Below are 144179 nucleotides of genomic sequence, written 5' to 3'. Positions count from 1 at the left end.
GGTAACGTCTCGGTTCGTACTCGTTGATCTGCGCAACAGTCAAAGTCGCCATATTTGTTTATATGAGACCCATATATCTTGCGCACGCGTGGCGCTACGATTACCGCTCTTAAAAAAACACTTTCATGTTATCTTGCACGACCCGAGTAGCTGTTAGTCTTGTAAAAAGTAACTCCTTCTGTTGTTTCCGTGAATCTAAACTTCGAAAAGTAAACGCCCGTCTCTGCAAAATTCAGAACGCACATGCGTATAACCCGACCAGCCAAGTGCCTTCCGGGATACGTTTCGGAAAGTTTATCTGCCATGATCAAAAACAAATAATAGGCAGTATTTTAATTAAAATGTGTGCTAGCTCTATCAGCGGTCTTTACGCATGATAACATGACATTATTTGCATATAGCGAAAATATTCAGATTGGCCATATTTCAAACAGTTATCACAACATTTTGACTAGTCGGGAGCTATGTTTTGATTTCATATTTACCCGACCTGATACGCATGCGCATCACACAAAATCACACACGACTACCCGTATGAATCAGTTTATCTCAAAAATGGCTTTTCGCAGCAGAATATTGGTTTCTTCGCGATTTACTGAGTAGAGGAGTATAATGGTTAATATAAATTGACAATTGCTTTGCGAAGCTGAACCCAAATTATAAGTAACGGTCTTTACAAACTTTCGTAAACCTAAGCTTCGTGCGGCTTTGACCCAATTTAACTGAACACATTATATTTCCGTATACACATTTTTATGAAATGTTCCGTAAAATGCCGTCGCAAAACACGTGCAGTGGCTTAGCGGATAATACTAAGAAGTTCACTGACCGTGATCGGACCACTCTCTGGATTCTCACAACGCTAAGATGATGTATCACCAATAAGATCATGTCTGCATTAATGTTCCAAATAGAGCGTTGGTTTTACAGCTCAGAGAGTCGGTGATACCATGTACAAATACATTGATCGATTCCAGTTGACGTATCATGCGCCATGTGTAAATAATGTGAAATGGAGAATTGTACAAACGAAATAGATCTAAGAAGTAATTTGCATATCATTCACTTGATATCTTAGTGTTGACATTTGAACTTCCGTACACGCTAGATACACCCCAGGTGTAGAAAGAATCGCCGACATGAGTATATTTTGTTATCTGTGCTAAACGTGTTTATTCTTTTGATTGAATTCTTTGCTAGCGTACTTCCACGGAACACGCGCACGCAAGCATTGTGAGGTATGTGGATTAGTATGTGGATTATACGGTGTACGGAGTATCGATTGCTCTCATTTCATGGTTGAAAGAAGCCGATGATATCATTTTTGGTATAACAACCACGTGTGAAATTGAGTTGCCGTTTTGGACCCTGGTTTTTAGTTAGCGCAATCGACAATCTACTCGCACCTAATCAAGCCTGTTCCCTAGAAACGACCAGGGTCAGTGTTTAATTAGCATAAAGTTCGTTATAATTTATGCTAATCTAAACGAATTTATCCAACTTATATACTCTCGATTGGGAGAGGACGGGTTGCTCCATTCCTTTTTCATTGTGCAGGTTATTAAATTGATTGAGGAATCATCTGTATATTTTGTCCTTATATCTGTGCCGACAAGAGTGTTACTAAGTCGCCGACTTGTTCCCATGTGCTAGTAAATCAGGATAAAACTAGCATAATTCCACTTTTATTATCATCCAGGAGCAAACATTCATAAAGTGTGACAGCTGTACTAACACCAGTGAAGTTGATTTGTTAAACTGATGTGAAGCGTGGGCTATTCAACCATCTGACGCTAGAAGACTGTCTCATTAGGAATTCTATATATCAGCCTCGCTTTCGGAAATCCAGTTTTATCAATCGGGGCGCGCTGCTTCTCAGTTTCACATTTTTTTGTTGTAGGCAACTTGGACTATCGCCTTCTACGTGTACGATTTTTGTTCTCTGCTGACTCTACGACATGCGCTGTTTTAAGAAATATAAAGCTGCTCGTAGTACAGTGACATGCTCCGAAATGGAAACGACATCATCTTAGCTTGTATGTAGAACTCGGTTATCCAGTGCTGTGTTTTGTGACACGCCGTTAGCAGCAATGGTAAATCCCCCATTGGGAGGAGGTTTATTTACGTAGTGTATATCGTTGTGTGACTTTAAAGACACAATCATCACTACATCGTTATATACGTATATAAATATATTACTATATTACATTCTGTTAGGGTTGCCAAATAGAAGAGCCACGACATCATCCAGTATTTTTTTTACATTAGTACTATGTGAGCCGTTTGTAATTGCCGCAATTGGTAGTGCGGTCAAATGTACATTCGAGCGATGCGATGTTACAATTACATTTTGAGATATAACACACCAACAGTGTCATACTGGTGATCGCTTGGGATATGTTGTTTTCGCAGTGAGTTAATGGTGAGAATTCGTAAAGTGGATATATATCTAAATATATATCTTTGACCGCACCATGTTATTCTCTATCGGCGACGTGCGCACGTATATACACGACCCAACCGAGAAGTAACTGGTAACGGCGATGTTCTTGTGTATCGCTTGGAGTAAGTGTGTCTGCAGCAGTGCTTTTGATTACATTGTCAATAAGAATCGTGTCGCTGTTGCTGTGGCATTTGCTACAACGCTTAAATAACTAACGGGATCGCTGTATCTTTAATATTGTGCGTGGTATCAACGACATGAAAGGTGTGGGGATATCATATTTTCTGACTCTTGTGATTTTCCTCCAGGCGACTGTAGGTGAGTGAGTTACTGTTTATTTTTTTCCTTTCCAATACAATATAGCACAATAATTCAAACTATTTCTACTATTCGAGGTACATATGAGAACCTTACGCAATACATAGCGTATTAGTGGTGTCTAGAATAGTACGTGTGGCGAATACAAATCATTCTACTAACTAATAAAATACTACATTTTACCGACACAGTCAATCGGTTTTGAAACCGCAGATTCAATTCATTCCAAGTGTTCTGGCCACGTATGTCGTGTATCTGCAATACTCATCAATATTCTACTCAATACATGTCTTATAAACGCCCTGACCCTCGTTATTTACACTGTATGATCCGGTTCATCACGATGGGGGTAACCTAATCTTTTTTGTGAACATACACGTATATATTGAAATGTGTTGTTATATGACAGGGTCACAATTGAACAGCGTGTATCTATGTACCTTTGTGTCGAACTGTTACGTCGGCAGCTGTTTCCAATCCCCTCCGCCTAGTACCAGCATAAAATGCCATCCAAAGAAACTGATGATGTATACCTTAAAATCAATCACCACCAACCGTCGCGGTATGATAGAATTTATATATTAGCGATTCTAGCGGTAAAACAGCATCTACCCGCTGTTACTAAGCGTGTTGTCATGACAACAATCCTAGTTAACAATCCTACTGTTGAAGTTACGAACATGACCTTACGTAATCCTGTATGATGTTTGCTGCAGAGGTATAATTTTGTAATTCTACAAGCGTTAATTTAATGGATCGATTTGATTTTTTTATAAACGATAAACTCTCTACTGACTATTTTGACTGAACACCAAATTAAAGGCTTATCTTTGTTAAAATCGTTACGCATATTACTACTTCAAGGTGCATTCCACGTAAACTCGTAACGCAAGGTATCAAATGAAAGACATAAAATAGTTAAAATTGTAATGAAAGTTTCCCAATGGTAAAAGGCATACCCTATGTAAACTCGTAACGCAAGTTTCCCAATTGAAAGCATATTCTAGGTACACACGTGACGCAAGTTGCCCAATTAAAAAAACTGTACTCGTTAAACTCATAACACTTGGCGTAGAACAGAATAATCTTTTGAGTAACGTGGAGACAGCTCTCAATTTCACCCTGTCAAACCGCAATTTAGCTGTCTACTCGGCAAATTAGACGCACCAATTGACATCCTCTACTTTGCATTCATTGTCGATATTGATGGCCCTTTACCGACAATTCAACACACAAGAAGGTCGCCAAACTCAAAGATATAATGCTTCAGAAAACAGTAGGAGAGAAGTCAAACAGGGACAGTTGGCAGACATACATGGATAGTTGATACTCTCAATAAGTGTAATACTGTTACCATGTGTACGTAAGTCACGTTACTGTCTTTAATCTTAGTGGAGGTCACCCACAAACGTTATCTGTATCCGGTAAGTATCTTATTCCATTAGTATTGATTGGAGATATCGATAATAATTTTTAACACATGCCATCTTTATGACACGTTTTGACTGACTCCTTTTAAAGTGACAAACATATAGTGGCGAATTGAATGTAACACGCAGGTTAATACATGTTTTGTTAATACACAAACGGACCGCTGTTGGCGTATTGACTGCTTCTTCTGACTAATCATCGGAATTTCGCGAGTTCAAATTCTACATTGGGTTGAAAACTAAAGTAGGGCTCCCCACGCACTTGTTTTTCCACATGCTTTGATAAGGGAAAGACATTACTGATTTTAATGGTGGACTCTTTGACAACAAGTGTCACCATACGTATAATGGTCATTATCAAGCATTGACGTTCTGATTAAAAATGTCGTCTTACGGTTGATGGCGCAGGTCATAAAATGCAAATAAATGCGATTATTTAAGTTTAGTTTGCGGTTTCTTTCTACCGATATCTGTTTCAAGGTGACTCATAGAATACACGAAATATCTCACAGTCGGTCTAAATTGACAATGCACGGAAACACTTAACAATCGATATCGTGTCGCAAATTATTCTGCATCGATCTGCGTTGGTTGGTTTCAATATAACACCTCTCAATTTGAAAAAAAGAATTGCATAGTACTGAGATAATTGATTACAGTACGAGCAATCTGCCATTACCAGGGTAACTTTAATTACACACGCAAATCAGTTTTTCCGGAAGAGTTTATTTAAAAAAAAAATTACTTAGAATCATTGCGACCTTTCACAGTTACTTAGCTAAATCATTAAAGCGGGTTCGCCCATAGTAGATCTTATCCAACAGTGATGTTTGTCAATTTCATGTTGCGAAACTGTTATGTATTTATTATATGCATACATAAAATTGTTTCTAACAATTTGTAAGTTTAATTTGCCGTCATGCCACAATTGAACTATTTCAATAATTCACACGAATATAGTCTATAATTTGATTCATATATGTAGGTACTGACATCTATAATAGAATTATTAAATGAGACTCAAAATACATTCGTAATTCCCTTGAGTAGCTTGCAATGTAAGTATGGTCGCTGCTATCGCTACAAAATAGTATTAATATATTCTTGGTGAAAACTTTTATTTTGAACACACTTTCAATCCAACCGTCTCTATAAAGAACCATTAACTGAATGGTTTATGTAGATACCTCCCTGAATATGACATTTATTCAACTCGGCTGCGACTCGGTGAATATTAAATAAAAAAAAACACTCCATAATCATTGACAAACTTTTTAATGTCCAGTTTATTGAGTACGTGTGTTCACGTAAATGTTTTAAAGTGTGGGATAGCAATTACAATTAGTTTCGATACAACTAGGGAATAATCAAATACTAACGCACTGGCGGCACACATACATACGTATAATTGTTATTCCAGGGTTTCACACCGGTATATGTAACAGTTAATATAGTCTATGAATGCTTGCCTGGGTCACAGTGGACCGCAGGTTCAAATGGCCACCGAGATTTCGTTGAAGGCGAGAGAAGCGAGACTGTTGCTGCCTCTCAGTGTTCATTCTCCCTCGTTATCGTGTCTACTGTTTTTATTATCATGGCTACACATCATTTGGACAGTGGACGCAACGGCGGGAAAGGATGGAACACTATTTGCGGGATAAATACAAATCTCGTGGTTATCCCGCTCGCAACGAGATCTTGGCGGCCATTTGACTCTAGGGTCTATTGATTTAGCGCCGAGTTGAATGCACGAATATATAGTTGATGTCACCACACACGTTACATGGGTATCGGAATAAAAGATTACCTACGGGGACATAGTGAATATAGTCACTTAGTTGAGTTTAAAAAAGCGTTTCAAGGCGCGATTGGAATCAGTAATTTTACAGCGTATTCAGTTTAAAGCATTTCTTCAATGAAACCGCGACGGGAGTTCATCGTTCATAAATCATAGCGGAATGTCAAATTCGGGATAACATATCAAAGCGAAAGAAATCACATTATTGTCATTATACGCTCTATTGCAGTACTTGTATTTTGCAAAGAATTCACTAATTATACAGTGATTAAACTTGATCTGTCAGACGGTGATGTACAGAATAACTATAATTATACATTGACCTATCTAACCTTCATGGTTTGTTAGAACCAACTGTCTTTCTTATCACACATTCATATGACGATACATGGATGGCGGTATGCAGCGGATAAATGCCGTTTTTTCATTGTCTTACTTTTGTTTAGATAATTATGCAAGACTGCTTAATTACAATCTGAGAATATTGTTCGTCTGATGTGTTCATGCGTTTAACTTGCTCAAATGTTTATGTTGTGATGTGAATTAGATGAAAGCCATGAGCATATTCAGTTTGAAATGTGTTGTGAAATCTAGCTTCTGCAAATTTCGCCATACGCCTTATATAGCACACATTTCCATAGGACAAGCGCAACGCGTAGATAAAAGATCGTCGAAGGTGACATCATCACGAGAATATCTGTTTTTATTATACACAATAGTCACAGAATTGACTTTTTGATAATCAGGATAGACGAGGTTTACATAGAACTTCGCTTCTCAATTTTACTTTTTATATTGTAACAATTACCATAAGTAACCGCAAACGTAACATAGTTGTTTTCCCCAACAATATGGAAGGCCTACTCAAAACAAAGTAATCCATACTAGAACAAAACACGAAGGCAAATTGACTATATGAACGGATCCTTGCTTATACTATACTAGACGTTTTACATGCGCATAGTGTTCATACATCGAATATAGTAACTGCATTCCCCTCAATATCTTTATACTCTCTGTAAATATGTCGACTACATCTAGGGCGACGACCACAGTCCACGGCATTTGTATTATACAGTCCGGGATAAACCAGTATGTAATTGACAATTCAACGTATTATGTATTGAACATAGTTAACGTCCACAGTATTTATTAATCATTCCTATGGGTATTCACATGTCATCGTGTATTACGCGCGTGTTTGTCATACTATTATATTAATTGGGCAAAAGTAGGGATTGCGCACAGCTGTTGCGTATGTGTAACATATTGATCACGACAAATAGAGAGTGTATATGTCTGTTTGGATTCCAAATTACGACATTTTCTTTCCGTCTGTCAAATAAATTCAATCATTTCCCATGGTAACCATCATCCCATATGTTCTCGAAATGTACAACATTTATAGAAATCTTCATATATCTCACCACGAATATATTTAGCACTCATCATAAAATATGCCGACCTTTCAATAGAATGTATAAAATTACATGTATCGTGCGTGATATATATTATATTGGATTATGAGGTCAAGCTGAACACATCATTAATTATTATGTTAGACAATGCATAAGTGTAATGGCTTCGAGTGTCAAATTTGAAACGATACTTTTTATTTTATGGATGCGACTACGTAATAGATGTACACTTGATTATCGTAGTTCAATTGCCGCAGGCCAGTTTTAGCTCATACATTTGTGATTTTGTATCATTTATTTTGCTTGATTTGACGACCAATCACATTCCAACTTTGGCAGTGTTGTCCCTACATACATACATGCACATGACCTCTTCATCCCCCACCCACCCCCATTTTCCTTCTTTCATCTTCCTCCTTTCACCCTCTTTTTCCTATTCTTCCGTCTATAATCATAATAAAATATCTGTTTTTAGAGAACTTTAATACACTAGTATAAAAATAGTGCCTATTTATATATCTCCTGCCTTTCGTTTATTACAAACACAATAGGGCCAACAGATGACCTCATTATACGTCCGATTGGTAGGCCAAAGAGTACGTCCAATCTGACCTCAACCAAGCTAGATTAAGTGATAGATTAAGTAATACGTCTAATCCTAACCACTCAGGCATGGTCAGCTTACAGTAGATCCATTGACCCTGTAATGCGTCATATATTATCTCATTCAAGTCAGATCAAGTGATGATAGGTCATGATCATGTCATGAGTCCAATCATATCCGAGCCAGGTCATTCGACAGTAGATCCACTGACCCTGTAATACGTTCAATCCTAACATATATTCAAGCTAGGTCAAGTTATGGTAGATTCACTGACCCTGTCATACGTCTAAACATACCACATTCAAGCTATAGGTCAATGTATCGTGGAGATCTGACCCACTCATATTCAGCATTCCAATGTGGATCAACATTCAATCCAATCTAACACCATCATCTGTGATTTCTAAATTTACATTGATAGTTGTTACAATTTTGCAAACATACAAATTTACAAGAAGCAATTTAGTGCTCTTTCTGTATTTGCATTTCTATTGCTTTTCCAATTTCACAATTTTTTTTCGACGAAAGAATACAAAACTAATATTAAGGCCTGCCCTATAAATATAGGAAAGGTCGTTTTGAATGTTGCAATCATCTCAATTAACATCGAAGTGTTCACACATCACCAAGGCATTTGATCTTTTGGGAAAAAAATCTGCAGTCATCTTCTAGGCTGATTACTCACATACATGAGCAGTATTGTAACACTTTCAATTATTAATTCACAATGCATTTATTTTGAAGTGATTTTTTCTCTCCTGCTGCTCGTTCTCATCAATCAGTTCAATTGAGTTTGTATGCAGTATTTATCATGCGATTTATAATAAGGAATGTTCTGAGTACTTATCGTGACTGTCTGTCTCACGGATGTTGCTTTAAATAAAATATACTCCAGTTCAGAGGAAACCGAACATTGTCACGAAGAATATCTATATTACTTTCTATACTCGATTTGCGCTAAATTGATTAATTAATGAGAAAACTTGACGACTGTATTTTACGAGCCAGACATTGGGCAAGTACTGGAAAATATTTATGATAAATATTTCAACGTGACACCGACACATAAAAGTAATCACAAATTTGCCTATATTAACCATGAACGAGAACTAATAAATTTTATTTACCACTACCAAATCTTACAGATTGGTGAATATAACGATATATTATATATATATATGTAATGTTCAAACACATAATGAGATTATTTGCGTATGCATGACAGGTTCCTATTTTATTTGAAACTACTATTATTGATGATTATTGGCGACGTAATTTGTCATTCATACCCATTAGCTTTATAATTACACCATACATACATATTATAGTGACAATGCATGTCACAGAAGATTATGAGTACCATAGTTGTAATACAACGAGAAATATCATTTTCTCCGACGCCTCTACTCTTCGCTTAGCACGTCAAAATACCTGAATGTATCGCACATTCCGAGTAATAACCGTACATATGATCAAGCTGAATGTGTTCTCGTTCATTTGCATATTTTGTTCGTATACCCGTTCGCATAGTATTGTTAACGTGCTTTCGGTATTTTCTTTTCATGTATGACTTTTAATTGACTTTGTCAGGCTGGCGTTAATCAAAATGTCACGCATACAACAACAGTAAAATCTTCTAAACAATAATTATGTAGTTAAGAACGACGATCATCTCCCATGATCGATCACAAGTAATGTCAATATATTGTCCATGACTAATGAATGCTTCTGCAGTAAAATATCGACAGTTTTCTATTATATATAGAATTTATTATTTTCCAGTGCATGTTCATGTTTTGCTAGTGCTAATAGCACAGTGTTTTTGTGATTTGTGTTGATAAACAAAGCTGTACCACTCTAAATTAAAAAATACCGTCTTACATAAAGCAACACATCCTTGTAATGATTAGCATAAACATGTGTGTCCTTGTACCATTAGCGGCTGTATCACATTGCTCACATTGTATTATAGTCCACTGTATAAGGTACGTTATGGACGTTAGCTGTGGTCCATATGCAATTGCATACTGGTTCAACTCGGACTGTATAATACGACCCCATGTGTTTAACAAATCTGGTAGTTGACGAGTACACAATACACGCTATTCCGATCAACATACTTCCAAGGCATTATAATATTACTATATTAGTTCTAACATTCGGACTTCACTATCTTTGGGTCACCAGTCGTTAAAAATGACGTTTTAAATTGTAATTGATATGTAACGGACAACTATTTTAATAGAAATTGTTTGTTCTATATTTGCATGCCACATATTATAGACATGTAGTAATAGTTGATAAACAAAGTATGGGAAAATGTCCATGTGTATACACCAAATAAGCTCGACGACTAAAAAATATGCGGCGGTCGGAATAAAAATAACAGTACCACTACTATACTGTGCTCATCTCAACGCGTACGTCTATAAAAGACTGTAACTTTGCATGTTACAAATATTTCCCAAACTCAAAATGATACATTTAATGATCATACACAATACACAATCAGCCACATTCGTGGAATCCTGGTCACAAATAACGATTCATTTTGAAGTTGAAAGGTTATAATTGGAGGTCATAATTTAGTACCACGTAAGTTCACGATCGCCCGTAGAGGTAGTGTACAGTGGAGGGGGGGGGGGGCTATATGCTATTTTAAATTGAACGTGTTGCCAAAATACAGGGAAGTACAGAACACTAGTACCACACATTTCTACATCAATTGACAATATTATACATTGTTAACAGTATTGTAAGTGGATACTGATCGTTTTGCTGACAGACACAGGTCACAGCACGCAGTCCGTCATCATAATGCAGATCTCTGGCGGCGACTTTCAAGTACATAATGGTAATATGATATATGGCTGACTTCATATAAGTACCATATTACAGACTTAAATTTAAAAATAAAAATGGCCCGCACGATAACCAGTTATACATGACTTTATTTTGCCGGTCCATTTCGAGATATTGTTATCATACATGTTTTAAAATACATAATATATATTTTTTATATTTGCATTTAATCGAAAACATCAACAGACGTCTATATTCAATTGAAATGTTTTCAACTATCGCCATTAAATTATTATCCGTCACCACACTGGCGTCAGAACCACAAACGGGCGTTGTGGCTTTTGTTACACTTGCATTCAAGCGCGTCGTCTGTAACACGTTTATGATGACGACGAGTCTGGGGCGGAAAATGCCAGTCTCCAAACTACAACAATTATGATATACATTCATTGAAGAGAACCTTGATGTATATTTCTATGTTGGTTCTATAAATGTGTACATACCATTGTGTAACGATTGACCACCGAGAATGTCGTAATAAAGCACGTACTACGCGACGTCACGCCACTGGTATTATAACGTAATCACACGGGTTATCAACTATCACCGGTACTAAGCAGTATTTATATTCTGACAGGATATTGATGCAATGTAAATGTATCGGATTAAATTGGGTTGTAAATTAGTAATGTTGAAACTGACAACCCGGTGATCAATGTATAAATCGTACTGTAGCCCAGGCAAGACAAAACACTAATAATTGATAGCAATTATATTATAGAGCTACATTCTTAATATAGTTATATTATTACCATGTCAGTAATGCACATATCCGTACATTCGAAATGACTTTTCAATTAGGATGAAAACTGCTTAATGGGACGTAGATACAAATTACTATCATCGTTAGTGAGTTTGTGTCGTTAGCATTTTATTACAACTAAAGCATAGCAGTTATATATATTATAAGTATAGCAGTTAAAGTGAAGATACATGACTGTACATTCAAATATGAGTCACGTTCCGAACAATGACTGCATTTAATGATTCATACTGCATGTTACGTGTGGACACACTGACCTGTGTTTGTCTACTTTGTTTATTTGCTTCGTATCTAGGTGCATAACCAGTGCATATCGTTGATTTACGCGAGCAGTCTGAAATTAACCGGTAATTGATATGTCCAATTCGCCGCTTTCAAGTGTAGATTTAATATGAAGCTATAATTCAGATTCCTTGTTCATGATACAACTCATTGAAATTGAAATGGCGGCAAAGTATGATGATTTGATATCAGATACAACATTTTAATATATACACGGAGTGACGGATTCATTAAGCGAGTGATTATTTCAATAAACCTGATATCATAGAGATCATTTTAAAAATACACTGTACTCCTATATATATTCTATTCATTTTCACACTGACATTATCGTCAATGCACACGCCGATGTCAGCGTTATGATTATTTCATTCGCACATATACTTTTTAGCAGATTGTGTTTATTCATTTTCCGACTAACCTTAAAAAATGCAATTGTAATTGTAAAGCGTGGACGTATACATTGTAAAGCAGTTATAACTTATAATATTTTCAGAGTTATAGTTCCAAGAATAATCCGCAAACAATACAGAAACAGAAAGAATACGCAGATTGTGATTTTTAAATTATCATTATCACAAGACCTCAAGTGACTTCCGGTTTAACCAAATAATCAATACATTTAGGCAAGCTTTTGTCTGCATGTCTTAATATTTATTTTGTGCCAGAAACCATTATTTTTTAAGATATTTTTGACAGCAAAATGTCAAACGGTTTTATTGTCTTCTGATCTGACAGGCAATGATTATTTCAGCTAATTTAGTAGGTTGGATTAGTTTGTAATAGTGAATACAAGTGTGTCATTTTGGCTTACGTTAAAGCAATCATAGGTGACATGTGCTGAATAAAACATGCAAACTATAAATGTAAAAATGTCTAAACCTATAACATAGTGGTGTCTGATAATAGTTTGTATAAATTATATTGAAACTGTAGACTGTAAACATGAAAAAATGTACATCTACACTTGTTAGCCAAAAGTAAACTTGGTGAATTGGAACATTTTCATGCAAGCTCAGAAGGAAATATTTCTTAAGCTTGGCACCACAGTAAAATTTATTTTTGATTATATTGGCATGGACGTGACAGATACATATCTACCACGACATTTCTAGAAAGCAACTAACCATCATGTCGTTTGTTTGTTGTATATTTATTTCTATTTTGTCATGACGTTGTTTCTATTTTGTACTTCAGATTTTTATATCAATACGAGTACGTACGAGTACGACTATTTCATTCCATCCTTTGTATCTCGTCCAAATATATTCACTAAGTTATTATTAAGCATCATTAGCATACCAATGCAAATGTTTTGCATTTCAGGAACTGACTTGGATGTGTGTGCAGCGGTATAATATACTAGTGCACTGCAAAACATTGCTGTCCAACCAAGCAGAACATGAGTAATATAGGATTTGTACAAAACCCCATTTATAAAGCATATTTTCCCCAGTAGTTTATTAAACCCAGTTTAATTACATTAAGTAGATCCATCGCACCATTGTACATATCACGTAGGCGATTATTAATTGCAATTGCGTATATAACGCCAGAATAAGCAATTCATAACAGATTGAACTAATTTATCAGTGCCGGAACTTCTGTCAGACATAGGCTATAACGATATGTCACGACATTATAAGATTTAGATTTCTGAACAAAATAAATGCTTATAGAAAACAACCGTGAATTGTAACTTGTAACTATCACTTGTAAAACTAATCTGTCTTTGTGCATCTCTTCTGCAAATAGCATAACTGATCTAGCTGTAAGCAAAACGGATATCCAATTCTAACAGCAGAGGCAGCTAATCGCTCGTATCGTATGTCTGCATACTCGCTGGTGCCAGTATTGTGAATTTATATCGCTGTGTGTCACGCCATGCATATTGTATGACAAGCTAAATATTGTCTTACACTCAGTTATTTTAATAATGTAAGTATAAATATGCACTGGTTCCGATAGCTGAGTAACAGACATATTAAATGTGTGAAGCATGGGTATTTTGATATGTACATCATTATATTGCACGACAAAGTAGACACGCACTTTCACTCGACCAAACACACTATTCATACATTTAATAAAACGTGCGGATGATGAGTAGGGTGACCTGCCAGGAGATGCTATGTTGACCTGTTCAGCCGTTATTGAGAAAACACCTGAAGGGAATGGTGTTAATTAGTGTTATTGTACCGAGGTAAATAAACCTCAATTGTCTACATAGCATTTATAACTGAGAAACTACGGCTAGTCTTGTTATGTTAAGTATCAACACAAATCGTCAGCTGAAATAACCATCTGTACGATGCACATTCGTCGACAATCCAGAAACAATTGAGAAATTACAGTCAAACGGCACGCACGATTACCCCTTATTTATTGATTGAATAAGTGTCTGTCTGTGTTTCCATTTCGTCATCCTGTGTAGTTTGCAGCGGACTCTCACCTTCTATCACTTCATGAACGACCGAGACTGTGTCCTGTGTCAACACGTCTTGATTTAAAAAATGTATATTTAAATGATCATCGATATTTGGAGCTTCACATTTGCCCGGCAATATTCATAAATATTTGCCATTATCTAACAGTATCATATATGCAATGCTACACTGGCATAACAACTTTCAAGTTAACGCTACACTGGCATAGCAACTTTCAAGTTAACGCTACACTGGCATAACAACTTTCAAGTTAACGCTACACTGGCATGACAATTTTCAAGTTATTCTGGTCATGCTTCTCATATATAACCACATTTAATCATCGTCTTCAATTCATATGTATTAGTTTGTCCACTGGGAGAAACCTTATTTGATCAAGGGTAGAATACACGTAACAACTCTTAAACTATCATTGGTAGATATCAAGATTAAATGTTGCATTAACTGTTATTGGGTATACTTTATCGATGCCATTCGGTCGACTTTAATTAGGTTAGAGATGTTAATCACATTAGCATGCGCTTGATTGTTTGAACACATAAAGCGTGGTATAGTTCATGATGTCACGATCCGCTAAATTATTCAGACAATTGTATAAATTGTGATGCCTTCTATACTAATTTTAACGCATTGAATAATAATGATTTATTTTCAGTTCAGGGCCTTAGTCCATCATACTTCATACAGAATATATTGGATGAAAATGATATGCGTTCTTTAACATGGATAAATGATCACACCGTTATTAGCATAGTATATATATTCATCATTACGATCGCCTTTGAATCTACCATTGAGAATATGAATGTTTGGTTTACAACACAGATCCACCAGAACCCTGTCAAACTTATTTATATGGATGTTTTTCTAGTCAGATCAAAATTATCGTAATTTACAAGATTATTGTCATAATTGCGGCTGCAAAAGTCGACTTCCAAATCCAGCTATTATCAAATCGAAACTACACAGTTCGCAAAATTTCGTTTGATTCACCTGTATTATACATTGTGGAATCTTATATATGTGTGAATGCGAAAATCATATTTTTATCTACGGCAAGAGCAGCTTTGTTGAATTATATGAATATAATATCTACTAGTTCACTATGAAATAATTCTAACCTGTTTTACAGTAGTTTTTTCAAAGATCACAAATATACTTCCTGAATTCCGCTCAGCTTCAACTAATCTTGGGAAACCCCTGTTACCGGTCAAAAAACAATCTATTCTGGTTAAATTATTTGCAATAGTTTCACACATACGGATAATTAAAAATTGTGATAGATATCATATTAATTCAGTATTAAATAGCTCTTAGATTTAGATAATTTAAGATACAAAATCAAATCGTTTCATAAAAAATAGAAATTCGAATTAACATTAAATTTTCAATTTATACGTTAAAGGGCGACGGACGTCGCTCCGCGTTCTGTTAGATGTGGAACTCATAATTACGTATACAACGCTTGTATGTTACATTGTTTGTTTACTTGTAATTAGAACACGTGCTGAGCAACAACCATCGCCCTTTAATAGATTGCGTTTAATACATGTTATCAACTTGACCATAGTAGGGAAAACAACATCTAGACAATATGAATATGTATCTTTAATATAACTATTGATTGAAAGGTTGCTAATAATGTGCCTTGACAACAGTTGATTTCTAACGTGTCTAACATTATCGATCTGTGATCCTATTCGCCTCTAGCTTAAAAATAATGGGTAAAGTTTCTGAATAGTAATTCAATGCAACTGATGCGCACGGGTGAGATAATTGGGTCGGAAGCTGTGACAGCAGGGGTCAATGTCATTTAGGATTATGTAGCAACTATATTGGTCAACTGAACAGGTATGTTAAATTATGTATATTTCAGTAAGGTCCCCGATTAACAGTCCTATTGTAAGACTGGTAGAATTTGGTAAAAAAAGTGTGTGCATGAATTTATCAATGTAGGAAGTAGCTCCTCATCTCTGAGTGTGTTGTGTACGTCCTTATATAATAGCACGCTTCACGCGTCCTTATCTAACAGCGCGCTGTACGCGTCTTTAACTAATAGCGCACTGTGCACGTTCTTATCAATGAATGTGCCATGTATACATGCTTCTAGTATGACTTGTTCGTTTTCATCAATGAAATCACAGGATTCCCAATTTATATTCCCTGTAAGATTTCTATGAACTAGGTAATCATAAATAACAAGGGGGCCGCAGTATGATGAATTACAACATCGTAATTGTATATGTCTGTACATATAGTAATCGTGTACATTGTATGAATAAGATACGCCTAACAATACCTAATATCGCAGATTATCAGCTACAAGGCCACACTTTGTTAGTCATTCAAAACTCCTCCGCCATCTTAAAACATAAGAATGTAATATGTACATTGAATGCAATTGAATGTGTAAAGAGTCTTGCTACAATTGTAAAGTTCGGACTAATAAAATATTCATGGGTCATTAAAATAACTACGTTTTTTTTCTTTTCAACTACGGTTTACCTTTTCATTCATTCATTTTTTCCAGGTTGAAATTTTCGTTTTAAAGTCACGTATGCGCAGGGGATTGATACCCCGGGTAACATATCATAACGTGCTTCAATCAATCAATAATGAACAATACTTCTCGCAGTTTAGACGCTGAGAGGGGTCAAAAGGTCACATTGTGAATTCAATCACATATGTAATCACATTATATATATATATATATATATATATATATATATATATATATATATATATATATATATATATATATATATATATATATATGTTATATGCACTGAGATGCAGAGATAACGAATATCATTCATTGTGATAAGTAACTACTATATAATATGGAACTGGATGTATGTCGTTGTTGTATTTTGATGTTCTTTGCTGTCTTGTAAGTGTTTTGCAGTCGTGTTACAGAATTTAGTAACGGCGAGGAGAGAATTGATATTTAGTAATCAATAAATATCGATCATGTACGCTTAAGATGAAACGTTGGTTCCGCTCAGACAAATTCCGATTCCAATTTACGTTATATGGAAACTGTCAAACAGATAATTCGATAATTGGAGGGCCGTATAACATTATATATATATATTTGTAAGAATAAATCTCTCTATAGTTGAAGTTACTAGCCCAAACATATGAATTACGGGGTATGGTTATTTATAAACGTGTTAGCATTGTAAATAATTTGATATAAATGTGAAAATAAAAGACTAGTGTAAATGATATAGTTAATGTTATTATATGGAGTCACTGAATACATTTGATGCGAATAATGTGCTGAACGTGACATCGAGACATAAACAGAGAATGTCGTGGTACTTGAATTAAAACTTGTACGTATTCACATTTGTTATTCATTATTTGAGCTCAATGTCATCTACACTCAGATTGTATTTGTGCTATATCAGCAGTGTGTAACGTTCCGTTGATGCTTTGTGTAGTCGTGGTCTTATTAATTCACCACGGGATCTCACCGTGACGGTGGTAACTATCGCTCTCGTACCTATTGATATCGATGTGTAGGTTGTATGTAATTGTACTTTAGCTACGGTGCCCCACCTGATATGGATATTATTTGCTGATACAGCTTTACAAATTAACGAAATGATGAATGTTAACCCAATCAGCAAAACCCTATTAAATTTTATCCTATTGTGTTCATCCATGAATTTAAAAAAAACAGCACGACAAAACACATACTTGCATTCTGGACGCAGAATTATTATATTACTGCGGATTCTAATGGTCATACTGGTGATGTTGTTGCGTGTTCTCGTATTACTACGGACAACATAAATACTGATTTATTCTGGTTGTGCTGTGTGTCGCGATGGCGGCATAGACCATTAATGGGGAAATGTAATGGGAGAAGATGAACGAGTATTAAACCTTGGAAATTAACAAGATTAAATCGTGTTTGCAAAGAGGTATTTGTGATATGCATTAATCATGATTTGAACTACAACAATGTAGTTCAAGTAGGCCCCGCCGCAATGTCGACAGTTTTCGCACGAATGAACCAAATAAATAACACTTATAAGCTACCGTATATTGCCATTGTGAATTCTTTTCATTGGAATCACGAATGTAATGGTCGAATAGTGTACTAAAACTGTGAACACACATACTGCAACAAATATTTTACAGAAAATTGATATATTTTTTTCATTGCACCGTGTTCAATGAAATGCTTTAATAAACAAACTGCAGTGAATAAACCAACTTTACAACTGATATTTATTTCAAAACATAAAACCACCACTATTAACAAGAATTCGTCATTTCTATTATTGTAAACAACCACACTTGTTTTCATATGGAAATTGTAAACATCTACACTTGTATTCATATGGAAATTGTAAACATCTACACTTGTATTCATATGGAAATTGTAAACATCTACACTTGTATTCATATGGGAATTGTAAACAAAAACACTTGTATTTATACACATATTGTGTACATCCACACTTTATATAGAGTTTGTAAATGTGTATACTTGAATTCATATGGAGATTATAATCATCCATACGTGTATTCATATTGAGATTCTAAAGATGAGATTGCGACCATATGCATTTTTATTTATATGAAGATTGAAGACATCTACACTTGTATTATGAAGATTGTAAATACCCACACTTGTGTTATAAATATTGTAAATATCCACGCTTGTATTCATATGGAGATTGTAAAAATATACTCTTGCATTCATATGGAGACTGTAAATACCTACTCTTGTATTCATATGGAGAATGTAAATACCTACTATGGTATTCATATGGATATTGTAAACATCTACTCTTGTTATGGAGATTGTAAACATCTACTCATGCATTCATATGAGGAGTGTAAAAATATACTTTCATAATTATATGGAGATTGTAAACATCTACTTTTATGCTTATTTGGAGATTGTAAATACCTACTCTTGTATTCATATGGAGAATGTAAATACCTCATCCGGTATTCATATGGAGATTGTAAACATCTACTCTTGTGTTCATATGGAAATTGTAAACATCTACTCTTGTATTCATATGAAGATTGTAAAATATACTTTTGTAATTATATGGAGATTGTAAACACCTACTCTTGTATTCATATGAAGATTGTAAAATATACTTTTGTAATTATATGGAGATTGTAAACACCTACTCTTGTATTCATCTGGAGATTGTAAACACCTACTCTTGTATTCATATAGAGATTGTAAACACCTACTCTTGTATTCATAAGAAGATTGTAAAAATATATTTTTGTAATTATATGGAGATTATAAACATCTACTCTTGTATTCATATGAAGATTGTAAAATATACTTTTGTAATTATATGGAGATTGTAAACACCTACTCTTGTATTCATCTGGAGATTGTAAACACCTACTCTTGTATTCATATAGAGATTGTAAACACCTACTCTTGTATTCATATGAAGATTGTAAAATATACTTTTGTAATTAAATGGAGATTGTAAACACCTACTCTTGTATTCATATGGAGATTGTAAACACCTACTCTTGTATTCATATGAAGATTGTAAAATATACTTTTGTAATTATATGGAGATTGTAAACACTTACTCTTGTATTCATATGGAGATTGTATACATCTACTCTTGTTATGGAGATAGTAAACACCTACTCTTGTATTCTTATGAAGATTGTAAAAATATACTTTTATAACTATATGGAGATTGTAAACATCTACTCTTGTATTCATATGGAGATTGTATACATCTACTCTTGTTATGGAGATAGTAAACACCTACTCTTGTATTCATATGAAGATTGTAAAAATATACTCTTGTATTCATATGGAGATTGTAAACATCTACTTTTATACTTATATGGAGATTGTAAATACATACTCTTGTATTCATATGGAGAATATAAATACCTCATCCGGTATTCATATGGCGATTGTAAACATCTACTCTTGTGTTCATATGGAAATTGTAAACATCTACTCTTGTATTCATATGGAGATTGTAAATATCTACTCTTGTATTCATATGGAGATTGTAAACATCTACTCTTGTATTCATATGAAGATTGTAAAAATATACTCTTGTATTCATATGGAGATTGTAAAATCTACTTTTATACTTATTTGGAGATTGTAAATACATACTCTTGTATTCATATGAAGAATGTAAATACCTATTCCGGTATTCATATGGAGATTGTAAACATCTACTCTTGTGTTCATATGGAAATTGTAAACATCTACTCTTGTATTCATATGGAGATTGCAAATATCTACTCTTGTATTCATATGGAAATTGTAAACATCTACTCTATATTCATATGGAGATTGTAAATATCTACTCTTGTATTCATATGGAGATTGTAAATATCTACTCTTGTATTCATATGGAAATTGTAAACATCTACTCTTATATTCAAATGGAGATTGTAAACATCTACTCTTATATTCAAATGGAGATTGTAAACAACTACTATTGTATTCATATGGAAATTGTAAACATCTACTCTTATATTCATATGGAGATTGTAAACAACTAATTTTGTATTCATATGGAAATTGTAAACAGTTACACAAGTATTCATGCGTTGGTGCCTTGTGTTTTCATGTAGTCATGAATAATTCATACTACCAAGTCAACAATTCGAAATAAAATTCGAAACTCCATATGATTGATGGTCTAATATATATATATATATATATATATATATATATATATATATATATATATATATATATATATATATATATATATATATATATATATATATATATATATATATATATATATATCAAATACAAATTAATTATATATATTTATTAGAATGTCGTGTTAATCAAACATATTGTAACGTGACCTTTGTGAAGTCTTAGAATAATTCATTAATCAATGGCTGCTCTCTCTTATTTTTGCTACTTTCATTTGCATAATTTATACTGCTGTACAGCCTGTCTTTGAAAGTACGACAGCGTAACGTCGCTCAAAAATATCAATCGAAACAAGTAAAATTTCTTTTCAAGCATGTGAAACAACCAAAGATACATGTCATTAAAAAAAAATTACACACAGGTGCTATCAGTGACAGGTGAATTTGCTTTCAAACCTTTTGATTTAATGGTGGATATTTTTATCTGTTTAACCTATCCAACTGTTCATATGCTATTTTATTAAATTAAATTGACGGCTGAGATATTTAAAATCACTAGCCATACTTACCTATATTTATGTTGTTAATTTATCTATTACTTTAAAAGAATGTATGAGAATGAAACAAAAGTCACTTACCTAATGAATAGATGACAATGACCTCATCACCATGGTAACTAGGATAACAACCCAGAACACAAATCTATCTTGTTGAGTTACGTTTCTTAGTTGCATAGAAAATAAATTTGGCAAGGTTTCTTACAACAGTCACATTAGTGGTGTTCATTAAATAAATAAATTTGTCTATTGTTATGAAAAACAAAAAATCTTTGGAATATATTGTATGCAAAATGCAAATATTACATTATGCAAATGAGTGATGCAATGCTGAGACTGCCTTTTATGTTGCATGGAGTCTTCGATATCTAGCCATTTGATGGCGACAGTAAATTCATCGTAATACCCAACGAAGCGTGGAGCTCTGCAATCAATGCATCGATGTAAACGGTGTCATTGTTTTAATTAAACTTTATAACGTCTTTTAGTGGCGCTGCTAAATGAGATCACTAAAAAGGTCACGATGACGTCATTATGCCAGATATATACATTTGTATTTCACGACAACTATAACCTAACCTGTACCGCAATTAATCGCATATCTAACCTGAGTTTGACAGATGGATTTACGCTGACAAGTGCATCTTTAGGTATATAATTTAATCACGTAACAAAATGGATTAAATGCATAAGCATTTTGAGTTCGCTAATGTCTTTGTTTTGTTACTTTCTTCAAAGACGTATTTTTAATCTCGTTGTATCATGAAGGGGTTATATGTCACTTATTTCCGACAGGCAATTAAGTGAAAACAATCTCTTGTAAAGCTCCAATAAATTAGGTACGGCTACTGCGGGATCAACAATATACTTTCCAAAATTCGCTCGATTAATTTTTTTTTGTAATATGGAAATTCAACTAGGGCGACCTTTTCAATTTCTCATTGACTTATGTTTACTTAAACTATTGACTTTCCAAAATTGACTGCGGCACTTTACCCCTCTGCAATTGAAACATCCTGTTGTTAGGCATCACCGGGGGAGTCATTATCTTGAATTTCCTAATGGACTGAACAAATTTATAACGTCATTTGTTAAATTACATAATTCTTATCGTTCCACGGGTCTTTTTTATTTCCGCTGAAAATTGATAATATCTTAGAACAGAGTTGACCATAAAATGGGAATAACGTGATTACACCATTTCCAACATTGGCATAATGAAGGCAATACCTGAACGAATCTATTTTAAATAATCATACTACTGGCATTTTTCATAATAGTATCACAACTGTCACTCAATTTTGTATTGTCTTGAGCTCTGCAGTTAAAGTATGGATTCACACGTGGCCCGCAATTTGTCCATGTACAATTGTAAATCACCCCTAGGGCTTGCCGAGTGACAACTACTCAGAGTAACGGCTAAACCAGTGTCAATGGGAGTAATAAGACATAGCATCACGCTGGCAAATGGTAAACACGAGTTGCATTAGAACTATTTATAAATTCTATTTATTTCACTGTGACACGGTGTACATCGTCACATGTTAAAAAGAAACATTTCTGTTCTAGTCGCTCAGCAATTGATTTACTCTTACTTGAGTGTACATATTTCCGTTATACATCGACGCTTCAGTGAGTGGTACAAGTGGCACCTCAGTGCCCAGCATTTAATATACATTCCATGGGTTCAACCATTTCATAACAAGGGGTGTGACTGGAGCATTGTCTTTGGGGTGTCTTATCTGTACAGTTTTCCATTTCTTGAATGTGCCAACATTTATTGCTTGCAACACCTTGAATGCTTTTTTTTTCACGAAATATTTTATATTTTCCGATCACCTCCATGATTTCAAATGGTCTGCCCGTAATCAATCAACGGAGTTGAATTTTTGCAGCACATTTCCAGTCACACATGTTATTCGATGTAGCAACGAACTGCTCAGAATGAGCAAATAGGTTAATTTTTCATTCCATATACGTGATATTTCTGAAACGCTTCATTAAGTAGCTTGTTCCATTTTATTATAAAATAGATGACATTGCGGGTACCTCTATAAGTCATGATAAGAATGACAGCATCAGCCAGGTCTTCGATTTTTTTTCACAATGATATGTTTGAAAATAAGCGAAAGATTTCAAAAGGTATATTAGAATGGTGAGATGCGCCAATTGTATACATTGTGGATTTCACATTCCAATTAAAGAGTGTATTCACGTGTGTGTATTTCATGCTGCTTTGCCAATAACAAGAAATTGATAAACGTGACACCAGAATATTTTACATTTAAAAAAAAAAAAAAAAAAAAAAACAATCGATGGAATCAATATTCCAATGTGTGAAATATATCAATATTCCAATGTGTAGAAATGCGATGATGTGTATGCACATCTCATTACTTGTACGAGTCACACGCTTAATTAGTCTTTAAGTCAAATATATTTTTGGTGTTGAACTTTGTATTTATTGACACGCAGTTTAATGCACAACGAACCCCGGCTTGGGGAAGAGTAATTGCTTAATTGTGTAACGTATTTATTTATAATTAGTAAAATTGGGGCTATGCTTGAGTCAAATTCTTCTCCTATCACATGAGGGCATATTTTTCACATGCGGCCTTGTACTTTCAGCACTCTATATATCAATTCAAAAAGGAACGCCATTGAGAAAGCCACTTGGTTGTCATGGAAACCACATGTACTTTTTTCGTTCATGAATGAGTTATTGATTGTGTAGATTTGTTAAAATAAACAAACAATTACACTTGGCGACTAAATGGGTGTATGACGTGTGCTCAGAAACTAATAAAGTCAATTAAATGAACATTTACAATGACGAATAATAAAATACACTAATATATAGTTTTTTAATGGTATAATGGGATTTCTGACTTCCTGGTGAATAGCTTGATTTGTGTTCAATCTACGGAGGACACCAGTTTAGTAGTGGTTGGGCCAGATACATCGAGGAAAAAGGTGGCTCAAAGCACTGCCATGTCCTTAGTCCCCTACAAATGAAATATGGTTACTGTAGCAACAAGAACTACTTGTGAAATTACAAATTGCACATAAAATAATCATGAAAGACAACTTAAATACCGCCTGACACTGAAAATATATAAAATCACATGGATGTTTATTTGTAAATTGTAATACCCACATTGCTATAGACTAACTGAATATCTAAAGAACCAAAACGGAGGTAATCTGAAACTTAAGATAATCAGTACTCTTGTGTATTTTATTCTTTTATTTAATATGCCAAGAAGTTGTTTTCAAAAGTGGCATTGAACCCGCACTTTATGACAGAGCCGGCGTTAGGTGAAATTAAAAACTACAATCTAGGCCTATAAGAGTGAATAATTATAGGAGTAATAGAATGTAAATGATCAGAAAATTAGCCAGCTGTTTTCGAAAGTTATTTGTGTTATGTTTTGGTTTTGTGTATTACATTTTGTGGGTGGAAATATTTTGAACAGACGACATACGCACCATTTACATTGTTATATTTTTTTTATATTTAGTATTCATTATATACGCGAACAGTCCATGTCATCCAGAAAAAAACACCACAATGACACTTAACAATATTTTATTTCATTGAAATAACAAACATTTTCATTATTTCTTGTCGCCAGCCTATATCTTTGAATATGTGAACACAATAACATTTACACAATGCTCGCCTTTTTTTTTGCAGGCCTATGTCAAATTGCAATACACAACAAAGACATTTTTTCTAAGGTATTCACACAGTACTATAGCAGCGCATTTAAGGTAGCGAGACTATTATTTGTGTTGCAAATTACAATTTTCACATTTATTTATTAATTGATGAAATGCACCATAAACTTTCATATGATAAAGTCAATATAACATAGAATGTCACATATAAGTTGGTTAAAATATAGATTTTCTGAAGGGAAGCAAGGCAGCCTCAGTAGTGTTTTCCAAAATCAACAACACAGGTTTAATCTGTGTGCCTATAAGTTTCAAAGATAAACTCAAGACAAAGCAATGTTAGGATGTGTTATCAGTAGCTATCTGACACACAATGAGTGTTTCCAAACATTTGAGTGGTTTGTCTCCGCCCCTGTTTGTTTCACAGATTAGTCATTTGCATATGAATGTGTCAGACACAAGGCCACACAGCCACTGAAAAAAAATCATTGATTTTGGTGTTTTCATATGCCGAATTTATCCAATTATAGCTATCCCATTCCTTTATTTTTTTGGTTTTCAATAGCCTTACACATTTGGATGTCCCTACACATGGTAAAACAGACCTTGATGGGAAAACAAATTGATTGTGCCGATAAACAAGCTTGGAAATCTTTGCTGTTACTTCAAGGACGTTTTCTAGGAGTTTATGTTTTTCAAAATACAAGGCCTTTAAAAAAAATAACGTATACTTATTGTCGTCGGATTAACACCAAATTTTCACAGTTTTAAGGTGACAATGAGAGGAACTTGAATGTGTCCAGACAAACTATTAACTATCGATTATTTACCAACGAGTTGTGGTTTGAGTTGGGGGCAATGCGACTAAAACAGTAATTGAAATTCAGGACACTATTTTTTAAAACGCGTTGCTTGAATAAAACTAACCAGACACATTCAATTTACCAGACTATTGAACAACTAGGAAAAGTGAAAAAAATACTTCTTATCGCCAGCATAAATGCGTAATTATTTTTTACAGAAAAGGTAATTTTTCACCTTTGATTGAGTAACGCGTCGTAGATTGCAGATACGGGCATGCAAAATACACTTGTGAAAAGCTTGAAGTCTGGCGATTCTAAAAATATATACTTTCCCGGGTCTATTTGTAGTCATTTAGTCACAATTAGAAGATGAAAACAAGTATGCAAATAATAGTCCCGCTACCTTAAAGCCATTTTGTAGCAGTATATATTTCGATTTTGACTACAACACTTCTATAAACAAACTGATGTAATCTGTCTTGATTTCACAATGTATTCTCCCTAACGGCTAAACGTGCACCTAAATAGTCTACAACATGAAAAAAGCCCAGTTCTAAAACATAAATGGCAATATTTATAAACTACCAACAACAAACAGAGACTTAGTTGAAAATGGCGTCTGAAATCTCGTTGACAGCAGGAGATAGCGAGAGTCACACCCCTGATGTTTGCTCGTCTTTCTTGTCATCTCGTCAATGGTTTCACATACCATGGTTACAAATACCTGCGAAACAGTTACAGCAATAAATGGAGAGAGTGTCACACTGTTTGAGGAGCAAAGAGGGAATAATATTCCCCAACGTAGATTTGTAAACAAAAGTTGTATATGGAAAGGTACAAGTCTATGAACAATTAACAAAACAAACGCTACACTGCATGGACAAATCAGTAAGGGGAAGATATATAGACTCCATGGTATACAAGAATTGATGTCGTGTTCCGAAAAGATTGAGCATATTCTGCTCCACATGTGGGGATACAAGGTATTTGCAGCTGATGCATACTCGCCCACTACCATCCTGACATATCCTAATCATGAATCCTTCACATCGAGCAGAGCTTACAAGACAATATATCGCTTATACATGTACGTTGTGCTAGGGCCGCATACTGTATATGAACTGGACATTTTTATTTCAGTTTTTCTCCCAATTAATATCGTAGTTTTAATACTCATTTTTCAGAAATAATAAACATGTCTGTTCACAACCGATTTACACTCTGCTGTCTAGTATTGAGGAGTCTTATTCATAAAAGACCATAGCCACATATAATACTGGTGTCGTAAAACGCCTTTCATATGCCTCGACCTGTTTTCGATTGAAACATATTAGACTTTCTCAAATCTACTCTTAGTTTCTCATATATTCACACCCATGCAAATTGCCAACATCTGTATTGCGCCTATGAATATGAATATAACAGTACTTCCATCAGTCCATCGTAGTTGTGATAAAGCGTCACGCGTCGAACACGTGTACTGACGCCAAGCGAAATCGTTTCATTTCATCAAATATTGGAAAATTGCTGAACAAGAGACAATCAGAATGCGGGTGTGACGGGTTTAGTACAAAAAGTAGACAATCGATATATGATAATTAGCTATTGTAAACCTCTCATTAGTTTAAACAAATATCGGACAAAAAACAAACACATAACTAATTTTTATTCAAATATTTCATGTATGTAGGGTACGATACTCTCGTTTGATCTCCGCAAAGCCTTTTTCTTGTTTCTTTACATCCGTCCTCAGAAGATTGAGTCAGAAATGTAATCCGATTTTTCGTTTTTACATGACTTTTCTATTAGTCTATCTTTAATTATCAGTCTTCAACACGGGTGTGCTACTTTTATTCCCCGTATGTTGTGTTTAGTTTCCAGATTGTCTACCGCGATTGATTGAACAAAAACCAGTCTGAAGGGAAGAAAAAACACGTTCTTTGTGTATATATGGTGCGCATATTTGTTTAGAGCATCAATGTTCTATTTATACCACATGTTGTTACTTATACTTATACAACATTTGGTAATTCAATTTATACCACACTTTGGTAATTCTATTTATACCACACTTTAGTAATTCTATTTATACCACACTTTAGTAATTCTATTTATACCACACTTTGGTAATTCTATTTATACCACACTATAGTAATTATATTTATACCACACTTTAGTATTTATGTGTATACCACACTTTAGTAATTCTATTTATACCACACTTTAGTAATTCTATTTATACCACACTTTAGTAATTCTATTTATACCACACTTTAGTATTTATGTGTATACCACACTTTAGTAATTCTATTTATACCACACTTTAGTAATTATATTTATACCGCACTTTGGTAATTCTATTTATACCACACTTTAGTAATTCTATTTATACCACACTTTAGTAATTCTATTTATACCACACTTTAGTAATTCTATTTATACCACACTTTAGTATTTATGTTTATACCACACTTTGGTAATTATATTTATACCATACTTTAGTAATTCTATTTATACCACACTTTAGTAATTCTATTTATACCACACTTTAGTATTTATGTTTATACCACACTTTAGTATTTATGTTTATACCACACTTTAGTAATTCTATTTATACCACACTTTAGTAATTCTATTTATACCACACTTTAGTAATTATATTTATACCACACTTTAGTAATTATATTTATACCACACTTTGGTAATTATATTTATACCACACTTTAGTATTTATGTTTATACAACACTTTAGTAATTCTATTTATACCACACTTTAGTAATTCTATTTATACCACACTTTAGTAATTCTTTTTATACCACACTTTGGTAATTCTATTTATACCACACTTTAGTAATTCTATTTATACCACACTTTAGTAATTCTATTTATGCCACACTTTAGTAATTCTATTTATACCACACTTTAGTATTTATGTTTATACCACACTTTAGTATTTATGTTTATACCACACTTTAGTAATTCTATTTATACCACACTTTAGTAATTCTATTTATACCACACTTTAGTAATTCTATTTATGCCACACTTTAGTAATTCTATTTATACCACACTTTAGTATTTATGTTTATACCACACTTTAGTATTTATGTTTATACCACACTTTAGTAATTCTATTTATACCACACTTTAGTAATTCTACTTATACCACACTTTAGTATTTATGTTTATACCACACTTTGATAATTCTATTTATCCCATATATCATGGCAGTTTATGTAATTTTCTACATCTCTATACTATGCAATATAAATCCCGGCAATCTGATTGGTTTTTGCAAGTAGAATGACCATTTAACATCATGGCTGACTATGGCAAAATAAGCCAATATGACAAGATATTGATGGTTGAATTATTATTAAGAATTATATTAATTCAAATATTTCTTGTAGTTTCTGGTGTCGTGCTAAAATACATGTGTGATATAAAACCGCCTATATGTGAGACGTGGTTTCAAATTCTCCCAACCTCAACCACTCACATAAATTTGTTCTACTATCATCTAAGGGCGATTTGTCACGGATCGTGAAATTGCCACGGTTTGAATTGACTTCAAAATTAGTACAAAACACCCAAAAATCTTTTCAGCAAAAATTAATTCCAGCTAAGTTAAAGTATTTCACAGTATTCTGGTACAGAACAGTTATGGATTTTGGTTTATGTTACCTTTTATTAGTGAGCAAACGCGTATTACGGGAATATGAAAAATGGTTTATCATATATGTTGATTTCAACCGATTGAGAGACTTGTAAAATAACATTGATTTGTGATTGGTAGTTCCGAAATGAATCAGGGTGTCGTCCCACCTTTCCGCATTAAAGGTCATTCAGCCCTCCCTTCTCTAAAGCTTTGATATTGTTTCTATGAACACAGTTTAGTATGCGTCTACTGAAGGCAAGGTGACGAAACATAGCAGTCACATTCTACGTGTTCAGTAAACAGCCTTTTCAATACATAATGTACGAAGGGTATTCTTGCTCACCCATAACATACACAAACAGGTTAGCCCGAGCTGTAGATGGCTGTAACGCACAAACAAGATATAGTTTGATTACACTTCTACAGTTGGCGATACACTCAATCAACATAATGGAAAGGCAATAACATTGGGGAATAAAGTGTGTTGTCGTGTATCATCATTTACGTCAGTGTCTCCAGCTTCCTTAATGCTCACGTTTTCATCGGCTGTGCCTATATTTGAATACGCGAGTAACCATGGTTACATTGGCTATTTCTTTTACTTCTTCGCCTATGTTAAGTGATATATTGACTTTCCTATTGTGCCTTTAGAAATGTACATGTTCTGTTAATGTATTCGGTGATATCCATGTGTAAGCCATGTCTCTATCAGTAATGGTTATTGTTGTGCGAATGTTGTCTTGAGTAGAGTACGTTTATTGTGAGAAGGCGCAATGCATTTACACGATGATCTACTTGTTTTGCAGTGTGATCATCTAATCCATTCCAGTCAAAAGCAAACATTATACCGTAAACAATGAAACACCCAGTAATAATTAAATCTCCACTTCTCCATGGTAATCTAGGTTGAAATGTGGTACTCTTACAATGCTTCAATAAACAGACAATTTTCATGTCTGCACTATCCCCACCCGCCTGGCCATATAAACAAATGACCATTCCATTAGGTTCATCGACGCCAGTATCACGACAGGCGTAGTTATATTTGAACAAAATTATAAAAGGCAACGCCGAGTGCGCCAACCTACGGCACAGCCGCAAATTGCCTATTGCCATGGCAACTTGATCCAAATCTGTCCCAAATGATTACATATTGGTATTTGTCTAAAGGACAGAAACTTCTAAAACGCATGGCAGTCTGTCTACAATTTTGTGATTAATGGTGTGTGTAAACAATCAAATCAATTCTGTCTCTGTTTCGACCAGTTCAAAAATTTAAACCGATTCTAAATCCAAAATTTGATGAATTTACTATTCTCTCAAAAAAACAAAAAGTCCAAAAATGTTATGATTTGTTGAGTTCCCTGATAGACAGATGGACAGTCAGACAAACCAACGTCGTCGACAAAACTATGGCGGAGGTAACAATCTAGCAAACCAGCGGCCACATGGTGCCACAAAACACTTATTAATCAATTATTTCAAATTGGTAAGTGCATTGAGAAATGCTATTATGTGGACACTGAGAGTGAGCGATTTATTCAATCAAGTCAATGTCAACAATATGGTATGAGAATGTCATGGATACATGCATTATCGTTACGAATCTGTGAGACAACGTAGCAAAACTAAATAAAAAAAAAATTCAGTGCATTCGTAGCTTTCAAAATTGTGTTTTTCGAAAGGGAGAGGTCGTAGAATGACAAAATCTGCTGAAATCGACCATTGTGGCGCTCTTGTGACACTCACTGAGTTATCAGAGAACTGTGTTGTGATTCTATTCTTGTTTCTGAAAGCATTTTTTACTTTACAACACTATCTATTATAGCTTTCCAGACAGAAACATTTGTGTCTACATAGTTCTGCAATTCCTGGCTACGAAAACCCATTTTCCCCTCATTCCATATACAATCCATCAGCATTACGAGAAGTACTGCTACTTAATATTACCATTCCCACATTTAATAATTAAAACTCAATATGTATATGACCCTTTATCGTCTGGTGTTAATTATTAGTCATGACGTCATTCCAGTCACGTTACAGTAATTTACACGGTTTACATGGTAAGCTGTAATTTGTGTGAATCTGGGAATTTTTTTATATTGTGTGATATATACGGCATAATCATATTGTGTTACATTTTTAATTCTCCAGAATCCGGACTTATATCTGACACGTCAATTCAAATTGTGTGGTCTAATAACGTCGAGTCATCAATGCAAACTCCGCATAGTTTAAACTAGACATTGAGAAAAAGCAACCATTCAGAATGGAACGCTCTATCTATCTAAATATTTATAATGAAGGCAAATTCCACTGCCATTACCGCTCTCCCGCATGTATGAAATATGGTCTTATGCACTGATATAAGAAAAGCAAACACTGTTGCTTGTTTTCTCACGAGATTTGGGTATGTGCTGTTGGTATGTGTTATATAGTTACTTTGTTGTTTCTGTGAGATCACAGAGTACGCGTTCACATGTCCAAGTTGAAGCAACACACTGATGTGAAAAGTTCACCGGCAGTTGATGAATTAATAGTTTGATGTACAGATAAAAATATAGACCCTGGTCACCTATATATTCATCGCCACAATAATTGGTTACAACACTTATATTCTCATTAAAGTTTCATCTCGTGTAAAACTGGTGACCCGTATTCCATTTTGTTGTTACCGTAACTTGTATCGTATTGGACGTATTCCGACTCTTCCACTAAGTATGCACTAGTTCTAAATAAAGAAAGTTAAAAGTCAACGAGTATAATTCCGATTGCCAGTTTTAGCACTAATTGTGGTTGTCCGTCACTTTAAACTATGTTAATCACAAAGTAATTCACCAAATGTTTGTCTAGTCATAATCGTTGAATTTTCGAACTTCAGCTCAAACAATGAACTGTTATCGTCAAAATAAAGAACAGCTACCGTCAGATTACAAGACTGATTGCATGTATATCTTGTAACAAACACCAGCGACTTTCAGCCACGGTTCGATAAAAAAGTACAAACAATGCCGCAATGAGACGAACAAATCCTTTAAACACCGTGCTCTTCAGCATAGATTATGAGTCAGACACAAAGTGTAAATTTACGTACGTCGATTGTACTTCGATGTTAAATTAGTTTGACACCCTAAAAACCTGTCACGCGAAAGCTATGGTTTCATTGAATGTCACGCAATCGTATCCACTTTCACAAAACGAGACACACACCGGGTTATATACATTCAATACCACTTTATAAATCATATTATAACATTTCCATGAACATATGTCGAACTAGTATACCAGGTTACATGTGCGTGTTCTACACCAAGCTGTATTTATATTAGTGTATTGTTGCGTTTTTCGAGTTAACCTTTTAGTTAGTAACGGCACGTGTTAGGATAATCAAAAACTCACATATCGGGAAAGAATGCAGTGTTCATTGTTTAATGCTTCGCTGTTAATTAAATATAAACACCAGAGTTTTGAGAACAAGATGTCTGCATGACAAAAATGCAGTACATTTGTAATGACAAAAAGACTCTTGTCTGCATAAAGCGTTCATGTGTCGTATGTCACTTCACTTTCAATCGATTACCTTTCAATAATGGCCACTGCTCCAATTTATCATGGAACTTGCCATGCTATAATTATTACTGTGCTCCTTGAAATGTTTCTATACACATACTATATTCCTAGTTTAAAAATCAGGAAACTTTTGTCATTACTGTAACATATATCGTTAAGGTATACGGTAGTAACATTTATTTCACTCTTTGTTTGCTAGGTATACTTGGGGGATACCATCATCACCGTCTTCGTGAATATCTTTTCTTTAATCAAACGTACGACACCACAGTCAGACCAGTTTCTAATTGGAGCACAACAACGTATCTTGAATTACAGTTCTTTCTCTCCCAGGTATTGGATGTGGTGAGTTATTGCGTTCATTATGTTAAATTAAATCATATAATATAATTTCTAAGTAGTGTATTATTAACCAGAATGCAATCCTCGTTATGTTACAACATTCATGGAACTATGTAAATGTATTTAACAAGTGTCATCGTTTGAATACAAGTATATACATATACATTATATCAGTGTGTATTACGTATTTCTAACGAGAAAACTGTCATCGAACTATACCGTAGCATATATTGATTGCCTCAAGTTAATCCGAGTGATTTGATAATTAAAACAATTAACATACCCACTTACTAGCACTGGTCGTCCAGGTTATCTGTAGTCCCGCATAGGTGAACTCATGTACCTTTCAATGAGTGTATATTGCGTCCCATGGAGGCAGCAGTATAATCTATTCTTTGACCTTCCTAAAACATCATGGTTCATATAATACAATAACAAGTAGAATTAACACAAAGCAATAAAAGTAACAGAATTATAACAGCGGATACATGGACAGAAATAGATAGCAAATAAATGAATGAATTACTATCACAATACAAAGTGTAATCTTCTAGAGAAACACGTAAATTCAAGAAGGAATGCTAGAGTGAGCACATGTTGTATATATTGTTTAACCAGGCGTGATCATTGCCGTACTATGTTCTCGGTATGCGTCTAAATACTGGTCATGGTTGATCACGTCGTTCATGATGTAATAGTTGGGAATGAGATAAGCTGTCAAAGCTCGGCACATATACTATAAGCACTCATGATAAAGCAAAACACCTGTATACCCTATATGTGGCGGCAGTCTGTAACTGTAACAGTATGGGCACTTGGTTGTGTTAAAATTGAAATAATTATTTAGTGGTACAATATAGGAACAAGGCGGTCCGCAAAAGATGCCGTATTCTGACAGAAATCACGAGATTCCAATACATGTCGTCCAGGCAACTCAAATTGCGAGCACACTGATAAAATCGCACATTATACATGTAAATCATATTTCATAAAATTCATCAGCTTCAATTATTTCATTATCACGTGATGTCATTGAGTTACTAGGTATACAAAAATCCCTGCTAATAATAAACATTTACCGACACTATGCAATACATTATGCCCCTTGGTCAGTGTACTATACACGCTGTTTATTATATCATATGATAATCTACATATGTGTTTTTATTTACAGGACGAACGACTTCAAACACTGAAAATGAATGTGTGGCTGACAATAGTAAGTGAATTCCGTCTTATTCGCACTGTACTCGAGCAAGTTCGACATTCCTGTAAAAGTACAAAGGTACACATAACGATAAAACCGGACGTCCGTTCATTAAACATTAATCCGCGTGATAGCTTTTTACAACATAACCAATTAAGCAACTTAAGTAACTGGTGTCGGATCCCAATAAAATTTACGCAGTTTCGAATTATAAAATAGAGAGACGACTGTAAATAGCAGACTTAACTGCATATTGGTGTTCTTAGTGATGTACGATAAATATCTCGCGAAAACTAATAACTAATACGACATGTTTTACTGATCATCATTATTTTTGATAGAGGTGGCAAGACGAATTCCTGCATTGGGACCCGGACGATTATGGTGGAATTGTGAACTTCAAGACTTATAGTGACAATGTTTGGTTACCTGATTTATGGCTTTATGAAAAGTAAGTATTATAGCAGTACCATATTCTATACTAAATATAACGTTATTTTTGCAGTATAATTAATGTTATCTAAATGCACACAATGAACAAGAAAATCAATCGCATTCGCCAAATAATGTATGTAGAGACGAAACCAATGACAACAAATCTAAACGTTAATTTTTGTTTATCGATGAAGTATAGTGTATTTTATGGTTGACTGTACCTGCCTTTGGCGTGCAAACCGACCATCTACTGACAGTCTCTTATTAGATTGACTATTTGGTGGGATTCGGTCATACATTACTGCATTGTACTACATGTTATGTGTGTGCTTGTGTGTCGTGGCCATATTCGCTTTATGTCAGGGAATACATTCTTAGGACCAAGTTGACCCGGGATTTTTGTTTTTCACTTCCAATAAATGACAGCGCCATTGTTTATGTGTACGCTCGTTATTTAATGGGTTGGAAGTCTTTGTTTGTTATTGCCAATGCTTTTCACGGAGTTAATTATTTTAGACTGCTGTCTGTTGACCCTGTTTTTTTCTGCACTCAATCATGAACACAAAGGCTATCGAGCTCAGTTTAATTTGTAGAGAGTTCATAGAGCATATGCCTGTTATTTGTGCGAATATAATATGCAGAGTGCGACGAATACTGTCTGAGTGCCTTGGGAGACGCCGATGGCATTTGAGAAAAAAAGCACATGCTCGTTGAAAAGTCATATGTGTCTGTCACTTACTGACACATACACGTGACAACACATTTGTTTACGTCGATGCTGATTGAATTAGGCTTAGGCTAAAACTGTGAACGAAAGAGTAACCACAATTTCTCACATGACTGCATTTCATTAATATTCTTTCATGCGCTTTTCAAAATCAAAATGATATCAACACACTCCTAATATGTACCATATGTGGCTTGACGAAATCCCTAGCGCCAACCCTGCAAGCAAACATCTATTGAAGTGACTCGAATTACCACCAAAATCTGAACTAATATGACAATGTTTACAATGTCTTTCAAATAGTGCCGACATCAAATACGAAGACTACACTTTAAACACACAGTGTGTGGTGAACTATGACGGTGAAGTAATGTGGGCTGCCCCAGTTATTATAAAGTCACACTGTAAAATGAATGTGAAGAACTTTCCATTCGACAAACAAACATGTAACATAACGTTTGGTCCATGGATTCACAACTCGTCGGAAATATATGTCAATGGAACAGGTTAGTTGAACAATGTACACACTCTTTACAATCTCCTGGTCGACGGAACAGGTAGGTTGAAAAGTACTGGTGTAAAACCATTCGCTAATTTCCAATGTAAGTAATAGTATATACACCTCATCCAGTCAATTAAGCAGAAGATAAAACGTATGTTTCAAGTTTCACGTATTGATCAACATCTTCGTCCAGTACACAGCCGCTAAATAAAAAAATAGTTAAATATCTATCCACGCACCTAGGTCATTTAAAAATTACCATACAGTAAATGCCTTCGCATTAAAGTACGATTCTGTCGTTTGGTGGCGCTCATGCTGCTTGAGAAACATTTCACAGTGTAATGAACAGTGCCATGTCAATGAACTTTGTATGCATAGTAAATTGCACAAATTATGTGCGGTCTGACCATGTCCATGTCGTGTATTATACTTTAGTCTTTGGCCCACAATAAATATGATATGTTGTATTTTACAGGGGCTAAAGACTACTTTGAAGGTGATACTGAATGGGAATTAACTGGTTTTAATTATGTAAATGATATCATGGAAGTCAATTATTACCCGGACTACCCTTTGGAACGATTCTCATATGTTAAGTTTACTGTCTTCTTGCAACGACTGCCCATGTACTACGTGTTTTATTTAGTCATGCCGTGTTCGCTTATCTCAGCCACAACGCTCTTGAGTTTCTTTCTTCCGGTTGAGTCTGGAGAGAAGGTGGGACTCGGAATTACCGTACTCCTGTCGCTGACTGTGTTTCTTCTACTTCTCGCGGAAACTCTACCGCCGATGCAAAACAGTGTACCTATTTTGGGTAAGTTGAGTTGACATGTGATTGCATGAGAGTTTACGTATATATATTTTCTATTTATGTTCGGACAGAATAAGCGACTGACAGTTGTCCTCAACGTTTTCGGCTACGTGATGCTGACTTAACGAATCTGATTTATATATTTAACAACAACTAGAACAAAATCTGATAAAGTATTTTTCTGGAATCAAATGTAAGATTAGCACCACGATGTGTGAAGATGAGCGAATTTTTCGGTTTTTGTTGTAGAATATTGTGTTGTGTTATATTTTCATTACAATACAAATTAATTTGTGCCCACCTTTCGCATTATAATTTGATGTATAACAATCTTTCCGGAATCAGAGAAATTGGCACACCATGACATGTCAACAATCGACACGGGATTGCCGTTCTGTCTGATTAAAGCGCGGTAGTCGCCGCGCTGCGCTAGTGCGAGATATATGGGTCTCATATAAACAAAGACTTTGACTGTTGCGCAGACCAACGAGTACGAACTGACACGTTTCCAAGCTTTAATTAGGCAATTTTCATGTGATTGGAAGGTATCGAAGGAGGCACCGGCGGTAATCAGTACAAGTCGCGCCCAGGTCAAACCTCATACTTGTGATTTCCATTTGAAGAGCGCATTGGATTGTGGGAAAATCAATGTTTATCAACACAAATGTCGAACATGCGCAGCGCGACGACTACCGCGCTTTAAGGTAGACTGAATGGATGACTCAGAAATGAACCTGTACAAATGAACATTTGATGTTTCGTGGTTATGTATTTTTATAACTTTGTACTGCTCTTTGTCAGGTGATCATAGTTCAGATCTTGTATTCCCGTTATACTACTTTTTTGCTTTGTCCCTCATTGTTCTAACCATGCCCTTTTTCCAGTAGCAGACAATACTAGTTTATCTCTGCAAACCTCTTCGTACCCGTCGTTTGATGCTTAGTAAATACACCTTAGTGTTTGTCTTGGTCTCGACCGTGTATGGTGCTTCTGCCGTTCATGGGTTAATTTATCACCCATTGTATTCTGGTTTAAGACTGTGTCACACGCAACGTAATATTACCGTAATTGGTATAGTACAGGTGTGATGGTTCAAATACCAAAATGGCAACAGTAACAGAATGACTTCCCTGGCGGCGATGATAAAATACGAACACGGAGCCAACATATGAGGTTTCAACTGGTACTGGTATTATTATACTCTGCAAACATCAAGTACAATAACGCGGTAAAACTCCAAACCTCCAATAACTAGATACTTAAACTCCAATACAATTCAACGAGATCTCCGATCTGATCTCAGTGCTTAACAACTCCCCTATATATACCCACACTGTCTATAAATAGACCATTACATCAGCATACATAATGAGTCTGGAATTTACTATAAATTTCTAGAATGTTCCATTACCTTCTATTGCCTCCTACAGTGTTCTATTACCTATTCAACCAGTCTCTAAACATTTTTTAGAATATTACACCCAGACACAGTACGGTTCTAGAACATTCTCAGTGACACGGAAGTAGTAAATAAGTCGTATGCGACAGACTGTACATCTTGACTTAATTGATTATAACAAGGTATTTAATTATTCATGTTCAAATTGATCAATAAATGTATTCTATATGCGCGAGCCGTATTGATGTGAGACTGGATATGTAGCCAAAACAAATGTCGTCGTGGTCCGTCGGTAATTATACGATGTGCAATGTAATGTTAAATGTAAAACGAATGATAATGTATTTTGTTATTTACTTGTTAGGTCAATATTATGCTGGAGTGATGGTGCTAGTTTCAGTATCTATAGCCATGTCTGTTGCTGTTCTAAATCTTCACTTTCGTGGACCAGAAAGTAAACCGGTCCCAAACTGGGTGCGGAAACTGCTACTCGGGAGAGTCGCTCGTTTCGTTTTGATTCGTGATGTTGCTGCGACAAAATCTGTGAGAGCGAAGCGGAAACCTAGTTATATCAGGCACAGCAAGAAACTTGAACTTTTGCCGATGATGGATTTACAGTCCCCGGTCGGCACCGAAGACATGGACAAACCAAACGGCGTGCAAGGAAGACGACTTGCCCAACATAATTCACGAAAGAAGGCCTCGAGCCAGAAAGTGCTTCGCGTCAGTAAAATAGGCGACGAACAAGTGTACTATCTTCGAGAACTATTACACGAATTCCGTAGTGTGAGGGAGCTGTTTGAAGGTAGAAGCAAAGAAGGAAAAACAAGTTGCGAATGGAAGCAGGTTGCTATGGTGATGGATAGATTATTTATGATGTTATACGTCATAGGAACTTTTATGACGATGCTGGTTATTTTCTTACAGATTGAGATTAATTAATCTACAAGGTGATGCGACTATGTGTCTTTGTATAAATCAGGAAACTTCCGCCAGGCCAGGTCGTCGTGGATACTAATGGGAACGTTGCTGAGAATGATAAGGAAACGTCGGCGCGAGTGACAGCATTCGTGACCTGCATTTACATGGAATTTACATAAAACTGTCAGACTTGGATGGATTTATATAACAGTGGCGACGTTACTCGTGTGTGCATAGTAAATTTGACAAGTGGGCTTCAGGGGACGCCCCATAAGAAGCTCGGCAATGCATTTTACAAAATAATAGTTCGTGGCTTTAACTGTCATAGTATGTTTGACATATGTGCGTATTTTGGCACTGATGGGAATTGCATCATGGTGCAGACAAGTATCGTAGCGGTAACGCACAAAGGTGAATGGATTTCGAGAGGACGAGAAGGAAAACGAGAAATTCTGTTCGACAAAAATATTACCATAGTCACCGATCAACAAAATATGCTCTCTATTGCGAGACTTTTTCCAGCAGTTCTGTCACCTCAGTGTGTTATAGTGAGAAATCTCGGCGACGACGACTCTCAACAAAAGCAATATTTAAAGAAACATTGTTTCTCGTTCCGATGTTTGATGGCAATCAGACTTATTTAATGGAGTCTTATGTATCTATTGGCGTATCAATGTACGTTCATTTTATTGCAGATAGACTATATATTTTTTCATATTGAATATTTTAGCAATAGTTTATACTCAGTGAGCATATAGCTTGAGAATCAATAGGGTGATGTCTACAATGAAGGATGTTCAGTTGGTTAGTGAAAAATGCGTCACCACAAGGTGACTCACCAAGTCGAAGCTTCGATAAGATCAACTGATTGAGACAATAATCTGAATAATCTCTTCATTCTAGCTTCTGTTTTTGTAACAGTGATTATGATAGGATGCCTATTACTGCCGCCATTCACTGATTGGATATCGTTTCTGAGCAGCCATTCTCACAGCGGCATTTCTTATTATATGCAGCAATTTTTATAATAGATTTAATAAAACGCCTTCTTGTTTACGAGCGGTCTTCATCATAGTGGTTTCGATAATGTCGCATGTCATAAATTGCCTATAATTATCGACCGTAGTCAAATCACACGACAATTAAATTTTATTTAAGGCTTGTAGACCAACTATCTTGTGATATATACCGGATTCATAACATAATATCAAAGCAGACTATGCAATATTATATTTTAAACATGTTGTATAATGCAACATCGACATTTATAACCTCATTGACCCAAACCTGGCCATGCTAGATATAGATAATGTGGTATTCGTGTCACTGCCGGATAGTAAGTCAACTAAAACATGTGCACAATAGCTGATATGTACTTCAGCTTGTAAAATATTTTTACATGATCGATGACGATTGTTTATGTAAACCCGTTTCGCTAATAATCGATATATCAGGCCGTGTGCGAAAATGAACTGATGTAACGAGTACGTGTTGTATTTAGCAATGCTGACATGTTTTTGTGAAAATTACATCAAGGTACAGAAACATGTTATGAGTATATAAATGAGTCACAAGAGATATACTTGGTTGTTGTGAAATTTACTGACCGTGAAATGTTGATCTTGTCTTTTGAGGGTTGGATAAGAACGTAAGACACATTCACATAACAATGAAACTTTACCACTCCATAAGCTATTTAATTTAAAACTTCCCAAACCCACCAAAAGTATTAGAATAGTTTGCATAATCATTCATTCTGTGTATATTTTAAAAATTAAAAATGGCTATAGCATGCATATAGAGAAATCAATTAATGTTTCGTAAAAAATGGTCATTATTATTTTCACAAATATCTTCTTAGAATATGTCATGTTAAGAGCTGATTTCTTGATTGATTTATGTTTTTATAGTGACACGAAGAGGCTAATTAGCGAGGTAGTAATTTTAATTAGAACTGTCACTTCACGGGACCAAGATATTAATAGCTCTTCGGCAATCAATCATGATTTTCTACATTCGGTTAAACGTCCTGTAAATGGAAATCATTGAAATTGTTATCTTAGTGTGAGGTGATATATATATATATAACAGATACAAACATATAAAACTGAATGTCTGAATCTATTAACTTACGAGCAAAAACAATTTGTATTTTTATTATGCGTTGTGACAAGATAATGGTGATGTCGATATAGTCATTAGTTCCTTGAGATATAACAATTGCCCGAACAATTGATTCACATATTTTTTTTTATATTTCAGTAAATTTGTCATGATTAGTTTTAGGCTCTATCTAATCTCTCCAAGCTATGTTGATGGTACACCGTGTTGAGGTGCGCATCTGCATACATCCATGGCCATGTGGTCGTGAGTTCAACCTCTTTTTTCTCGTTTATATATTCGTAATTTGCTTGTATTTATACGGTGTTATTTGTTAACACACCCTATGTTAATTATCACCTATTTTTAAAATACTATTATTACGTTGTTTCCTATATCGAAGTTCACATCAGAGCTGGGGTTGGATGGCAATATGGAATTATTTAAATGTTGTCATATTTTCGTAAAAAATGAACATGAAGCTTTTTTTTATAATCCTGACTACGTCTTACATTGTAGTCGTGTAAATAAGTGATTTGGAATAAATTACATGTTTTTTTGTGTGTGACGACGGTGCAGTGTCTGCTAATGGATATTTACAACACCAGAGACCACAATATCCAAAGCCCTGTCATTCTTTACATCTTTGTTCCTGTTAGTGATATCGCGAATTTGTCATCAGTTGTGATAATACATCAATCAATCAACTAACTGAACAATCATAATGAATGATAAAAATATATATAACAAAACAAAAACAAAACAGCAACATGAAATTCACTGAAGGATACCGCCGTCTACATAGGAGTGGCCTCAATCTAGTTTGTAATGTCGATTTATTGAAACACGAAAGCACTGACAACAACGAGTCTGACCATGAAGAATGTATAGTCAAAAATCGCAAACATCTTGCGTAATTTGCGTGTTTAGCGTCTCCGAGCAAAATCATTACTGTGATTGGATATAAGGGTGACGAGGTTATTCATAGATTATGAGAAAGGTTAATCTTTAGGCAGCAAATACACATACTATGTTACTCGAAGAGGTTCCTGAAATATTTCGTAGAAATCAATGACAAGTATTTGATCTGCTATAGTGTATAACGCGTTGGGTGATAGTTTGGACTTGTGTGTTTACATACAACATTCTCATAAATCCATAAATATTTGGGCGATTGATGCCGTTAACAAACGAATTCAATCAATATAGCTTTTATTGCAAATGGCGCCCTCCAGTAATCATCCACTTTTGTGACGTCACCAATACGGACAAGATTGCTCAGCACTGTAGTTCAAAATTTGTTTTCATTGACTGAGAAATATAAATCAAACAAATATCGAAGCTGTGAAAAACACTTGTATATAATTGTACATTTTGTTTCACTTCACTACGTATATTAATCTCGGCAACAAATTTCGTACGTGTCCTTGGTATAACTATGATCCGGAAAATGTCTGCATAATCACTGAACGTTAGCAGTCTCAAGGGTGTTCCAGTATAATAAATGGACATGTTCATTCATAAATGTTCCTCGGGGAATGTTTTGCATTAAGATCATCGAACACCATCCATACTATGGTTAATTTGGTTAGGTCAGTGCAGTTCTAATCTACGTTTATACCAGTGATAATGGCATTTGGCATTCATGTTTCAACTCTTCTGATTGCATTTCAAGCGCCGAATAAATAAATAAATAAATAAATGAATGTGTGGTGTACGTCTAAACAAATCCTAAATGATGTTTCTTGGCACTGCATGTAAATTTCACCAGTAACTCGATGCATGAACATTATGATTGTCCTTGTCTTATTGACCAATTCGCATGTTGCTGTGTACTGTTTCTAATAATCGTTAATATCATATGCAACTTGCGATGGTAATGCATTTCAAGACAACTTGCCTTTTTCATCTTGATCCATTTTCTTCATCACATGGGATTTCCGAAACTTCAGCCAGGGCTTGTTATACACCAAATTGTCCAAGTCACAACACTGCTTAAGATAGAGATGCAGTTTACCTGACAGGTATTTTAATTAGTTAATTATGAAAACTCCCTTGTCCACAAAACTATATATTTTCGGAAAGCTTATTGTATGAATTTTAAAGTTTTGTTAGTATTTTATTTTTATGGACACTGTAGTTTGAAATATGCACAAAAATGTGCTTTTTTGGTCAAAAGTGATTTTAAAAAAATTAGCTTCTAAACCATGCTTCTGTTTCCTGTCAAAATTGGTTTATGGGTACATTTGTTTACTATGAAGAAAGCGCCGTCTTGAAAACTGTCTACCAGTTGTCAATTTTGTAGGGCAGCAGCTCAAATTTTACTACTTCAAGTTTATGCATAAATTAACACCCAGGCTAGTTGTCTGTACGATTGCTGTAACACTATTCAACTAAATTTCAAAACAAAAGGTCAAAGCGTCTAGGAGCTAATTTGTTTAAAGTTCTGGAATGTGCATTAAAAATAAGCTGAGATAATTGCTAATTTGCATAACAATTCACTCAGTGAGAAGTTTACTAATGCTCATAATTAAAATGGCTGTAACAGTTTCAAATTTAAATGTATTATCGTTTTGTATAAAGTTAAATACAGTGCATAATATGGAGATCCCGTCATTCCTTTTTTTCACCATGTTTCTGTTTTATTATTTATGTACAGCCTTGCTAAATCTTGCTAAGCATTTAAAAGATATAATTTTTGCACCTGTTATCTATATTTTGAAATCATTTTTTGAGTATGTTCCACTATTCACAATTCTACAAAATTTCAACAGTCTATAGCCAAGACTTTTTGGATAATAAAAAGCAAAAAAAAAAAAAAAAAAAATTCACTCCCAAGTGCCCACGAACCTGCATCTCTATCTTAATAAAGGTCAATTGACTTCCGGTCGTGAATTATTGATTACATGGTCGGGATGAAACATAAGTTGCTAAAAGTTTTAACTTAATTCTTCTCATATTCATTCAGTGTGTGCAAGTTAATTAATGGATATTGAATACACGTGATGCTGACTGTACGTCATGAATCGGACTGACCATCAAAACATTAAGCTTAAGATACTTAAAATATACAAAATATAGGATATGTCATTTATTGATAGATTCAGTTACTAGTTAGTGGAATTTTTGCTTTCCAAATACACACATTTGTGTTAGTGCAAACTCATATATAACAAACTAACAACTGATTGTAGATTGATTATCGTTGCTTAGTTTCACTTCAAATACAACGAATAGCGACAGTTATTTCATATATTCACTAGGATCGACAAACTCACTATTATCAGGCGTATTGTGGCTCAAAATATGACCTCCTTATCATGAGGTATCAATATTTCTGACGTCATCACATTTTATCCTATGTAATAAAAACATCCGGGCAAGGACGGATATTGTTGAGTGTCTAGACGCTAAAAAAACATGAATGACATAAATATTCAATTCCGTGATACCGCGTCATATTTACGACTTCCTTTGCGATATCCGTATTTACGAATCGTGGAATATTTACAGTTGATGTTAGTGGAATTGTTATATTATATATTTGAAATTTCAATTGAATTTAACAAGAAGGAATGCGATAGTTTTACTTTCCATTAGACTAACGATGATTATGAGATTAATACTTTTTAACAGGTTTAAAATAAAGCATTGTGTTGCATATATTTAAATAGTTTTCATCACAGCGTCAAAACAGAAGTTCCATAGGTGTTTTAGTCGAACCCATATAATCACTTAGATTCTGCTGATCAGTTGATCAAACGCCAAATTGTTGTAGTTTCTTTCATAACGCACCAATTATGTTGATTACATTGTACACATGGTGATACAAATAGTATCATCTTGTGATATTGTACGGTAACACAAACGAGGGGCTTGTGAATTTGGACTACATGATAAAATATTTCATATAAAATATTTCATTTTTTGATTAGGTAATCATGAGATCATTGTAATCATATGCTTTAATCGAAGACTGCGGTGAGTGGCCCATAAACCCTACGCATTTTCAGTATAAATATTGAATGTTGGTTTCGAATAATTTGTTTAACTTAAATAGTAGCTTGTAATGAGGCACGTGCAGATAACGTGAATTATTATTTTATTGTGAGATTAATTAAAATTCAATTGCGCATTATGTTTTGATTGAAATAAAATAAAGTAAATATACGAACTCGTCTGCACACGGATATCGTCTTCAGTGTTTGTTAACATGCATACCAGTAATAAGAGAAGGCATGAATAAGATTTGATTATATCAACTGTGTCATCCCTGTAAATTCGAACATGTGTAAACCCACACGGTGGTACGTGCAATGAACAATCAAGTAAAATAATAGGTAACGCGTTATTGATTCCCATGGTACTTTCTGCAGCTCTAATTGACACCTGAAAACAGATCTTATGCAACAGCCGCCAAAACGATCGAACAAGGTAATTTAAAGCTTTCCTCTCAATAAAAGCCTACAAAAAATAATCTGCCTGTCCTACATTACCAGCCAAGGTCTTTTATGCTACGTACTACATGCTAGATTGTTTAATCACTGTTCACAATTTTGGACACCTTAACGTAACGCTTATTAACCTACCTCAATTTGGATTATAACGCCAAAATGAAATCTCATCAACATAATTCAATTGATAATATGGTTTAATCGAGCTGCCTCAGAAAAAAAAAAAACATTTGCTGTTAGTTCATTGCATGTTGCCTGAATGATATCATGCCTGGTTTTTATAAATAAAATGCTACAGAAAAGTATACCAATAACAATAACATGTAATTTTCTTTCACAATATCACATATAACAAAGATAAGTAAAATTACAACTGCTATGAACCTTTTCATTATTACTGCATCGAAATTATTTTTTGACCATTTTGACGTACTTTCATAGCGTATTAATAATGAAATAATGCTACAAAGATGTATTCCCATACCCCTATTATTAATTTAAAAGGGTATGGTGGTTGCATTTATATGCAACTAGACCGCTGATTTGTCCCAGTTTTCATTGAGTAGCAATTTCACATGTTCATTTGGACCGTCTAAACCGGGCATCAATAAATACATGAGTACAAACCTGGTTATAAACATTGTATTCAATTAGTTCAAAGCTCAACATTTTACAAATGTATGACCGAGGTCTCGATGGCGTCTCTGCTATTTATATACGAAATCACGTTCCCCATCTCCTCCGTAATTTGACGTGTTAGTTCACATCTATTTCCCAAACGTAGAACACTGATTATTCTGCCCTAGCCATCCCCAAGTGTTTGCATAGGTTAAACTTTGTAATGGTGCACGGATGTAAATATGCAATGTGTGTTGTTTTGTCATACCCATACATTACTATGAGTATCGATGTCTTCACCAACTGTGACTTTGTTGACACGTATTCATATCGAATCACTAACGCCGGCAAACACTGTATGTTTGCGTGACAAAAACTGTCTGGGTCAATGATACTTATATTCAAGCAGCCAGAAAAATCGATAAATACATCCTGACTCATAATAACTTTACAGAATACGTGTTTTTACCAAATTCACATAGAAATATCACATGTGCGTTTATTGTCATTAATACAACATGCATAATGGGATAACAAAGTGGGAGGGGGTAATATATTTCGCCATTAATAGAACACGTCATTCAAACCAGTGCTGTAGAACTAGTAGTAGTGTTTAGTAGTTTCGCGCTGGTTAATGCGGGTATACAAGCTATGCATGTGGGGCGCATATCAAACAGTATTTTTGCCGAAAATAGCAAGGGCCTTGGGAATGGTAAATGGTAAATAGATTATCAGGGATTTCCAGAATAGAGCATTGATGCTCACCTCATTAACCCAAATAAATCTAATGACGCAATAAGTAACGTATACTACTGAGGTTTATCACCAAGGTGGATGTACAGTTTTCCGGTGACTCAATTTCATTTCCATTACAGCCACAAATTATTTTGGCCATTAATAAAACAGTAAATGTCATAGTATCTCAGAAACTTTTAATGATATATGTTCAATTAAAATTCAATTAATGACTTTAATTGATGCAAGTTATGAAATGTGATATGATATTGTAATGGCTCAGTTAGGGAATATGATAATTTGATAAAAGTTTTACAATTATCCTGGAACTTTTAAGCCAAGCGATAACCAGAATCTGTACCACGTAACAACTGTACATATATCTCTGTCCTATTCTGGGAATGACTGAAATGTTAACAATGGTGGCAATATATATTTCATGCATGCATCTATAGACTTTATCAGGTAGTGAGAACTGTTGCATAATCACCTAAACAAACACGTGATATCACGAATTTTAGTTAACACTAGTTAACATACTTGTGTAATGTGTAATTATTGTGTCGTGAATGTTTGCCGTACACCGTACAACTTATTGTTTGTATTAAACCACAATTTCTGTTTCTTCAATACGCCCCCGTATGCCTGGATGGGACTCTAGATGTAGTGATAGATGATGCAAATATAAGTTGTATAGACATATACACAAGGGAAGTCTGTCGTTTTTATAGTTTGCCCTTTCGGTCAATAAGTCATTTGCCTAAAGCTTACTACCAGAAAGAAATATTTTCGACCATTCGACGATAGCTACACATATCCATGACTCGAAAATGTCAGGTTCAGTATTCAGTATTCAAAGCTAACGTAACGTAGTACACGTGGAACGACTCTCATCGCAGTCTGGTCGAATGATTTAAATGATATTGAAACCGACGATGGCGAACTAAACATTATGCATGATGTTGTAGTCCTTGTGGAGAAAATATATTTGTCTCTTTCTTAATTTCATTGATAGATTATATTTAATTTATTTGACAATTATTTGCTTGGATTAAATAGTCGTCATACTTTGCGTATTATACTAGAAGGAAGTCACTACATATAAACTTATTGCGCGTTGACCACATATTTTCCAATGCAATGAACAACGCGAATATCGACTACGGTAGTAATTATTTACACTTGGTACCGTTTTAATCAATTAACAAAAGCTAACTGCCGAAACATGTGATCCATTTCTCTCCCCATTTACCATCATCATGATATATTCAGTGTTTACATATTAATCATGAAATGTCACCTCGTTATTCAAACTAATATGTACGATAATCGATTTCAATGCAAGTGGCAAGTATAAATGGGACTATAAAACACATCTGTTGGCAGCGTTAAATTGGGCGTTGGTAGTAAATATGTCACGCACACCCGTCATTATTAGCTTTTCTCGAATTTGGGAATTTCATCGGATTATACCGTGTGATAATCATACGAAGAAGAACCACATAGGGTGGTGTCAGTGTTACGACAGTTTCTTCGTCATGACAGGTAAGTGAATACATTAATTTGTCTACCACTGACATGGTGGAGTCAGTTTCTTACACTGATATAGGTTAGTGTTGGAGGTAATTTCTCTAACGCTGATTGGTTAGTTTTGGAGTTGATATCTCTAACACTGAAAGATTAGTTTCGGAATTCATTTACCGCCGCCGACTGGTTAGTGTTAGCGTTTATTTTACTACCAATGACAGGTTAGTTTGGGAATTCATTTTTTCTACCGCAAACTAGTTAATTTTGGAATTATTTTTTCTACCACATACTGGCTAGTGATTGAAATAAATTCTTTAATGCTGTCAGGTTAGTTTTAAAATTATTTTTTTACCGCAGACTGGTTAGTGTTGGAGTTAATAACTCTATCATTTGTAGTTATTTTTCCTAGACCACTTTCAATCTATAATTACCATTTTACATACATGTTCTTAGAGTAACGCCGAGGGAATACGATTATAATAAATGCAGTGTACACTAATGTACTTGAACAAGGAAAGGAAGTAGATCATTTGCATACACCATAGACATAGAGTTCACCGCAACTCTAGAAGTATATTAATATCAAGGCTTAACCAGATTATCAGGTCAGATATCAAACACGTCCATTGAATACCAAATAAGGGAAGTGATAAATAGAGCAATCATTTATCGGTGGAAAAAATTGTCAGTTTTATAACCAGTAGTTCGTACAGTATTCTTTGTTTCCGCGTATATATTAACAAAGAAGTATTATATTATATATTATTAGTATACATCTGTCATCGTAACGCCATAAGTGTTAAAGCATGCCGTAATTTTGCAGTATTTTACGGGGTATTTTCATCCTACCATATTAGGAAATGCGAATTCCAAATATGGATTGTTTACGCGCGTAAGCGTGCTCTAATAATAAAAACAAACATGGCTGCCACCAGGGTTTGACCATCATTTGGAGAAAAGATGTATAATAATAAGGTTATTACGAAGATACCGTAAAGTATGCACTCAGACATTACGCCGTTGCATCCGCTGCGCGTCGGTCGATACTTCCGCTGTACTGTCTTTGTGCATACTTTACGGTATCCTCGTATTATTTGAGACAAAGTGTTGATGCATTTTGCAATTTTCGGAATGTTAACAATTTTTACTCAGTTTTTGCCAATCTAATTGTGAGCATAGGGTCAGGAAAAAAAGGCTTCAATGAATGATCTATCCAAACAAAATAAAATTCTTAATCCATTTTCTGTACGTACCATCAATGCACATAATACGCCCACGATCCATTTTTTAAACGGTAACAATGTTTCCAATGAGCTATTCTAAACATTTTGTCACGAGGTTCCGGGGTCGGGTCAAATATTAACTTTACATCACCTAATATTATTCAATATTTTCATTGAATCGTGTGTGGGTTCTTAACAAGTTCAAAAGTGAACAATCCGTGTAGCACTGGGATAATTTAAGACTGATGGGCACCATTACAATTATACGTATATATAAATAGAAACAAGAATACACAACGGTCAATCGTACTACGTGAAACCATAGTTTATTAGGTAAAACAACAATTATTCTTGTCTCCGGCAGTAATACCCGCCATCTCCTGCAATATTTCAGTGCTAAACGTTGTCTTCACTATGCAACAACGCGGACACTCGGTCAGTAAGGAGTGAAGGTGATCATGCGACAAAAGGAGGAAACGACATTCAATATTACTCACATATATATTTGTAAAATATCACATAAATAAACTGGCCTGAAAAATAATAGATTCTATTAATTAACAAACCCGATTTTATAACTGAAATCCCATTACTAGTGTGAGTGTAGGAAAGTTCGGTATTTAAAATTTCCCGACGTGTGTCAAATCGTAACAGTCTAGCATGGAGTGGGGCAACTCAGTTAATTTTATAAAACCGGCGACTGGAATCCACGTACTGAAACGTCAAACCCCACCTGCAAACCTCTATTACTAGGTATCCCTGGCCTTCCACTGTGACTTCAGTTTTTGCTGTTAAACGCCGGCTTCGTCTATGGTAGTACGTGTACCCGCTTCCAAGATTGTTGTGTCTCTTGGACCCTATTCGTTGGGCAAAATGTTGAGCAGCAGCCTTGCCGTCCAACTTTAAATACCAGCCATGGCGTCACACAGTGTATTGTGTCAATCATATTGGTTTACAATAAATGAACTCGTTCAGTGACCAGTGAGGGCCAGTATGGAATTAGTGGTGACGTCTTGTCACATAGCACAACCAACTTTCAGACATTTGTACGTGTAGTGTTAAATGGGCTTAACCCTAACGCTGACGCTAGTATTATCAGTAATAATAATAATAATAATAATAATAATAATAATAATAATAATGAATGAATATCTCGTCTACAACATGTATTTCGTTATAATTAATAAATACATAATTACATCTCCTGTGTACAACACTTAATAATTCGTTTTTTGTAATTTCGATCCAGACACTTTGTGAAACATTCCATATCTGCCTCCGATTGAGTGGTTCCGATTAAGAATTAAACTTTCTAAACTTTCCAAACTCAACTAAACTAGTTGGAAAGTAGGTAGCGTGTCTGTTTGTTTGAGACAAGTTGCTCTGCATAGTCCAAACCATCATATCTATCAAAATTCAAAAACAATTCAAATGGCATTCGGGCTATTCTAAGAGTACTAACTTTGGTCATGATATCGCTAATCTATGAACTGGGAGTCGATTATGCGTCATATAAGTTTACATTTGTAGTTTAAGCCTGTATTTATGTTCGCCGTTAATGATTACAAAATATTGTGAAAATCGGCCTTATGACGTATGCTAGTAAACATCTGTAATGTCAATATTGTCAATTTTAGATACCTCAATTTATGTGACTTTAGACTAACACTATGTTTGTGCTCAGTACAAAATAAAGATACAGATGCCTTTTGTGTCAGAGCAATAGAAACACTAATTCTGATATGGTTTAACCATTAGGATCCTGAAAAAAATATCGGCTCATGCTAAATAGTTTCGAGATATAAAATCGATATTATTTGACAGTTTAAATGAACCGGCCTATAAAGTACACATTGGATGTTTTACTAAAAATGATAAGTCTAACACTATTATTTATATTTATCGGACAATAATCAATAGTTTATTATAGGTCGCTGTGTTCCAGTGACATTAAAAATATGACCTGATCATTACAGATTACACACATAACAACAAAAAGACTATTCCATGTGATATTTAATTGGTTAAAACACAGGAAATAGATAAACAGATATAAGTCTACTTGTGTGATGGATTGACTGATTTTCCTTTGCATTAATGGTATCACCAAATGCCTCGATCTCCAAATCTCGCGAGCCACATGAACATCACTGAAAGAAGGCGATGTGCTGCATATGGTTTAGGAGTATAACGTGTTAGTTTTATTTTCTGACCTCATGTAATGATATTGTCAGGACATTAATAAACTACAAAGTACACTTATACATAATTTAGTAATGTCTGCTTTTAGATTTTCGAATATACTAGAGCTGTGCAAAGATATACATGCCCCAGCTGTCACACTGAATGGGAGAAATATCAGCGTTTAATAATGTATGTGATAGAATAATTTCCATGTAGGTTGAAGTTGTAACATTTTATTAGTTTCAAAATAAAATCGTCCCTCAATAAATTGATTTGACTTTTACTGCATTGTATAAAGCGTTATAGAGTCTCCTACATAAACCAAACGTCACTTTCGAGAAGGAGATGATAGGCGTGATTTTTACAATGGCAGAATATCTGTAATATCACAACAAATTATAACTGAATAGTTGAAATATGTTAATCTTTTACGCAGCGAGTGTTAACGCGAGACAAAGTGGGGTGGAGTGGTCGGTTATTTCAAATCATATATCGAAAACGACCAATTACTGGAACCAACTCAAAAGAGAACAAAGACTATACATCTTATCGTAACACTGGTTGGGTTTTACTACTTTGCATATGTGTCGTATTGGTAGTCATTATTCAAATTATTCAGATGTAATTTACATCAATTACACTGCCAGTCATTACTTTGGATGATAGTGAAATGCATGGACTGAATGCAAGAGTAATGAGTCGTTCACACTAGTGGTTGTCTCAAATAAACGCGTGTGTCTAGTAATCACTCATATTTATATTAAATGATTTCTCCTCTGCATTAATCAAAAGCAGATTGTTAACTCGCACAAAGCATTTCCGGTCGCAATACCTCTGAAGAAATTATACGTACTTGGTGCAGATGGTACAAAAAAGCAGCATTCTGGGGAGTTTACGAGGCAAGAGCAACTCAATATTATTTAACATATCATTTAACGGAGAGTCGCAGTTGATAGTGAGACGCTGTTGACATAGAGTGAATTCCGTACGCGAACTACGCAGAACAATAAATGTGATTTCCCAGGGGTTTGGTTTTAGGTTAGACAAACAAATATTGTGCTGTCAAAAATTATATAATGTTTTGATTTCACCTCTTCACCTGTTTGAAAATCCGAAGAATCGTTCACATGTAAATGTCTTTTTGCTGCCTAGTTATTATGACCTAGGGTCAGGTACATGATTTACTGTGTTTAAAATTGACAATCTGTTCAGATTTATTAAGCCTTGAACTTAGGGATTACCTGGTGAAATATGACTTGAAAATATCTGATGTTCGGTGTCGTGATTGCTGGTATGTGACTGCAATGAATAAACACCGGGAAGAGAAAATTTCAATTAATTACGTGCCATTGTTATCATAACACACGCTATGCTAAATCAGTGGATATACTATTCGTGTACTCATTCAATAAGTGTTTGATGTAAAACACAAGATTATGGTAACCACACTTTTCACGACAGCTTTGAATGTTAAAAAAGTAATAACAAACGTCAGAAATTGTACTGAAGTATATATACCTGAATTAGCTAAACTCACTTCCGTTATTAAGGTAGTAAATGTTAGCAGGATTCTAGGGAATTCTATCTGAATCATCTCGCCACTCTAGAGGCACCAGGCGATTATGCATATCTCAAACTGTATGTAGCCTCGCGGTTATATTTATAGATTTCAGTCGGCATTTCAAAACCATCCTTTCGGGGAGACTGAAAATTGAGCAGTCCGAATTGTATATATCCGCCTGTTCTCTGAACAATAAAACGAACAAACAAACAAATTTAATGAATTTAATTCAACACCAGTTGTGATTACGTACGTGAACTATCATGGCTTGTATTACGTTAATCGATAATATTATCTTTAAGCATAAATACAGTAACTTATTCCGCTATGTGAATACTATTCTTTAACACGGGCATATGAACAACGAGCTTTTTACAAGAATCAACTATGACAGCTTATATATACGCACAGGACGCAGACTGATTTCTACTTTACTTCTAGAATTAAATAAGAATAGTAATTGTACCAGAAGGTGGCTTTTCCGGAAATTCAGTTCATCGAACGTTATCAATGGTGTGTCACCAACTTGTGTGAAATACTTCATTTGAATATGTCAAGCATATATCAATATATGAATATATCAGAATCATCATCTGTGTATTTTTGTTCAGTTACAACTTACGCCATATTCTGCCATAGATGCGTCATTTTATATCAGCCAATCCAAAAATATATGTGAGAAAAATTAACGTAATGGAATATCACACGTAATACGAATTTAAAGTATGCCAGTGTTTGACCCAGTGTTTTTTTTCAATTTATTTACATAGGCTTAGCTTTTCCGAATCACAACTGTTCTGCATAATCTCACTCTAGGGTGCCGAATGTAGGAACCCGACATACTTCCGCGCTTTCCGGAGCTTTCAACGTAATTGAAGAACTTAATTCAGAGTAGTGTATTGGGTTATGCAATCATTTTGAATGGAAACGCCGTTGTCGGGCCTCTGTGATGATAGCGATGATAGCTGGGTACACTTGATGACATTTGAATACAACGTATCATTTCACTTTGGACGAATTGTCAAGGTGGCAGATCATCGAAGAATCTGTCGCGTCTCGCTCATTGAGCCGCATACACCTGTGAAAGCAACGGAGCAACCCCGAATTATAGAGGCGGCGAGTCATGACGTGTAGCGTGGATTAATCATATTAATGTCAAAGCAGTAAAGACGACACGACATCGAAGTGAAATTCATTTGTTTAATGCATATTGGTTACTATGGGAACCACACCCGACCAATCACTTTTCGCGTGTCGTGTGGGATGTACTTTAGGGAGTGATTTGGCGTGTCATCGTCTTTAACAGTCCGCATATCCGCCAGTGTGTGCACTTCCATTCGTGGAATAGGAAACTTCATTTGTTTGCCATTATGTGGAAATATTAACTATCAATTACTGAAGTTGTTATTTACTGACTGTGATATACATGTGGATAATATCAGACGGCGATTCGCAGTAATCATGTTTTAATTTCAAGAATGTAAAGACATACTAACATTGTGCGATCGGTCCACCACTGGATAACGAATGGATGTTAGTAATCACATCAACAAAACAGCACGTCGTCGTTAAGTTACATACAAGACAAAATGTGGAAAGTATTCTGTGTATTGGGGGTCATGTTAAATTTGTTCTTGCAAGGTAGGTGTATATTATTTAACATACGCATTGATTTATCTTTGGTAAAAAGATGATTTGCATAGAGATCTACATGACTAGTTGTTACAACATTGGCGGCATGTTTTCTTCTTCTGTTTATTGCGGAATCACATCGAACAATGTTATATAACGCGAAGAGAAATTCTCTGTTTCCGGTGGCGTGATCGAAGTCGTAATTACCTCCGCGGTTGCGTTCACCAATAAAATACAACAACTCACTCAGGGTGTACGTCGTGCTGTTCTGATATTGCAGGTTAATATTTAGCAACATCGAATCGATGGAAATCGTGAATTATTATTTGTGCATGAGTCGTAAATTGACACTAATGGCAATGACTGTAACTTTGAACAAAATCAATGTAAAACTAAATCGAATTAGGTTTATATGCCCTTGCACCCCAAGAGCAAATTAGGTTAAATTTTTGGTACTCAAATTAAATCATCAAATAGCTCCATTGATTGCATGTATTCCGATGCATGACAAATATTTATTGAGATCATATCCCTTCAATATAGAGTTTTTTTACTGATAATGTTTTCGTTTTAAATGTTGTTAAATCCACTGATGGATACATTTGCTTAATTGAAATACAAATATTTATGAAAAAAAATGTTCAATTCCCAATAGTAATATTTATCACAGAGAACCATTTAGACGAACATGATGGCAAGGATCCTGGAAGTTATCTTAGAATCCCTTGAAAATGGCGCCAGCTTATAGCCGCAAAGCAGATTACGCTATCGTTATTAACTGGATTATATAAAGTTCCGCTTAGTGGCTTGCGTATAGGTCTAATACGTCACCGAAGTTTTAAATGGTAGAATTTACAAAAATATGATTCAGAGAAAAAACGAACAAAGGCGGCGATGTAATTCTGAATAAAATACAATCCAACACGATTTAACTTTCTTGTCAAGTCAGTGACAAATGTACTGTATCTCGCTCGTATCACTACTTTGTCACTGTCATCCTAGCTACACATAATAAATAAAGCAATACATTTGCTGCCGTCCCGAATATGTATTTTAATCATGTGCACAGCGTTAAACCGTCTAATTTGTTTCGATGAGACAGATGAAATCTCATGGATGAATGGAAAGAACTGTATTGTAAAATTGTAAAATTGGAATACACCCCTTATCTTAATGTCAATAAGTCCGTAAATCTCACTGAATCTGTGGATGACGTAAGAAGGATGACCTGTTTGAATTAAAACATTATGCGCATGTCACTGACCTGTGTATGCTATCTCATAATGGCGGAATTTTCTCGCTATTGACAATAAAGACATTACGCTGAAACCAATAACATGGATTGCACAACATCAATTCTGACATCTAATACTCTACTTTCTCATAGCACTGTTCTAATTGACACGGGCACTTTAACTTCGATTACATAAATTCCCTTCAATCTACATGATGACGTCACAAACGCTTTTATTTGCACCTTCAGCTTACTGTGAAATGTGGCGCCTCTTGTAATTGACAATAGCCACTTACCACCCAGCGCCTTGCTAACGCCATTCAGTCTCCAAGAACACGATACAAGGTCTCGTAACGATCACAATGATATCATACAATACATTAAGATTATTCACGAAAATATCATACATACAAACAAAACATAAGTATAAAATCGAGCATTGCAATTCAGTGAACCATCTGCAGTATTTAAAGATGGTAATACGTTTGCAAAAAATAGACATAGTGTTAAACCTGGTATCGCAATTCTATGGGCACTACTACTGCCGGTTTGCTCAGACAGTATTTCAATGGTCCGCCGCTGTCTGGTGCTGGTGCTTTTATATATGCAGCAGTATATATTTATACAGGCCTGGAAACAAAACATACAAAATTATTATAAAAAATGAAAATTATTGTTATTTTTGTACGTTCATCCAGCTTAGTGGATATTATTACATATGTACTGCAGTTTATTTTGATTCGTCCCTGAAATCAAAATCGGTATTTCCACAACACATATGCAAATGAGGTATGAGTGCAAACAAAGTAGTCCTTTCAGGAGTACCGTTTTTCGAAATAAACAATATTTAGAAGTACAATATTTTCCCCTTGGGGTACATGAATATACTTGCCGAGTGAAATGAAATTTGAACAACAGTAATGGTACTTTTAGGCAGTCACTTATTTTGAGTCAAACTAATTTGCATATCACCCATGCAATAATGTTTTCGGTATTTTCACGGTCGATATTCAAATGAACATGGTATTTCCATTGGCTACCGAACTATTTGTTATTTTGTAAACACATTTTCGTCTGCTATTTTTTATCCGGTTCAAATAGTTCAGCAACATTTTTGGCATGTCAGGTGTACATCACATAAAATACTACGATTGGGAGAACTTAATGTATGTTGATCACCTGGAAATTGAGTTATATAAACCTTGAAGGGCTCTGGAAAGACCCACCCGCAGTAAAATCAGCGATTACTATAGAGCCGCAACAGTTGAACATCGAGATACCAGGAGGTTTCTGCTGGCGACGTTGCAGCGTTACTGAGCTCCAAATAAAGATTATTAGCGCCAAATGAGCAACATTTTAACCGGTAACCAAGACTCATTCAATCCACGACCAACAAGCAACATCACAAAAGAAGTTGTAGCTTGCAGCTCAGCGACGACCGCTGTCGACGAAAGTCATCCGTCTGTGGAGTACCGCAGTTGCACGGCTTGTTTGCCAATGCACAATTCTGTGGAGGAACTTTTAACTTCAACACAAACGGTGTATCATAATCGTCCAGTTCAAGTTCTGGCTCTGTCGTGGCCCCAACTAAACGTCCGTGAGTTATTTATTCGGACAGTGATTCAGATTAGACGTCTGATTATTTTATTTCCACACAGACAGTGACACGCGTTCTACACTGGCACGCGCTGCTAGGGCGTAACACTGTCTTGGAACATATTAATGGGCAATTGGGTTCCCCGATCTAAATTCTATTCGATTTGTTGCACGTTCTTTCTTTAATATGAAATAATCAAATATGGAGCATATGTAATAATAACAGAACCCCACACCCTCCCCGTGGCTTTCGTTGCGTATGGAAGTTATTTTCACTCGAGATGCGGTGTATTCTGCTGTACTTTCACTCGCTTCGCTTGTGAAAGTACGGCCGCAGGATACACCGCATCACTCGTGAAAATAACTAACATACGCAACGAAAGCCACGGGGAGGGTGTGGGGTTCTGTCATACTATTCTGATTATTTCTATCTGATTTGAAGATAAGAAGTACTGAAGTCAACACTCAGTCCCCTGGTTGGTTCCCACTTATATTACATGCACTGTTCATCTCATTTAAACGCATTGCGACAGAGTGTAATGCACTAACTCGCTGTATTACTGATATATTTTAATATCTTCGAATTATTTCACTTGGAACCACCAAAATTGCATGTGTAACACTTGCCTGTAAATGAACGCCGATATTTTAAAGCATCTATAATCGGTTGCTATGTAAACATTCTGCAAAACTCTCCAGTGTAAAACATGCGCAATGACATTGCAACTTGACTGTTTGACATTGGAGATGAATACTCATTTTATTACACTGACAGCGTTTTGTAAAATCCCCCATTTGTATACATTTGACATTCACAATGGCAATGTCACAATGTTAGGTCACGTCTCATAACTATAGTTATTAGTCAAATGCATAGCAGCTTATGTCTTTTTAAGAAGGTCTACGATTGTGCGACATCTTATTGATTGTACTGGTGAGTTTAGCCTACGGATTGTGAGAAATCGTATTGACTGTACTGATGAGTTCAGCCTACGGATTGTGCGATATCTTATTGATTGTACTGATGAGTTCAGCTTACGGATTGTGAGAAATCTTATTGACTGTACCGATGAGTTCAGCCTACACATTGTGAGAAATCTTATTGACTGTACTGATGTGTTCAGCCTACGGGTTGTGCGATATCTTATTGATTGTACTGATGAGTTCAGCCTACGGATTGTGAGAAATCTTATTGACTGTACCGATGAGTTCAGCCTACACAATGTGAGAAATCTTATTGACTGTACTGATGAGTTCAGCCTACGGATTGTGCGATATCTTATTGACTGTACTGATGAGTTCAGCCCACACATTGTGCGAAATCTTATTGATTGTACTGATGAGTTCAGCCTACGGATTGTGAGAAATCGTATTGACTGTACTGATGAGTTCAGCCTACGGATTGTGAGAAATCGTATTGACTGTACTGATGAGTTTAGCCTACGGATTGTGAGAAATCTTATTGACTGTACCGATGAGTTCAGCCTACACATTGTGATAAATCTTATTGATTGTACTGATGAGTTCAGCCTACGGATTGTGAGAAATTTTATTGATTGTACTGATGAGTTCAGCCTACGGATTGTGAGAAATCTTATTGATTGTACTGATGAGTTCAGCCTACGGATTGTGAGAAATCTTATTGACTGTACTGATGAGTTCAGCCTACGGATTGTGAGAAATCTTATTGACTGTACTGATGAGTTCAGCCTACGGATTGTGAGAAATCGTATTGACTGTACTGATGAGTTCAGCCTACGGATTGTGAGAAATCTTATTGACTGTACCGATGAGTTCAGCCTACACATTGTGAGAAATCTTATTGATTGTACTGATGAGTTCAGCCTACGGATTGTGAGAAATCTTATTGATTGTACTGATGAGTTCAGCCTACGGATTGTGCGATATCTTATTGACTGTACCGATGAGTTCAGCCTACGGATTGTGCGATATCTTATTGACTGTACCGATGAGTTTAGCCTACGGATTGTGCGATATCTTATTGGCTGTACGATGAGTTCAGCTTACGGATTGTGCGATATCTTATTGGCTGTACCGATGAGTTTAGCCTACGGATTGTGCGATATCTTATTGACTGTACCGATGAGTTTAGCCTACGGATTGTGCGGCATCTTATTGACTGTACCGATGAGTTCAGCCTACGGATTGTGCGACATCTTATTGACTGTACTGACGAGTTCAGGATACGGATTGTGAGAAATCTTAGTGGCTGCACCGATGAATTCAGCCTACGGATTGTGAGAAATCATTTTGACTGCACCGATGACTTCAGCCTACGGATTGTGAGAAGTCTTATTGACTGTACTGATAGGTTCAGCCTATACGGATTGTGTGTAATCTTATTCACTGCACTGATGAGTTCAGCCTACGGATTGTGAGAAATATTATTGGCAGTACTTTAGCCTACACATTGTGTGTAATCGTATTGACTGCACTGATAAGTTAAGTCTGCAGATTGAGAGAAAACGTATTAACTGCATGCACAAAACAGCGATACCATGATATTTCCCCAAAATATATTAAACGTTTTCTAATAATTGACGTAATTGCACTAGAAAATCTTAGCATTACAAAATTACAGAAGCCGAAAACACTGCGACTGTGATAACATGACTGTCACAACTGACACATGTGAAAAGAAAATACCTTGAATATACTGAATAAATATTTTGGGATTCAAACTAAACGTATATGTGCTGTTATAATACACGTGGGCTTTATTTATTTATTTATTTATTTATTTATTTATTTATTTATTTATTTATTTATTTATTTATTTATTTATTTATTTATTTATTTATTTATTTATTTATTTATTTATTTATTTATTTATTTATTTATTTATTTATTTATGTGTTTGTTTGTTTGTTTGTTTGTTTGTTTGTTTGTTTATTTATTTATTTATTTATTTAATTAATTAATTAATTTACGAACAACAAATACTATTCAGTTTTTCCGTACGATTCACAATGAAGTTATTTCAATTCGTATTACACGAGTCTTTCTCAATCGCATTCTGTCACGTGATGTTTCCAATTAAACAACATATTGTGCCGGGAGTCAATCCAGGTACACTTCTTGCCACGATCAAACTGATTATTTTCATAACGAATACACGGTGTTCCAATTTTGTTTGATGCCGAGCAGACGAATTATCGAGCTTTGTGAAGCTGAACCGTCAGCTATGCAGGAAATCCTTAATGAAGTAATTCTTTGAAAAGAAAGTGCTATCTAACGGACTGCCTCAATTAACTAGAATGCCTATATTATTATCCCGCTTCTCGATTTGTTTGAAGCTTTGCGTTTGAAAATGTCGATTAATTATTTTCAAGAGTTTATTGTAATATAGCCGTATTATACAACATGGCTATACAACGAATTGTATTTGCCAAAATAAGCTTATATTAAATCATACAACAATCATTTACACAGTGCTATATTTACTTGAGAAAAAAACAATCAGCTATTCAACTACACATAACAATTTTGCACGCAATCTGATTGTATGTGACATATATAATTACTTTGAAATGCTAAAAATGAAACACATATTGTTTAGGTGTAAATTATTAGTCAGAGTACATGGTTCGCTCGCCAGTGTCATTGTCGGGTTATATTGTACATATTTCTAAATTCTCGAGTCAATTCATTTGCTGTTACTGTTATTATTCCTTTTTTAGTGTGCCATAAATCAATGTCCAGCTGCTAGCAATCAAAGTCATGCTGTGGTAATAGAACTAATTTCTTATTTACACACGAATGCAAACAAATCGACATGATCAGCTGCTGCGTTTTAACGTAAACGTATCCGTATTTTCTCAGAAGTGTTCTGCTCCAAGGAAGTAGTAAATAAGATTTTTTTCTGATTTGATATATATAGACTGACTATTTCGTGTGTGTTTTTCTTGAATTGGTTTCAAACTTCTGAATAAGTCGACTGCATAAAATAACAGCAAAAATGTTATTTATGTTCAATAATATGTTGCTCAAAATCAGTATCCATAAGAGAGTAATATCAAGTGGTTCCAAATGAAACGGTTGCATATCGTCGTTTCGTTTTAGCTTAAATTCTGTCAACCAAAGTTAGTATAGTTCAGTACATTATTATTCCTTAACTGGTGAAACTACTGTTCTGAATTACAAAGGACAAGGTATGAGCTGTAAGTGCGTCAATGAATCGTATATCACTATGGGATGAGGTCAAATAAATTCACGTCGTCTTCCTTTCTACTTCCAGCACTGAAGCAATGAACGAGATTAAATTTTGTCCTACTAGGACCTTTAATTAGAAAAGATTTGTGCGGGATTTGTTTGGACAGTAACATGACGATCATGTTGGCAATACAAAATATTACCCACATCCAACAGCGTCATTCGTCTGGTCTATTTATCTATAGATGAGCATTGAATCAATTGATTTTTGTAAAACTTACACGTCGCCTATGCTAGCGCGCGTGTGCATTTATGTGCATCATAATCAAAATAGTCATTTAGTTCTACCATGGGTATCAACGTTACAGCCTGGCAAATATTCATTACATAGAGTGTCCTCGGTAGCACTCACTCTTTCTATATCAATTCCCAGTAACTATTGATGATGCATACTGGCAAGCATCCACCAAAATTGGAATTTCAAAAGATTAGGATTTTCTTGCTAATTTCATGGAATAACGCTTAGATGTCACCAGTGACGATGAAAAGACTTTTTTTCCTTTAAAAAGTAATTAGTTTAGTACTCACTCAATTCACCCGGAGAGCTTTAGTTTATTGAAGTTACAATGAAGTCGAAATCCACTTAGCTCTATTCATCTCCGATTATCTATTAAGTAATAATATTGTTATAAAATCCATTTGTTGGTCAGAATGTATGTACATGACGAAATATTATGTATTTAAATAAGGATGTAAACCTTGTTATCAAATTTTACCTGACAATTAAAAAAGCATGGTGTTAATACAATAATTTCGTCCTATTCAGTACCTGAAAATGAGAGTAATGGTTTAGTCAGCTTATAAAAACCGCAGACAATGAAAGACTCTACCAAATCAACTTGCATTTGCCAAGATGGTGAAAGTCCCTTCTCGAATCAACATTTTATTTCAAAAAGCACTCACCTGATTGAGCAATTATATTCCCCATCCTAAAATCATTTTACTATGACAATGGTAGTCCTGCCCAGATAAAGCTGTATTTGCTGAAGTGAAGGTAGTCTCTCTCAACTGAAACTGTGTTTACCAAAATGTTTGCAGGTTCTTCCCAATCACCCAGTACGTGTCATGATGATATTCGCTTCTAAAACAACATGCATTTGCCAACATTTAGACCAAACTCAATATTTTATTGTAAAAAATGATTGCGGTCTCAGCTAATAAAAGTTTACATTTCAGCATTTTGGTAGTTTCTCCTTCACTAACTTTAGCGGTGTAATATTTCAATCATTTCCAACTCGTAACCTCTCTTCAAAAAAAATTCAACAACAAACACGCACCCTGATCATACTTGAATGTTAGCACCATTGACTGGCCTTCTTCACCTTAACAATGATGATGATATTGTCACTCTAATCAACTTTTCAGTTGTGCATTCGTCAATCCTATAAATCAATTTCACTTCACGTTTAGGTTCACCCGGCGAACACATTAATCTAAGCTCCTCAAGTTAATGAACAGAAACACCTCCCTTCTATTTAATAGTGACGTAAATGTACATTACGGTGTAATGTAAATCAAACCAACGCAAAGGAACCGAATCCACCAGCCAATCATTTATTTTAGTAAGAGCTAAGAGAGAAACGGCTTAAGAGTTGACTTATCTGATATAAGCGAATACGGTAGTGCATGTGCAATGTACAATGTTTGATTACTTGGCGGTCAATTTCGTACCTCAAAGAAATCTAAAAGTAGTTTCACTTTTTGCGAGATTTCCGACTCCACATTATAAGCATTTAGTGACAATGAAAACCCTTGCGTCCAATTTTTATATCTTTGCTCTGGTTTTCAAATTACCGCCCCTCGAAACTGTCTTACGGATTCTCGAAGCTAGAACACAGAGGCAAAACGAGATGCAGTCTTCCAGTCTACTTCGCTACGTGCAATTCGCAGTGTTAACAACGTTTTTTTTCCCCCAGTAGTTGAAATTGTCAAAAATGGCAATACCGATTGTTGACTCGTTTTCTTATGTTATCAACGTGACCTAAATTGGCGAATACTACTTGTAATCGACATATTATTTAAATAGTATAATTTTATGCGTCCATCAATCTTTAAACTTAATACCATGTTATTTATCGTCTAATACTTGCAAGTGATAAATATTTTATCTCCTAGAATTAATTGCCATAGCATCAAATCTCACCAATATAAGACCGGGTGGTGTTTTGTTAAATATCTCTATTTTAAGATGTTTATTTAAACCCTTGTTTGTAGAATTTGACACTGTTGGACAATTATACATAACATTAAGTGTACCCTCAAAACGACCCTTAATTAATCACGTTGGTATATCCATGGAGGTAAAACAGAAACTGTATTTTTTTGTTTTAAAATGAGCATAGCAGTAAAATGGTTACCCGCATCAACTAAAAAATGTTCCACGAGCATGAGCGTGACTGTTTGTCGTTTTACATTTTTCGTCGGTGCACGAATCTAGTTCGCGGACGAAAATTACAAAACATGCTGCAACTAATCAAAATGCCAAGATCACAGGTTAATACAATTCGATATCACGAGAATTTCTTGAAATAACCTCTAAATATAATCAACATGATAGAACTTGGTGACCCGACTATTAATTGCATGGTTTTATACATGTACAATATATTGAAAGTGAGATGAAATGGAAAACATTCTATTTGGTTTGAAGTTGGGGTCGGTACTTTGAGTAGAAAATGCTATTGGTAACCTCAAACACAAAACCCAAAAACATAGCACGGGACAACAACATCGTCATGTTAAACTGATTGAACTTGTATGCACGATTTTTGCGGCTATGATAGGCTGAATTTAATATTCAGCCCACGGATATGATGTCAGTCAACCCGACAGATAAAAATAGATCTACTCTCTGACAAGCACAATGATGAACGGCCCAACTACTTTTCATAATCTGGAGGTTTCAATTTACGTAATTTTGAGATAATTGGAAACACTCATTACAGTTATTGCAATAATTTGATCCTTGGGAATCATTGTGTTTAATGCGAATCGCTGTGCCTTGAAAGCAAACCGCGACTGGGCACTTCGACATAGATTTTATCGTACATGTCGAGCGCCGACAACTGAGGCCCCAATAAGCCTTCAGTGTGCACACGAATTCCCGTTTGTTTCTCAAGTTTTGTTTGCAACAGTTTCTATACCATACAAGAGAGCTATGATGATCATAACGTTAATTGCTTTAGATTATCTACACAATACTGCAGATGAAATTCGCTTATGTCACGTAATCACGAAAAATCGGTAGGTAAGATCAATTCGAGGAAGCGATTGGAACAAACACGTGTTACAGTAAATAATGATGGGGAAATGTTCATTACACCTAGCAAACAATGACCACGCACGAATTGAGTAGTTTACCGTTCGCGTACAACATACTAGTATAGGCTAAGAACGTATATGCTAAAGATCATTCTAAAAAGATGAATTATTCCCAACAAATACAATGTATCTCAAACTGCCGGAAGCCAGCCAGAACTCTCAAGAATGATGTGCCATTAAAATGCAGTGACATCAAACGCCTAATTTAGAAAATAAATAAATCACACAAGATTTGCGAAAATAAAACGAATTGCGTGACAACTGAATAAAAGTGTGGAAATAATGGAAGAATAGCATGCTATTATGTAATTATAAGATTAATGGTAATTCTAATACAAAAAAATGGAATACAATTATAGAAATTGAGAGACCACAATTTTTTGATTAATTATATAAATATATATATATAATAATGTCGTATTATTGATCGGCCGTATATCTTAATTTTGAAAAACATTTGATTGATTGAATGAATACAAATATATAGAAACAGTGACATGCGATTATTTATTGACAATAAAACTGAAGAAAATATCTGAATATTATATAAAGTAATTGCGGAAACAATATAGTCATTTTATAATACCGACATACTATTCATTAAATGGTGTTCGATTGTTGACAAATTCCATTTTGAAGCCCTGCATTATTTTTGAAAAGATTCTTCACCATTTTCATATAACACAAAAGCTGTACATTAATCGTTACATCCATGTTCTTACGATCAATCCTCCGGGACTTTTTGAAAGAATTCCTTACTAATTCCTAAAGTTGTGTTTCAGGTGTGGACATATTGCCCTATCCTCTTTCACTCGGTCCTGTGTTGTTATGTACACCATAAACAACAAAAACAATTTGCAAGGCATTTAAATGAGTCGTATCTGTGTAGAGAAGCGTTAGTGTCAATTACATCATTACTATTACGTACTATTAATATAAGTCATAATTTGCATTTGTTGATTGTAATCGAAATTAAGGTTGGCAGTAATTCTGATAACCATCAACGATAAAAGTTCAAGGTCGTTTTCCACTGAAAGATTACTATTTTCCATTAGGTTAATAAATCAGTGTGTACGCACAATTAACGAGTCCCATGATGCCATGTCGATAGAATTAGTGAACGATGTAATGTTATACACGGTGTACTTTGTATGTAGCTTGCTTTAATCTGTGAAAATTATTTTCAAACCGTGTAGTATTCACATATATCATTCTAATTTTACAATAATTCCGATGTTCCACACCATTTTCTGGGCCTGTATAAGAACGCTATCATCATGTTGTATTATGCAAATATATACAAAGTTGTCATTAGTCACAATGGATGTGTTGGCCAATCACAGCGGCGTTTCCAAAATGTCAATATACTGCTATGATAACACATACACAACATACATGTGGTCAGACCCACAATGCAATATAACATACGAGATGTAATGCCACTAAATAAGTGTGATAACACATCCCTGGATGAATGATGATCACTAATCTGAATATTACGTGTCCTGCTTTGAAAAAAATCTCTGAATCTTCTCCACCTCCGCATATATTATTCATTCCACGGAAATCAAAGTCGATATAATCAAAGGATCGAAAATCATCCTCGAATAAGATTCCTCACCTCCATTAGTCATCTAAGTCGACAAGAGTGTAATGGAATTGTTAATGAATTATTATAAAGGTTAAAAGGTTAAGTAATGTCGTTATTAATCACACGTAATAAATATGTATATAGTTGTCAATATCTTAAATTAAAGGGCGGTGATCGTCGCGGCGCGTCCTGTTCGATATGGGACTCATAGCGACGCATACAACGCTTGTAAAATATATTGTTTGTTTACATGAAACCCGAACACGCGCTGCGCGACGACCACCGTCCTTTAAAATTTAACATACAGTTTTTGTTAGAAGAAATATTTTAATTACATATCATGGCTAATATCTCATTTAATATCAGACGAGTGTATTAGTTTTATTATTTAATGAGCCATGAGTTATTTCAGTGTTACATATTTGAAATGCCACTGTTAAAATTATATTCGTGATGTGTTAACCAAGACTTGTGGGTGCGTTCCAATACATTTGCATACATGATCACCTTTTATTTAACACAGTTTAACCTGCGTGTTTAATGAATATGGTGATTTTAGGGCAACCAATTCATTTGCCGTTCAGATACACATTAATGCAATGTCTACTAATTGTTGAAACTGTCTAATTCATTACCTATGCATTTTCAATGAGTGATCGCCGAGCAGCAAATATGATGGTAGCGTATGTGCACTGCTGAGATAGAGTGAATTGGAAAAGATGGGCCCGTCTTTAGAACAAAAATACTTTGGTATATGAAGCTTCTAGAAATATTCAGGTTTACTATTTATGCCAGTCTGGGAAATGCTCTATCTTATATCCTAGACGATGGAGATATAGATTCAAACTGCTTGCAGGCAGGGGCCTTTATTTTGCACACAATAAATCGATTTGTCACCATGCATGAGACAATTGCAACTGACATGATCTATCTTCCTCCTCTTTGCAATTCATTCACCTGCGAATTGAAGTAATAAAATAAGAGAACCACCAACTCCAAAGAGTTTCGGGTATAGAATTGCGGATTCCAAACACTTTTATTACTCAAACTATTCTCAGTTTTGAATAGCTTGGAAGAACAAATCAGTAGGGAACTCAGGTAGAAATTAATAGAACTAACTGACGTTAAAATTTTGCATTTCTTTTGAGAATTATCCTTGGTTATTTACCAAGATAAGTAACGTATGATACAATAGTATGACGTCATGATCGCGTTTTTATAGTATGTATAACATTTGGGGGCGTTTCTTTTTATATAAGAAATAAGCATTTCATAAAATAAAAATAAAATCCCATTATTATATATGAATAATAAAATATCATTATTCATTATTAAAAACCTGATTTAACATTGATGCCATTGATGAAGGTACCGTCACATGTTGATATTATGTTCTCTGAGAAAAAATAATTTTGCTAAAACTATTAAAATGTAAACTGAAATTTGTTTATTATCTAATGAAATGATTAGCCAATGTGTTTATACAAAATATATGTGCATAGCATGCATTCCGGAATAAGTAGTTTAGAAACTTCGCGTCTGACATATTCTGATTTGCATACGGATTCCTATAGAATAGTGCATGTATTCTTGTAGTGCCTTCACTGAGTTATAATGCTCAATGATCAATAATATTGAATCAATTTATGAAGAGGAATATCAAATAGTTCATCTACATTTTGTGGAGTTCCTTTATCAGAGTAGTTCATTTTGCATACAGCTTTGTATGTATGCGTTCAATTAACATACTTTGTAATCAAGTTATGTGTGCGTGCCTCGTTCAAACTATCATTAATACATTAATCATTAATAATAATAATTGCTTGGGGTTTATTAAAACACCCATTAAAATCAGTATTTTTACCACCCCGTGTACTGGTTTAAATAAGATAATTAAAATTGATTAGCACCAATATGCATATATAAATAGAGACAGAAAAACGCTAAACGGTAAATATTACGCATACGACGCCACACATGATCGGCGTGAAACTATAGTTTTCTTTGGTATTGAATGTTAGACTCCCGAGTGCATGGGATGTGACTTGCGACTGGATTTCTCACGCTGGAGTGTTGAAAAACCACCTTTGCGGTCTCCTTTCCAATTGGACTTCAGACTTCGATGTTCAATGTCGGGTATAGTAGTATGAGGATCCGCTCACCGGATTTCTCTTTACCACTCATATGACAATATTTTTACACACCACTCTAACTAACACTCATATGACAATATTTTACACACCACTCTCCCTAACACTCATATATGACAATATTTTTACACACCACTCTCCTCAACGCTCATATATGACAATATTTTTACACCCCACTCTCCCCAACGCTCATATATGACGATATTTTTACACACCACTCTCCCGAACACTCATATGACAATATTTTTACACACCACTCTCCCTAACACTCATATATGACAATATTTTTACACACCACTTTCCCTAACACTCATATATGACAATATTTTTACACACCACTCTCCCCAACGCTCATATATGACAATATTTTTACACGACACTCTCCCTAGCACCCATGTTACAATATTTTTACACACCACTCTCCCTAACACTCGTATGACAATATTTTTACACACCACTCTCCCCAACGCTCATATATGACAATATTTTTACACGACACTCTCCCTAGCACCCATGTTACAATATTTTTACACACCACTCTCCCTAACACTCATATAACAATATTTTTACACACCAATCTCCCTAACACTCATATGACAATATTTTTACACACCACTCTCCCCAACACTCATATGACAATATTTTTACACACCACTCTCCCTAACACTCATATGACAATATTTTTACACACCACTCTCCCCAACACTCATATATGACAATATTTTTACACACCACTCTCCCTAACACTCATATGACAATATTCTTACACACCACTCTCCCTGACACTCATATGACAATATTTTTACACACCACTCTCCCCGACGCTCATATGAAAATATTTTTACACACCACTCTCCCCAACACTCATATATGACAATATTTTTACACACCACTCTCCCTAACACTCATATGACAATATTCTTACACACCACTCTCCCTGACACTCATATGACAATATTTTTACACACCACTCTCCCTAACACTCATATGACAATATTTTTACACACCACTCTCCCTAACACTCATATGACAATATTTTTACACACCACTCTCCTCAACGCTCTTATATGACAATATTTTTACACACCACTCTCCCCAACGCTCTTATATGACAATATTTTTACACACCACTCTCCCTAACACTCATATGACAATATCTTTACACACCACTCTCCCTAACACTCATATGACAATATTTTTACACACCACTCTCCCTAACACTCATATGACAATATTTTTACACACCACTCTCCCCGACGCTCATATGACAATATTTTTACACACCACTCTCCCTAACACTCATATGACAATATTTTTACACACCACTCTCCCTAACACTCATATGACAATATTTTTACACACCACTCTCCATAACACTCATATGACAATATTTTTACACACCACTCTCCATAACACTCATATGACAATATTTTTACACACCACTCTCCCCAACGCTCATATATGACAATATTTTTACACACCACTCTCCCTAACACTCATATGACAATATCTTTACACACCACTCTCCCTGACACTCATATGACAATATCTTTACACACCACTCTCCCTAACACTCATATGACAATATTTTTACACACCACTTTCCCCAACACTCATATATGACAATATTTTTACACACCACTCTCCTCAACACTCTTATATGACAATATTTTTACACATCACTCTCCCCAACACTCTAATATGACAATATTTTTACACACCAATCTCCCTAACACTCATACGACAATATTATTACACACCACTCTCCCTAACACTCATATGACAATATTTTTACACACCACTTTCCCCAACACTCATATATGACAATATTTTTACACACCACTCTCCCCAACACTCTTATATGACAATATTTTTACACATCACTCTACCCAACACTCTTATATGACAATATTTTTACACATAACTCTCCCTAACACTCATATATGACAATATTTTTACACACCACTTTCCCTAACGCTCATATGACAATATTTTTACACACCACTCTCCCTAACACTCATATATGACAATATTTTTACGAACCACTCTCCCCAACGCTCTTATATGACAATATTTTTACACACCACTCTCCCTAACACTCATATATGGCAATATTTTTACACACCACTCTCCCTAACACTCATATATGACAATATTTGTACACACCACTCTCCCTAACACTCATATATGACAATATTTTTACACACCACTTTCCCTAACACTCATATGACAATATTTTTACACACCACTTTCCCCAACACTCATATATGACAATATTTTTACACACCACTCTCCCCAACACTCTTATATGACAATATTTTTACACATCACTCTCCCCAACACTCTTATATGACAATATTTTTACACATAACTCTCCCTAACACTCATATATGACAATATTTTTACACACCACTTTCCCTAACACTCATATGACAATATTTTTACACACCACTCTCCCTAACACTCATATATGACAATATTTTTACACACCACTCTCCCCAACGCTCTTATATGACAATATTTTTACACACCACTCTCCCTAACACTCATATAAGGCAATATTTTTACACACCACTCTCCCTAACACTCATATATGACAATATTTGTACACACCACTCTCCCTAACGCTCTTATATGACAATATTTTTACACATCACTCTCCCTAACACTCATATATGACAATATTTTTACACACCACTTTCCCTAACACTCATATATGACAATATTTTTACACAACACTCTCCCCAACGCTCTTATATGACAATATTTTTACACACCACTCTCCCCAACGCTCTTATATGACAATATTTTTACACATCACTCTCCCCAACACTCTTATATGACAATTTTTTTACACACCACTCTCCCCAACACTCATATATGACAATATTTTTACACACCACTCTCCCTAACACTCATATATGACAATATTTTTACACAACACTCTCCCCAACGCTCTTATATGACAATATTTTTACACACCACTCTCCCCAACGCTCTTATATGACAATATTTTTACACATCACTCTCCCCAACACTCTTATATGACAATTTTTTTACACACCACTCTCCCCAACACTCATATATGACAATATTCTTACACACCACTCTCCCTGACACTCATATGACAATATTTTTACACACCACTCTCCCCGACGCTCATATGACAATATTTTTACACACCACTCTCCCTAACACTCATATGACAATATTTTTACACACCACTCTCCCTAACACTCATATGACAATATTTTTACACACCACTCTCCCCAACGCTCATATATGACAATATTTTTACACGACACTCTCCCTAGCACCCATGTTACAATATTTTTACACACCACTCTCCCTAACACTCATATGACAATATTTTTACACACCACTCTCCCCAACGCTCATATATGACACTATTTTTACACACCACTCTCCCTAACATTCATTTGACAATATTTTTACACACCACTCTCCCCAACACTCATATATGACAATATTTTTACACACCACTCTCCCTAACACTCATATGACAATATTTTTACACACCACTCTCCCTAACACTCATATGACAATATTTTTACACACCACTCTCCTCGACGCTCATATGACAATATTTTTACACACCACTCTCCCTAACACTCATATGACAATATCTTTACACACCACTCTCCCTAACACTCATATGACAATATTTTTTACACACCACTCTCTCTAACACTCATATGACAATATTTTTACACACCACTCTCCTCAACGCTCTTATATGACAATATTTTTACACACCACTCTCCCCAACGCTCATATATGACAATATTTTTACACACCACTCTCCCTAACACTCATATGACAATATCTTTACACACCACTCTCCCTGACACTCATATGACAATATCTTTACACACCACTCTCCCTAACACTCATATGACAATATTTTTACACACCACTTTCCCCAACACTCTTATATGACAATATTTTTACACATCACTCTCCCCAACACTCTAATATGACAATATTTTTACACACCACTCTCCTCAACACTCTTATATGACAATATTTTTACACATCACTCTCCCCAACACTCTAATATGACAATATTTTTACACACCACTTTACCCAACACTCATATATGACAATATTTTTACACACCACTCTCCCCAACACTCTTATATGACAATATTTTTACACATCACTCTCCCCAACACTCTTATATGACAATATTTTTACACATAACTCTCCCTAACACTCATATATGACAATATTTTTACACACCACTTTCCCTAACACTCATATGACAATATTTTTACACACCGCTCTCCCCAACGCTCTTATATGACAATATTTTTACACACCACTCTCCCTAACACTCATATATGGCAATATTTTTACACACCACTCTCCCTAACACTCATATATGACAATATTTGTACACACCACTCTTCCTAACGCTCTTATATGACAATATTTTTACACATCATTATCCCTAACACTCATATATGACAATATTTTTACACACCACTTTCCCTAACACTCATATATGACAATATTTTTACACACCACTCTCCCCAACGCTCTTATATGACACTATTTTTACACACCACTCTCCCCAACGCTCTTATATGACAATATTTTTACACATCACTCTCCCCAACACTCTTATATGACAATATTTTTACACACCACTCTCCCTAACACTCATATATGACAATATTTTTACACCCCACTCTCCCCAACGCTCTTATATGACAATATTTTTACACACCACTCTCCCTAACACTCATATATGACAATATTTTTACACACCACTTTCCCTAACGCTCTTATATGACAATATTTTTACACATCACTCTCCCTAACACTCATATATGACAATATTTTTACACATCACTCTCCCTAACACTCATATATGACAATATTTTTACACACCACTCTCCCTAACACTCATATGACAATATTTTTACACACCACTCTCCCTAACACTCATATGACAATATTTTTACACACCACTCTCCCCGACGCTCATATGACAATATTTTTACACACCACTCTCCCTAACACTCATATGACAATATCTTTACACACCACTCTCCCTAACACTCATATGACAATATTTTTTACACACCACTCTCTCTAACACTCATATGACAATATTTTTACACACCACTCTCCTCAACGCTCTTATATGACAATATTTTTACACACCACTCTCCCCAACACTCATATGACAATATTTTTACACACCACTCTCCCTAACACTCATATGACAATATTTTTACACACCACTCTCCCTAACACTCATATGACAATATTTTTACACACCACTCTCCCTAACACTCATGTATGACAATATTTTTACACACCACTTTCCCTAACACTCATATATGACAATATTTTTACACACCACTCTCCCTAACACTCATATATGAAAATATTTTTACACACCACTTTCCCTAACGCTCATATATGACAATATTTTACACACCACTCTCCCTAACACTCATATGACAATATCTTTACACACCACTCTCCCTAACACTCATATGGCAATATTTTTACACACCACTCTCCCTAACACTCATATATGACAATATTTTTACACACCACTCTCCCTAACACTCATATGACAATATTTTTACACACCACTCTCCCCAACACTCATATGACAATATTTTTACACACCACTCTCCCTAACACTCATATGACATATTTTTACACACCACTCTCCCTAACACTCATATGACAATATTTTTACACACCACTCTCCCTAACACTCATATATGACAATATTTTTACACACCACTCTCCCCAACGCTCATATATGACAATATCTTTACACACCACTCTCGCTAACACTCATATGACAATATTTTTACACACCACTCTCCTCAACGCTCATATATGACAATATTTTTACGCACCACTCTCCCTAACACTCATATGACAATATTGTTTACACACCACTCTCCATAACACTCATATATGACAATATTTTTTACACACCACTCTCCCTAACACTCATATATGACAATATTTGTACACACCACTCTCCCTAACGCTCTTATATGACAATATTTTTACACATCACTCTCCCTAACACTTATATATGACAATATTTTTACACACCACTTTCCCTAACACTCATATATGACAATATTTTTACACACCACTTTCATTAACACTCATATGACAATATTTGTACACATCACTCTCCCTAACACTTATATATGACAATATTTTTACACACCACTTTCCCTAACACTCATATATGACAATATTTTTACACACCACTTCCCTAACACTCATATGACAATATTTGTACACATCACTCTCCCTAACACTCATATATGACAATATTTTTACACACCACTCTCCCTAACACTCATATGACAATATTTTTACACACCACTCTCCCTAACACTCATATGACAATATTTTTACACACCACTCTCCCCGACGCTCATATGACAATATTTTTACACACCACTCTCCCTAACACTCATATGACAATATCTTTACACACCACTCTCCCTAACACTCATATGACAATATTTTTTACACACCACTCTCTCTAACACTCATATGACAATATTTTTACACACCACTCTCCTCAACGCTCTTATATGACAATATTTTTACACACCACTCTCCCCAACACTCATATGACAATATTTTTACACACCACTCTCCCTAACACTCATATGACAATATTTTTACACACCACTCTCCCTAACACTCATATGACAATATTTTTACACACCACTCTCCCTAACACTCATGTATGACAATATTTTTACACACCACTTTCCCTAACACTCATATATGACAATATTTTTACACACCACTCTCCCTAACACTCATATATGAAAATATTTTTACACACCACTTTCCCTAACGCTCATATATGACAATATTTTACACACCACTCTCCCTCACACTCATATGACAATATCTTTACACACCACTCTCCCTAACACTCATATGACAATATTTTTACACACCACTCTCCCTAACACTCATATATGACAATATTTTTACACACCACTCTCCCTAACACTCATATGACAATATTTTTACACACCACTCTCCCCAACACTCATATGACAATATTTTTACACACCACTCTCCCTAACACTCATATGACATATTTTTACACACCACTCTCCCTAACACTCATATGACAATATTTTTACACACCACTCTCCCTAACACTCATATATGACAATATTTTTACACACCACTCTCCCCAACGCTCATATATGACAATATCTTTACACACCACTCTCCCTAACACTCATATGACAATATTTTTACACACCACTCTCCTCAACGCTCATATATGACAATATTTTTACGCACCACTCTCCCTAACACTCATATGACAATATTGTTTACACACCACTCTCCCTAACACTCATATATGACAATATTTTTTACACACCACTCTCCCTAACACTCATATATGACAATATTTGTACACACCACTCTCCCTAACGCTCTTATATGACAATATTTTTACACATCACTCTCCCTAACACTTATATATGACAATATTTTTACACACCACTTTCCCTAACACTCATATATGACAATATTTTTACACACCACTTTCATTAACACTCATATGACAATATTTGTACACATCACTCTCCCTAACACTTATATATGACAATATTTTTACACACCACTTTCCCTAACACTCATATATGACAATATTTTTACACACCACTTCCCTAACACTCATATGACAATATTTGTACACATCACTCTCCCTAACACTCATATATGACAATATTTTTACACACCACTATCCCCAACACTCATATATGACAATATTTTTACACACCACTTCCCTAACACTGATATGACAATATTTTTACACACCACTCTCCCTAACACTCATATATGACAATATTTTTACACACCACTCTCCCTAACACTCATATATGACAATATTTTTATACACACCACTATCCCTGACACTCATATATGACAATATTTTTACACACCACTCTCCCTAACACTCATATATGACGATATTTTTACACACCACTCTCCCTAACACTCATATGACGATATTTTTACACACCACTTTCCCTAACACTCATATGACAATATTTTTACACACCACTCTCCCTAACACTCATATATGACAATATTTTTACACACCACTCTCCCTAACACTCATATGACAATATTTTTACACACCACTATCCCCAACACTCATATATGACAATATTTTTACACACCACTTTCCCTAACACTGATATGACAATATTTTTACACACCACTCTCCCTAACACACATATATGACAATATTTTTACACACCACTCTCCCTAACACTCATATATGACAATATTTTTATACACACCACTATCCCTGACACTCATATATGACAATATTTTACACACCACTCTCCCTAACACTCATATATGACGATATTTTTACACACCATTCTCCCTAACACTCATATGACAATATTTTTACACACCACTCTCCCTAACACTCATATGACAATATTTTTACACACCACTTTCCCTAACGCTCATATGACAATATTTTTACACACCACTCTCCCTAACACTCATATGACAATATTTTTACACACCACTCTCCCTAACACTCATATGACAATATTTTTACACACCACTCTCCCTAACACTCATATGACAATATTTTTTACACACCACTCTCCCTAACACTCATATATAACAATATTTTTACACACCACTATCCCTAACACTCTTATATGACAATATTTTTACACACCACTCTCCTCAACGCTCATATATTACAATATTTTTACACATCACTCTCCCTAACACTCATATATGACAATATTTTTACACACCACTTTCCCTAACGCTCATATATGACAATATTTTTTACACACCACTCTCCCTAACACTGATATAATATTTTTACACACCACTCTCCCTAACACACATATATGACAATATTTTTACACACCACTCTCCCTAACACTCATATATGACAATATTTTTATACACACCACTATCCCTAACACTCATATATGACGATATTTTTACACACCACTCTCCCTAACACTCATATGACAATATTTTTACACACCACTCTCCCTAACACTCATATGACAATATTTTTACACACCACTTTCCCTAACACTCATATGACAATATTTTTACACACCACTTTCCCTAACACTCATATGACAATATTTTTACACACCACTATCCCCAACACTCATATATGACAATATTTTTACACACCACTCTCCCTAACACTCATATATGACGATATTTTTACACACCACTCTCCCTAACACTCATATGACAATATTTTTACACACCACTCTCCCTAACACTCATATGACAATATTTTTACACTCCACTTTCCCTAACACTCATATGACAATATTTTTACACACCACTCTCCCTAACACTCATATGACAATATTTTTACACACCACTCTCCCTAACACTCATATATGACAATATTTTTACACACCACTCTCCCTAACACTCATATGACAATATTTTTACACACCACTATCCCCAACACTCATATATGACAATATTTTTACACACCACTTTCCCTAACACTCATATGACAATATTTTTACACACCACTCTCCCTAACACACATATATGACAATATTTTTACACACCACTCTCCCTAACACTCATATATGACAATATTTTTATACACACCACTATCCCTGACACTCATATATGACAATATTTTACACACCACTCTCCCTAACACTCATATATGACGATATTTTTACACACCATTCTCCCTAACACTCATATGACAATATTTTTACACACCACTCTCCCTAACACTCATATGACAATATTTTTACACACCACTTTCCCTAACGCTCATATGACAATATTTTTACACACCACTCTCCCTAACACTCATATGACAATATTTTTACACACCACTCTCCCTAACACTCATATGACAATATTTTTACACACCACTCTCCCTAACACTCATATGACAATATTTTTTACACACCACTCTCCCTAACACTCATATATAACAATATTTTTACACACCACTATCCCTAACACTCTTATATGACAATATTTTTACACACCACTCTCCTCAACGCTCATATATGACAATATTTTTACACATCACTCTCCCTAACACTCATATATGACAATATTTTTACACACCACTTTCCCTAACGCTTATATATGACAATATTTTTACACACCACTCTCCCTAACACTCATATGACAATATTTTTACACACCACTATCCCCAACACTCATATATGACAATATTTTTACACACCACTTTCCCTAACACTGATATAATATTTTTACACACCACTCTCCCTAACACACATATATGACAATATTTTTACACACCACTCTCCCTAACACTCATATATGACAATATTTTTATACACACCACTATCCCTAACACTCATATATGACGATATTTTTACACACCACTCTCCCTAACACTCATATGACAATAATTTTACACACCACTCTCCCTAACACTCATATGACAATATTTTTACACACCACTTTCCCTAACACTCATATGACAATATTTTTACACACCACTCTCCCTAACACTCATATATGACGATATTTTTACACACCACTCTCCCTAACACTCATATGACAATATTTTTACACACCACTCTCCCTAACACTCATATGACAATATTTTTACACTCCACTTTCCCTAACACTCATATGACAATATTTTTACACACCACTCTCCCTAACACTCATATGACAATATTTTTTACACACCACTCTCCCTAACACTCATATATGACGATATTTTTACACACCACTCTCCCTAACACTCATATATAACAATATTTGTACACACCACTATCCCTAACACTCTTATATAACAATATTTTTTACACACCACTCTCCCTAACACTCATATATAACAATATTTTTACACACCACTATCCCTAACACTCTTATATAACAATATTTTTTACACACCACTCTCCCTAACACTCATATATAACAATATTTTTACACACCACTATCCCTAACACTCATATATGACAATATTTTTACACACCACTTTCCCTAACGCTCATATATGACAATATTTTTACACACCACTCTCCCTAACACTCATATATGACAATATTTTTACACACCACTATCCCTAACACTCATATATGACAATATTTTTACACACCACTCTCCCTAACACTTATATGAAAATATTTTTTACACACCACTCTCCCTAACACTCATATATGACAATATTTTTACACACCACTCTCCCTAACACTCATATATGACAATATTTTTTACACACCACTCTCCCCAACACTCATATATGACAATATTTTTAAACACCACTCTCCCTAACACTCATATGACAATATTTTTACACACCACTCTCCCTAACACTCATATATGACAATATTCTTACACACCACTCTCCCTAACACTCATATGACAATATTTTTACACACCACTCTCCCTAACACTCATATGACAATATTTTTACACATCACTCTCCCTAACACTCATATGACAATATTTTTACACACCACTCTCCCTAACACTCATATATGACAATATGTTTACACACCACTCTCCCTAACACTCATATGACAATATTTGTACACACCACTCTCCCTAACACTCATATATGACGATATTTTTACACACCACTCTCCCTAACACTCATATGACAATATTTTTACACTCCACTTTCCCTAACACTCATATGACAATATTTTTACACACCACTCTCCCTAACACTCATATGACAATATTTTTTACACACCACTCTCCCTAACACTCATATATGACGATATTGTTACACACCACTCTCCCTAACACTCATATATAACAATATTTGTACACACCACTATCCCTAACACTCTTATATAACAATATTTTTTACACACCACTCTCCCTAACACTCATATATAACAATATTTTTACACACCACTATCCTTAACACTCTTATATAACAATATTTTTACACACCACTCTCCCTAACACTCATATATAACAATATTTTTACACACCACTATCCCTAACACTCATATATGACAATATTTTTACACACCACTTTCCCTAACGCTCATATATGACAATATTTTTACACACCACTCTCCCTAACACTCATATATGACAATATTTTTACACACCACTATCCCTAACACTCATATATGACAATATTTTTACACACCACTCTCCCTAACACTTATATGAAAATATTTTTTACACACCACTCTCCCTAACACTCATATATGACAATATTATTACACACCACTCTCCCTAACACTCATATATGACAATATTTTTTACACACCACTCTCCCCAACACTCATATATGACAATATTTTTAAACACCACTCTCCCTAACACTCATATGACAATATTTTTACACACCACTCTCCCTAACACTCATATATGACAATATTTTTACACACCACTATCCCTAACACTCATATATGACAATATTTTTACACACCACTCTCCCTAACACTTATATGAAAATATTTTTTACACACCACTCTCCCTAACACTCATATATGACAATATTATTACACACCACTCTCCCTAACGCTCATATATGACAATATTTTTACACACCACTCTCCCTAACACTCATATATGACAATATTTTTACACACCACTATCCCTAACACTCATATATGACAATATTTTTACACACCACTCTCCCTAACACTTATATGAAAATATTTTTTACACACCACTCTCCCTAACACTCATATATGACAATATTATTACACACCACTCTCCCTAACACTCATATATGACAATATTTTTTACACACCACTCTCCCCAACACTCATATATGACAATATTTTTAAACACCACTCTCCCTAACACTCATATGACAATATTTTTACACACCACTCTCCCTAACACTCATATATGACAATATTCTTACACACCACTCTCCCTAACACTCATATGACAATATTTTTACACACCACTCTCCCTAACACTCATATGACAATATTTTTACACATCACTCTCCCTAACACTCATATGACAATATTTTTACACATCACTCTCCCTAACACTCATATATGACAATATGTTTACACACCACTCTCCCTAACACTCATATGACAATATTTGTACACACCACTCTCCCTAACACTCATATATGACGATATTTTTACACACCACTCTCCCCAACACTCATATATGACAATATTTTTACACACCACTCTCCCTAACACTCATATGACAATATTTTTACACACCACTCTCCTCAACGCTCTTATATGACAATATTTTTACACACCACTCTCCCCAACGCTCATGTATGACAATATTTTTACGCACCACTATCCCTAACACTCATATATGACAATATTTTTACACACCACTCTCCCTAACACTCATATATGACAATATTTTTACACACCACTCTCCCTAACACTCATATATGACAATATTTTTACACACCACTCTCCCTAACACTCATATATGACAATATTTTTACACACCACTCTCCCTAACATTCATATATGACAATATTTTTACACACCACTCTCCCTAACACTCATATATGACAATATTTTTACACACCACTTTCCCTAACACTCATATATGACAATATTTTTACACATCACTCTCCCTAACACTCTCCCTATATGACAATATTTTTTACACATCACTCTCCCTAACACTCATATATGACAATATTTTTACACACCACTCACCCCAACGCTCTTATATGACAATATTTTTACACACCACTCACCCCAACGCTCTTATATGACAATATTTTTACACACCACTCTCCCCAACGCTCTTATATGACAATATTTTTACACATCACTCTCCCCAACACTCTTATATGACAATATTTTTACACACCACTCTCCCTAACACTCATATATGACAATATTGTTACACCCCACTCTCCCCAACGCTCTTATATGACAATATTTTTACACACCACTCTCCCTAACACTCATATATGACAATATTTTTACACACCACTTTCCCTAACGCTCTTATATGACAATATTTTTACACATCACTCTCCCTAACACTCATATATGACAATATTTTTACACATCACTCTCCCTAACACTCATATATGACAATATTTTTACACACCACTCTCCCTAACAGTCATTTGGCAATATTTTTACACACCACTCTCCCTAACACTCATATGACAATATTTTTACACACCACTCTCCCCGACGCTCATATGACAATATTTTTACACACCACTCTCCCTAACACTCATATGACAATATCTTTACACACGACTCTCCCTAACACTCATATGACAATATTTTTTACACACCACTCTCTCTAACACTCATATGACAATATTTTTACACACCACTCTCCTCAACGCTCTTATATGACAATATTTTTACACACCACTCTCCCCAACACTCATATGACAATATTTTTACACACCACTCTCCCTAACACTCATATGACAATATTTTTACACACCACTCTCCCTAACACTCATATGACAATATTTTTACACACCACTCTCCCTAACACTCATGTATGACAATATTTTTACACACCACTTTCCCTAACACTCATATATGACAATATTTTTACACACCACTCTCCCTAACACTCATATATGAAAATATTTTTACACACCACTTTCCCTAACGCTCATATATGACAATATTTTTACACACCACTCTCCCTAACACTCATATGACAATATCTTTACACACCACTCTCCCTAACACTCATATGACAATATTTTTACACACCACTCTCCCTAACACTCATATATGACAATATTTTTACACACCACTCTCCCTAACACTCATATGACAATATTTTTACACACCACTCTCCCCAACACTCATATGACAATATTTTTACACACCACTCTCCCTAACACTCATATGACATATTTTTACACACCACTCTCCCTAACACTCATATGACAATATTTTTACACACCACTCTCCCTAACACTCATATATGACAATATTTTTACACACCACTCTCCCTAACACTCATATATGACAATATTTTTACACACCAATCTCCCTAACACTCATATGACAATATTTTTACACACCACTCTCCCCAACACTCATATGACAATATTTTTACACACCACTCTCCCTAACACTCATATGACAATATTTTTACACACCTCTCTCCCCAACGCTCATATATGACAATATTTTTACACGACACTCTCCCTAGCACCCATGTTACAATATTTTTACACACCACTCTCCCTAACACTCATATGACAATATTTTTACACACCACTCTCCCCAACGCTCATATATGACACTATTTTTACACACCACTCTCCCTAACACTCATATGACAATATTTTTACACACCACTCTCCCTAACACTCATATATGACAATATTTTTACACATCACTCTCCCTAACACTCATATGACAATATTTTTACACACCACTATCCCCAACGCTCATATATGACAATATTTTTACACACCACTCTCCCTAACACTCATATGACAATATTTTTACACACCACTCTCCTGAACGCTCATATATGACAATATTTTTACGCACCACTCTCCCTAACACTCATATGACAATATTGTTTACACACCACTCTCCCTAACACTCATATATGACAATATTTTTTACACACCACTCTCCCTAACACTCATATATGACAATATTTGTACACACCACTCTCCCTAACGCTCTTATATGACAATATTTTTACACACCACTCTCCCTAACACTCATATATGACAATATTTTTACACACCACTTCCCTAACACTCATATGACAATATTTGTACACATCACTCTCCCTAACACTCATATGACAATATTTTTACACACCACTCTCCCTAACACTCATATATGACAATATTTTTACACACCACTTCCCTAACACTCATATGACAATATTTGTACACACCACTATCCCCAACACTCATATATGACAATATTTTTACACACCACTCTCCCTAACACTCATATATGACAATATTTTTACACACCACTCTCCCTAACACTCATATATGACAATATTTGTACACACCACTATCCCCAACACTCATATATGACAATATTTGTACACACCACTATCCCCAACACTCATATATGACAATATTTTTACACACCACTCTCCCTAACACTCATATATGACAATATTTTTACACACCACTTTCCCTAACACTCATATGACAATATTTTTACACACCACTCTCCCTAACACTCATATATGACAATATTTTTACACACCACTATCCCCAACACTCATATATGACAATATTTTTACACATCACTCTCCCTAACACTCATATGACAATATTTTTACACACCACTCTCCCTAACACTCATATATGACAATATTTTTACACACCACTTCCCTAACACTCATATGACAATATTTTTACACATCACTCTCCCTAACACTCATATATGACAATATTTTTACACACCACTCTCCCTAACACTCATATATGACAATATTTTTACACACCACTATCCCCAACACTCATATATGACAATATTCTTACACACCACTCTCCCTAACACTCATATATGACAATATTTTTACACACCACTCTCCCTAACACTCATATATGACACTATTTTTACACACCACTCTCCCTAACACTCATATGACAATATTTTTACACACCACTCTCCCTAACACTCATATATGACAATATTTTTACACATCACTCTCCCTAACACTCATATGACAATATTTTTACACACCACTATCCCCAACGCTCATATATGACAATATTTTTACACACCACTCTCCCTAACACTCATATGACAATATTTTTACACACCACTCTCCTGAACGCTCATATATGACAATATTTTTACGCACCACTCTCCCTAACACTCATATGACAATATTGTTTACACACCACTCTCCCTAACACTCATATATGACAATATTTTTTACACACCACTCTCCCTAACACTCATATATGACAATATTTGTACACACCACTCTCCCTAACGCTCTTATATGACAATATTTTTACACACCACTCTCCCTAACACTCATATATGACAATATTTTTACACACCACTTCCCTAACACTCATATGACAATATTTGTACACATCACTCTCCCTAACACTCATATGACAATATTTTTACACACCACTCTCCCTAACACTCATATATGACAATATTTTTACACACCACTTCCCTAACACTCATATGACAATATTTGTACACACCACTATCCCCAACACTCATATATGACAATATTTTTACACACCACTCTCCCTAACACTCATATATGACAATATTTTTACACACCACTCTCCCTAACACTCATATATGACAATATTTGTACACACCACTATCCCCAACACTCATATATGACAATATTTGTACACACCACTATCCCCAACACTCATATATGACAATATTTTTACACACCACTCTCCCTAACACTCATATATGACAATATTTTTACACACCACTTTCCCTAACACTCATATGACAATATTTTTACACACCACTCTCCCTAACACTCATATATGACAATATTTTTACACACCACTATCCCCAACACTCATATATGACAATATTTTTACACATCACTCTCCCTAACACTCATATGACAATATTTTTACACACCACTCTCCCTAACACTCATATATGACAATATTTTTACACACCACTTCCCTAACACTCATATGACAATATTTTTACACATCACTCTCCCTAACACTCATATATGACAATATTTTTACACACCACTCTCCCTAACACTCATATATGACAATATTTTTACACACCACTATCCCCAACACTCATATATGACAATATTCTTACACACCACTCTCCCTAACACTCATATATGACAATATTTTTACACACCACTTCCCTAACACTCATATGACAATATTTGTACACATCACTCTCCCTAACACTCATATATGACAATATTTTTACACACCACTATCCCCAACACTCATATATGACAATATTTTTACACACCACTCTCCCTAACACTCATATATGACAATATTTTTACACACCACTCTCCCTAACACTCATATATGACAATATTTTTACACACCACTCTCCCTAACACTCATATATGACAATATTTTTATACACACCACTATCCCTGACACTCATATATGACAATATTTTTACACACCACTCTCCCTAACACTCATATATGACGATATTTTTACACACCACTCTCCCCAACGCTCATGTATGACAATATTTTTACGCACCACTATCCCTAACACTCATATATGACAATATTTTTACACACCACTCTCCCTAACACTCATATATGACAATATTTTTACACGACACTCTCCCTAGCACCCATGTTACAATATTTTTACACACCACTCTCCCTAACACTCATATGACAATATTTTTACACACCACTCTCCCCAACGCTCATATATGACACTATTTTTACACACCACTCTCCCTAACATTCATTTGACAATATTTTTACACACCACTCTCCCCAACACTCATATATGACAATATTTTTACACACCACTCTCCCTAACACTCATATGACAATATTTTTACACACCACTCTCCCTAACACTCATATGACAATATTTTTACACACCACTCTCCTCGACGCTCATATGACAATATTTTTACACACCACTCTCCCTAACACTCATATGACAATATCTTTACACACCACTCTCCCTAACACTCATATGACAATATTTTTTACACACCACTCTCTCTAACACTCATATGACAATATTTTTACACACCACTCTCCTCAACGCTCTTATATGACAATATTTTTACACACCACTCTCCCCAACGCTCATATATGACAATATTTTTACACACCACTCTCCCTAACACTCATATGACAATATCTTTACACACCACTCTCCCTGACACTCATATGACAATATCTTTACACACCACTCTCCCTAACACTCATATGACAATATTTTTACACACCACTTTCCCCAACACTCTTATATGACAATATTTTTACACATCACTCTCCCCAACACTCTAATATGACAATATTTTTACACACCACTCTCCTCAACACTCTTATATGACAATATTTTTACACATCACTCTCCCCAACACTCTAATATGACAATATTTTTACACACCACTTTACCCAACACTCATATATGACAATATTTTTACACACCACTCTCCCCAACACTCTTATATGACAATATTTTTACACATCACTCTCCCCAACACTCTTATATGACAATATTTTTACACATAACTCTCCCTAACACTCATATATGACAATATTTTTACACACCACTTTCCCTAACACTCATATGACAATATTTTTACACACCGCTCTCCCTAACACTCATATATGACAATATTTGTACACACCACTATCCCCAACACTCATATATGACAATATTTGTACACACCACTATCCCCAACACTCATATATGACAATATTTTTACACACCACTCTCCCTAACACTCATATATGACAATATTTTTACACACCACTTTCCCTAACACTCATATGACAATATTTTTACACACCACTCTCCCTAACACTCATATATGACAATATTTTTACACACCACTATCCCCAACACTCATATATGACAATATTTTTACACATCACTCTCCCTAACACTCATATGACAATATTTTTACACACCACTCTCCCTAACACTCATATATGACAATATTTTTACACACCACTTCCCTAACACTCATATGACAATATTTTTACACATCACTCTCCCTAACACTCATATATGACAATATTTTTACACACCACTCTCCCTAACACTCATATATGACAATATTTTTACACACCACTATCCCCAACACTCATATATGACAATATTCTTACACACCACTCTCCCTAACACTCATATATGACAATATTTTTACACACCACTCTCCCTAACACTCATATATGACACTATTTTTACACACCACTCTCCCTAACACTCATATGACAATATTTTTACACACCACTCTCCCTAACACTCATATATGACAATATTTTTACACATCACTCTCCCTAACACTCATATGACAATATTTTTACACACCACTATCCCCAACGCTCATATATGACAATATTTTTACACACCACTCTCCCTAACACTCATATGACAATATTTTTACACACCACTCTCCTGAACGCTCATATATGACAATATTTTTACGCACCACTCTCCCTAACACTCATATGACAATATTGTTTACACACCACTCTCCCTAACACTCATATATGACAATATTTTTTACACACCACTCTCCCTAACACTCATATATGACAATATTTGTACACACCACTCTCCCTAACGCTCTTATATGACAATATTTTTACACACCACTCTCCCTAACACTCATATATGACAATATTTTTACACACCACTTCCCTAACACTCATATGACAATATTTGTACACATCACTCTCCCTAACACTCATATGACAATATTTTTACACACCACTCTCCCTAACACTCATATATGACAATATTTTTACACACCACTTCCCTAACACTCATATGACAATATTTGTACACACCACTATCCCCAACACTCATATATGACAATATTTTTACACACCACTCTCCCTAACACTCATATATGACAATATTTTTACACACCACTCTCCCTAACACTCATATATGACAATATTTGTACACACCACTATCCCCAACACTCATATATGACAATATTTGTACACACCACTATCCCCAACACTCATATATGACAATATTTTTACACACCACTCTCCCTAACACTCATATATGACAATATTTTTACACACCACTTTCCCTAACACTCATATGACAATATTTTTACACACCACTCTCCCTAACACTCATATATGACAATATTTTTACACACCACTATCCCCAACACTCATATATGACAATATTTTTACACATCACTCTCCCTAACACTCATATGACAATATTTTTACACACCACTCTCCCTAACACTCATATATGACAATATTTTTACACACCACTTCCCTAACACTCATATGACAATATTTTTACACATCACTCTCCCTAACACTCATATATGACAATATTTTTACACACCACTCTCCCTAACACTCATATATGACAATATTTTTACACACCACTATCCCCAACACTCATATATGACAATATTCTTACACACCACTCTCCCTAACACTCATATATGACAATATTTTTACACACCACTCTCCCTAACACTCATATATGACAATATTTTTACACACCACTTCCCTAACACTCATATGACAATATTTGTACACATCACTCTCCCTAACACTCATATATGACAATATTTTTACACACCACTATCCCCAACACTCATATATGACAATATTTTTACACACCACTCTCCCTAACACTCATATATGACAATATTTTTACACACCACTCTCCCTAACACTCATATATGACAATATTTTTACACACCACTCTCCCTAACACTCATATATGACAATATTTTTATACACACCACTATCCCTGACACTCATATATGACAATATTTTTACACACCACTCTCCCTAACACTCATATATGACGATATTTTTACACACCACTCTCCCCAACGCTCATGTATGACAATATTTTTACGCACCACTATCCCTAACACTCATATATGACAATATTTTTACACACCACTCTCCCTAACACTCATATATGACAATATTTTTACACGACACTCTCCCTAGCACCCATGTTACAATATTTTTACACACCACTCTCCCTAACACTCATATGACAATATTTTTACACACCACTCTCCCCAACGCTCATATATGACACTATTTTTACACACCACTCTCCCTAACATTCATTTGACAATATTTTTACACACCACTCTCCCCAACACTCATATATGACAATATTTTTACACACCACTCTCCCTAACACTCATATGACAATATTTTTACACACCACTCTCCCTAACACTCATATGACAATATTTTTACACACCACTCTCCTCGACGCTCATATGACAATATTTTTACACACCACTCTCCCTAACACTCATATGACAATATCTTTACACACCACTCTCCCTAACACTCATATGACAATATTTTTTACACACCACTCTCTCTAACACTCATATGACAATATTTTTACACACCACTCTCCTCAACGCTCTTATATGACAATATTTTTACACACCACTCTCCCCAACGCTCATATATGACAATATTTTTACACACCACTCTCCCTAACACTCATATGACAATATCTTTACACACCACTCTCCCTGACACTCATATGACAATATCTTTACACACCACTCTCCCTAACACTCATATGACAATATTTTTACACACCACTTTCCCCAACACTCTTATATGACAATATTTTTACACATCACTCTCCCCAACACTCTAATATGACAATATTTTTACACACCACTCTCCTCAACACTCTTATATGACAATATTTTTACACATCACTCTCCCCAACACTCTAATATGACAATATTTTTACACACCACTTTACCCAACACTCATATATGACAATATTTTTACACACCACTCTCCCCAACACTCTTATATGACAATATTTTTACACATCACTCTCCCCAACACTCTTATATGACAATATTTTTACACATAACTCTCCCTAACACTCATATATGACAATATTTTTACACACCACTTTCCCTAACACTCATATGACAATATTTTTACACACCGCTCTCCCCAACGCTCTTATATGACAATATTTTTACACACCACTCTCCCTAACACTCATATATGGCAATATTTTTACACACCACTCTCCCTAACACTCATATATGACAATATTTGTACACACCACTCTTCCTAACGCTCTTATATGACAATATTTTTACACATCACTATCCCTAACACTCATATATGACAATATTTTTACACACCACTTTCCCTAACACTCATATATGACAATATTTTTACACACCACTCTCCCCAACGCTCTTATATGACACTATTTTTACACACCACTCTCCCCAACGCTCTTATATGACAATATTTTTACACATCACTCTCCCCAACACTCTTATATGACAATATTTTTACACACCACTCTCCCTAACACTCATATATGACAATATTTTTACACCCCACTCTCCCCAACGCTCTTATATGACAATATTTTTACACACCACTCTCCCTAACACTCATATATGACAATATTTTTACACACCACTTTCCCTAACGCTCTTATATGACAATATTTTTACACATCACTCTCACTAACACTCATATATGACAATATTTTTACACATCACTCTCCCTAACACTCATATATGACAATATTTTTACACACCACTCTCCCTAACACTCATATGACAATATTTTTACACACCACTCTCCCTAACACTCATATGACAATATTTTTACACACCACTCTCCCCGACGCTCATATGACAATATTTTTACACACCACTCTCCCTAACACTCATATGACAATATCTTTACACACCACTCTCCCTAACACTCATATGACAATATTTTTTACACACCACTCTCTCTAACACTCATATGACAATATTTTTACACACCACTCTCCTCAACGCTCTTATATGACAATATTTTTACACACCACTCTCCCCAACACTCATATGACAATATTTTTACACACCACTCTCCCTAACACTCATATGACAATATTTTTACACACCACTCTCCCTAACACTCATATGACAATATTTTTACACACCACTCTCCCTAACACTCATGTATGACAATATTTTTACACACCACTTTCCCTAACACTCATATATGACAATATTTTTACACACCACTCTCCCTAACACTCATATATGAAAATATTTTTACACACCACTTTCCCTAACGCTCATATATGACAATATTTTACACACCACTCTCCCTAACACTCATATGACAATATCTTTACACACCACTCTCCCTAACACTCATATGGCAATATTTTTACACACCACTCTCCCTAACACTCATATATGACAATATTTTTACACACCACTCTCCCTAACACTCATATGACAATATTTTTACACACCACTCTCCCCAACACTCATATGACAATATTTTTACACACCACTCTCCCTAACACTCATATGACATATTTTTACACACCACTCTCCCTAACACTCATATGACAATATTTTTACACACCACTCTCCCTAACACTCATATATGACAATATTTTTACACACCACTCTCCCCAACGCTCATATATGACAATATCTTTACACACCACTCTCCCTAACACTCATATGACAATATTTTTACACACCACTCTCCTCAACGCTCATATATGACAATATTTTTACGCACCACTCTCCCTAACACTCATATGACAATATTGTTTACACACCACTCTCCATAACACTCATATATGACAATATTTTTTACACACCACTCTCCCTAACACTCATATATGACAATATTTGTACACACCACTCTCCCTAACGCTCTTATATGACAATATTTTTACACATCACTCTCCCTAACACTTATATATGACAATATTTTTACACACCACTTTCCCTAACACTCATATATGACAATATTTTTACACACCACTTTCATTAACACTCATATGACAATATTTGTACACATCACTCTCCCTAACACTTATATATGACAATATTTTTACACACCACTTTCCCTAACACTCATATATGACAATATTTTTACACACCACTTCCCTAACACTCATATGACAATATTTGTACACATCACTCTCCCTAACACTCATATATGACAATATTTTTACACACCACTCTCCCTAACACTCATATGACAATATTTTTACACACCACTCTCCCTAACACTCATATGACAATATTTTTACACACCACTCTCCCCGACGCTCATATGACAATATTTTTACACACCACTCTCCCTAACACTCATATGACAATATCTTTACACACCACTCTCCCTAACACTCATATGACAATATTTTTTACACACCACTCTCTCTAACACTCATATGACAATATTTTTACACACCACTCTCCTCAACGCTCTTATATGACAATATTTTTACACACCACTCTCCCCAACACTCATATGACAATATTTTTACACACCACTCTCCCTAACACTCATATGACAATATTTTTACACACCACTCTCCCTAACACTCATATGACAATATTTTTACACACCACTCTCCCTAACACTCATGTATGACAATATTTTTACACACCACTTTCCCTAACACTCATATATGACAATATTTTTACACACCACTCTCCCTAACACTCATATATGAAAATATTTTTACACACCACTTTCCCTAACGCTCATATATGACAATATTTTACACACCACTCTCCCTCACACTCATATGACAATATCTTTACACACCACTCTCCCTAACACTCATATGACAATATTTTTACACACCACTCTCCCTAACACTCATATATGACAATATTTTTACACACCACTCTCCCTAACACTCATATGACAATATTTTTACACACCACTCTCCCCAACACTCATATGACAATATTTTTACACACCACTCTCCCTAACACTCATATGACATATTTTTACACACCACTCTCCCTAACACTCATATGACAATATTTTTACACACCACTCTCCCTAACACTCATATATGACAATATTTTTACACACCACTCTCCCCAACGCTCATATATGACAATATCTTTACACACCACTCTCCCTAACACTCATATGACAATATTTTTACACACCACTCTCCTCAACGCTCATATATGACAATATTTTTACGCACCACTCTCCCTAACACTCATATGACAATATTGTTTACACACCACTCTCCCTAACACTCATATATGACAATATTTTTTACACACCACTCTCCCTAACACTCATATATGACAATATTTGTACACACCACTCTCCCTAACGCTCTTATATGACAATATTTTTACACATCACTCTCCCTAACACTTATATATGACAATATTTTTACACACCACTTTCCCTAACACTCATATATGACAATATTTTTACACACCACTTTCATTAACACTCATATGACAATATTTGTACACATCACTCTCCCTAACACTTATATATGACAATATTTTTACACACCACTTTCCCTAACACTCATATATGACAATATTTTTACACACCACTTCCCTAACACTCATATGACAATATTTGTACACATCACTCTCCCTAACACTCATATATGACAATATTTTTACACACCACTATCCCCAACACTCATATATGACAATATTTTTACACACCACTTCCCTAACACTGATATGACAATATTTTTACACACCACTCTCCCTAACACTCATATATGACAATATTTTTACACACCACTCTCCCTAATACTCATATATGACAATATTTTTATACACACCACTATCCCTGACACTCATATATGACAATATTTTTACACACCACTCTCCCTAACACTCATATATGACGATATTTTTACACACCACTCTCCCTAACACTCATATGACGATATTTTTACACACCACTTTCCCTAACACTCATATGACAATATTTTTACACACCACTCTCCCTAACACTCATATATGACAATATTTTTACACACCACTCTCCCTAACACTCATATGACAATATTTTTACACACCACTATCCCCAACACTCATATATGACAATATTTTTACACACCACTTTCCCTAACACTGATATGACAATATTTTTACACACCACTCTCCCTAACACACATATATGACAATATTTTTACACACCACTCTCCCTAACACTCATATATGACAATATTTTTATACACACCACTATCCCTGACACTCATATATGACAATATTTTACACACCACTCTCCCTAACACTCATATATGACGATATTTTTACACACCATTCTCCCTAACACTCATATGACAATATTTTTACACACCACTCTCCCTAACACTCATATGACAATATTTTTACACACCACTTTCCCTAACGCTCATATGACAATATTTTTACACACCACTCTCCCTAACACTCATATGACAATATTTTTACACACCACTCTCCCTAACACTCATATGACAATATTTTTACACACCACTCTCCCTAACACTCATATGACAATATTTTTTACACACCACTCTCCCTAACACTCATATATAACAATATTTTTACACACCACTATCCCTAACACTCTTATATGACAATATTTTTACACACCACTCTCCTCAACGCTCATATATTACAATATTTTTACACATCACTCTCCCTAACACTCATATATGACAATATTTTTACACACCACTTTCCCTAACGCTCATATATGACAATATTTTTACACACCACTCTCCCTAACACTGATATAATATTTTTACACACCACTCTCCCTAACACACATATATGACAATATTTTTACACACCACTCTCCCTAACACTCATATATGACAATATTTTTATACACACCACTATCCCTAACACTCATATATGACGATATTTTTACACACCACTCTCCCTAACACTCATATGACAATATTTTTACACACCACTCTCCCTAACACTCATATGACAATATTTTTACACACCACTCTCCCTAACACTCATATGACAATATTTTTACACACCACTATCCCCAACACTCATATATGACAATATTTTTACACACCACTCTCCCTAACACTCATATATGACGATATTTTTACACACCACTCTCCCTAACACTCATATGACAATATTTTTACACACCACTCTCCCTAACACTCATATGACAATATTTTTACACTCCACTTTCCCTAACACTCATATGACAATATTTTTACACACCACTCTCCCTAACACTCATATGACAATATTTTTACACACCACTCTCCCTAACACTCATATATGACAATATTTTTACACACCACTCTCCCTAACACTCATATGACAATATTTTTACACACCACTATCCCCAACACTCATATATGACAATATGTTTACACACCACTTTCCCTAACACTGATATGACAATATTTTTACACACCACTCTCCCTAACACACATATATGACAATATTTTTACACACCACTCTCCCTAACACTCATATATGACAATATTTTTATACACACCACTATCCCTGACACTCATATATGACAATATTTTACACACCACTCTCCCTAACACTCATATATGACGATATTTTTACACACCATTCTCCCTAACACTCATATGACAATATTTCTACACACCACTCTCCCTAACACTCATATGACAATATTTTTACACACCACTTTCCCTAACGCTCATATGACAATATTTTTACACACCACTCTCCCTAACACTCATATGACAATATTTTTACACACCACTCTCCCTAACACTCATATGACAATATTTTTACACACCACTCTCCCTAACACTCATATGACAATATTTTTTACACACCACTCTCCCTAACACTCATATATAACAATATTTTTACACACCACTATCCCTAACACTCTTATATGACAATATTTTTACACACCACTCTCCTCAACGCTCATATATGACAATATTTTTACACATCACTCTCCCTAACACTCATATATGACAATATTTTTACACACCACTTTCCCTAACGCTCATATATGACAATATTTTTACACACCACTCTCCCTAACACTCATATGACAATATTTTTACACACCACTATCCCCAACACTCATATATGACAATATTTTTACACACCACTTTCCCTAACACTGATATAATATTTTTACACACCACTCTCCCTAACACACATATATGACAATATTTTTACACACCACTCTCCCTAACACTCATATATGACAATATTTTTATACACACCACTATCCCTAACACTCATATATGACGATATTTTTACACACCACTCTCCCTAACACTCATATGACAATAATTTTACACACCACTCTCCCTAACACTCATATGACAATATTTTTACACACCACTTTCCCTAACACTCATATGACAATATTTTTACACACCACTCTCCCTAACACTCATATATGACGATATTTTTACACACCACTCTCCCTAACACTCATATGACAATATTTTTACACACCACTCTCCCTAACACTCATATGACAATATTTTTACACTCCACTTTCCCTAACACTCATATGACAATATTTTTACACACCACTCTCCCTAACACTCATATGACAATATTTTTTACACACCACTCTCCCTAACACTCATATATGACGATATTTTTACACACCACTCTCCCTAACACTCATATATAACAATATTTGTACACACCACTATCCCTAACACTCTTATATAACAATATTTTTTACACACCACTCTCCCTAACACTCATATATAACAATATTTTTACACACCACTATCCCTAACACTCTTATATAACAATATTTTTTACACACCACTCTCCCTAACACTCATATATAACAATATTTTTACACACCACTATCCCTAACACTCATATATGACAATATTTTTACACACCACTTTCCCTAACGCTCATATATGACAATATTTTTACACACCACTCTCCCTAACACTCATATATGACAATATTTTTACACACCACTATCCCTAACACTCATATATGACAATATTTTTACACACCACTCTCCCTAACACTTATATGAAAATATTTTTTACACACCACTCTCCCTAACACTCATATATGACAATATTTTTACACACCACTCTCCCTAACACTCATATATGACAATATTTTTTACACACCACTCTCCCCAACACTCATATATGACAATATTTTTAAACACCACTCTCCCTAACACTCATATGACAATATTTGTACACACCAGTCTCCCTAACACTCATATATGACGATATTTTTACACACCACTCTCCCTAACACTCATATGACAATATTTTTACACTCCACTTTCCCTAACACTCATATGACAATATTTTTACACACCACTCTCCCTAACACTCATATGACAATATTTTTTACACACCACTCTCCCTAACACTCATATATGACGATATTGTTACACACCACTCTCCCTAACACTCATATATAACAATATTTGTACACACCACTATCCCTAACACTCTTATATAACAATATTTTTTACACACCACTCTCCCTAACACTCATATATAACAATATTTTTACACACCACTATCCCTAACACTCTTATATAACAATATTTTTACACACCACTCTCCCTAACACTCATATATAACAATATTTTTACACACCACTATCCCTAACACTCATATATGACAATATTTTTACACACCACTTTCCCTAACGCTCATATATGACAATATTTTTACACACCACTCTCCCTAACACTCATATATGACAATATTTTTACACACCACTATCCCTAACACTCATATATGACAATATTTTTACACACCACTCTCCCTAACACTTATATGAAAATATTTTTTACACACCACTCTCCCTAACACTCATATATGACAATATTATTACACACCACTCTCCCTAACACTCATATATGACAATATTTTTTACACACCACTCTCCCCAACACTCATATATGACAATATTTTTAAACACCACTCTCCCTAACACTCATATGACAATATTTTTACACACCACTCTCCCTAACACTCATATATGACAATATTTTTACACACCACTATCCCTAACACTCATATATGACAATATTTTTACACACCACTCTCCCTAACACTTATATGAAAATATTTTTTACACACCACTCTCCCTAACACTCATATATGACAATATTATTACACACCACTCTCCCTAACGCTCATATATGACAATATTTTTACACACCACTCTCCCTAACACTCATATATGACAATATTTTTACACACCACTATCCCTAACACTCATATATGACAATATTTTTACACACCACTCTCCCTAACAGTTATATGAAAATATTTTTTACACACCACTCTCCCTAACACTCATATATGACAATATTATTACACACCACTCTCCCTAACACTCATATATGACAATATTTTTTACACACCACTCTCCCCAACACTCATATATGACAATATTTTTAAACACCACTCTCCCTAACACTCATATGACAATATTTTTACACACCACTCTCCCTAACACTCATATATGACAATATTCTTACACACCACTCTCCCTAACACTCATATGACAATATTTTTACACACCACTCTCCCTAACACTCATATGACAATATTTTTACACATCACTCTCCCTAACACTCATATGACAATATTTTTACACATCACTCTCCCTAACACTCATATATGACAATATGTTTACACACCACTCTCCCTAACACTCATATGACAATATTTGTACACACCACTCTCCCTAACACTCATATATGACGATATTTTTACACACCACTCTCCCCAACACTCATATATGACAATATTTTTACACACCACTCTCCCTAACACTCATATGACAATATTTTTACACACCACTCTCCTCAACGCTCTTATATGACAATATTTTTACACACCACTCTCCCCAACGCTCATGTATGACAATATTTTTACGCACCACTATCCCTAACACTCATATATGACAATATTTTTACACACCACTCTCCCTAACACTCATATATGACAATATTTTTACACACCACTCTCCCTAACACTCATATATGACAATATTTTTACACACCACTCTCCCTAACACTCATATATGACAATATTTTTACACACCACTCTCCCTAACATTCATATATGACAATATTTTTACACACCACTCTCCCTAACACTCATATATGACAATATTTTTACACACCACTTTCCCTAACACTCATATATGACAATATTTTTACACATCACTCTCCCTAACACTCTCCCTATATGACAATATTTTTTACACATCACTCTCCCTAACACTCATATATGACAATATTTTTACACACCACTCACCCCAACGCTCTTATATGACAATATTTTTACACACCACTCACCCCAACGCTCTTATATGACAATATTTTTACACACCACTCTCCCCAACGCTCTTATATGACAATATTTTTACACATCACTCTCCCCAACACTCTTATATGACAATATTTTTACACACCACTCTCCCTAACACTCATATATGACAATATTGTTACACCCCACTCTCCCCAACGCTCTTATATGACAATATTTTTACACACCACTCTCCCTAACACTCATATATGACAATATTTTTACACACCACTTTCCCTAACGCTCTTATATGACAATATTTTTACACATCACTCTCCCTAACACTCATATATGACAATATTTTTACACATCACTCTCCCTAACACTCATATATGACAATATTTTTACACACCACTCTCCCTAACAGTCATTTGGCAATATTTTTACACACCACTCTCCCTAACACTCATATGACAATATTTTTACACACCACTCTCCCCGACGCTCATATGACAATATTTTTACACACCACTCTCCCTAACACTCATATGACAATATCTTTACACACGACTCTCCCTAACACTCATATGACAATATTTTTTACACACCACTCTCTCTAACACTCATATGACAATATTTTTACACACCACTCTCCTCAACGCTCTTATATGACAATATTTTTACACACCACTCTCCCCAACACTCATATGACAATATTTTTACACACCACTCTCCCTAACACTCATATGACAATATTTTTACACACCACTCTCCCTAACACTCATATGACAATATTTTTACACACCACTCTCCCTAACACTCATGTATGACAATATTTTTACACACCACTTTCCCTAACACTCATATATGACAATATTTTTACACACCACTCTCCCTAACACTCATATATGAAAATATTTTTACACACCACTTTCCCTAACGCTCATATATGACAATATTTTTACACACCACTCTCCCTAACACTCATATGACAATATCTTTACACACCACTCTCCCTAACACTCATATGACAATATTTTTACACACCACTCTCCCTAACACTCATATATGACAATATTTTTACACACCACTCTCCCTAACACTCATATGACAATATTTTTACACACCACTCTCCCCAACACTCATATGACAATATTTTTACACACCACTCTCCCTAACACTCATATGACATATTTTTACACACCACTCTCCCTAACACTCATATGACAATATTTTTACACACCACTCTCCCTAACACTCATATATGACAATATTTTTACACACCACTCTCCCTAACACTCATATATGACAATATTTTTACACACCAATCTCCCTAACACTCATATGACAATATTTTTACACACCACTCTCCCCAACACTCATATGACAATATTTTTACACACCACTCTCCCTAACACTCATATGACAATATTTTTACACACCTCTCTCCCCAACGCTCATATATGACAATATTTTTACACGACACTCTCCCTAGCACCCATGTTACAATATTTTTACACACCACTCTCCCTAACACTCATATGACAATATTTTTACACACCACTCTCCCCAACGCTCATATATGACACTATTTTTACACACCACTCTCCCTAACACTCATATGACAATATTTTTACACACCACTCTCCCTAACACTCATATATGACAATATTTTTACACATCACTCTCCCTAACACTCATATGACAATATTTTTACACACCACTATCCCCAACGCTCATATATGACAATATTTTTACACACCACTCTCCCTAACACTCATATGACAATATTTTTACACACCACTCTCCTGAACGCTCATATATGACAATATTTTTACGCACCACTCTCCCTAACACTCATATGACAATATTGTTTACACACCACTCTCCCTAACACTCATATATGACAATATTTTTTACACACCACTCTCCCTAACACTCATATATGACAATATTTGTACACACCACTCTCCCTAACGCTCTTATATGACAATATTTTTACACACCACTCTCCCTAACACTCATATATGACAATATTTTTACACACCACTTCCCTAACACTCATATGACAATATTTGTACACATCACTCTCCCTAACACTCATATGACAATATTTTTACACACCACTCTCCCTAACACTCATATATGACAATATTTTTACACACCACTTCCCTAACACTCATATGACAATATTTGTACACACCACTATCCCCAACACTCATATATGACAATATTTTTACACACCACTCTCCCTAACACTCATATATGACAATATTTTTACACACCACTCTCCCTAACACTCATATATGACAATATTTGTACACACCACTATCCCCAACACTCATATATGACAATATTTGTACACACCACTATCCCCAACACTCATATATGACAATATTTTTACACACCACTCTCCCTAACACTCATATATGACAATTTTTTTACACACCACTTTCCCTAACACTCATATGACAATATTTTTAAACACCACTCTCCGTAACACTCATATATGACAATATTTTTACACACCACTATCCCCAACACTCATATATGACAATATTTTTACACATCACTCTCCCTAACACTCATATGACAATATTTTTACACACCACTCTCCCTAACACTCATATATGACAATATTTTTACACACCACTTCCCTAACACTCATATGACAATATTTTTACACATCACTCTCCCTAACACTCATATATGACAATATTTTTACACACCACTCTCCCTAACACTCATATATGACAATATTTTTACACACCACTATCCCCAACACTCATATATGACAATATTCTTACACACCACTCTCCCTAACACTCATATATGACAATATTTTTACACACCACTCTCCCTAACACTCATATATGACAATATTTTTACACACCACTTCCCTAACACTCATATGACAATATTTGTACACATCACTCTCCCTAACACTCATATATGACAATATTTTTACACACCACTATCCCCAACACTCATATATGACAATATTTTTACACACCACTCTCCCTAACACTCATATATGACAATATTTTTACACACCACTCTCCCTAACACTCATATATGACAATATTTTTACACACCACTCTCCCTAACACTCATATATGACAATATTTTTATACACACCACTATCCCTGACACTCATATATGACAATATTTTTACACACCACTCTCCCTAACACTCATATATGACGATATTTTTACACACCACTCTCCCTAACACTCATATGACGATATTTTTACACACCACTTTCCCTAACACTCATATGACAATATTTTTACACACCACTCTCCCTAACACTCATATATGACAATATTTTTACACACCACTCTCCCTGACACTCATATGACAATATTTTTACACACCACTATCCCCAACACTCATATATGACAATATTTTTACACACCACTTTCCCTAACACTGATATGACAATATTTTTACACACCACTCTCCCTAACACTCATATGACAATATTTTTACACACCACTCTCCCTAACACTCATATGACAATATTTTTACACACCACTCTCCCTAACACTCATATGACAATATTTTTACACACCACTTTCCCTAACGCTCATATGACAATATTTTTACACACCACTCTCCCTAACACTCATATGACAATATTTTTACACACCACTCTCCCTAACACTCATATGACAATATTTTTACACACCACTCTCCCTAACACTCATATGACAATATTTTTTACACACCACTCTCCCTAACACTCATATATAACAATATTTTTACACACCACTATCCCTAACACTCTTATATGACAATATTTTTACACACCACTCTCCTCAACGCTCATATATGACAATATTTTTACACATCACTCTCCCTAACACTCATATATGACAATATTTTTACACACCACTTTCCCTAACGCTCATATATGACAATATTTTTACACACCACTCTCCCTAACACTCATATGACAAAATTTTTACACACCACTATCCCCAACACTCATATATGACAATATTTTTACACACCACTTTCCCTAACACTCATATGACAATATTTTTACACACCACTCTCCCTAACACACATATATGACAATATTTTTACACACCACTCTCCCTAACACTCATATATGACAATATTTTTATACACACCACTATCCCTAACACTCATATATGACGATATTTTTACACACCACTCTCCCTAACACTCATATGACAATATTTTTACACACCACTCTCCCTAACACTCATATGACAATATTTTTACACACCACTTTCCCTAACACTCATATGACAATATTTTTACACACCACTCTCCCTAACACTCATATATGACGATATTTTTACACACCACTCTCCCTAACACTCATATGACAATATTTTTACACATCACTCTCCCTAACACTCATATGACAATATTTTTACACACCACTATCCCCAACGCTCATATATGACAATATTTTTACACACCACTCTCCCTAACACTCATATGACAATATTTTTACACACCACTCTCCTGAACGCTCATATATGACAATATTTTTACGCACCACTCTCCCTAACACTCATATGACAATATTGTTTACACACCACTCTCCCTAACACTCATATATGACAATATTTTTTACACACCACTCTCCCTAACACTCATATATGACAATATTTGTACACACCACTCTCCCTAACGCTCTTATATGACAATATTTTTACACACCACTCTCCCTAACACTCATATATGACAATATTTTTACACACCACTTCCCTAACACTCATATGACAATATTTGTACACATCACTCTCCCTAACACTCATATGACAATATTTTTACACACCACTATCCCCAACACTCATATATGACAATATTTTTACACACCACTCTCCCTAACACTTATATGAAAATATTTTTACACACCACTATCCCTGACACTCATATATGACAATATTTTTACACACCACTCTCCCTAACACTCATATATGACGATATTTTTACACACCACTCTCCCTAACACTCATATGACGATATTTTTACACACCACTTTCCCTAACACTCATATGACAATATTTTTACACACCACTCTCCCTAACACTCATATATGACAATATTTTTACACACCACTCTCCCTGACACTCATATGACAATATTTTTACACATCACTCTCCCTAACACTCATATATGACAATATTTTTACACACCACTCTCCCTAACACTCATATATGACAATATTTTTACACACCACTCTCCCTGACACTCATATGACAATATTTTTACACACCACTCTCCCTAACACTCATATATGACAATATTTTTACACACCACTATCCCCAACACTCATATATGACAATATTTTTACACACCACTTTCCCTAACACTGATATGACAATATTTTTACACACCACTCTCCCTAACACACATATATGACAATATTTTTACACACCACTCTCCCTAACACTCATATATGACAATATTTTTATACACACCACTATCCCTGACACTCATATATGACAATATTTTTACACACCACTCTCCCTAACACTCATATATGACGATATTTTTACACACCACTCTCCCTAACACTCATATGACAATATTTTTACACACCACTCTCCCTAACACTCATATGACAATATTTTTACACACCACTTTCCCTAACGCTCATATGACAATATTTTTACACACCACTCTCCCTAACACTCATATGACAATATTTTTACACACCACTCTCCCTAACACTCATATGACAATATTTTTACACACCACTCTCCCTAACACTCATATGACAATATTTTTTACACACCACTCTCCCTAACACTCATATATAACAATATTTTTACACACCACTATCCCTAACACTCTTATATGACAATATTTTTACACACCACTCTCCTCAACGCTCATATATGACAATATTTTTACACACCACTTTCCCTAACACTGATATGACAATATTTTTACACACCACTCTCCCTAACACACATATATGACAATATTTTTACACACCACTCTCCCTAACACTCATATATGACAATATTTTTATACACACCACTATCCCTAACACTCATATATGACGATATTTTTACACACCACTCTCCCTAACACTCATATGACAATATTTTTACACACCACTCTCCCTAACACTCATATGACAATATTTTTACACACCACTTTCCCTAACACTCATATGACAATATTTTTACACACCACTCTCCCTAACACTCATATATGACGATATTTTTACACACCACTCTCCCTAACACTCATATGACAATATTTTTACACACCACTCTCCCTAACACTCATATGACAATATTTTTACACTCCACTTTCCCTAACACTCATATGACAATATTTTTACACACCACTCTCCCTAACACTCATATGACAATATTTTTTACACACCACTCTCCCTAACACTCATATATGACGATATTTTTACACACCACTCTCCCTAACACTCATATATAACAATATTTGTACACACCACTATCCCTAACACTCTTATATAACAATATTTTTTACACACCACTCTCCCTAACACTCATATATTACAATATTTTTACACACCACTATCCCTAACACTCTTATATAACAATATTTTTTACACACCACTCTCCCTAACACTCATATATAACAATATTTTTACACACCACTATCCCTAACACTCATATATGACAATATTTTTACACACCACTTTCCCTAACGCTCATATATGACAATATTTTTACACACCACTCTCCCTAACACTCATATATGACAATATTTTTACACACCACTATCCCTAACACTCATATATGACAATATTTTTACACACCACTCTCCCTAACACTTATATGACAATATTTTTTACACACCACTCTCCCTAACACTCATATATGACAATATTTTTACACACCACTCTCCCTAACACTCATATATGACAATATTTTTTACACACCACTCTCCCCAACACTCATATATGACAATATTTTTAAACACCACTCTCCCTAACACTCATATATGACAATATTCTTACACACCACTCTCCCTAACACTCATATGACAATATTTTTACACACCACTCTCCCTAACACTCATATGACAATATTTTTACACATCACTCTCCCTAACACTCATATGACAATATTTTTACACACCACTCTCCCTAACACTCATATATGACAATATGTTTACACACCACTCTCCCTAACACTCATATGACAATATTTGTACACACCACTCTCCCTAACACTCATATATGACGATATTTTTGCACACCACTCTCCCCAACACTCATATATGACAATATTTTTACACACCACTCTCCCTAACACTCATATGACAATATTTTTACACACCACTCTCCTCAACGCTCTTATATGACAATATTTTTACACACCACTCTCCCCAACGCTCATGTATGACAATATTTTTACGCACCACTATCCCTAACACTCATATATGACAATATTTTTACACACCACTCTCCCTAACACTCATATATGACAATATTTTTACACACCACTCTCCCTAACACTCATATATGACAATATTTTTACACACCACTCTCCCTAACACTCATATATGACAATATTTTTACACACCACTCTCCCTAACATTCATATATGACAATATTTTTACACACCACTCTCCCTAACACTCATATATGACAATATTTTTACACACCACTTTCCCTAAAACTCATATATGACAATATATTTACACATCACTCTCCCTAACACTCTCCCTATATGACAATATTTTTTACACATCACTCTCCCTAACACTCATATATGACAATATTTTTACACACCACTCTCCTCAACGCTCTTATATGACAATATTTTTACACACCACTCTCCTCAACGCTCTTATATGACAATATTTTTACACACCACTCTCCCTAACACTCATATATGACAATATTTTTACACACCACTCTCCCTAACACTCATATATGACAATATTTTTACACACCACTCTCCTCAACGCTCTTATATGACAATATTTTTACACACCACTCTCCCTAACACTCATATATGACAATATTTTTACGCACCACTCTCCCTAACACTCATCTGACAATATTTTTACACACCACTCTCCCTAACACTCATATATGACAATATTTTTACACACTACTTTCCCTAACACTCATATATGACAATATTTTTACACACCACTCTCCCTAACACTCATATATGACAATATTTTTACACACCACTCTCCCTAACACTCATATATGACAATATTTTTACACACCACTCTCCCTAACACTCATATGACAATATTTTTACACACCACTCTCCCTAACACTCATATGACAATATTTTTACACACCACTCTCCCTAACACTCATATGACAATATTTTTTACACACCACTCTCCCTAACACTCATATATAACAATATTTTTACACACCACTCTCCCTAACACTCATATGACAATATTTTTACACACCACTCTCCCTAACACTCATATGACAATATTTTTACACACCACTCTCCCTAACACTCATATGACAATATTTTTTACACACCACTCTCCCTAACACTCATATATAACAATATTTTTACACACCACTATCCCTAACACTCTTATATGACAATATTTTTACACACCACTCTCCTCAACGCTCATATATGACAATATCTTTACACATCACTCTCCCTAACACTCATATATGACAATATTTTTACACACCACTTTCCCTAACGCTCATATATGACAATATTTTTACACACCACTCTCCCTAACACTCATATGACAATATTTTTACACACCACTATCCCCAACACTCATATATGACAATATTTTTACACACCACTTTCCCTAACACTGATATGACAATATTTTTACACACCACTCTCCCTAACACACATATATGACAATATTTTTACACACCACTCTCCCTAACACTCATATATGACAATATTTTTATACACACCACTATCCCTAACACTCATATATGACGATATTTTTACACACCACTCTCCCTAACACTCATATGACAATATTTTTACACACCACTCTCCCTAACACTCATATGACAATATTTTTACACACCACTTTCCCTAACACTCATATGACAATATTTTTACACACCACTCTCCCTAACACTCATATATGACGATATTTTTACACACCACTCTCCCTAACACTCATATGACAATATTTTTACACACCACTCTCCCTAACACTCATATGACAATATTTTTACACTCCACTTTCCCTAACACTCATATGACAATATTTTTACACACCACTCTCCCTAACACTCATATGACAATATTTTTTACACACCACTCTCCCTAACACTCATATATGACGATATTTTTACACACCACTCTCCCTAACACTCATATATAACAATATTTGTACACACCACTATCCCTAACACTCTTATATAACAATATTTTTTACACACCACTCTCCCTAACACTCATATATTACAATATTTTTACACACCACTATCCCTAACACTCTTATATAACAATATTTTTTACACACCACTCTCCCTAACACTCATATATAACAATATTTTTACACACCACTATCCCTAACACTCATATATGACAATATTTTTACACACCACTTTCCCTAACGCTCATATATGACAATATTTTTACACACCACTCTCCCTAACACTCATATATGACAATATTTTTACACACCACTATCCCTAACACTCATATATGACAATATTTTTACACACCACTCTCCCTAACACTCATATATGACAATATTCTTACACACCACTCTCCCTAACACTCATATATGACAATATTTTTACACACCACTCTCCCTAACACTCATATATGACAATATTTTTTACACACCACTCTCCCTAACACTCATATGACAATATTTTTACACACCACTCTCCCTAACACTCTCATATGACAATATTTTTACACACCACTCTCCTCAACGCTCTTATATGACAATATTTTTACACACCACTCTCCCCAACGCTCATGTATGACAATATTTTTACGCACCACTATCCCTAACACTCATATATGACAATATTTTTACACACCACTCTCCCTAACACTCATATATGACAATATTTTTACACACCACTCTCCCTAACACTCATATATGACAATATTTTTACACACCACTCTCCCTAACACTCATATATGACAATATTTTTACACACCACTCTCCCTAACATTCATATATGACAATATTTTTACACACCACTCTCCCTAACACTCATATATGACAATATTTTTACACACCACTTTCCCTAAAACTCATATATGACAATATTTTTACACATCACTCTCCCTAACACTCTCCCTATATGACAATATTTTTTACACATCACTCTCCCTAACACTCATATATGACAATATTTTTACACACCACTCTCCTCAACGCTCTTATATGACAATATTTTTACACACCACTCTCCTCAACGCTCTTATATGACAATATTTTTACACACCACTCTCCCTAACACTCATATATGACAATATTTTTACACACCACTCTCCCTAACACTCATATATGACAATATTTTTACACACCACTCTCCTCAACGCTCTTATATGACAATATTTTTACACACCACTCTCCCTAACACTCATATATGACAATATTTTTACGCACCACTCTCCCTAACACTCATCTGACAATATTTTTACACACCACTCTCCCTAACACTCATATATGACAATATTTTTACACACTACTTTCCCTAACACTCATATATGACGATATTTTTACACACCACTCTCCCTAACACTCATCTGACAATATTTTTACACACCACTCTCCCTAACACTCATATATGACAATATTTTTACACACCACTCTCCCTAACACTCATATATGACAATATTTTTACACACCACTCTCCCTAACACTCATATATGACAATATTTTTACACACCACTCTCCCTAACCCTCATATGACAATATTTTTACACACCACTATCCCTAACACTCATATGACCACAGGGAGCCCAGGAACTATGATCAACTGTACACACTCCCTATGAGCGGGGGGGGGGGGTATCGGCTGGTATCTAGTGTAAGAAATAGACAAGGGATGAAGGCTCCAGCCAGCTCACATTTTTTAACCTCGACAAAATAGACGAAAAGAATGAAAAATAAAATCTAAAAAAAATACTAGGTTGACGAATATTAGTTGCTCCTTCGAATTTCGCCAAAGCCTTACCTACATTTTACCCATATCTGCAGAATAAATCAAGAAAACTACACAAATTTACTCCATTTAGGAATTCCTAACGGTTAGTCCGAACGCACGACACAGTTGGAGGCATGGCCTGTTCAGCATTTGTCAACAACCAAACACAAGACTGGTTACGATCCAGTTGAGCAAGGCTAACCGAGTCGTGACATTACAGTGTATGTGTGTGTGGTGCCGTCGTTAGGTTATCTTTTAGAGACACCCATTAGACGAGAGTCGTCAATATGTGCAATATGTCGGAATCTCATTGTGGCTGTGAATGATTAATTAAGTAACATAACTACTATAGCGGCATCTGAATTCAACATGTAATTTGGTTCAGTATACACTCTGGCGGTGACATTGTAGAATCTATTACATTACATCTACCCCTCATGGGAGATTCTATAGTTATCTCAAAAAACCAAATGTCATCATCCCAGGAAACTCTTACGTATAAAAGGTACGTGTGGGAACTAGTCGTCAAATTGCGCAACGCAACTTTTCTCAAATTCAAATAAGTGATTTCTCAAATTTTAAGACAAATTGCCCGAGAAATGTTTTGACAGGTCTTATCAGTATGTGTTCCAGAACTCGTTAGAATTTTCGCAAAAAAATCAAAACTAATAATGTTGTTCTGCATTTGATGACCACCTTTTTACGGGGGCAAGAGATCGTAAGCTGTTTACATAAAGGCCATTATCTGTTGTATGTTGGATACGCAACCATTATACGTTGAGAACGTTCAATGAATATCGATCTGTTGCATAGACCCTAGCAACGATGATGTCAGAAATCATTGTTGAGGATATGTTATACAACGGGTGTGTAACATGCAAGATATTTACGAGATGTTATAGTTGAGAGTTCACATGTGTGACCTTTGACCTCATACACTGTGACGTGTGATCCGCCTCAACTTTATATAATCTTTATCTGAATAATAAATAATGGGGGAGGGGGTAGTGTTTATAACCACTGTCACGTGATATTGTGGTTTTCATCTATGATATCACATTGTGAATATGCTTAAACTGGTAAAATTTAACTAATTAATATGCAGTAACATTACACATACATGCAAACAGCGATCAGTGAGTATATATCATGTGTCAATTCATTTATGCCATCAGTTGCGAAGATGCACAATAAACGTTTTAAATCAGAAACGTTCTAAATCAGTATGTTAGTATACAAATTATCAGATTAACATGTATGAATTTGTGCCAAAAAGTGTTTGTATCTACCAAATATGTCTACCGAATTGCATTCCAATCCACTCAGTGCTACTTGATATTTCACATTAACTTCCGTCTGTGCTTTGTCAACAATTACCATATAACGTACGTAAGTGCTTTATGTTGAGTGTTTGGGTGCAAATAATCTAGTCTGTCTGTCATCCTTCACAAAATTTAACATGAACTTGCATTTGAACAACACAGACAGTATACATGCCGTACTTTGTAATTGATGATAAATCAACTCTGATATGTTAATGATATCGATGATGGTAATACATTGCCACCATGTTCTCACCCACTAGTGAGGTTTGACTGAAAATCATCTACATGGAGTCGGTAACATAAACATTAAATGTGAACGCGTCAATGCGACATACCGTGGCGGTGTTTCTTTCTCTGTGAAGCGTGTTATAGTTCAGATGCGAGGATACTAATTAATATCAATTTGGCAAAGACCAGCCCTGGAAGAATAAAGAATTTAAGATATGTCCGATCGGTCCGATTGGCAATGAAACTACTATAACGAGTTTACGTGTGTAAATAAAAAAAATATCTGCGATATATGAATATATGAAATCACAATACATATAGGACATTTATACTTAATAGTGCAGAATAATCTATATTTAAGTATTTGTAGATTACTTTATAACTATAATTAATTTCATAGCATATATGTAATCAATTCTAATTGAATATGTGTCCATCTCAGTAATATGTCCAGTGTATGTGGGTGTGGATTATGTTTTTACGTCAGCGCAGAATAATCCTTTTGGCATCGGATGTCCGATTGTATCTTAAATTTAACAACTACGATATGTGGATCTGGGAATGTCTTTATCTTTTATTTCCTTGATGTGGGTCATGTTGTCCACCATCACTGTGTCTGAAAATCGGTCAACTTTATTACAATGTCAGATATTCAGATTGTCATCTTAGAATTGTGTGTCCCTTGAGGCGTGAACTGTTTGAAAATCATTTTAACCTCCAAAGTTGTCCTGCAATTTCATAGAAACATACAATTTGGTATATGCAAATTACGATGTCTATCCCACTTTAAGAATTCGGTGAATTGCTTTGGTGATTATGTTTGATGTAACAGACGGATAGTGTACCATGTTTATGTAATCGTATTGGAACGTTGATAAAACTATAACCAATATTCGCATCAAATAAAATCCCATTACAAATTAACAACAATGTCAACATAGTCAGCAAAATGTCAAAAATATGTGAAGATCTCGGCGTAGTATGATTTTGATTGTTAAATTTAGTTAACAGTCATTATACACTTGATGAAATTACGAGTTTATACAATTACAGTGACACTTCCACGCACTTAATTAAATAAACATTCTTAAGCAAATTGAATTACTTCCCTGTACTAATATGCAGATTATTGATTATAATTGTAAAGCGTACCTATCATCTCAGGCTGATAGGAATGCCATTTGAATACAGCATATCTATGTTTAAATGTGTTTTTATTTCTATTATATGGACAATCCACAAAGTCTGCAATATCTGGTCTACCATGCGTACATACTCATTCAATTAGTGTAGGAAACACCACGGAACATATGTGTGTTGTGGGGGTGTGACTGGTTGAAATACCTTCACCCTTTCCACAAAACACGGAAACTTTCGGGCCATTTATTTTAAAGTTTGCAGTGAGAAATTATGGTAAATAACACCATGGCTTGTTTTTAAATAATGCAATGAATCACTAGCTGCAATGCGGTGGTTGATTTTGTACCCGCGTTGTCAATTACTTGGCCGGGGTATATCACTCAGGTGTTTACACTTACCTGATTATACACGCAATACATTGCCTGTCTGTGATGTATGGGCCACCAGGCGTTCACACCTAATGCATTGTAATCACAGTAGATTACATGTCTGTTATGAAAGGTCTATCAGGTGTGACCCAGGTGTTAGATGGGTACAAGTGATAAATAAAATAATGGCTGAGACTTGGCTAATATATTTACAGTTAAGAAGTTGCAACTTTATTTCACCTATATATTTATATGTGTTCAATCTAACCTTTGGAAGTATATGGCAGTAATTTGTTAATACATTTTGCCCTTTTAACTTTGGCTCGGTATCTACATGAGGGCGATAGTTACTTGTGAAATCGACGGAATAAGTGTGTTTAGACAACGCATTTGTCATGTTGCATGATGTGAAGAGAAATGAGTTCGTCATTTAATGGAATACTAACCCAAGTTGTGAGACAGCAAATTGATCACAAGATAACATTGTATTGTATAGCATTTGCAGAAATACTGAGTACGAAATTATCATGCTGGCAAACGACGTCGGCGCTGTACAATGAATGAACCAACGTTCGATGGTGACAATCGCTTTAAATTTACAAACATGGTATGAGGCATTGATGGTGGTAATAGGTTGATTCATTGGAATTACCATCTCTTATTATGTATACATAAATTGATATGAAATGTTATTTTTGTATACATCTGAAATCGTAATGAGTCGCATTCAGTAGTTTATGATTTGAATATATGTACACATGACAGATAAGTTATCCCTTTACCAACATTATCTATCAAGAAATATTAATGTTCGTTACTTGCTGCTCCTTTGATTGTTTATCATGGATCCTGGGGATAAAACCGCGACCCTGGATCGTGTTGTGTGTTTGTTGATGCAGAGCAGCACTGACATTATTGGTATTATTCTATAAACGAAATCTGCTGGAAATTGTCTGTATTTGTACTACAACACATAGATCGTGACACTTATACTTGTACGTGTACTACAAAGTCTCTGTAATAACTGGAAATGCAACGCTATATCATAGTGACTGTAGTTCAACAAATACTCAATACTCATATGCCAATAATTAACCTCTCCTAGATAATTCGATAGTGATAATACGATATTTTTAAAAAAATAATGGACACATCTAGTGGACATGCAAACACTATCCGTTATTTTGGAAGTAGCTGGACATAACTATGTTGAAAATGTAAGATGTTCAACAACGCAGATATAAACATAAAAACATGTGTTTTTCATATGCCCTATACATGTACATAATAACTACAAGCAGAGACAGAATCAGTGGCGGATCCAGAGGGGGGGGGGCAGGTGGGCCATGCCCCCATAAACGCATGACGATTCATATCATCTGGATTACACATAGCTTCTCTGCAATTTATTAGTATGCTCCGTATATCTTAAGCGAAGTTTGGACCCCCCCCCCCAATACATTTTACTGGGTCTGCCACTGGACCGAATAGCGTGATCAGTACTACAGTGACGTCAGAAAGTGCTTCGACGACAAATAACAAAATTCAAAAACAGTATTCCATCCTGACTCATGCACGCTATTCTTCACTCAGTGAGGCCATTGAACTAATTCTGTTGAGAGAATATGGTCTTTAAAAGTAGAAATACGTATATGTATAAAAGGGCAATGTCACCCTAACTTCAGAGTACAGACAATACTATATGACGTCACTGGGAGAGTGACAGGGGAATGGATTTACATCGTCAACACTTTATGTCTAAACATCCATGGAACCAGAAGCAATCAATCATAACTGTATTAATATATTTTGTATTTGTCCAGGTGTGCTTTGTACAGATGACCACAAACGCTTATTCATGGAGCTGTTTGAGACGCGTGACTATTATCGTTACATCCGACCCGTTTATAATACATCCACGACGATCACAGTAGAGATGCAGTTCTTTGTGGCTCAGGTGCTTGACATGGTAAGAATATACACAATCGATATTACATTGACGAAAGATTCACAGAATTAAATGGATGGTTATTTCTTGTTGAAACACGAGATGACGCCAGTCAATAAAGTAATAACATTAATGAGACTCGTTCGAGATATAAATTGCTACGATATAGACTTTGCCAATAAAACGTGTCATTTTAAATGCCAAGACATCAACTATTGGATGTTAACTTTGGGAGGTAGAGTTGAGCCGATTAAATAGTTAAAGTGCGAAAACTGACAAGTGGGGCCTCGTTTTTTTCAAGGTCACTGCTATGTCAGTTTTATGAAGAGTAGAAAGCAGACACCTGGGGACTATATAAATGTTTTTATTAATACAATCTTTTCATTAATCAAAATGGCTTTGAGATTTTAAATTGTCCAATCCATGAATGGTAGTGTAAAGTAGAAATAACATTACCATAGATAGTCGAACATAAGTCGTATTTACAAGTCCAAAAACACAAAACTAAAAATACCGACAAGTACATTATACAACATAGTTAAACCACTACGGAAAAAAATTGAGCACATCCTGCTCCGCATGTGGCACCAGCAATGTATTATTCTGAGCTTGTTAAAATGGGTTCTGTACAGACTCTAGGTCTACAGTGTTATTGTATTTATCCAAAAGGTCATTATAAATTAAATATTAAAACTTTTGAATATTAAGGATAGCCTTTCTCTACAAACAATTGGAAAAACAATTTGCAATAGAAGATTAGTACAGGTCCGAAATGTAAACACCATAGGTACGAGCGAGTGGAATATTGTTGCAAAAAAGTGGAAAATTGATTATAATGAACAAAATAATCTATCTTGTCATACGGTCAAGTTAGACAGGTAGAAATGTGGCCCTTAGTGTATAATTAAAGGCACATATCTATGTACGAAGCAGTATACGCATATTCAGTAATCTTTTAATCCTAAGTTCAACTCTACATATCACAGGAATATAATCAATACACTTAAGATTGTTGATGGAAAGTGCATCATCAATATACCTTAAAAGGATTTGTTTTAACTAATTTCTATAGAAATAGAAATTCAATTACGATTCAAGGAATAAATCAGTAATCAAGAGACTTGTTTCTATTGGAATGTTTTGTTCACAAATACATCCTCCAAATTCGTCAATTACATGTTGTCAAATATAAATTCTAGTGTATTGACAATGTCATCTTCAGTGTAGAAATGTTTTGTCTCAGTCTTGTTTTTAACAAAGCTAACGACGAAAATCATTTTTAATAAACAATGTCTGATCGCCAATGTTCGCAATACGTGACTTTAATTTATCATATCGTATTATAAGGCAGTTTTAATTTCACATTTGAAAGTTCTTTGCTATGTCACGTGGAGGCAATTCTTCGGTTTTTATATTGGGAATTAAAGCAATGAGGTTTGTACGACATTATATTGTATGCATTTGCTTTGGAAAATATTACCACACCAATGCAAAATAAAACTTAGTGTATTATATTTTTAAAACCACGATAGATACCTGGATGGACTAAAGCGAGAAAACTATGTACGTAATGTTATGGTTGTAGGTACAAAACCAAATTATTAAAGTTTCTGTCTGTCCAATTGAAGTAGTTGACAGCGAGCATCATTTCCTGTGTGATACAAAGCTACGTTTTAATTTTTATAACATAACAACAATACAACAGTAAAATGATTAAGCCTTATTCCAATGATAGTAATTGGCGCTATTATTCAGTATTCTCATAAAATGTGATCTTGAAAATTATTATGGTGATCCCTAACTTTGTTTTCTCATTATCTTTATATTTTGTCAATACATTACAACAGTAAATAATAAAATATGAACGAAGTTTTGATATTTTCACTCAGAATAAGGATGTAGTTTTTAGTTTTTGTTTTTTATTGGTACAAATTTATCACAATTAATTGTTTTCATATATTATAGAATCCTGAGATTTACATCATCAGAACATCTTTTATAAATGAAACATGCTTAAAACAGTGGTCAAAATTAACAACTCGCGCATTGTTGTGATGACAAAATGTGCACATTATCATGTATTTTGAATAACTAATAAATTACACAGTCACGTATGAAACAGTTTGAAACATTTGTTAGATGCTACCTATTATTTACAATTTACTGAGTGTCAAACATAGGTCACAGAAGATTTTATGACAGTTTACAAACTCAATGAAGAAACTCCACTATTCATCTATTAATATGCAAATTAATGTATATATTCGCAGTCATATGATCACATGAAGGTTACATCGATTTTTAATTAGTGTGAATGATGAGTTTTCATAAAATATTTAGAATAGAATTAGAAATATAAGATTCCTCCTACCCCATCCATGCCAAGTGGAGTCGTTAACATCAGTAATCAGCGCGTCAGTCGGCAGCATCATGAAATAGGTGAACATAATAATTGGAGAGGAATGATATGACACTTTAGTCATAAGAAAACTTTTTTTGTTGATTTATTTATTTAGCTTAACTTATATCCGCTTTCTATATATAGACTTTTAGATTCGTCCTGAAATATGTTGTGTAACCATTGGTTGTATTTTGGTGAATATTTTCGCAAATTCGTATCGCTTTAACAATGTTTTTCAAAACAAAACAATTACAATTACTCTAAAGGCCGAACAAGTAAATAACTGTCTTATCAAAATGCGAAATTATTTCAAACATTTATAAAAAAATATAAATTATAATGTCTATTCAGGAAACTGATTAGGGTGAGTTTAAAATGTATGTCATAGAAATGAGCATAGTAAGACACAAATTCAATAGTCGTAAAAGATTTCAAAAAACTACAATGGACATATAAAGATAACAATACAAATGGTTTGAAGTAACAACACCCACGCTTGACTAGTTATAGTCTGGGCGAAAACAAAGCTTTAAGTTGAAATAAAGATTGAGTGAACCCCTGAACGCCATTGTTGCAATGGTCAAAACAAAGTTTCAACACTGAATGCCCCACCTTCCTTTTTTACAGGAGGTTTTTCACAGTAATGTGACGTAAACAAAGCTTATACTATCTGTATCACATACTTTTAGGCAGGCAAGTTCACCCACCGGATTACACCCTTCCCTTTGTCCATAATTTAATCGTACTATAGATATAGGACGAATTATGATTACACACTTTATCTGTTTGCATGACCTGTAAACTACACCATCTGCTGACCACTACGTATGTGCTAATCACATTATTGGACTTACTCGTGTTGAAAGAAGCATTTGATATATGGTCTGTTTAGATCATTTCATTGTGATGCCACCATACCAATTAAGTCCATAACTAGTACAACTGATGTAACGTCTTATTCCTAACTAAAGACCCAACGAAGTACAGGCATATTGAGTCGAGATTGTAGTCTCGGAGTTCAATCTTTCGACTATTTAACGCCGTCTTTTCAATCGACAGTATTTCGGAATGACACGACAATCCCATTCACATCGTCAACTGGATACGTGCGGTAGGAATGCATTGCCGTATATGTCCGAACTTGAAAACTAACAAAGAGTAGCTTACATTGAATGACCTTTACAATGTCTGTATATGTTTTCGTCATAAATAAACATGATTTTCATGGCAAATATAGCAGACAGCTACAGTAGAATTCGTACTTCCCAGTTCCCATACCTGTTACGTGTCTGTTCTACAGACAGCTGTTGTGTTGTTCATGTGTGCATTCTGATGTCTTGGAGACAATGTTTATACAGACATGCAGGCGACTTGCCAGTCTACAGTTAAAAGATGTGATGATGATTGTGTGTATGATTGTGTGTCGATGGTTTATATATAACCTGAAAGTCATTGCCCCACAGTCACTTGATGTACACTCTGATGACTTGATGGTGATGTTTGTACATACAATGTGGATCGACATTCGTCACCAGTCAGATGATACGGTGTGCATGTGGTTATGTGTATTCTGTTTCAGGTGATGATTGTACATGCATGTGACATGTCTAGTATCATTCATTTGTCAGCTAATGTGTTCTGGTTTATTCATGTTAATGTTGTAAAGACTTTCATATGACGTGTGTAGGGTTTTTATCATTATCAATAAAATACAAATTATTTTCATCAAAATTGCACAATACAAAAATGTTGTACAAAAGGGCGATTATAAAATACTGAAAACATTGAAATGTAATTTCACATTAGCCCCCGTGACGTTAAAATCTCTATGGAGGTTTAACAGACGTTACATGTATTTTCCTACAGTCATTTAATGTGAAAATGCTATGTATGCAGTATGATGTCTTGTATATTGTGGTACGTACTTGTAGGTGAATTCAAGTTTATTCAGGTGACGATGATATTTATGCCGGTGTCTTGCAATGTATAATTGTATAGTCATGTGATGTGATCTGTAGCTATATAATTACCAGAAGACTAAATTGCGGAGATAAAATAAACACGTGTATTATCAATCCAGGTTAAATTACAGTTAGTCGGATACGCTATTCTGTTGAGAGGATCGTGACAAAAAATGTTTATGCGAGAATACAATGATGGCGGACAATTTGATTAATATTTGTATATCGGTTCACATGTTATTGTTGTTGCTGACTATAAATCAATTGTTCCTGTCATTTTAGGATGAACGAAAAGAAACATTACAAACAAATGCATGGCTAACATTGGTAAGTAGATATATATTTAATATATATTAGACAATATAGGTGCAAAATCACTGTGTCATACTGTTTATTCGTCGGTGACAATAGTAGTAGTAATCAAATTAGTGTGATGAAGTCAGTGCAAACATTCATCAAATTGTCAAATTACATGTTTCTTCAGTTGCAAATACAGCGTGGATGTTTGATCTTATCACAGTCACTGTCACCATAAAAAAAATGATGTCTGATGAAAACAGACAATGTTTGTTGGGTCTGGCAAAAACACATGCACTGAATTTTAATGTGAAAAACCACCAGATACAAATTGCACTGTCGGCTTCGTTTTTTTACGATGACATTCAATTCTGACGTTGTTAAATTGGTGAAAAGATGTGGAGATCAATATGCCAGCAATCAGATTACACTGTACCAAGGAATGCATGCCACTGTTGTTAAATTACTATTGTATGACTTTGGAGTTTGTATTGAGAGTCTTGGTAACAAAATTCTGTTCACTGGGGATGTGAAATGAACACTTACTCGACTAATATTGATTCAAATATATTATATATGTATATTACATTCAGTTGTGATATCTATAAAATAGCTTACCTGATTTTTGTGGCAACGTAAGAGTGCCTCATAAATATGAATGTCAAAACAACAAGATATTTGAGAAATGTATATATATATATATATATATATATATATATATATATATATATATATATATATATATATATATATATATATATATATATATATATGAATTAATTCAGAGTGACAACCGTATTCAGCAGAACTCGATATCAAGAATGATCAGCAATTCCAGATGGCTAGACGACTCGAATGGTACATGCAATTAGTGTATGCAAATTAATATTATAAAAGAAAATAACTTAAATCCATCCTGGGAACCATAAAATCGCAACTATATGGAATATTCGCTGAACATATATCTCACCCACTCCTTTGCAGAGGTGGAAAGATGAATTCTTAACGTGGGATCCTGGAGATTACAATAATATCGAGTTTATGAAAGTATCATCCAGTCTTGTCTGGATACCGGATATATATCTCTATGGAAAGTAAGTATCTAAAGCCCATGTCGAATTGTAATAAAACACATGTGTCATTGTTATATACATATTATGTATTACTGAGTAGAAGCGGGCACATGTCTCTCATTCCTACATCAATGGATATCGCGCTTCTGTGACATTATAGTTAAAACCATTACAATATGTGGTACGTACCTAAATTAGTGGATAGGAAACCGAGGCAGACCTTTATATCGACCTATCGGTGGCAGCTTTATTTATTATTTATTTCCCTAAGGTGCTTTTCCATAAGTCGCTGTAGCTCGCTGATTTTGATCAAATGTCTGGCTTATGACAATGACAAAGTAATTTACAAAAGTAGCTCTTATCTACAGTTGCATCGCATGGATGCTATCATCTTTGTTACAGCGCTGCAACGAAATACGAAAACCAATGGGCCAATGAGATTGTTTCCATCAAGTATAACGGTACCGTCATGTGGGCTGCACCAGAAATAATCAAAACTCACTGTACCCTGGATGTGACGCGTTTCCCGTTCGATGACCAGCAATGTACCGTGATGTTTGGACCATGGCAGCACACTGCTACTGAAATTACAGTAGTTGGCAAAAGTACGTATCATGCTTACATTTATATGCATTGTGTTTTACTATAGTCATTATAGTTGTTATATAACAATATAGTTACTATTATATAAAAATGATTACATTATTGTTATATCTGGGTACATCAAACCTGCATATTTTATTTACAATTTACAAATATGTTGATCAACACCTACTCCCAATAAAATAAAGAAGAAAAAAACGTGTGGCACAACCAATTTATTGGTGAAAATAACGTATTAACATTATTCATTCGTTGATTGAATTAAAATAGTAGACATTTCTCAGCATAACGGTGTAGCCAATCATTATGAAAGCAAACTGCATATATTAAAAAATATTATTATAATCTTTTAACTTTCCGTTAAATTGTTAAATGTTAACTGATTATCAACACATTTGCGATTAACGGGCCAGATCACTGCGTGACCTTTGGCGTTGCATGCGTGTTGCTGAACATGATTGACACTTCCAACTACACTGTCTGAATTACGCCCTCAAGAAACATCCTTCCAGTCATTGTATATAAAGTGCCATCAAGTGTTGACATTTCCTGTTCTTTTGTTTGATGTTACGCTTTTTTAGTTCGAAGGAAATATATGTAGAGTGAGTAATACAGGTAGACATATATCATATAACTAATTAGGAATTTTGATTGTATTCTTATTTAAAGGTGCGAACGTTAACGAAGAGTGTATTGAATGATTATATTATGTTGAGTGATTGCCGACGCCATTAACACGTACATCTATACGTACTTTATTTATATTCGTTAATAAATGATATAAACTGTTTTTTGCCAATTCTGGCAATACGCATATGCAATGATTGTTAATGTACGTACCAAACATCCATTGCTCATGCGTATCAGAAAATGTGCATCTTCAGTGATTGATAATAATTCTAATTACAATCTAATATAAAACGATAGAAAGCATTTAAATAGCAAATTAAATACATTATAATGATTCTGCGTGATCAAATTCTTATTAGTTTATACACATCTATAACCCGCAATGCATTGATTAAGAGTGTTTTAAACATGTTAATTTTGTTTTCAATTTCGTTCCTTCAGCTGAACCCAGCTATTTTAACGGGAATGCTGAATGGTCCTTGACAAACATCGCTGCTACGGATTATATATCTGATTATCGGATATACCCGGACGATCCCGTTCTACCATACAGCTCAGTGGAATACATCATTGTGTTACGTCGACAACCACTATACTATATTTTCAATTTAATTTTACCATGTGGATTCATCTCAGCGACAACTCTACTGAGCTTCTTCCTGCCTGCGGACTCAGGAGAGAAAGTGGGATTAGGGATAACAGTTTTGCTTTCCTTGACGGTGTTTCTGCTTCTGGTGGCAGAAATCCTCCCTCCTGCCAGCACAGTCCCCGTTATAGGTGCGTATTAATATTTCTGAATAACAACGACAGTATACCGATTCATACTCCAATCCCTTGCCCTTGCGCTACTGTGAAAAATTGAAAAAATCTAAAAAAAATCTTCAAAACAATCTTTCCAATGAAATTAATTGAAAGTCCAACAATTTAACCATACAATTTAACCCCCCAAAAATAACGCGTTACTTGAAAGCAAAAATGGTTTACAGTCGTACAGTGATCATAATAATGTAAACAAAGAATGCAAGTAAACCAGCTCGCAGTGGTGCTTTTGTTTACATTTATAAAAGTGCATGTTAGTTCTCGTGGTAGAAAAAGTTTGAAAGTAGAGATTACGGGCTATGAGTACATATAACATTTATAAAGATAGGGTTCAAATTAGGTTGGTCAAAGATCACAACAAAATTACGACTCTCAACAACAAGTTTCAGCTGCAAATTTAACAAAGCACAATTTTGGTCTGAGAAGCCCGGGAATAGAGACAGGTCTGCATAGAAAGGATATGACCCCCCCACCACCACCACCACCACCACCACCACCAACGCCCCCTATAGTTCAATTGACTATTGTATAATCCTTTGCAAATTCCAATATGGAGGAAATACAATACTGCCCTATATATGCAAGGGACATTGACTGGAAATCGAATCTAAATCATGGACAACTCCGCTACGCACGTGATCTTAGTATTGGCAGTTCTGTCAACCATTCCAATTCATGTTTATGCAAAATAAATGACAAATTGTGGTGTTAACAATAATATTATGTTTCATCAATTAATGTGACAATGCTTCTAAACTACGTTTCAATACGGTCGAAATATTGACATTTGTAGTACAATTAGTTGGTGGCGTTTCCTTTGACCCATATAATTTGAATTTCATTTAGACTCAACGTTTTTGATAAAAATGTTTATATATTTGTAATATAGTGTTAATGTGTTAATATATAATCCTTGGAACTTGAAATATAAATATATATGTTCAGACCAATCATATGATATATTATGCATGGCTATATTATTGAGCAAACGCTGTCTTTTTCTATACTTACAAGTTTAAGTTTCCTGATTTATTCCATACTTATCATTTTTTAGGTCAATACTATGCCGCTACCATGGTGCTTGTGTCTCTCTCACTTCTCATGACAGTTATCGTACTGAATTTACACCATCGTGGACCGGAAAGCAAAGAGGTTCCCAAGTGGATTCGAAAATGGATTCTTGGCTACGCGGCTCGATTTTTGCTATTGAGAAAATTGCGGCCTCAATCGGAACTTTCCGAACAAAAAATAAACATCAATGTCAAAACTCATACGCCGACAACAGCAACAATGCGCACAACAGCGACATCCGAGGAAACAAAGGCAATGATACCAACGACTACTTCCGGAGATAAATCGACCGATCCTTTAATTAAAACTATAAGCAGTCTTCATGATTTAGGTTATTCTCGTTCGTATAAACGAATTGAGCGGAACACCAGTAACAGCACCAACTCATCTAAGTCGGAACGTCGTCGCAATCACAACCATCGTGACAAATCAGGCAGTCACATCACAGTAAATGTCAGCGAGGAACATTTGAAAGTACTGAAACAGCTGCATAAAGAGTTGAAGTACATCTCTGATCACTACAGAAACTCAGAAACAGAGATCAGAAAACATTCGGAGTGGAAGCAGGTTGCCATGGTAGTAGATAGGTGCTTCATGGTTGGTTACATCATCGGGTCACTTGCCACATGTCTGATCATCATTTGTCAGGTATTTATATCCTGATTTGATCGTGACAGCGATTAGGGCTAGTTGTACAACAACCTGGAAGTTTACACAAGCGTTCTGCCGTGTGGAGATGCGAGGCATCGTGCGTCAGCAAACGAGCATGACCACCTGTGTAAATATATGCATTGTAGGTGGAAGTCCAAATACAGCGTGATTTGATCAGGTGGCTGTGAGGAATATTCAAGATTTCCAAAAAGCAAAAGTAAAATCTTCGCGTTCCAATCTATCACTTTGGTGTGCGATTGTTGTACAGAGAATCAGTCAACCGCAATAAGGCACAATCCTGATCGCAGTAAATCGTTTGCTGTGCGTAATAGAACACCATCGGAAAACAGTGGGCACATCGTCTATTGGTTACCATGACTACAAGATGATTATGCAGTAAGATGGTTGTCAAATTATACAATTTACGTTTAAAACCTATTCAAAGCTCTATAAAACTTAACTTGGTTAAAAAGTTTTCTCAGACATTTATATTTACCGAAAATATTAAAACAAATTATATTAAATTATGCAATAACGCGGAGGCCACGTGGTCTCACGGAGTCGTAGTGACCAATCACACTTAACAAACGACCAGGAACTGCTTTTGTAAGAAATACAAACTTTGGTGAACTTTGACATGAGATGAAAGGTCACAACCCTGAATGTATTAACCGCTAATATATGAAGGTGAAGGCATATTATTCTACCGCACACAAGAGTCCTTCATACCGTCATTATCTTCAGGGAAATAAACTTAGAATCATTGATTTCACTCTCCTTTAATTTTTACTTAACAGAAAAGCAGGACATTGAACTGGTAGTTATTTACCTCACAATTAAAGCAAAGTCAACACATCTTGAAACAAGCGCATTGTGTCTCATCACATTGGCCTCTAGAGGGCCTTCTTCACTTCAGACAATAATTTATAGATATTTTGAGAGTACAATCAAGCGACAACTCCCCAATTACCCCTAACTCACTGAAGGTGTAATTTTAAATGTTGTTAGTAGGATACACAACTATCTTCTACGGATATATAAAATGAATACTGATATTGAAAAAATGTTGGATAATTGACAATGTACGAAAATCTGCTTTGTCTGTAATATTATGTATGGAATATGATGAAATTTCAACTTTTTCGGATGTTTCGATTTCCTGCGTTACTCCATTGGGGCTTTATTGGAATAGAGTCGATTTATTCATGGATTTTCTATGCTTTGCTACTTTATTGTAATTGCACAATTTATTGGGTAGAAATTACGCGAGTTGTAGCTTCCGCTGATTCAAGAATAAAAGCAATAACTAGCATTACAAATATTTTCAATCGAGTCTAAAAATATGTGAAATAAAATAAAACACACAGTGATTGGCTCATTCGAATTAGATGCTGTTCTTAATTGTGTCACCAATCCCAACTTACCAGGGAAAACCCCAGGTGCCACGTGACAACATCGTGAGTAATGTTTATTGAAATTAACTAGAGATGCGCTATCTATTAATTGTGAGTTTTTTAATGTGTTTTTTTTTTTTGGATATTATAACAATTCAATATTAATACTATTATCTCTCGAAATATTTATGTTGATAAAAACGTTGACAAAGTGGTAATTTTGAGTGCCCACAATACATCGTCCGAATCGCGCGGTTTCGCGAGCTCGATGCAATCGTACTTTCCCACAAAACCCGTGCGGGATTACACTAATAAGTCGCGTATTTTACCGAGTCGGTAAAATCCATAGATCTGATTGGAAGCGTCTGTAAAGCATTCGCACATTAAAGGGTGGGCGTAATATGTGACAACTGGTCATTAATATAATGTAGTGTTATGTTGTCAATCTCGAAGAATCGCCGGTGCAATTTGTGGCGGCCATTCCACAGTTCCACAGTGGAGCAAAAACCACAGTCAGTTGGTCGAACTATTTATGTAGACTATCACTTGATTCGGTTACAATGCGTATTTGACGCAGTCACCGCATTCGATTCCTTGCGTCCCTTGCTATGTTTTCAAACGTATGACGGTTGTAATTCTATTTCCACATTATACTGGGAGCATATAGTTTGCATCATACACACGAACATTACCGTCATACGTCATATCTGTATTTTTTAGTATAGTGAAAAATAGGGAAACAAATTAATAAAATGAAATGATCTAATCAGTTGAATTTTTAGTTCTCATGTAACAGATATTAAAAGCTCAATCTCTGGCTGGGAAGAAAACTTCTACTGTACAGTTTTGCCCGTGATGCAGCTATAACGAGCAATTTGACTGGACAGTGAATTGAAGAAAATATCTCAAGTATTGCCATAGAGGGCGCACTTAAATGCCCATCGGCTATATACAGTCTGCCAAGGTGTAGTGGTAGCCGATGGCCGAATTGCTAGCGAAGATGGATAATTAACTGCGGCGCAAACGATGCATGCTCCAAATAAAATACGATAATTTATTTACGTTTTGAACCCCTCAAGACACCGTACATTAAAATATGAAACAAGTAAATTAGTATAAAACAGTTCCGGTATCATATCCAGTCTCCCTATTTACACTTTATTTTTTTGGTGACAACTTTGCTTGTTTTTTTTTTCGTGGAAAAAAAATATTTACGATGATAATCCAATATTGGTCGACCTTAAATGTAAAGGCGTTGAATCGTCCGACGGTTGTTGACAGCCTTACTGCCAAGGATCACGTGACGTGCCTGGGGTTGAGCGTCGATATATTTCCAGCATGAATGATCTTTATGTTCAGAATTTCACTTAGAAAGAAAGAAATCCACATGTGTGAGTTGTTTTGCATACCGTCATAGGCTAATCTACAGCATATTAATGATACTTGACGGAATTCCACGCAGATTTCCTATAAATATGTTCTTTTTGCCGTTGGCTTTCCTCTCGTCCACAACGAAATCCGACCAGTTTGAGCTTCCCGACGCCATAAATAGTGCGGCACCTGCGAATAAATATGTATTATCAACTATGGCCGTATTAGTGTGAGCATGGAGCTAAAAAAAAGACGTGTGACGCATACCAAAAAATATGCAGCAAATAGACTTTTAGGATTTAGGTTTTAGTTGACACAAGGGTGAAACACAACAGACATTATATATTATCTTGTCTCGCGGCACGCCATGATGAATACTAATTCATGCCAAAGCAAACACATGGCACAAATCCGTCATGAACACGTCACGTTGTACGCGAGATATGTGTCATCTGCTCTCATCCAAATGAAGCTTAATAAATTTGATTGATCCTGTAAGAGTAGAACGATAGTTCGAATCGTTGTAAAAATCTGCAGAGAAAAAAATTAACGTCATTGTGCTGACAATACAGGGATATGCAAATACGTACGTGATGCCATTTCTTGGTCAATTAATGAGAGATAGTATTCATCTTCCTGCATATACTCTGGTATGCCATGTACAAGTATATCAGAGACGGTGTACACTTTAGGTATTTCTGCGGCCATGTATTCTAAGATATCCTGCAAATAGACGACGTAAGTTTATCACAGAAAAGCGTGAATAACAATGTGCAAAATATTAAATATCTGTTTATATTCGTCACGTGACGCATACATTGGATTGAAATGTGATGCAATTTATAAATTAGTACATAATCAGTTTATTTATTTATTTATTTATTTATTTATTTATTTATTTATTTATTTATTTATTTATTTATTTATTTGTTTGTTTGTTTGTTTGTTTATTTATTTATTGTTCTCATTGCAATCAAGGCGAAGCAAATACATTTTATAACAAGTATAACTGCATTTTATACTAGTAGTTTGCAATGTAAACATACAAACAACTAAAAATATTTGCATTTCGGCAAATTACATTCCATGAGTTCGAGCGAAAATACCACAATCCGGAATATCACTGGTATTCAACAACCCCACTATATGCGTCAGTAAAGACAGACGAACACAATGCACACATGCTAGTCATTTTCTCTTATAATGTATAGTACCGATACACAATGCTGGATGCAGAGCTGAGACACATGGACATAACTCGGCGATTGTCCCGTTCACATAATATTGGTGGTGATGTCCGTTGCCGGCCGATCAATATTCTTCCAAGTGGATATGTAAACATACAAGAACGGTATATTTAGCTAATCATTGTACATACCTCTGAGTATGGCGGATATGCTAGGTATAAACAATCTAAACCATCCTTTTTCATGGCGTCATGCACAGCTCTTGCTATGGTGGCGCTATTGTCATTTAACAACTGAATGTGATCTTCACACGTTATGTCTTCCCTGTTGGCTCGCAGACCTACTCTGCATCTGATGAAAAGAACAAAGCACAGTATATATAATATTTACAATTCACGTGTGAATAATTGTTATTCTTCTAGTCTAATATGATATAGGTGTACTGACAGTACATTAGTATTCACACAGTTGTTGCCAATGTAATAAAGATATATAAAGCTTGAATATGCATTGTGGTACGCATAATTTCGTAAAACGAAACTAACTTGGATATAAATTCAAATACACCAAGTATTCACCCGTTAAACGCCCAAATCAACTTTTGGCTAATTTCACATCTAAACCTGTACAAGTCATTTTTTTACTAAGTTAACAAACAAATATAGTAAAATACATAAAAATCACAATATTAATTGCACAAAAGCGACCTACATTTTTAACATTATGTTACATTGCATTACAACCACTTCAATATGTTACTATTGTACCAATAAGAAATCGTTAATTGTTAAAAAAAATACTAAATACGACATACGGCATCCCCAATGATACACACAACTCTGTTAAAATATAACCATCATACTATTTTAAAGTCCTAATATTAGTATGCGCATTTGTGTTATTGATACCAACGCCATTACTGGGTCCAATTAAGCGCGTATATGTTCTTTTTGGTGATGTTAAGGTTTTAATATCCCTGCAGTATTCTGTTGTGCGCAGTAACACGCAGTACTTCTTCAATATATATATATATATATATATATATATATATATATATATATATATATATATATATATATATAGTTTTATGCATACATTCATCATTATCCTTAAATCACGCAGTCAATTTCTAGACGTAATAAATATTTTGTTTAGAACGTTCTATGTTGTTAAGACTCGCATCGCTGTACCATGTATTTATATGGGCTTTTTGGGGAAAACAGTGAAAACAGCCAAGGTCGAGGAAACAGCACAACCTCGGCTGTGACACAATCCTGAACAACCACGTTCATATATGTTGCACATGTAGGGACAATCTTATTACACTGTTTAGAAAAGTCTCAATAACTAGTCGAAAATATATTTTGTTTTCACCGGTTGTTTTCCCGAGAATACGACACAGCGTATATATTATGGGAGAAATTCTTTTTTATGTTCCAGAGTGGGTTCTCAGAAAGGATCGGGCTTTTCGCGTGTTAATAAAAAAAAATCTTTTTTTCTACCACGTGTGCATTGGGGATTTTTAAGAACATTGACAATTCTATTGTTTTTACCATCTTCACTTTAAAAAAAAAATATTCAACAAAATTTACATTAATTTGTCTAGTTTATGTTCTGACTTTGTGTTATTTTTTTAAAGAGATTGTGTTTTTCATATATTGATTGTCTCAAATGTCCCTTCATAATTGTTTTTTTATCTGTTGGAAGGGCTACAAATAAAATGAAATAAAAATAAAATACTGTGTTGTACATACGATTCCCCTGTCTTGTTTCGCCAGTGAATGGCCGCATACGACCCACCATTGCAGAATTTTGTCATCGCCCTATCAACGGCGTACCGGATATGACGTGATTTTTTCAGGTAACTTGCAATTTCAATCATTGTGTAAGCCTCGTGTTCGCTTTTTAGCTCCTCTTGCAGGAAATCGTTGGTGTTGTACATTACCACGCATTTGAAATTTTTAGAAGAACGGTATAATTGCAGACTCGCCTCTTTCGATTCTGGAATACTGGTTACTTTGGGAAGTGAAATCCTTGTCACGTTTTTCACTAACACTCTCATGTACTCGTACACTTTAGTATATTTGATAAAACTCCGTTTGGTTTTCCGTTTGTCAGTGTATGGCCACATCAAGACAACATCAGCTGAACCGTGACAAGCGTAACGAAACTCTTCGATCGTCGCTACGTCAATGAGCTGGCTCAACTGTTCGACGTCAAATGTGTCCCGGAAAAGTCTCTCGCCTTCTGGTCTGAAAGTTCGGTGTTTATAAAAAGACTGTGTAACTATAGTTCTGTTGTCATGCAATGCCATCAACAGAGCCGATTTAAATCCCTTAAACTGGTAGCCTGGCCCGCCGTCAATATGTACCGGAAACAGGTAACGAGTGTCCGCTGTAGGAATCGATGGCGTTTTTCTTGACATCTTTCTCAGTTTCCGCCTTCCCTGGTAAAATGAATGTATATAAGCATTACCTCTAATTCCTATGGCACACTTTACTGGTATAATTATTAAATTAAAATATTCACTAGTCTATTCCACCTTGCGTTTCGTGTGCATACGATTACCACAAAATAATCGATATCATATTTTAACATTTGAGCATATTTTATAGTTAGGGAGATCACAAAATCAGCCATTAATATTACCTTCTCTGATTTAACCTTTTAGAAAAACGAAACAATCATTGTGTATATGTGTACATCGAAGGAAACATGCTTGCTCCACTGACAATTACATGTATTTTTCATCACTGGACTATAATTAGACCAGACTCAATAAAAAAAATAATTAAGCAAATTGGATTATAAAATGTGTCATATTTACCTATTGAAAAGATATCTGATTAAAAAAACACCGACCACTAAGTGACGCATGCGATGCAATTTTATAAGAGTACTAAACAATAATACTTGCAATATTATAACTACCTCGCATTCCTATATGGCTATCTAAATCCTATAATAATTTACTGACATCGCATAAACGTGATTAAATACCTTTGTATTTATCAACAGATGGTTCGTGAATATATAATGCACACTACCAAAACTAAAAGCAATTGAAAATAGTTATTATCGACAATCTATTCGCTATGTCAAGATGAAAATACGTTATTTTGGTATAATCGCATACATCGAATTTTTGATCTACAAGCAAACTAATGTGACTGTGCCATGCTTTAAGGTTATGTTAATTAGGACACGCGTCGAATTAAAAAAAAAAAACAATTGAAGCGCTTTACAAATTCATCCTCGTTTTCGTTTGCAATTTCGAGTATAACACACACAATTATTTATTGTTAGAGTAATTCAATTGATGAATTTATATTTATTTATTGATTTTAAGCAAAACAAAAATAAATATTATCATTCTATTTTGAATTTCTCTTATTACAATGGTATGTGAATAATTATTATTCAGAAACAAAATCAAAATGAAAAACCAACATTTTCAAATATCAACTACTGTTTTGAAACACGGCCATTGATCCCATATCTTGTACAATTATAGTAAACTTGGGTGTTGGCAGTTCAGTATAGATATGCAACCAGTGTTTAAAATTGGGACATCGACCCCTTAACTTAAACAAGATTTATAGTATAGGTGGGTGTAGGCAATTCAGTATGGATATGCAACCAGTGTGCAACATATCTACATTGATATATATTTTACCTTAACAAGTGCCATAGGGAACGTAGCTGATGGGATCTCAGTGTAGACATGCAACCAGTGTGTAAAATTGGGACATCGACCCCTTAACTTAAACAAGATTTATAGTATACATGGGTGCAGGCAATTCAGTGTGGATATGCAACCAACGTGCAAAATATATGGACATCGACCCTTTAACTTAAAACAAGAACCATAGTATAAGCATGGGCGTATATTGCATTGAATACAAAATGGCGAAACACGTGGTTTATGACCTCTAAGTATGCAGATGTGTGGACAAAAATGATAGTACCGTGATGGCCTTGATGTTCAGGTCCATTTCATCATTATTTACCCCTACAAGCTCCGTAGTCTCTATGCTAGGGTACTCATTGTTGCACAACCATGGCGAAATCTTACATTGAATCATCATTTTCTGATACCCATCCAAACTATCATAAGTGGCGTCGGCACGTCGAAAGGAGGTCGGCGGCTGATGGTTGCTCTTGTGAAATAAAATCATATTCACGATGAGAGACATAGTTAGAAGCGACGCAAATAAGTAACCAGTAAGATCAAGACAGGCGTTTTTCATCTTGTAAAACCAATATGGCGGAGCTCAATGCGTGAAATTTGGTGCCACCTAGTGTAGATTGTGTTGAAATTATGAATAGGCGAATCATGAAATAACAGGGTAGGTCAATCACACTATCATTCGCACACTTTCAAATCCTTTATCGGAGATCGTCAGTTTTGCTGGATAGCTACAGGAATACTTCAATACGCTGGAATGTCCACCCAGTTGCCACTTTTTTGAGTTAAAACGGTTAATCATCCAACAATCGTTGTTCGTTCCTAATTCATTAAATTAAGGTGCGCTGTTCGCTTTCGATGATAGTGTTTTCATAATCTGTAACATCTGCTAGTAATCCCCATACTATTCCTGTGTCATTTCAATATCGTGTATGCATGGTTACGTGGCTGTAATCTCTCAACACCGTTGTTTTGATTATTTCCCTACTAAGCCTGCTCTATACAGTATATATAACGTATATAGTGGATATGTATTAAACATGAACAAGAGTATTTGTCATAGAGCACTCTCTATGTAAAAAATTGTGTGTTGATTTGGAGACACCGTGTGAAATGTAGATTATCGTGTTTTGGCTAATTCAATAAAAAATATTTTACCCGAACTGGTTTTGTAATTTTGCCCATTATGAAATCAACACAATTGCCGTCGGACTGGGGCTTAACGTGACGTATGAACCGCTTAGTTCGTGTACCCTTGGTTTTTATATTTTTAATTTTATTTTATATAACATTTATTAAAAATATATTAAAAATTTGTATTGTTTTTAGAATGTCCTCGTTTTTTCTAGTTTAATAGCCGCGTTGACCCTTAATGATAACCCCGTATACCGCCCTCACGATATACGACTAACTTTCTACTGAAAATAGTAATACGCCCTCAATTTCCTCAGTGTTGTAGTTTCACGTTTCAGACACGCAACACGCCCTCTATAGGTTGCTGACTTTTCGTGATACTACTAATATACATACAAACAAAATACATATATTGAACTGATTGACGCTTGTTGTGAATATAGATACTAACACTACCGTGAGCCGAATCGGCGGAAGAAGGACCAGTACTAGAATAGATTAGATATATAAAGGTTTCTGGAAAGGACTCCTTTTCCTAGCGTTCTGTCGACTTGGAATCCACCTTTTTATCAGAAATATATAATATCCTTCTTTTTCAGAATCCATATGAAATCATATTTTTTGTGAGGAATAATAAGCCTGAGGAGTGAATACAAACTTTCAAAAATAACGGGGAACGGTGTAGACCAAGCTTTCAAGTAACGGGAAACTTTGTCATTCAAATATTTTAATGAGAACATGTGAAATATTATCACAGCCCAAAGAATATCATACTTTAATAAGGTGCAATATCTGAAATATGTTGTTCAAGTAACAAGCCCTTCAAACGATTTCATTGAAAAGAGTACAGAAAGAATCTGTGAATAAATATTAGATGATAATGATTCGAAGTTTCGCAGACACAACATGACATGAACATTAAAAACGAGTTTATATCTGTACTCATCAACGACATATGGGAAAGTACACTACAGCTCAAATCAAAAAGTGCTTCTATTAGCAAATGATGACCAATGGCAGGGGGCTAGTGGCGTAAACCCGCGACCGGAACTGTAGCCACTGTCTACATCGTTGTTATTTTATCTGTTTGTAGACATAGCCATGTTTTACAGGCAAATATGTCAGCGTTAGTATTTCATTCTCTTGCATATTCAAATTAGAAGTTGTGATAGGTCAAATACCGCCCTCTATTCCCCTAACTACCATTTACATAAAACATTAATTAAAGCACCGTTGTCGTCACAATGCGCATGCTCGAATTGTGTGTAAATAATTAACATGGTACGCGATGCACACGTGACCGCAGGGGACACAGCGCGATGGTATGACCATGGTGCTTTGCGAATACGAAAATGTTAGTTGAACTTACCCCAATGCATATATGCATTACATTCTCGGGCCCGGGAGCCTGAGCAAACACCAAGGCAATTTCACCGTCTGGCAAACACAGCCGGTGAAAACGACGGTTGAAAACAACCGGTGAAAAATGTACTTTGGGCTAATTGTTGTGGCTCTCCTGATCAATGTGACAAAATTATCCCTACATGTACAACATGGTTGTTCAGGATTGTGTCACAGATGTTTTTTTCTGTTTTTTGACTTTAGCTATTTTCACCGATTCTTCGACCGGCGTCCCACAGCAGCTCCCATAAAGCCCATAGAAATACAAGGTACAGCGGTGCGCGTCTTAGCAACATAGAACGTTTTGTAACGCAGCTCCGCTCGAGAGTACCGTATATATAAATTTGCGTTAGCTATAAATTTCGTGAATTTCATTGCTTTTTTCGGATTATTTCAAAAACCTGTTTTTAAAAAGTGTACAGCAGGGTGTTAACCAGCCCAGGAATTCGCTAGTAGCTAACAAACTTGATGAATCACTATTCTGTGGCAATGCATTTTGTTTTCAAACCCAGGAGTACCCAGAAGCTGTCACATCTCGAAATTGTTTTCTGTGACATAGGATGGAATGAAAATCATTTTAAAAATAGCATGGAATGAAAAGATATGATACTATTATTGATATATATATTATTTTTAAAATGTTACTTAAATCATAAGTGCGATCTTAATATTTCGTTATATGTAATGGGAGGTCCAAAAAACGTACTTTTCAATAATTTTTATGAACCGTAGAACGTGGGGTTGTGGTTGTCATAGTAACATGTGGTTTCTATGTGGTTTATATTGACCTACTTACACTTCGCCTGTCCTGTTCCGCCAGTGAAGGGCAGCAAACCGATGTCCATTACAAATGTAACTCATTGCATTGCTTCCGATGTCCCTGATAAAGCCTGTCCGTCGCAGGTGAAAATCAGACAAATCTGTGATTGTACGACTCTGTATTGGAGACGGGTTTTGAACAATTCCATCATTAATATAAAACATAACACATTTATCCTGATCGTCCGGCGTTTTCTGGCCCTGGCTTGTCTCGTCTGGGTCTGGAATGACTATATCAAAAATGTTCTTCACTAAGGCCCTAAGCTGCTCAAGTTCTGTTTTGAAGTAGGTGTTGTTGAAATCAATATCTTGCGGCCACATCACCGTAATACTCTCATTCTTACACGCGTCTTTATATTCCGTCACTGTCGCTACAGGCAGTAATTTCCTGAGATGATCGACGTCGAACGTCTCTTGAAACAAGCGTTCAGAATCAATCTCAAAACGTCCGTATTTAAAAAAAGAGCTCGTCACTAGAGTTCTGTTTTCCAACAATGCCACCTTCAAGGCCGCTTTGATACCCTGGTATTGGAAGCTTGGGCCATTCTTCGTCTGTATTGGGAACAGATACCTTGGCATCGTCATTGGAGCTTGCGATCGGATTGTTCTATGTGACAGATATCCGTCTGTCAACTCCTGTAAAATATTGAAATTGGAGATTTGTACGTGTTATGTTGTATGCAAGTGACATTTTTGTACACGGAAGGCCGTCGTGGGGGAGGTTAACACTACTGGAAAGGGGCTCCCTTGTATTCATACCTCGGATACTAGTAAAACGCTACGCAAACTACAATATATATGAATGTATACGAAAATATTACGTCATATATTTGAATAATATGCAGTACAACGCAGAATCGTCACAGCCGACATTATACAAAAAGACAATTACAATAAATTCACAGTCACTGGAGGGGTGAAAATAGCCAGTTTATTCACAACGATGCAACAACCCCCGCATTAAAATGAGAACTAATATTTGACGAATAGTCACAAACTCACTAAATGCTGTATATCTGCCAACAATTTAACAGTCAACGTTGTTATAACACTAGATGAAGAAAAAGAGAGGATTGACATCCTGCGACCGCTAAAACATACCAACCATAAATTTGACCCAAAATGTATTTTGAGCGAATAGTGCTAGATACACCCATTAACGAAACACATACTCTTTTTATATAGCATCGCAAAATTGGAGACGGTATTCGTTTAATAGAGGGCGTTAACTATTTCCATAAACTTGATTTATCTGTTAGCTGTTAGCTGTAGATTTCCGCGAAGTATTTGACAGTGTGGGATGAGTTTGTGTATTTCCTGCACTCAAAATCATTTAATTGTGGTTCTTTGCTGCTGCAATTAATTCAGTCTTAGACTGGTCAATCCTATGAATTGTGTTATTAATGGGGGGAGGGACAAAAACATAATACATATTAATATGGGCCAGACAGGATGATCATATTTCACCTTATTTGTTTATATTATATGTACAGATACTTCGGATTTCTAACAAACCTAACAGCTCTATCCAGTCCCATCCTCGTGACATAACTAAATGTTAGATGGGTGCTTGGTTGCAACACTCTTGTAACATATGGATATTTTTCACAATTAGTCAAGGCTCGCCATAAATTGTGACAAATCGGAAGCAATTCGGTTGGGAAGGTGGGGGATTCGTGGAGATATTCCGTTAGTGGTATCATGCCAAATTCACCAATTAAAATAATTTCTAGTACAACAAAAATAAATCACGTGACTATAATTGTTCTGGATTATTAGACTCGGTCAAGTTCATACTGAATTTCTCACTATAACTAATACAATTCAGAATACTTTCATTATGTATATACGTCTATCAATATCGAACCAACACACATTAACAAATATTTATATTTACTGTATAATCGTACGTAACATGCGCACATTTTGTGAAATATAATTGGTTTATTGTGAGCACAATTGCAGTAAATATAGTGCAACAGCTGGCAAGTTAGTGTGGACGTAACCAATGATAACGATATTAGAATGTACATGCATTGTACATTTCTTTCGTATAGACAAATAATTTGTTTCATTTGTTTACTCTTTTCACAGTCCAAATAAAACGCACATAAGCGATTACTTGTCTACAGGTGCTTAAGTTAATAACACATTTAGGTACAAACAGAAATGTAATCGACAATGACAGTTGAAAAAGACTAATTTAGTCCGAGTATTATAGCAGATGTAATATCCGATATTTTGCTTCCAAACAACATACTGCACTCAGGGACGTTTTTTTTTTCGATTAATCCACTATTTCCACCATATTTCCGTATACAAAGGATTTAAAGCTTTCATCCATAAAAAAAAACGTTTTATTTCGCCCATAATACAGTAATCCATCGGATTGCTGGTGTCATATGTGACACAAATACGCCTGGGAGGTAAAATAATGTTACCCGACCCTACAGTTTTTAACATTTACCATCATGTTATATTGTGGCAAATACCCCAAACATACGTTGCGATAATATTTACAGTGTCAATATTTAAATTGTCCTACCTTATTTGGTTGATGCCTTGCACAGCGGAAACCACGACTCTCCAAAACGTTGCATCTGAGTTCACCATATCCATTTCGTGGTGGTATAGGCCCAGTTAGCCCGAGTAAACGACCCAAAATAAACAACCACGATATTAGGCACAGCCCTAGCCACATAGAAAGAATTATAAACACCTGCCGCATGTCCATGCCAGAGCAGTGACGTTGATCAAATGAGACGAATACGATTCACCGAATAAAAATTCTGGCAATAAGTTACGGAGTAATATACGGCCACTTGGCTTAATATGTTCGTTTACAAATGCGCCCTGAAATCGATCTGACGAAAAATTTTGTACACTATAACAACACTGTTTTTTTTTTTTTGAAAAAGACTGTGGTAATCAGTGTGCAAATAGTAATTCAAATTCAAGTGTTGAATTTGTAGATATTTAAAGCGAGAAATCAAATTCAGTTGTTATTCACCCGTGCAACAATGGAGTCTGTAATGATTGAAACAAGCTGTGCGTCAGCTGGATCTAAAAGCAAAACTCGAGAAAATAATAGTTCTTTTTTTAATGTCGCAAATGTAAATATATATTTAATATTTGTCGTAAAAACATTGTTAATATCCATAATTGATAATACAACCAACGAAGCCAATTAACTACAACGGGTGACGTAATCCTGCCAGAGACGTGCGATGCTGTGATTGTGGCATAATGGTCGGTATGGAGAATATTGAACTGTGATGTCACACATTCGAGCACATCAGTGTGATAGTTACCCCGTAGCGACCAACGCGATTAATCTGAGTGTAGTGTTTGAACAAAAAAAAACATGAGTAATATAGTCATTAATATTACATGTACATTCATACGCCATCTACGCTCGTTTGTATACGTAATGCCCCGTGTATACCAGACAGAATAGTGGTTTAATTTATTCAAATATTCAATATCAAGGCCCGGAAATGGATTTGTTTTTGTTATTAATTAATTATCTCACGTATAGATATGTGATTGAGGAAAAGACTATGCCGGTTTTAATCATCATATTAAATCTGCTAAGTGAGGAAATGTTTCCTTGTTTTTACGTTAAACACAAGTTCGCCTTATTTATGTGTTACGCCATAGACCTTAGAATGAGATTTTAAGGTCTATGGTTACGCAAATCACACATGATTTCACGTGCTTCATGTTTTACGTTACACACGCGTTCACGTGATTCATGTTTTACGTTACACACGCGTTCACGTGATTCATGTTTTACGTTACACGCGCGTTCACGTGATTTATGTGTTACGTTACACACGCGTTCACGTGATTTATGTGTTACGTTACACACGCGTTCACATGATTCATGTTTTACGTTACACACGCGTTCACATAATTCATGTGTTACGTTACACACGCGTTCATGTGATTCATGTTTTACGTTACACACACGTTCACGTGATTCATGTGTAACGTTAAGCACGCGTTCACGTGATTCAGGTGTTACGTTACACGCGCGTTCACGTGATTTATGTGTTACGTTACATACGCGTTCACGTCATTTATGTGTTACGTTACACACGCGTTCACATGGTTCATGTTTTACGTTACACACGAGTCCACGTGATTCATGTGAAACGTTACACAAGCGTTCACGTGAAACGTTACACACGCGTTTACATGATTTATGTGTTAAGTTACACACGCGTTCACATGAATCATGTGTTACGTTAAGCACTCGTTTACATGATTCATGTTTTAAGTTACACACGCGTTCAGGTGATTTATGTGTTACGTTAAGCACGCATTCACGTGATTTATGTGTTACGTTACACATGCGTTCACGTGATTCGTGTGTTACGTTACACACGCGTTCACGTGATTCGTGTGTTACGTTACGCATGCGTTCACGTGATTTATGTGTTACGTTACACACGCGTTCACGTGATTTATGTGTTACGTTACACACGCGTTCACGTGATTCGTGTGTTACGTTACACACGCGTTCACGTGATTCGTGTGTTACGTTACGCACGCGTTCAGGTGATTTATGTGTTACGTTAAGCACGCGTTCAAGTGATTCATGTGTTACGTTACACACGCGTTCACGTGATTCGTGTGTTACGTTACGCACGCGTTCACGTGATTTATGTGTTACGTTACACACACGTTCACGTGATTCATGTGTAACGTTAAGCACGCGTTCACTGATTCATGTGTTACGTTACACACGCGTTCACGTGATTCGTGTGTTACGTTACACACGCGTTCACGTTATTTATGTTTTACGTTACACACGCGTTCACGTGTTTTATATGTTACGTTACACACGTGTTCACGTGATTTAATGTTTTACGTTACACAAGCGTTCACGTGATTCATGTGTTACGTTACACACGCGTTCGCGTGATTCATGTTTTACATTATGTACATGTTCTTATAAGTTATGTTCAGTATGTAACATCCAATCACGTGATTCAATTGTTACATTGAGAAAAAGTTTACGTGACACCTACACACGTCACATGAATGACATCATAAAATAAAAAAAACTCTTAATTAATTAACCAATAAGATTGTATTATGACATTGTGGGTCACAAAATAGTTTCTAAAAACACTAGTTTGGTCTGTGATCGTATCTATTTATGAGAAACTTATTATGTCATAGGTGGCCGGGGCAATAAGGTATAAACAGTTTTGCACAAGCGCGAATAACAGAGATAAAGATAAAAGTTCTACAAAAAGTAAAAATATTAACATTAAAAATGTCCCAGTAATGAATAAATAATAAATCAAACTGTCTGTCAATTAATGTTTAAACTATAGGACATTTTGGAGCTTTTGTGTTTGTGATATGTTTCAGAGAGTTAAGTAGCGAGTTCCGATGAGTGATTGCTACGTATTTAAGGCAACGTTTACTAAAAGTCAATTTTATTTCTGGAAGAAGCCGTCATTTGTTAGTAAATTGGCGAGTATGATAGTTATAATAGTAAAACTAATGTTATAGTTTTTTAGGCTCTAGATATGATCTCAGGTGTCAAAGCCAATACTAATATGATAAAAGAATAGTGACCTGTATAGTAATAAGAGTATATGCCTAAAGATATAGTGCCGTAGATAAGAAATAATTATACCTAATTTGGGGGATTTTTTTTTTATTTTTTCCACGGAAATATCGAAATTATAAGGCGAAATTTCGAGAAATTTCTCTTTTTGTTACGCTTTGAATTTGACCCTAATGGGCGTCCGTATTTTTCAAAAGGGTTTTCCAATTAAAGATACTTGACGACGGACACGCTTAAATTGCTGATCGAACATTCCATTTATAATATCAGTTGATGCCCAGACTGCCCTCAACGGCAACTGATTCTTGGGGCGCGGGGCGGTAGGATAAGAACACACAATTTTATTTTGGGATATTACTAGTAGGTTTTGCACTGTATCTTTCACATATACTTTGCATATTTGTCGTGGCGTCTTCTCTTTGCTGTTTATGTTATTTCCTGTGCCTCT

General features: G+C 35.1%; 3 protein-coding genes across 4 annotated transcripts; 2 read left to right on the top strand and 1 right to left on the bottom strand.

The window, feature by feature from the left end:
• Positions 1 to 31724: 31724 nt before the first annotated feature.
• LOC100374449 (neuronal acetylcholine receptor subunit alpha-10-like) lies at positions 31725 to 39844 on the top strand. The gene is made up of 7 exons (XM_078006484.2): positions 31725 to 31770; positions 33477 to 33622; positions 34794 to 34838; positions 35168 to 35277; positions 36292 to 36494; positions 36966 to 37304; positions 39065 to 39844. The coding sequence occupies exons 1-7, from the start codon at positions 31725 to 31727 to the stop codon at positions 39640 to 39642; spliced, it is 1467 nt and encodes a 488-aa protein (XP_077862610.1). The 3' UTR covers positions 39643 to 39844.
• Positions 39845 to 55590: 15746 nt separating this feature from the next.
• Positions 55591 to 127162, top strand: LOC100368592 (neuronal acetylcholine receptor subunit alpha-9-like). Its single transcript, XM_085504778.1, has 8 exons — positions 55591 to 55664; positions 117520 to 117665; positions 122289 to 122333; positions 123288 to 123397; positions 123779 to 123981; positions 125051 to 125386; positions 126483 to 126642; positions 126730 to 127162. Exons 1-8 carry the CDS (start codon positions 55613 to 55615, stop codon positions 127160 to 127162), a joined length of 1485 nt encoding a protein of 494 aa, XP_085360904.1. The 5' UTR covers positions 55591 to 55612.
• Positions 127163 to 129578: 2416 nt separating this feature from the next.
• LOC102807194 (uncharacterized) lies at positions 129579 to 140886 on the bottom strand. 2 transcript variants are annotated; one of them, XM_085504776.1, is made up of 5 exons: positions 140690 to 140886; positions 138122 to 138780; positions 131294 to 131453; positions 130506 to 130638; positions 129579 to 130104 (listed from the first exon to the last, which is right to left on the bottom strand). In XM_085504776.1, the coding sequence occupies exons 1-5, from the start codon at positions 140876 to 140878 to the stop codon at positions 129968 to 129970; spliced, it is 1278 nt and encodes a 425-aa protein (XP_085360902.1). In that variant the 5' UTR covers positions 140879 to 140886; the 3' UTR covers positions 129579 to 129967. The 2 variants fall into 2 exon arrangements, with proteins under 2 accessions (XP_085360902.1, XP_085360901.1); XM_085504775.1 differs by lacking the exons at positions 138122 to 138780; positions 140690 to 140886 and adding exons at positions 132857 to 133548; positions 135071 to 135299.
• Positions 140887 to 144179: the final 3293 nt, after the last annotated feature.

The sequence above is a fragment of the Saccoglossus kowalevskii genome, chromosome 10, assembly GCF_978046115.1.
Source record: "Saccoglossus kowalevskii chromosome 10, keSacKowa6.1, whole genome shotgun sequence".
NCBI classification, from domain to species: Eukaryota; Metazoa; Hemichordata; class Enteropneusta; family Harrimaniidae; genus Saccoglossus; species Saccoglossus kowalevskii.
This window is presented reverse-complemented; position numbering and strand designations above follow the sequence as displayed.

What these genes read in the sequence shown, in the direction of transcription:
- LOC100374449 (XM_078006484.2), top strand. Translation starts at nt 31,725, where the DNA reads ATGACGTCATTCCAGTCACGTTACAGTAATTTACACGGTTTACATG. An exon ending in TAATTTACACGGTTTACATG is followed by an intron (nt 31,771 to 33,476) that starts GTAAGCTGTAAT and finishes TTTGTTTGCTAG; the next exon opens with GTATACTTGGGGGATACCAT. An exon ending in AATATATGTCAATGGAACAG is followed by an intron (nt 36,495 to 36,965) that starts GTTAGTTGAACA and finishes TGTATTTTACAG; the next exon opens with GGGCTAAAGACTACTTTGAA.
- LOC100368592 (XM_085504778.1), top strand. Translation starts at nt 55,613, where the DNA reads ATGTGGAAAGTATTCTGTGTATTGGGGGTCATGTTAAATTTGTTCTTG. An exon ending in GATATATATCTCTATGGAAA is followed by an intron (nt 123,398 to 123,778) that starts GTAAGTATCTAA and finishes TCTTTGTTACAG; the next exon opens with CGCTGCAACGAAATACGAAA. An exon ending in CAGCACAGTCCCCGTTATAG is followed by an intron (nt 125,387 to 126,482) that starts GTGCGTATTAAT and finishes ATCATTTTTTAG; the next exon opens with GTCAATACTATGCCGCTACC.
- LOC102807194 (XM_085504775.1), bottom strand. Translation starts at nt 135,298, where the DNA reads ATGTCTCTCATCGTGAATATGATTTTATTTCACAAGAGCAACCATCAG. An exon ending in CGAAACAAGACAGGGGAATC is followed by an intron (nt 131,454 to 132,856) that starts GTATGTACAACA and finishes TCTTTTCATCAG; the next exon opens with ATGCAGAGTAGGTCTGCGAG. An exon ending in CATATCCGCCATACTCAGAG is followed by an intron (nt 130,639 to 131,293) that starts GTATGTACAATG and finishes GTCTATTTGCAG; the next exon opens with GATATCTTAGAATACATGGC.